Source organism: Plecotus auritus (assembly GCF_963455305.1).
Source record: "Plecotus auritus genome assembly, chromosome: 1".
NCBI lineage: Eukaryota > Metazoa > Chordata > Mammalia > Chiroptera > Vespertilionidae > Plecotus > Plecotus auritus.
Window position 1 is genome coordinate 38027497 of NC_137770.1, and position 144179 is coordinate 38171675.

The following is a 144179-nucleotide window of genomic DNA, read 5'->3' on the forward strand; positions in this document are numbered from 1 at the left end:
GCTTTTTTATCCACTCATCTACTGATGGGCACTTGGGCTGTTTCCAGATCTTAGCTGTTATAAATAATGCTCCTATGAACATAGGGGTATGTATATTCTTTCTGATTGGTGTTTCAGACTTCATAGGTTATATTCCTAGAAGTGGGATCACTGGGTCAAATGGCAGTTCTATTTTTAATTTTTTGAGGAAACTCCACACCTTTCCATAGTGGTTGTACCAGTCTGAATTCCCACCAAGATGGTGGTAGAGTGGTGGTAACTACACTCATCTCCTTCTAGGACCAAACTGGAATTACAACTAAATTATACAACAATCATCCTAAATAACCAACTGACGACTACCTGAAGAGAAGGCTTATAATCAAGGGTTTACAGAAGAAGCCACATCAAAACTGACAGGAACAGTGGAGACACAAAAAGGGCTGGCCCCACTTCCACAGGTGGCAGCTAAGATTCCAGAGGATATATAAGCTGTGGGGGTTCCCCCTGAGAAGTGAGGGGTCTCAACCACAAGCCAGGCTCCACATGCCCAGAGCACCAGGGCGAGGTAGAGGTGCCCACATAACCTCTAGCTATGAAAAGCAGCAGGGAGAGACAGGAGTCTGCTAGAGACACAGGTGTCCTCTTATAGGGCCAATGCACAAATTTTGTTCACAAGCACTCACCCTCAGCTCAAAGGGAGGGAGAGAGGATAAGACTAGAGTCATGTGAGGAGAGTCTGGGGTTTTTGGCTCTAGGGAGAGACCTGAGGGGAGAGTGCCAGGATCCCTATGCTTAGTCATTCTCCCATACTTCAAACACTATCTTTTTGGGGTGGAGCAGTCCCCTTTCTGTGGCATCAGCTTGAGGGAAAGCAATATCCCCACCCTCTGGACTCCCTCTCACCCCACCCTGTGGAGCTTAAGCCCTGCTGAGGAGTCAGCTTCCTTGGGCAGGGTGTAGAGGCCAGGGGGTGTCAGTGACTGAATGTGTGGCTGTGACTGAGTTACTGCAGGGGCCATTTCCCCCACTTTCCTGTGAACCTGACTGGTGCTTTTTCCTCATGGGAAATGTTCTAGAACCACCCTCTAGTCTTCTAGTAGACCCACCCTCTGGGCTTAGGAGGCCTCAGCTGCCTGACTCCTAGTGGCTCTGCTGTGCTGAGATTGGCACAAAATCTGGACAGACTACATTATGTGGCTCTGGGGCAAGTACCACAACTCCCACCTTCCCCAAAGCCTGACTGGCACCTCCCACTCATGGGAGATCCACTATCCCCATCCTCTGACTCCTGGCAGCCCCACACTGCTGAGATCCTTCTCCTCCTGGTAGAATCTGGGACAGAGTTGTGTGGCTCTAGGACAGGGTCATTATTTCCTCACACACCTGACTGGAGCAGAGCCTTTTCTTCACCTGGCCAAATCTTGAATTTGATAAACTCTATTGGCCTCACCCTGATGACTCCCTGTGAGCCTGCCCCAATGCAAAGATATGCAAGTACCCAATGGGTGGCAGCTAGAATTGTATACTTGGGTACATTTGCTGAATGGCCTCAGATCCAGCACTGACACCAAGTTTAACATCAATCCATCTGGTGAACACCACTTGCCCCTATCTGGTGACTCACTGAGAACCTACATCATGCAACTTGACACCACCATATGCTTTTTCAGTGACTGAGCCTAAAAGACAGTTGGCAAGTAGAGACAGGTGGAGGCAGATCTCAGGGTGCCTTGGGAATTTTGCTAACCTGCCCTTGGGCCCAGAGCTGATAAAAGCTTGCATTGGTGCACAGGTTGGTTCTTCCTACATACTAGTACATCTAGGCCAAGCAGAGGCAGACACAAACTGTGGATCACTTGTAGCTTCAAACAGGTTACCCAGGGCCAGTCATAGGCAGTGTCTGATGTTGGCCTGCACCAGAGTCCGTCCCAAGAAGCCCACAACCAACACACCCAATGGCCAACTTCAGACAATATCAGAGGAGGATCCAATAAGCTTCACAGGTGGCATAATCAAAGGGAGATCTCAGTAGGCACCAAACCCCACTGAGGTGAATTCTGTTTTGTGGGGTCAGCACCTACACATCAGTTCACACACTGTGGTTGGGGTTGAGCCTCACAGTCAGCCAGCTTGGGGGTCAATCCCACCCACGAATTGGCCAATAGCAATCAAGATTCAGTTACAACAGAAGGGTCCACATAGTTTACTCAAGAGACATTCCTGGAGCACTCAGCTCATGTGATCAAGAAGACTGCATCACTGGACTCCACAGGAGACCTACATAAGGACACCCCTGAAAGATGGGGAGTCACAGCAGATCTATCTCATACATAGAAACAAACACAAAGAAGTAGCAAAATGGGGAGACAAAGAAATAGGCCCCAAATGAAAGAACAGGATAAACCTCCAGAAAAAGAGTGAAATGAAATGGAGGCAAGCAACTTACCAGTTATAGAGTTAAAAAGTTCAACCACAAAGAAAAAGGACATCCTATATAATAAAAGGCTAATATGAAAATTGTCCCCTCGGGAGTTCGACTGCTCACTATGACGTGTGCTGACCACCCTGGGGCAGTGCAGAACGAAGGAAGGCCCCAGCTGGCAGCTGGCAGCTGGCAGCCGGGTGAAGGAAGGCCCTGGCTGGCAGCGGAAGACCCCAATCAGCCCTGATTGCTGGCCAGGCCTAGGGATCCTACCCATGCATGTATTTTGTGCACTGGGCCTCTAGTTGAAACCATAAAAAGGGATCAATCAGAGATGAAGAATAGAATTCTGAAATGAGAATATACTGCAAGGAATAAAAAGCAGAGGATTAAATCAGTGATTTGGAAGACAAGGTAGAAAAAGATACCCAATCAGAACAGCAAAAAGAAAAAAGAATTCTAAAAAATGAAGATAGCCCTGACCGGTTTGGCTCAGTGGATAGAGCGTCAGCCTGTGGACTGAAGGGTCCCAGGTACAATTCCGGTCAAGGGCATGTACCTTGGTTGCAAGCACATCCCCAGTAGGAGGTGTGCAGGAGGCAGCTGATCGATGTTTCTCATCGATGTTTCTAACTATCCCTCTCCCTTCCTCTCTGTAAAAAATCAATAAAATATATTTAAAAAAATAAAAAATGAAGATAGTTTAAGGGACCTTTGGGACAACATGAAGTGTAACAGCATCCACATCATAGAGGTACAAGAAGGAGAAGAGAGAGAGCAAGGGATCAAAACCTATTTGAAGAAATAATGATCAAAAACTTCCCTAATCTGATGAAGGAAAAAGACACACATGTCCAGGAAGTGGAGAGAGTCCCAAATAAGATGAACCCAAAGAGACCTACACCAAGACAAATCATACTTAAAATGGCAAATGTTAAAGACAAAGATAATCTTAAAAGCTGCAAGAGAAAGACAATTATCTACAAGGGAACTCCCATAAGACTGTCAGCTGATCTTTTGTCAAAAATAGCTTAGGCTAGAAGGGATTGGAATGAAATATTCAAAATGATAAAAAGCAAGGACCTAAAACCAAAATGAATTTACACAGCCAGGCTATCATTTAAAATTGAAGGAGAAATAAAGAGCTTCCCAACAAGGAAAAGCTAAAGGGTTAGTTAGTTACCACCAAAGCAGTATTACAAGAAATGTTAAAGGGCCTGCTTGGAGAAGGAGGAGGAGGAAGATGAAGAGGAGAAGGAATAGGAGGAGGAGAAAAATAGAGAAATCTAGTTAAAAGAATAAATGCGTACCTATCAATAATCACTTTAAATGTAAATGGTTTACATGCTCCAATTAAATGACATAGAGTAACTGAATGGATAAAAAAAAACAACAAGACCTGTATATATGCTGTCTACAAGAGACCCACCTCAGAACGAAAGATACACACAGACTAAAGTAAAGGGATGGAAAAGATATTTCATGCAAATGGAAAGGAAAAAAAGATGGGATAGCAATATATATATTTGACAAAATAGACTTTAAAACAAAAGCCATATAGTGAGAGACAAAGAAGGACACTACATAATGATAAAGGGAGCAATCAAACAAGAGGATATAACCCTTGTAAACATTTATGCACCCAAAGGAGCACCTGAATATGTAAAGCAAATCTTGATGGACATAAAAGGAGAGATGGACAGTAATACAGTTGTAGTGGGGGATTTTAACACCCCATTGACATCAATGGATGGATCTTCCAGGCAGAAAATCAGCAAGGAAATAGTTGCCTTAAATCTGATGGATTTAAGTGATATATTCAGAGCAGCAGAATATACATTCTTTTCAAGTGCACATGGAATATTTTCTAGAATAGACCACATGTTAGGACACAAAACGAGTCTCAAATTAAGAAGATTGAAATCATATCAAGCATCTCTCTAACCTTAATGATATGAATCTAGAAATCAACCAAAGGAAAAAAACACTGAGGAAACACACAAAGTCATGGAGACTAAATAACATGTTACTCAACAATGAATGGGTTAACAGTGAGATCAAGGAAGAAATCAGAAGATACCTTGAAACAAATGGTAATGATAATACAACAATCCTAAATCAGTGGGATACAATGAAAGCAGTCCTAAGAGGGAAATTCATAGAATTACAGATCTACCTCAGGAAACAAGAAAAGTCTCAAATAAACAATCTGACTTTACACTTAAAGGATCTAGAAAAAGAACAACAAACAAAGCCCACAGTGAGTAGCAGGAAGGAAATAATAAAAATCAGAGTAGAAATAAGTAAAATAGAGTCAAAACAAACCAATAACAAAGACCAATGAAACCAAGATCTGTTTTTTTAAAAAGATAAGCAAGATTGACAAACTTTTAATGAGACTCATCGAGAAAAAAGAGCACCCAGACAAATAAAAGCAGAATGAAAGAGGAGAAGTACCAACTGATACTAAAGAGATGCTAAGGGTCTTAAGAAAATATTATGAACAACTATATGCCAACAAATTGGACAACCTTTTTTAAAAATATATTTTATTGATTTTTTTAAAGAGAGGAAGAGAGAGGGATAGAGAGTCAGAAACATCGATGAGAGAGAAACATTGATCAGTTGCCTCCTGCACACCCCCTTTTGGGGATGTGCCTGCAAACCAAGGTACATGCCGTTGACCGGAATTGAACCTGGGACCCTTCAGTCCGCAGGCCAATGCTCTATCCACTGAGCCAAACCGGTTAGGACAAATTGGACAATCTTGACAAAATGGATAAATTCCTAGAAACATACAGTCTTCCACAGCTGAATCAGGAAGAATCAGAGAATCTGAATAGACAGATTACAACTAGTGAAATTGAATCAGTAATTTAAAAACTAAAAAAATTTTTGAACTGGACTACTTCACAGGCAAATTTTATCAAACACAGGAAAAAAGATCTAACACCTATCCTTCTCAAACTATCCCAAAAAGAGGAGGGAAGGCCCCCAAGCTGATTTTACAAGTCAACATTATCCTAATTCCAAAACCAGTAAAGATACTACAAAGAAAGAAAATTATGGGCCAATATCCCTGTTGAACAAAGATGCTAAAATCCTTAACAAAACATTAACAAACAATCCAGTAATACATTAAAAAGATCATACATTATGATTAAGTGGGATTTATTCCAGAGATGCAACATTGGTGCAATATCTGCAAATCAATAAACTTGATACACCACATAAACAGAATGAAGGTTCAAAACCTCATGATCATATCAATAGATGCAGAAAAAGCACTTGATAAAATCCAGCACTGATTTATGATAAAAATCCTCAGAAAAGTGGTAATAGAGGGAACATACCTCAACATAATAAAAGCCATATATGACAAGCTCACAGATAATATTATACTCAATGGGCAAAAACTACAAGTGTTTCCCTTAAAATCAGGAACAACACAGGGATGTTCATTTTCACCATTCTTATTCAACATAGTACTAAAAGTCCTAGCCACAGCAATCAAAGAAGAAGGAGAAATAAAAGGCATCCAAACAGGAAAGGAAGAAGTAAAACTGTCATTATTTGCAGATGACATGATACTGTATATAAAGAACCCTCAAGTTTCCACCAAAAAACTACTAGATCTGATAAATGAATTCAGTAAAGTAGCAAGATACAAAATATCCAGAAGTCAGTTGCATTTTTATACACCAATAATGTATTATCAGAAATTGAAACTTAAAAAAGAGTCCCATTCACAATTGCTTCAAAAAGAATAAAATACCTAGGAATAAATTTAACCAAGGATATAAAAGACCTGTTCTTGAAAAATTATAAGACACAGCAAAAAGAAATTGAAGAAGAGTCAAATAAGTGGAAGTATCTACTGTGTTCATGGGTAGGAAGAATTAACATCATTAAAATGTTCATAATACCCAAAGCAATCTATACATTCAATACAACACCTATCAAGATACCAATGATATATTTCACAGAACTAAAATGAATATTTCAAAAATAAGACCCCAAATAGCATCAACAATCTTAAGAAAGAAAAACAAAGTTGGATTCATCACACTACCTGGTATCAAACTGTACTATAAGGCCATAGTAATTAAAACAGCATGGTACTGGTATAAAAACAGACATATAGACCAATGGAACAGAATAGAGACCAGGAAGAAACCGCATTATATGTTCTCAATATACTGAAACCCCAATATTCTTCCCCCCAATATTCTGAAAAGACACATAAACATTATGAATAAAACTAGAGTCCCAATGCACCAAGATTCGTCCAAGAACAGGCCTTCCTTCCCCTGGCTGCTGGCACCCGGGGACCCAGGCCTTCGCTCTGGCCACAGCCTTCCTCCTTTGCTCTGGCCCGGAGCTGCCTTCCACCTTTGCACAATGCCCAGAGGCCCAGAGCGGCCCGGCCTGGCCACCACCATCTTTGTCACATCAATTTGCAAATTTCCTCCTTATTGGCTGTGGGCGCCGCCATCTTTGTTGTGAATTGATGGTCAATTTGCATATTCCATCTTTATTAGATAGGATTACTTTTATTGATATTTTTAATATAACTGAAAAAATGATCAAAATATGTGTTAAGATCAAATATTAGAAATATTCTAATTTTTAAAAGGTGTTTTTGAGTTACAAGAGAAAAATGATTCCTAATCAAAAACGGTTTTTTTTCATTTTTATTTTCTCCACCAAAATAATGCTTTTAAAAAGAGTTTTGCTTTTATTATCATTAATAGCTGTTTTTGATGATTTCTGAAATACTCATGCTGCAAGTATGTATTTCTACTCTTGTTTTCTTATAATGCATTAAAAATCTGAAAATAGCACCATATTAAAACAATTCCATGATACTAGGCAATCTTCACTGTTCCTAAAGTCTGTTGTAGGTGTTTAAATTCTTGATAATGTCAGTTAATTAGTTGTGCTAACTCTTAAAAATATTAAATAGGTATTTACGACATTTAATAACAGAATAACTAAAGGATGACAATTATGTGGCTAACATTCTTATAGTTATTCTTTTTGAGAGTTAATGGCACAGCCTGTTAACATTAACACGTTTGTGTTTTAGTTTATTTAGTTTCTATGTATAGAGGTTTTAGATATATTTCTATACATATATTTATACCTCTATTCAAAGCATAATATAACAACATAATGATGCTTGCATTCACTATACATGAAAATATTAGAAGTTTCATCTAACTTGAAAAATTATTTCAGCATCGTAGTAGTTGAAAGAAGACACACACACACAAAATAAGCCAGAAGACAAAAGCACAAATCAGGGATCTTGCCATAATCAACTTCCAACGTTATATCCTCAATTCAGGACACATTCTACACTCTTCACTTTAGCTACGTTTTTTTCTAAAATTGTAAATCATGTACAAGTATCAGCCTGAGGCACTATATAAATAATTGAAAATAAAATTTAATTTATTCTACTTCTAAAACAGGAAAGTATATCAATACGTTTAATAAAAGTTTCCCCAAAATCTAGAAAACAAGTCTTCTGATTGACTTCCAGATAATTAAAAACATTAAGCCATTCAGTCATCTCAAGGTATCCTATTCTATGAGTTATATGTGTTATCCAGGTTAATTTTCAAGTTTTTGTAATTGCACACCTGAAACTTTGCCACTAACTCTAAATTACCCTTTTTTGTTATTGGAGGACAGGAAGTTTGACATGTACAGTGCACTGACTGAGATAGACTACAATATTAAATTATCATTATATGAGACCTATATATTATATTTTTACTTGCATGTATTGTGTTTGTATATATAGTGTGTATATATGAAATTCACAATGCACAATGGTGACAATTTAAAGATGATTTTATTGTTAATAAGGGCTTAATACCTAAAACCGAATAGAGTCCTTCACAAGATAAATTAACCAGGGAAATATGCCAATTTTGACTTCATTTCCATCCTATTGAATGGCTGCATTCATTCTCTTTAAATTTAAAGCTCTTCATTCTACTGTCCCTCAACACCCTATATAGAATTACAGCTTGCTTTTCACCTATCTTTTAACAGTTTAACATAGATGGCTGGAACAAGTCCATTGTTCCAATTGTATGTAGCTTAAAAAGCTCTGCAGTATTTTACTCTTTTCATTGTATCTGGCTTCCTTGAGTGCTCTGCTCACTGCATTTTACTTGTACTCTCTCTGTTTTCTAAATCCATTTATGCCTATTCTTTCTGAGACACTTGTTTGTCTGGGAGCTCAAATTGACTTCTCCCCATTCTATTTCCTTAACTAAAAATGCACCATTAAGGTTGATTGAACTCTTTTAAAGCACTTCATAAAAAATGAAAGGCCATAAGAAAGTAGGCTACCATTGTTTGTAAATACCTGTTTTTGGCCAAATTGATAGTAATAAGAAATAATTGGAAACTTTAAAATGTTATTGATATATTTTTACAGATTAGTCTTTTTTTGTTGTTCTTGAGAAACATACTTGTAAAACATTCAGGGGAAAGGCGGGTTGAGGAGTGGCATTATGTTATAATTAAAGATGGAACAAATAGAGCCAAACTACTAAAATTACCTGAAACATTTTCTAAAAAAATATAATGTTTTACTATAAGCATGATATACAGATCTATACCTTTTAAACCACATGACCTTATTTTTTTCTATGTAAGATATAGATACTGTTATTTTAAAATAAATATAACCATAAATGGTTTATATAACCATAAACCATAATTGGTTTACAAAAATAGTTAAGGTAATCACTAACCTTTTCTGTTATTTGTAATGTTTAATAATGGAACTCTGCTGGTATAAAAGATTTTTAAACAAATTGGAAGTTAATTAGAATTATAATATTAAAAACCATATGTAAATGTAGAATATTATTTGTAAAAGTATTGCCCATTAATTTTTATTTTAATGTTTGATCAAAATGTCATTAATTTAAATAAGTTACCAAACTATATTATCCCAATGGACTTTTATTCAGAGCATATAGAAATACATTTATTTTTAATGATACAATATAAGGAAAAGTCTATTCTAATTTTTAAATTAGCATTTCAGAATCACAGGTATTTTATATGGAAAATAATGATGTTAATGAATTGGCTTTTTGTTTTACCTAAAAGAGCATATAGTTAAGGTAAGGCCTAATAAATAGAACATAAATGGTAAATAATTTTATTTCAGGTAATTAACAGTTTCAAAGCTACTTCTTTCTAAGTTCCTTTGAATGTAGCATTTTCGGGTTATAGCATTTCATGTTTTTGCCAAAAAGTCTTTCATTTTATTTTAATTAGAAGGAAAAAATAATTATCAAAACAAAATTTTAAAATAAAAATGTACAAATTAGATCTGGGAAATGTCTTTTGAGTAGTCTACAAAACAATTTTATTCACAAATGAAAAAAGGAGTAAGAATAGAATAGTATAATTCATATATTTATAAGATTTAAAAATTGTAGAAATTATATATTACTAATAAAATAACTGTGCTTCTGGCTGTCAGCAAATTAAAATTGCAATTCGGTATAGGTTTTCTTTAAAAATATTTCAATAATGGAGAAAAGTGCACCGAGGAACAGGGAAGGTAATTAAGCACTACAGCATGAGTAACAATAAGATCTAATATTTTAAAACATTAAACACTTCTCATAATGTATGATACTTATGAATAAGCAGTGAAATGCCATGTTACTTAAATATAAGGATTACTTTAAAACTAATCATGGGTGCCTGCAAGCACACACAAAAATCTGTTCACAACCATAGTTGATTTTGTATCAATAGTCAGAGAAATCCAGAACTATAAAAATAGAAGTAAATAAAGTTCTTATTGAACAATTAATTATAGTCCTTCTTCATATATTAAAATCAGAAGATTACTCTGGCATCATCTATATTCAATTTATTATAGTAAGCTCCTAATCTATAGTTAAAGTGCCCTAATTTTTTAGCTTTCCATGTTGTTTATGGAATTGTCCTTGAATTTAGAACAAGTCAAATAATCATGTATATGACTGCATGCAAAACAAATCTATCAAAATATTTACTGGGAATAAAATACTAATTTTGCTGTAGAAATTTTCCCTAAATACACCAGAAGAAAGTGAATAGTTTACAGTAGTTACATACACTAGGGCTCTACAACAGCTGCTTAATGGCACATTAGTTAAAATCAAATGTCAATTTACTTGTGGTAACTGAAATTCAGTCAATTTAGAGTTGAAAAAAATCTAGGATTTGGTGTGATATCTGCTTTTTTCCTTTTAAAGCCAATCCTATATAATAAAAGGCTAATATGCAAATTGTTCCCTCAACTGGGAGTTCAGGAGTTCAGCCAACTGCCCTCAGCCCCTCCCTCTGGCTGGCCCCACCCCCGATCTGCCTCCCCACCCCGATTAGGGGTGGAGCCGGCTGGACCCCACCTGTGCACGAATTCGTCCACCTGGCCTCTTGTTTATCTATAAATAGAGACATTTCATATCTACTTCATATGGTTGTTATTGGGATAAACCATGTTAAAACATGGGCTAGTGGTTTGTAGATTTAAAGCACTACCTGTCTGTTTTGTTGCAATGAGTTGTGAAGTGTGTTACAAATAATTTATACTATAACTTAAAATTTTAGTCTGGGACTTACTTAAACAATTTAGAGCAAATCTAAAGTCACTCCTACAAAAGCATCCCTCATATTCAAGTACATTTTCATTGGTTTTATTGAATAAGAAAGGGTGAAGTTATAGCTATTGTTTTATGAACTACACATAACCAATGGCTAAACCGATCTAGGCATTCCCAGAGGAGTATGTTGTATATTATGTCAGTATCATCTGCCATCAGAATGACTGTGCTAAATTATGTTAGTAGTCACTCCTTATAAATTATTTTATATAAATATTTATATTAGTAAATTATTCCACATAAATTATTTATGGTATATTTATATTAAAATATTTCTAAGGTTGGGTTTGTGTCTGTTTTCTGTACCTAGCAATACTTAAATACATGTTTATTATTATGCTTAGTATGACTATCAAATTATATATTTCAAATTATTTTATCTTCAAGGAGAAATTCAGATGTGTTTTAAAATTTATGAAATAAGATATCTCAAAATTTAATAATGTGTACATAAGAATGAAATTATAGATCTGAAATATATTATAAATTAATAGGAAAAGTAGTTTAAAAAATGTCAAATGTTAAGTGGATGCTGGATAATGAGTTGTTTTTTTCCTGCTTTATACTTTTCTATTCTTGTAAAATTTTCTCCAGTGAAAACCTGTTACATTTTTTTGTCTCACCCAGATTTTTATTTTAAAAAATACATCTTATTATAAAAGTAAAATATATTTGGCATTTCATTTATACATTATCATGAAAGAAAAAAAAGGCAGATGATGCCCAGTGAGTAACAAATAGTGAACAGCAGACCCTTATCACTACACAGTAATGTAGGCAGCTGAAAAAACTAAAGGGCAACAAAGACATCTTCTGGACATCTTAAGAACTGCACAGTTGTTTTTTAAACAAAGGATCTTATTTCCACCTAAGAATAATAGTTTTTTAAAAACCACACATTAAGAAGTGTAAAATCAATTTGTATTAGGTTTGAAATTTTAAATATTACATGATTTAATTACAAACATACAGCCTTTAAAGAAGAAAAGATACAAAGTTGCATACACATTGAAATTCGTTTCCAAAATATCTTTAAAACTATTTCCAGATAAATTAAAAAATACAAATATTTTAGTAAAGTTAATTTATTTTCATGTAAAGAACATAAAATAGTATGAAAACTATATGCAATGTTGAACCAATACTTGAAAAATTTAAAGAGAATAGGTCTGAATCATGGAGCTCATTTATATTAAAATCTGATTGATAATTTAGTCATTAATTAATTTGAAGAACTGTGTTTAACAAACAAGCACATTGAACATCATATTTGATTTGTGATATGTGCTAGTACTATGCAATGTGATATTTTAGAAAAATTCTTTCCAGTGAAATATAATTATTAAGGGTCCAAATTTTAAATGTCTATTCAGTTTGAACATATGTTCTTTTTAGCCTAAAACTGTTTGCAAAATTATAACACTATAGGCAATTAACAAATTTTGTATATGAAATAGCACTCAGTTATTCTTAGAGCATGAATGACTGGTTGAACTCACAATTAGCCACCTTCAGGAAGCACTAGCTATTAATGTCCAGGATTGCCTCTAAACAATTCTTAGAACAAACCCAGTTTGAGGATTTTTTTTTCCCAAGTATAGTCCTAAAAAAGCTAATCTGTGATTCAATTAGTTAAACTCAACTTGCTTTAGTAATAATTGTATCTGGTAAGAACTGTATGCTTTAGTTTAAGGTAACTCCAAATGAACAGATATTTTACAAATGAAACTATGCTTATTTCCTAAAATTACTTTTCTTAGTATCTTCATATGATAGGCCACAATGAGATTTTATAACTAAAGGTTTCCAATACCAGGACTAAATATTTGAGCCTTTGGACTTTTATGTCACTTGTATCTTTTTAAATTGTTGTATGATATAATAGTTAATAATTTTTTCTAATATAGAAATTTAAATGAATAATTAAGATAACCATAAAGAAAGTTTAAGAGAGAGCCAGTGTGGCTCGGTGGTTGAACATCGACCCATGAACCAGGAGGCGATGGTTTGATTCCCTGTCAGGGCACATGCCCAGGGTGTGGGCTGGATCCCAATAGGAGGTGTGCAGGAGGCAGCTGAGCCATGATTCTCTCTCACTGATGTTTCTATTTCTCTCTCCCTCTCCCTTCCTCTCTGAAATCAATAAAAAAATATTTTTCAAAAGTTAGTAAGTGAAATTCACTAAGGGTGACAAAGATTACCTTCATATGAAACTGAAGTGCTTTAGTAACATAAGTAACATAATTATCTTTTTTCCCCCCCACTGACATTGTCTGCTAGTTTTTGCACAACTACTAAACAGAAAGAGGTTTCTTGGTGTATGTTCATTTCTCTTTAGGTAGTGCCATTCTATTTGATCTTGGGAAGTGTCTGTCAGGAATTCTGTCAGAAATAAAATATTTGAGTCAAATAATGGTGACAATTTCTTAATGAATCAGCTAACTTAAGATAATTCTGCAGTAAATAATTTCTGTATTTTATATGTGTAAAGTTCAAAAAGATACAAAAGGGAAAATGATCCTAATTTTTGGCTATTTAAAAATTGGGTTATCCTGAGGACTCAATGGGACATAACTGATTACAGCAGGGAAGTCAGTACAGCAAGAGCTAGGCCTAAGCTAGATCTGCTGCTGAGTAGGTCCCTCTAATAGATGACCTAGAGCTTCTCTACCAAGAGGCTGGTAGACAGGCAACTATTGGAAATCAAGGCGAACAGGTTTTGAGAAGCAGAGTGAGTTCTTAATGAGACGTAGCAGGCTCTTAAGCATTGAGCTGGCCTCTAGGGCTAGAGTCCAGAAGGGAGGAAGGGCAAATAGGAACTATAAGGAGAGATTTGAAGAATTTACAAAATTCTCAGTCTTTGTGATTTCAGAGAATTGAAATTATTGTTTAAAACATAAGTCAACTGCTTTGCATATTCAGTGAGTAGAAGTGACTTGGGAGAGAATACAATTAAAAGTAATTCCCATGTAATTATTTCAATTTTCCCTCACATAAGTACTAGGTGAGCACTCTTCTACCTTGATAGCCATTCTAACTAAGCCTTTTTGAATTATGATGCAAATATACTGGACTTCAGCAAAGATTTGGTGAATGTGGAAGAAGTCTATGCTATGTGATAATTTTTCTCAGTTCTCAGAATGAATATGCAATAATATATAACAATATTTCCTATTTTTATACACGACTTGCAGATTTAAGGAAGTTTTTTTTAATGATGAGAAATTATATTAAAGCACAGAATAGCTTTACCTTCCCTCATCTTGGTTGCTTTGGTACATTTGTGCAGTTGGAGATGCCATATTCTGATGTGATAAAAGAGACGGAGAGAGATTTATTCCTCTGAGTTGCCGAAAAGCTATTTCTGCATGGATGCTCCGAGGATTATTTGTCAGAATTCCTGCATTCTTGTTTTTTTTGTCTGAAATTAGGAGTTATGAAACAATAGATACATTAAGTAATAAAATAAATGATAAAAATTTGTCCTTCAGCTGAATGTATGTGACACATATTTCATAAAATGAATTAAGATTTTTAATAAATATAGAATTGGAATATATTTTTAGCACTTAATACTGCTAATTCTCGGAGCTAGTGAATCGATTTGATCCTTTCTAGCTTTTTTTAAGTTGAATTTATTGGGGTTACACTGGTCAATAAAATATATAGGTTACAAGTGTACAGTTCTACAGTACATCATCTTCACATTGCATTATGTGATCACCATCCCAAGTCTAGTCTCCTTCCATCACCATTCATCCCATTTATCCTCTTCAATCTGCCCTCTCTAGGTAATTTTTAAGAATATAAATATCCAGAGTTGTGTACTATAATAGGTGCATAGATAAAGTGACCATAATTCTCAAAATAAAAACTGACAAAGCATCCTATATAATAAAAGGCTAATATGCAAATAGACCAAATGGTGGAACAACTGGACAACCGAACAACCAAACAACTGGTCACTATGACGTGCACTGACCACCAGGGGGGCGTACGTGGAACATGGCGGGTGTTGGCCATGGTGGGATGGTGGAGCAGGTGAGCGGGGACACCTTACCAAGGCGGGGCACCAGTTGCTGTCATCGGGGCGAGCCTCTGGTGGTTACTGAAAATTCTTTGCTTGCACCTGCTGCCAGCACTGGCCCTGTTGGCACCCACAGCTGGTGCTGGAGCTGCCACTTGTACCCACTGCCAGCACCTGGCACTGATCCCAATCGCTCGGTGCCATCAGTGGGTTTGAGCAGCGGCTGCCAGCCCTGATTGCCCCTGAGGGCTTCTCCATCTCCCCCTGCTCCTGAGGGGCTTCAGGGCAGCAGCCACCGCTCACACCCACTGATGGCGCTGGCCCCAATTGCTCCGCGCCGTCAGCAGGTATGAGTGGGGCTGGTGCTGTCAGTGTGTGGGAGTGGCGGCAGTGGGAGTGGGGCTGTCAGCAGAGAGGGCACTGGGGGCCATGGCAGGAGGGGCCAGGCAGGGGCGTGGAGGATGGGCTGTGCCAACCGCAGCCTCGCAGCCCACAGTTCCTTTCAAAGTGCCCAAATTCATGCACTGGGATCCTAGTAGAATATAAGAAAGAAATCACAGGATCTTTCCAGAAAATCCTAAAAAATAGTTTCACAACAAATTTTGAAGAAAGATATCTGAGAAGGAAGTTATGGAGATGAATCCAGGGTTGAACTAATGCCATATATATTGACTAGAGGCCCAGTGCATGAAATCCATGCACTCAAGGGGGTTGAGGGGGGGGAGTCCTCCAGCCCAGCCTGTGCTCTCTCGCAGTCAGACATCCCTAGCACTGCCGCGGAGGCGGGAGAGACTCCTGCCACTGCCACTGTGCTTGCCAGCCATGAGCCTGGCACTCCCCCTGTGGGAGCACACTGACCACCAGGGGGCAGCTCCTGTGTTGAGCGTCTTCCCTCTGGTGGTCAGTGCACATCATAGGGACGGGTCATTCCGCCATTCGGTCGATTTGCATATTAGCCTTTTATTATATAGGATAACTTTCCTGAAGATGGTATTATCTTGTTAAGGAGCCTAGTAATTTGGTACATCCAGTTTTACAGATAGCTCTATTTACTGGATAAAAGCACAAACATTCTGATTATGATTAAAACCTTGAAACCATAAGTATGTAGAAGTATGAAAAATAAATTAAAAATAATATCTTAACAGAGTAAATTATGTTGGGTTTCTTTTAACTGAGTTTTCTTTAAAAATAATCACATAGAACAATCTTATTCTTACCAGGTTCTTAGATCTTTTTATAGTTATAGTGATGTTCAGTTTTATTGTCCAACAGTGGCCTGAGCAATGTGGGATATTAAAAGCAATGGAAGAGATGAGCCCCTCAGAGAAGGAGCAGCTAATCCCACTTTCACCAAATGGTTGCCAGTGAAGATCTGGAATTAGGGGAAAGGTCTGACCTAAGCCTGAATTTAAATGTACATAATAGAATGAACCATTTCCTTGCCCTGTCCTTGTAGCATACTTTCTTCTTTAGAGCTCTACCTCTTAAAATTCTACACTAGTATTGTCTCCATGAATATTTGGTTTATGGTTTCAAGGATAAAGTCTGATCTTTTCTTTCTAAGATATCTTTCAAACCACACGAGTCCTATTCTCAATATTTTTAAACCTCTATTTTCAACTTTTAGCAGGATGACTAATGAACTGGTTTTAGTTGTCATTTGCTATAAAATATATGAAATGAAATAAAAACTTTGAAAAGAAATGTCAGGAAATAATTGAGCAAGTATCACAATGTTCGAATTGCAAGCAAATGTTTAGTTACAGCATATTAATAGTTGAGCAGAACCAAAAAATACTACAGACTTCTTTGAAATCAGAATGGCCAGATGAAACATGCAATTTTAAAATGTAAATTTAAAACATGCAATTTTAAGTAGTAATTGAAATTAGACAGAGTTTTGTTTCAAATGAAGTGGGTTTTGTTATTTGTTTGTTTGTTGAATATTCACTTTGAAACTCTGTCAAAATACCTTCAACTTCAGGAGTTAAAGTGAAGTCAGATCCCAAGTAATGGCTAAATCCACCAGGCAGAATTATATTTGTTATCTTTATGGGAGAAGCTTTCACTTGGCCAAATGGTCCACCATCCATAGGAGCGTTGGCAACAGGAATAAACTATGTAATAAAATAAAAACAATTAAGAACCCTCACCTCCAAAACTCAAGTCAATAGGTTTAGTTCTACCACAAGCCCCACTTGATAATAAACATTTTTTAGGTTATGACTTATATACTTTTCTGAACTCAGAGTTAGTAAGAGGAAAAATCTGTTAAGCAGTCTTTGGGTCTTTAACTTCCCACAGAACACTATGTTCTGTCTTTTCAGATGCATTGTCTTCATCACTAGAATCCAATGTGATGGCACCGACCCCTTTCCAAAAGATCTTCATAAGGAAAATGTAGAATTAAGAAAATAAAAATTAAGCCTTTCCCCTTTGTAATGTTTGTTCTTTTTATCTGAACAGAAACTTCTGGACAGTAGAAGTTAAATCTTCTGCATCTTCATATCCTCACAATATCTCATCAGAAGCCTTGCAGTGAATTAGTTTTTCAAAAACAAACAAATAAAATGAGGACTAAGAAAAGCATCTTATAACAACCACTTGTAATGATCGTGCTCACTCTCTAAATAGTGTTTACCTTTTAAGTTAGTTGAGGATTAAGAGGCTTTTGAAAGAATTTTGGAATCCTATATAATAAAGAGGTAATATGCAAATTGACCCTCACACCCTCACAAAGATGGCTGCCTACAAGCAGCCCTGCAGTGGGGTTAGTGAGGGATGACCAAACGACTGAACAAGCAGGATGTGTGGGGTGACCAGGCCTGTAAGGGGGTTAGTGAGGGATGACCAAACGACTGAACAGCAGGCTGCATGGGGCAACCAGGCCAGTGGGGAGGGGGTGCAGTTGGGGGCAACCAGGCTGGCGGGGGGGCATTTGGGGGCGATTAGGCTGGCAGGAGGGGCAGTGAGGGGTGACCAGGCCAGCAGAAGGGGGAAGATGGGGTGACCAGGCTGGGGGGGGGCAGTTAGGAGTGACTAGGCCAGCAGGGAGGGGGCAGTTGGAGGTAATCTGGCCAGCAGCAGGGGGCAGTTAGGGGTGACCAGACCAGCAGGGAGGTGGCAGTTAGGGGTGATCAGGCTGACACACAGAGGCAGTGAGGGGCGATCAGGCCATTGGCGGGGGGTAGTTAGGGGCAATCAGGCAGGCAGGCAGGCAGGTGAGCAATTAGGAGCCAGCAGTCCAGGATTGTGAGAGGGATGTCCGACTGCTGGTTTAGGCTTGAACCAGCAATCGGACATCCCCCAAGGGGTCCCAGATTGGAGAGGGTGCAGGCTGGGCTGAGGGGACCCCACCCCCCATGCACGAATTTCATGCACCGGGCCTCTAGTCAGTAAATAGAAGAGGGAGACTCTTGGTTTCCCTAGAAATTTGTGCTTGCTGTGTCTTCATTAAGACTGATCCTGTTTATACTTTTTAAAATGTGAATTCTGAATATATAACAATTTATTTAGAGACATAGGCTTTTGCATTTGTATAAAATAACCGATTTCCTTCATATTTCAGTGAGTGTTGTTAAGAATGCAGCTTTGTAATGAACACTAAGACATCAGGGCTTTTACTAAAGCTGGCAAGTCCCAAATTCCCTAAACTAATTCTTTTTTGGGGCTCTCTCCCATTACTCATCTAGAATGTTGTCAAATTTTCTTCTGAAACCAAAGCACCAAAAATGTGTTGGTTTAAAGGACAATTTTAGATTTCATTTATTTCTTCTTTATTTGCTGTTAAAAAAGAAAGAACAGCAGCAACTTCAACAAAGAAAAAATATAAAGATAACTGATAAACTTCAAAAGTATTCTTTCTCCTAAACAGCTAAAAGAAATAATGGCTTAATTTTGTTCTAGCCATGAAAATAAAAAAAAATTATTGAATCTTAAAATAGGTTTCCCTAGAATAAAGACATCAAATATCCCATTTATATTACTGACCATGTGTTGATAAATTTTAAAAAAATAAATGTTTACTTATAGAATAAGTTGACATATATAAGAACTTAATTTTTATATATGGCTCTGATTCAAATGACAAGAATAGGTATCTAGAATCACTCAAGACAACATCATAGCATAGTAATGGGAAAATGAGTTCACTATTTGAGAAACAGAAAAGAATAGGCAACAAGCAAACCCTCTAGTGAAATAATCATCATTGACTAAAATTTGAGTTTATGTAATTTTTCTGCTATATTAAGTCAATTAATATATATGGAAATTAATGATCTTTAAAGTTACACCAAGTGATATTATTATACGTAATTTAGTGAATTTATATGTAATTATATGTAATTTTTCAAATTCAGTCAATATTACCTTGAAATAGAGTTTATAAATTTTAATGTGACGATTTTTATAGGTCTCTCACTGGAGCCCTCCACATACATGGTGTGGTAGGCAGAAAATCCATTCCCCCCAAAAATGTCCACACCCTAATCTCCGAAACCTGTGACTACATTACCTTACAGGGTAAAAGGGACTTTTCAGGCATAATTAAATTAAGGATTTTGAAATGGGTAGATTATCTTGGTTTATCTAGGTAGGCCCAATCCTATCTAATAAAGAGGGAATATGCTAATTGACCCTCACTCTGGCACAAAGATGGTTGCACCCACAGCTGAGGCCAAGTTCCCATAAGGAGCTTTAATGAGCAATCAGCAGGGACCTCAGGCCACGCCCCCCCCCACCCAGTGGGGCTTGACAGGTGATCTCAGGCCGCATCCCCCACCTGGCGGGGCTTGACAGGGGACCTCAAGGCACGCCCCCCGCCTGGGTCTGGGCTGGGGGACCTCAGGCCACGCCCCCATCCTGGTGCTGGGCCAGGGGACCTGAGCCTACGTCCCCTGCCACCGGGGCTTGACAAGGGTGGAACTGGCCAGGTCTGGATCTAGCCCAATGGGGGCCAGGCCAGCTGGGTCTGGGTCTCACGCGATTTTAAGGCGCATGTGGGTGGGTGGGGACTTGACTCTGGGTCCCATTGTGCGCCCCAGACTCTGACAGGAGGAAGGTTTTCATATACATTTTACTAATTTTCTTTCATCTCTGACACTTCTATTATAGAGAAAGGGCAAATAGCAATATTAAATTATTTCCTCTAATTAATCCCCTTTTAATGTGCTCGAATTTCATGCACCGGGCCACTAGTACAATTATAAGATTGTATTTGGTCCTTATAAGAGGGAGGCAGGAGGGTCAGAGTGAAAGAAGATGTAATTTAATGATGGAATCAGAGGTCAAAGTGATGCCATTGTTGGAAGTGGGCCATGAGACTCTAGAACAGGGGTGGGCAAACTTTTTGACTCGAGGGCCACAATGGGTTCTTAAACTGGACCGGAGGGCCGGAACAAAAGCATGGATGGAGTGTTTGTGTGAACTAATATAAATTCAAAGTAAAGGAGCGGAGGGGAGAGCAAGAGAACTGGATAGAACAGCCGGATCCGGCCCGCGGGCCGTAGTTTGCCCAAGGCTGCTCTAGAAGTTTGAAAAGACAAAGAACAAATTCTCTCCTAGAGCTTCTAGAAAAAATGCAGCCCTGCCAATACTTTTGATTTTAGCTCAGTAAGACTGAATTTTTGGACTTTTGACCTTCAGAACTGTAAGATAAAAAGATTGAGTTGTTTCAAGTCACTAAATCTAAGGTAATTTGTTATAGCAAGAATAGGAAACCAAAGTTTTACACTCCTGCAAGCAAATAGTGACTTGCTCCAAAAATATGAAATAGAGAAAGGGAAAGGATGCTTAAATCACTGAACTAAATTTTATTTGATTATTTGTTGTCCTTTGAAAGACTGGAACTTGTGACAGTAATTTCAGTAGATAACATTAGATCGTTCTCTTTCTTAGATATATCATACAGATTAGTAATTAAGATTTTTTTTTCACAAAACATAGTTTTTAGAAAAAATTTTGGAGGTATAACCCACAAAGGAACCAGTTTCCTTGGCCTAATCTAGGTAATCTTTATTAACATTGTACACCTTAAGTCTCACAGGCCTCCATAGCTACTTTGACCTATAATAGAATCTTCTTGGTTAATTAAAAAAAGTCAGGGTTAATAAAAATATCAGGGAATAATTAAGAATTATACATATAATTCATATTTCTCTTTAAAAATTTTAAAGCATAAAATACATGCACTCAACAATGTTTTGATGAAGGTCCAAGGTCTTCTCTATAAGGTAGAGTCCCTTGATTGGTATTTTATCTGATTGCTCTTGGATAAATCACATGTAAGGTTTTGCCTACAATGTCTAATTTTGGTTTCTTAAAGTAGCAAGAATTTAAAGACATCTGGAGAAAATTTGAAAACAAGAATCTGTCTAGATTTAAAAAAGAGTTTTCCCACATATTTTGTCCGAATCTATCATTTTCTCTCATTTTTTGCATTTTCTCCTCCCAACCTAATTTGACATTGTGTGTGTGTGTGTGTGTGTGTGTGTGTGTGTGAGTTTTATTGACCTTCCAAAGTATCCTGTTTGGTTTTCATAGAAACAGAGAAATAATAATTTAAAATTTGCATTTATAGTGTATCTGCTTATTTAAAATAAGAGAACATTAAATTTTGAAAACACACATAGCCAACTCTTGAAAAATCTGTGAATCTATTACTGAAAGCTGAAATGGACTAGAGAGGAGTATAGCACATTCAGTGTGCTCTGAGATTTAGTTTGTTTTACAGAGGGAATGGAGAGAGTCAGGTATTCTAAGTAAAAGCATCTATAGTAAGTCATATCTCTTTCCTCAACATAACTTTTAGAAGTAATCTTCGTTTGCTAAGGTCTATGCTCTCTGGCTTTCACTTACATTAAAGGTTCACTTACCTTCTCACTACCCCTCTCCCACCAACAATACTAACCAGTTCAGGTCTTCATAATCTCCTTCTTGGATTATTTTAAAAGCCTTTAAACTGGTTTCCCTGTCTCTAGCCTGTTCTTCCTAAATCCTTGCAAAGGCATTGCTTTAATCATGCTGAGATATATATATATATATCTCATAGCTTTTCTGTGTTAAATTTAGTCTTTGGAGGGTGGTCAATGATAGAATTTCCTTATGATATGCTTTAGTGGCTTCTCTAATTTCTTTCCTACCATTTTTAGAAAGAATACCTTTTTAGGGTTCATGGGTAAAGGCCCAATTATTTTGCCAATATACAGAAAAAGAGATACACATCTCTCTTGTTAGATGAACTACAGTCCAGAGAGTTGTGGTTAGAATTCCTTCCTGCCCTTCCTACCTGCTAAGTGGAAGGAGTTTTGCTAGTTCTGTTTATAAAAGTGACTAGAGGCCTGGTGCATGAAATTTGTGCACTGTGTGTGTGTGTGGGGGGGGGGGGGGGTCCCTCAGCCAAGCCTGTGCCCTCTCGCAGTCTGGGACCCCTTGCTCCTTACCGCCCACCTGAAGTGGAGGCAGGAGAAGCTCCCACCACCACCGCTGCACTCGCCAGCCGTAAGCCCAGCTTCTGGCTGAGTGGCGCTTCCCTTGTGGGAGTGCACTGACCACTAGGGGGAAGCTCCTGCATTGAGTGTCTGCCCCCTGGTGGTCAGTGCGTGTCGCAGCACCTGGTCATTCCACCAGTCGTTCTGACATTCGGTCTATTTGCATATTAGGGTTTTATTATATAGGATATGTTGTAGTTTCTTACCTTAGAGCATTATCAGACATATTGAGAAAGAGGCACACATTTTAAATAATTAGCTTTATGTCAAAGTATGTTATTAGAAAAAGGAGCTCCCCTGGCTTGTGAGTGTGTGTTGTGTGTGTGTGTGTTTAGTGCTCTATTCACCAGATCAAGCCTTTGATAGTAATCACTAAAAAGATACTAAATAATCTACAAAAACATCATGGCCTAGGTTTAAATATTTAAGTAAAAATGCACAAGATAGAATGTTCATTTACTAATAATATATGTATTTTAAAAGAAAAATTATAAATAATATAATTATTACCGAATTTTTCTTTGCTTGTAGTTCAGAGAAGTGAAATTCAGCTTTTGCCCTATCATCTGAATTCACAGGAATTCCATCTAACATCTGTAAGTTAGGTAGTCGAAATATGAGCACATGGCGATGTACCATTTTTCTAGAAATCTGATTAAAGATAAAAATAATTTATTTCTTAAGAAAACCTTTTATTTCAAATGTTAACTTTTATAGAGAAGGAAGTTTAGCATTGACAACAAAGAGGTAGATGATACAAATATGAGCTCCCTTTTTGAAAGATTTCTCAATTCCCTGTTATGCTAAATGAAAGTAAGAACTTTTCTTTATTCTAACCAAGGCTACTATTTGGAGGTTTAGTCTCTTTTTTAGAGTACATCTATAATAATAAAAGTGTAATATGCTAATTGGACTAGACAGCTGAACAACCTTCCAGACGTCCTTCCAAATGAAGCCGGGGCTGTGAGAGCTGAGCCCCTTGCACGAATTTTGTGCATCGCGCCTCTAGTATATAATATTGTTCATTAATTCCAGGCAATCCCACCTCAGGAATAGGATCCTATATAATAAAAAGGTAATATGCAAATTGACCCTCACACCATCACAAGATGGCTGCCTATGACCAGGCCGGCAGGGAGGGTTAGTGAGGGAACGACCAAACGATTGAACAAGCAGACTGCATGGGGCGACCAGGCCAGCAGGGGGGTTAGTGAGGGACTACCAAATGACTGAACAAGCAGGCTGCATGGGGCAACCAGGCCGGCAGGGGGGTTAGTGAGGGACGACCAAATGACTGAACAAGCAGGATGAGTGGGGCGACTAGGCCAGCAGGGGGGTTAGTGAGGAACAACCAAATGACTGAGCAGAAGGCTGCATGGGGCAACCAGGCTGGCGAGGGGGCCATGAGGGGCAACCAGGCCAGTGGGGGGGTTAGTGAGGGACAACCAAATGGCTGAACAGCAGGCTGTGTGGGGCGACTTGGCCAGCGAGGGGGCCGTGAGGGGCGACCAGGCTGGCAAGGGGGGGCAGTAAGAGGCGACCAGGCCGGCAGGAGGGGAAGTTAGGGACGACCAGGCCAGCGGGGGGAGTGCAGCTGGGAGTGACCAGGCTGGCAGGGGGGAAGTTGGGGGTGATTAGGCTGGCAGTGGGGCAGTGAGGGGTGACTAGGCCAGCAGGGGGGCAGTTGGGGGTGACCAGGCTGGCAGGGGGGGGCAGTAAGGGGTGACCAGGCTGGCGGGGGCGGGGGGGAAGGAGGAAAGGCAGTTAGGAGCAACCAGGCTGGCAGGGAGGGGGAAATTGGGGGCGACCTGGCCGGCAGTTGGGGGCAGTTAGGGTCAACCAGGCAGGCAGGTAGGTGAGCTATTAGGAACCAGCGGTCCAGGATTGTGAGAGGAATATCTGACTGCCAGCAGTCGGACATCCCCCAAGGGGTCCCTGATTGGAGAGGGTGCAGGCTGGGCTGATGGGACCCACCCCTCTCCCTGTGCATGAATATCATGCACCGGGCCTCTCGTTATATTATAAAAGTTCACTTGTAAGTAATTATTTTTTTTTAAATATATTTTATTGATTTTTTACAGAGAGGAAAGGGAGAGGATAGATAGCTAGAAACATCGATGAGAGAGATACATCGATCAGCTGCCTCCTGCACACCCCCCACTGGGGATGTGCCCGCAACCAAGGTACATGCCCTTGACCGGAATCGAACCCGGGACCCTTCAGTCCGCAGGCCAACGCTCTATCCACTGAGCCAAACCGGTTCCGGCTGTAAGTAATTATTTTGAAGCATATTTCCCAATAGGCACTATCCAGTTTAATTCAATACACATCTATTGAACTGTATAATCTATCACTTCATAGTACCAAACTACTCTTAAAAATATTTGCATATGTGCATAAGAAGGTGTGTAGAAAGAGTTAACATAGTAGGCCTGAGGCTGTTATTTTTAGAAGAGTCTGCTTATAAGGATAGCTCTTGACTAATGTTTGGTACTTAGATTTTAGAAGTGTTCCCACCATTCCTTAACTGAAAAGGATAGTTCACTGTACCTGGACTACTTATACAATAATATGATTTATGCTCAACCTGCTTTCCTTCTGAGATCCTGGAATTTTGGTATATGATAGGCATAGGGTACCTATGTGACTAGCCCCCAACAAAATTCTTGAGCGCTAAGTCTATAGGGATTCCCTGGGTAGAAACATAATACACATGTTGCAGCATTTTTGTTGCTGAGTGAAGAGTATGTATTGTGTGACTCCTCATGGGAGAGAAATAGCATAAGGAAGGCTGCATATGGATTTCTCCAGACTCCGCCTGTGTCTTTTTCACTCATCACCTGGCTGTGTATCCTCATTATACCACTGTAATAAATCTTAGCCATAAGTACAACTATACGCTAAATCCCACAAGCCAGCCCTTCTAGCAAATCCTTGAACATGGGGGTGAACTTGGGGACTGACAACACAATCATGTGTTGTGCTATTTGTGATAACAAAACAGTCATCAAAAAGGATGAATAAACAATTTATTTCTATGTAGCAGATACATATACATTAATGGAGAGAGATCTCTAAGACACAATTAAGTAAAAAGAAAAATTTGACCACATTTTTGGCCATGAAGCAAGTTTAATAAATAACAAAGATTATAATAAATAGACTGGTTCCTCTGACTAAAATGTAATAATGTGTCAGAATAATAAGAAGCTAGGAAAATTCCTGGGGAAGAGGAATGGGGAAACTGAAATAAGAAAATTAAGCATGGACAAACAGTTTGGGCAGCTTGCAGCTAGCTTGTGAATCGCAAGACCTTATCTTCCCCAAGCAAGACACTTGAGAGCAAGTGGTTTATACCTCTCCTTCTAACCAGAGAATACATAGCCTAAATCATGCTGGCCTGGGAAAATAGAGAGCCAAGACCAAATTAATGTCATTTTTCCAGCTAAACCCAAGGACAGATAGATAAAGTCTGGGGGACAAATAACAAAAACCCTAAAAGCACTGGGTTTGTATCACTTAAGGGGGGAATGTTAGGTAGGACAGATTAACTGCTGGGGCAGGAGGTGGGGAAGAGGGAAGAAAGGGGAGTTTATATCACCCACTGAACAAAGAAGTCAACAGTCTTGGGACTTGCCAAGATAAAATCTCCAGGTGGTTTCATAATTTCTTGGAAAAGCCACAACAATGTAAAAGAGGGACCTTGAAATCTATCTGGCAAGGGAACCTTGAAATCTATAGAGGGTAAAGGTATAAAACCCTTGATCCCTCACCAGGCGGGGCACTCAGACGAGCTGAGTTGCTCACTTGTGCTTTATGGCAAGTGTATTCTTAAAAATTCACTTGCTTTGCTTAATAAATCTGCTTGCTTGCCTAGACAGCATGACTCAGCGGTTGAGTGTTGACCTATGAACCAGGAGGTCACAGTTTGATTCCTGGTCAGGGCACATGCCAGGTTGTGGGCTCAATCCCCAGTGTGGTGTGTAAGGGAGGCAGCTGATCAATGGTTCTCTCTCATCATTGATGTTTCTATCTCTCCCTCTCCTTTCCACTCTGAAATCAATAAAAATATATTAAAAAAAAAAGAACAGGAAAAACACTACATAGCAAAACTTTTAGGATGCTGCTAATGCAATATTTTGTAATCTAAAATTTATTCAGTTACAAGAAACATAAAAAATTAATGAGCTAGGCATCTACTTAAGCATTTTTTAAAAATCAAATTCTAAGAAACTAAAAGAAAGAAATAATAAAGGGTGGAAATGAATGAAATAAAAAAACAGAGAAATAATACATTTGATAAAACCAAATTATGGTTCTTTGAAAAGGGAAATACAATAGACAAACTTTTAGTAAGCCTTGTCAATAATAAAAGAAGAAAAAAACAAAAATCAAGAAACTTAGGTATAAAAAGATAAACAGATATAGTGGAGATTTTTTAAATTCATGAGAGTACAATGATAACAATACATTTAAAATTCAGATGAAAAGGATAATTTTATAGAAAAATAAGACTGCTTAACACTGACTTTTGAAGAAATAGAAAACATGACTAGATTTATAGTCATTGAAGAATTTGAATAAGTAGGTTAAATCTACTTATTAAGGCCAGATGGTTTTAGAGATAAGATTTAATTATCCTTCAAGGATCACCTGTCTTCTCCTAGACAAGCTAACTCACAGACTAGAAAAAGAGGGAGAATTCCACAATTAATTTCATGAAGCAAAAAAAAACCCCACAAAACAGTTTTGATGAACTTGAAATGAATAGTATAAGAAGATAGAATTATAGGATACATTTACTTATTTCTATAGATAAAGATATGTATGCTACATTAAATATTAGCAAATTAAATCCAGCAAAGTATAAACATAACAAAATAGTATTCATTCCAAGAATTTTAGGGTGGTTAAGCACTAGAATCTATTTTTTTAAATTTAATATGTTTTTATTGATTTCAGAGAGGGAGAGAGAGAGAAACATTAATGATGAGAGAGAATCATTGATTGGCTGCCTCCTGCAAGCTCCCCACTGGGAATCAAGCCTATAACCCAGGCAAGTGCCCCTGATTAGAATCGAACCTCGGTCTCTTCAGTCCGCAAGCTGACCCTTATCCACTGAGCCAAACTGGCTCGGGCAGAGCTGGAGTCTATTCATGTACTTTGCATATTGACAAATTAAAGAGAAAACTGTGTTACCAACTAGTCAAAATCCAATATCCATTCATAATAAACTGGAAAGGAATTTCCTTAAAATGTTGAAGGTTATCTACCAATAACCTACAGCAAACATCATATTTAACAGTGATAACTTAGACGCATTCTTTAGAAGTTAGTAACCTACTATAATTGCTTCTATTCAACACTGTACCAGAGGTCCTAGTCAGCACATCAAGAGATGTAAAGGAAGTAAAAAATGTAAGGATTGGAAAGAAATTGAGTCATTTATAGATAATATGATATTCTACAGAGAAAATGCAACAAAGTTTACAATCCATTAGAACTAAGAATAGAGAGTTCAGCAAGGTTCCCGGATAAAGAATAATATGCAAAAACCAGAATTTCTATACTCCAGCAACAAACAATTAGAAAAATGTAAAAAGACATTGTTTAAAACAGCCATTAAAACAACAATAAATCTAATCAAAGATGATTAAAACCTTTAGGAGAAAATGAAAGGACATAAAAAATGTAGGGATATTTGTGTTTATGAATGGGAAGGATTAATGCTATAAATATTAGGGGAGAGTACTTATTGTTTTTCTTTTTTAGTGGAAATAGCTCTCTGATGTATCACTACTGGGCTCTCTCAATCATTTCACTTTTCCACTGGGGAAGTAGAGTGATTTAATAAATCTGGAAATAATAAATTGGGCTTGTTTAGTTCCCATCTTTCCTTTTGGAAAGAGCTCACTGTTGGGAGAATGCTTTCCGTTCCTTCAGAAAGTCCTCAGTCAAGTATTTTCTGCTAATGGGTGATCATGATTGCCTATTTCTGGAATCTGTTAGCAGGCCCACTTGGCTTTCTCACTAAGCTAAGCAAAATATTTTCACCTCTCATCTGCCACTATCATATTTCTCAGTTTGTTATTAGGTGAATAATGATGCTACTTATTAGATGCCTTCAATGACTCCAACAGGAAAGGTGGCAAATTTCTTCCAAAATTAATTTAAATTCAATGCAATTCTAATTAAAATATCAAGATTCTCATATAACTTGAGAAGCTGTTTGCTAAAACTCATAGAAAGAGTAAAGGGCCAAGAATAGCCAAGACAGTGAAGAAAGAAAAACGGAAGGTGGAATAGAAGGAGAGGTGCTTACTCTATCAGACATCAAGACTTAAAAAAACTTTAGTAATTAACACAGGGTAATATTGGTATACAGGAATTGGCAAATAGGCCAATGAATATAATGTAGAACCCTAAAACTGACCCTCATATATATGACAATGGAAGTTTATATTGGATCCAGATGAAAGAAGATACTAGTCAATAAATTGTGCTTGGAAAACTGTGAATACATAAAACAAATAAAATTAATCCTTTCTCACTTTATCTAAAAATCAATTATATATAACTATAAGTAAATTAACTAGTAAGATAGAAAAGTAACATACTCACTGGATTGCCATAAATTGTAAGCTCTCTGAGAGAAGAGATACCATCAAGTTTTTCCAGTTCTGCTATATCCTATTCAAAAGTCAATAAGTTATTATTTGGTTAGATCCAACATCTTCAAATATACACTGATTTGAAGCTAATTATATATAAGTGTTGGATTGCAGCTAGCTCATGATTGAATCCTGTGAAGTGAGCTTGAATGACAATATTCTGTATTATTGATTCCAAATACATGATTGGCAAAGATGACATTCTAACATGGGAAAGAGGCCATATAGAAGCAGTTACAAGAAAAGAGTTTTTTTCTCAGAAAAGTTATGTTCTATTCCAGGATTCAAATTATAATTGATTAGTTTCCTAAAGAATTGACTCAGAAGTGTGGAAAAGAAGGTGAATCAGTCTAAACAATTTCAAATGTGTATATGCAATACAACCTTAACCATAAAGGAGCATGTGATATTGAGTGGACTGCATCCTGATATATTTGCTGGGAATATGTAGTTGAAAAACTATTTCTCTAGTTGAATTACTTGCCTTCCCTAGGATTGGGTTATTTCTTATTTATTTAACATTGGTGAAAGTTTGTAAATACTGTACATTTTAGTTTTTTGCACAGAAAGTTCCAAACAAGATAAATCCAAAGAGACCCCCACCAAGACATATTGTAGTTAAATGACAAAAGTTAAAAATAAAGAGACAATCTGAAGAAAGCAAGAGAAAAATGAGTCACATAAAAGGAAACCCTATATAGCTATCAGCTGATTTCTCATTAGCAACTTTATAGGCCAGAAAGGAGTGGCAGGACATCTTTAAAGTGGTGAAAGAAAGGAACCTACAACCTAGAAGAATTTACTCAGTAAGGTTATCATTCAGAATTGAATGAGAGATAAAGAGTTTTCTTGACAAGCAAAAAAAAAAAAAAAAAAAGGACCTTATCACCATTAAACCAGCTTTATAAGAAATGTTAAAGGGTCTTCTCTAAGTAGAAAAGGAAAAGCCATAACCAGAAATAAGAAAATTTGAGAAAGGGAGAACCTCACAAAGCCAAATATTCAATAAATACAGCAAATCAGACATTTAAAAAGCTACTACACATGTTAAATGAGATGCTTAAAAGTAGATGCAATTGTTGGATGCCAGATAGGGGGATCACTTAGACACAAGGACCAAGCAGGACTATAAAGATGAATTAAACAACATCTTTCAACTGTGATCCTGTGATTCTTCTTGCAGAAGCAAGACTATTAGCAACAATTTCCAAAACATGATAGCTAAGTCAGAAGCACCACACTGGAATATGTTATCAAGAATATGCAGTGTATGAAATACTTTAAAGTAGATTAATGAAGGACTGCATATACCTTTTTTGGAAGTATTATTTTGCTAATTTTTCTGTGCTTTTTCCCTTCTAGGATATAAATCCTTGTTAATTCAAGGATTATAATCTGATTGGCCAGTTGTGGAAATTAATGCTGGTGTTAGCCTATCTATGTTGATATGAATCTAGAGAGAAGATTACTCCCAAAAAGAAAAGTTGAACCGAGAGTTAAGAATTTTGAAGAATATAGTATTTTCAGTAGAATTAAACAGAATCTCCAACTTAACCTTCTTATTTTCTCAGTCCATTTCCCCCAGCTAAATGTATGGTCATATTAAGGTATTAAAATTTGAATGGTTAGAAGAAGTTTAATGGTAAAATGATCAATTTAAATTCAATGAAAAATACCATTTCAAAGACACAGTAAACAAATAAGGGCTGATAATTAAATGATAATCAATACCCCTTCATTCAATGTATAATCTCCCATGATTTATCCTAGCAGTTGTCCTTTAACTATCTTAAATTTTGATAATAAATAAGCTTGACTAAGCATTATCCTGTTTAAGTTACTGGGGAGGAAGTTGCTATATCAGTTGATCTTCCATTCATTCACTTTCTTTAGTGGGTTAGTGGGGTGGGGATGTGGGTTAGAGACACTTCTAGGGAAAAGCAGGTTACCTGGTCTAAACTCCTTGTAAGTACACTGATAACTAGATGTTCTGTCAAATAGACCAATGCTATTTACTAGAAAGTCCTTGTTTATTAGATGCTTTTAGCGGATCTCTCTGGTTAAGGACTGTTCATAATAAATAAACCTAGGATGTATAGAATTATCAGGCATGGCTCCCTATAAAATGTCATATAAACTATAAATAAAACACTCCCTTGTTGTATGGGATCATATTGTTCAGAGAGCTCATATTTTATTCTAAGCTGGATAGTGTGCATGTGTGATGTGGAAAGAAAGGCCCCAAGAAGCCATGGGAATGTCCCAGGTCCTGTATATTCTTGAAATTATTTGTAAAGTGTGATACTGGGTAAGATCTTTGATTCATGCAAGTCTAACTTGACAACCTTTGTGTTAACTCAGTTGCTATCATTGGAAAGATTGTTCATTAGCAATTTTCCTAATTTAGATTTTTTGTGTGAATAAAGCTTTGTAAGAATTATTGGGTTTTTCAGTCTTATCTCAGATGAATTTTGTTGAACCTTGATAAATTAATTGCATGATGTTTTTTTCTCTGAATGTATATTTTCTAGTTGCTATGTAGAAAAGGGCACTGCTCATGATTTCCTTCTAGCATCAGACACCTAGCCTTAGATCACCCCAGGAAAGGCTTTCTGAACTGGAGTAAGTAGAGCCACAGACAAATATTGATTGTGTACCTATTATGTACCAGGCACTATGTATACTGACACAAATGTAGGCAGGACAGACTCAGTCCCTGCCCTTTGAGGCAGCCCACAGTTCATTTTGTCTTGGAGTTTGTTTTAGAGATATGGGCAGAGTAGTAAAATTGATAAAAGGAGGACTAACAGATCATTACCAAAACACTGAGAGAAATGTTAGGGCTGTATAAAGTTATGTGTACTAGTACTTTTAACCCTCTCATCTGCATACTATCTCAGGAAAAAGTCTGGGCAGGTTCAGTTGGGGCAATGGCCTAGGTTGAATTTTGAGCAGCTAAAACTAAGGCAGGATCCGAAGAAAGCCTTGAGAAAGCCATAATTAGGAATGATTGAAATGTCAGGTAGAACAAGTCCATATGCAAAGTTTAAAGGACCAGAGGAAGTCTGGAATTGAGATGCAGAAATAGCATGGACCAAGAGTAAGTAGTCAAGAACAAAGGCAATCTCTTAGAGAGGACTGCTGAGAAGAGCCTTAGGACATTTAAAAATATATATATATTATTTCATAGAGGAAGGGAGAGGGATATAGAGATAGAAACATCAATATGAGAGAGAATTGTTGATTGGCTGCCTCCTGCACGGCTCCACACTGGGGATCGAGCCCACAATTTGGGCATGTGCCCTGACCAGGAATCAAACAGTGACCTCCTGGCTCATACTTCGAAACTCAACCATTGAGCCATGCCAGCTGGGCGAGCCTTAGAACATTTAGAGCTAACCTTTTTTTTTCCTTTTTCAGGTGGATGCATGTGGGTTGGTTGGATTTATAAGTCTAGAAGCAGAGTGGACATCTTTGCATCACAGGCTATTTATATGCCTCTGTATCACATTTATCTGGCATATAAATGATAAGTAACACACTAGCAAAGTTTTTATTGGTGTATTTGGAAGCTTTATGTTCAAAGGAGTTAAGTAAGTCTTGTAAGTCTCCTAACAAAAACAAAATAATGTTACCTGGATTTTATTATATCCTAGGAAAAGTTTTTCTAGTTTTACCAAAGGTTGTAAGTTGTTCAGCTCTCGTAGTCTGTTTTCTTCCAGGTGAAGTGCCAACAGGGAACTTGGTTTGGCGAAGGCACTGTCATTAAATGCTCTGATGCGGTTATGGTCCACTACCAATTCCTGAAGTACTAGTAAGTTGTCAAGCCCTTCAACTTGACTGATTTCATTCCCTGAAAAAAATTAAGTCATATATCAAGTGAGTCCAGACTTCCTGAATAAAGGGTTATCTATCTTCATTTAAATATTTTTCATACATTTGTTTTTGAAAAAGTATTTAAAAGAATATATTTCCAAGGAGAAATGTAAATGTGATTTTTAAGAAGGTAAACTTATCATCAAACAATATTTTGTGAAATTTCCTCTTTATGTTTGAAAGATTAAGATGTGACATACACAATATCTGTTCAGTAATTATGTACTAAAATAGTCTTAATTACTGGTTTTGACAAAAGAAGATATATAAAAGTGCCACAAAAGATATGCTCCTGAGTATATCTGATGATTCTAATAGGCATTCAAATAGGTACATCTAATTATTTATTAAAATAAATGAATTTGTTGTGTTAAGTTGAAAAAATACACTTTAATACACTTTTTCATAAAAAAATATTTTATACTATAACCACATTAAAATTAAGAATTCATTACATAATTTTAAAACCTCAGTCTTTTCTTTTTAAAAAAATATATTTTTATTGACTTCAGAGAGGAAGGGAGAGGGAGAGAGAGAGATAGATACATCAATGATGAGATAGAATCATTATCGGCTGCCTCCTGCACATCCCTTACTCGGGATCGAGCCCACAACCTGGGCATGTGCTCGTGATCAGAATCGAACCCAGGACCCTTCAGTCTGCAGGCCAACACTCTATTCACTGAGCCAAACCAGCTAGGGTTCAGTCCTTTCTTTATAACCTATGAGTTCTCTCTACTGTAGCAATCAATAGCTTTATAAATATTAGTGATCATTTATATGAGAAGATGACTCTTGAGTTGACAAAATACTTTTATATGTGTTTCCTATTAGAGTCCCAAAATAGCACAGGGTAAATATTGCTTTTTAATGATCATAATACTAAGGGTCAGAGAAGTTAAGTGACTTCCTCAAAGACATAAAAATGGCAATACCAGGCCTAGAACTGATCTTTCCATACTGCAAATGAGCAACCATTCCCAATGACTTTATTCTGCTTTAATACCCCCTTTTGCCCAGTTTCCTAATGAAATCATGAAAAACATATGGGACTATTTTTTCTTCCCTAATATATCTAGTTAGTCATTAAATCCTAGTATTTCCTTCTTTTAAACTGTAGTTTGGACTCACGTCTTACTCATTGTTCTGTCTGACACTACTGTAGCCGGTGCCCTTATTGTCATTCATGTCCTTTGGAGCCAGAAAGAGCATATGCTTTGGAGCCAGACCTGTGTTTTATCCTGTACCATACTATTTACTAGCACAAATTTAGATACATTATTTAACCCCACTGAGATTCAATTTCTTTTCTTATAAAATGCATATAAAATTACTATGCTGTGAAGGTTGAATTAGATAATCTATGTAGACAAATACCTTGACCAATGAATGACTCAATAAGTGGCAGCTATTACTGTCAAAGTAAACTGCTTCACTTCCTGCATAAGGCTGTCTCGGTGTGATTTGCCATGATAGACACAGCAACTCAACACACTGGTCCTATACATTGCTAGATTAAATAGACCTTCCATGGGTAGGTTGTCTGTTTTTGTTTCGTTTTGTTTTATTTTGTATGTCAATGTTTCTTTTAAAAGATCTGACATTGTTATGTTCAGTTTCTTGTTCTTTTAAGGCTAATTCTCCATGTTCTTGACCCAACTGGCAAGGACCTTTGATAGGCAAAAATATGCATTAAAAATTTAAAAATGGTCTAGAAAAGTCGGTCTTTCAGAGAAAAATTACTATACTCAGATAAACTATGCAGTTATCTCCCCATATATCTCACTGATGTATCTCCCAACCTTTCTTCTATGTCATTTAATAATTTTTTTAAATATATTTTATTGATTTTTTACAGAGAGGAAGGGAGAGGGATAGAGAGCTAGAAACATCGATGAGAGAGAAACATCGATCAGCTGCCTCCTGCACACCTCCCACTGGGGATGTGCCCGCAACCAAGGTACATGCCCTTGACCGGAATCGAACCCGGGACCTTTCAGTCCGCAGGCCGACGCTCTATCCACTGAGCCAAACCGGTTTCGGCTATTTTTTGTTTTTAAATTAAATTCATTAGGGTGACATTGGTTAATAAAATTATATAGATTTCAAGTGTACAATTCTATGCTGTATATTGCATTGTGTGTTTACCACCCAAAGTTGAATCTCCTTTCATCCCCAAATATTTGACCCCCTTTATTGTTAGACGAATGTTCCAAACCTTTTTTTATGCCACTTTTCTAAAAATTTACAATTTCTACCTATTTTCAACTGCAAAATGAGAATTATCCATGAAATTGATAATATTTAGAAACTTTATAACTCACCCAAAGAACTATATGTTCTGTTTTAATCAAGTTAGTGCCTTTCCAAGTGTTGGCCCATAGACACCACAATCTTGCCCTTATGACTCTCTCCTTCCCCCACACCCTCACTTGCAAAACTCTTGATCATGCTCACTTTCAATCTTAATTCTATCACTTTTTCAGACTCCTAGATATATAGAGGGGTCAGTGTTTCAATTTCTCTAAACTTCTGTTGCACTTAGGTTAATAACACATATTCAGAACTTAATTTATTTTTGTTTCAGTATATTTCTTTTTTTAAATATATTTTATTGATTTTTTTACAGAGAGTAAGGGAGAAGGATAGAGAGTTAGAAACATCGATGAGAGAGAAACATCGATCAGCTGCCTCTTGCACACCCCCCACTGGGGATGCACCTGCAACCAAGGTACATGCCCTTGGCTGGAACTGAACCTGGGACCCTTCAGTCTTCAGGCTGATGCTCCATCCACTGAACCAAACTGGTTAGGGCTCAGTATATTTCTATAGGTAGGTCTTAAACTACTTTAGAGCAAAGATCTAAATTATATATAATAGCAATAATTTAGTATTTCTGTATCCTTTCCAGTACTTAGCACAATTCTGGGTTTAGTAAGTTCTTGTGAATTACTCATTGGTTACTTTTTATTGTTTTTAAAATAGACTATATATATATATATATATATATATATATATATATATATATAAAAGCCTAAGCAACCATTCAACCGGTAGCTATGATGCGCACTGACCACCGGGGGGCAGACACTCCAACCAGTAGGATAGCTTGCTGCTGGGGTCTGGCCGATTGGGACTGGGCGAGACGGGCCAGACACCCCCTGGAGCCCTCCTGCAGTCCCTTCCCACCCCAATTGTGCACTGGTGGGGTCCCAGATTGCAAGAGGGTGCAGGCCAGGCTGAGGGACCCCACTGGTGTATGAATCCGTGCACTGGTCCTCTAGTATGATATCAAAGTAAATTATGTTGTAATACTATACTATACATACTCCTAGCATATTGCATTTTCTGGGGCTATGAAATATTGCATTTTCTAGGGCAATAGTCAATAATCCTAGAATATTACATTGACATTATTTATGTAAATAATCCAAGAGAAACCCATTTGTGATTACTAAAATATTTTCGTCAGTGAATCTCTTTTAAGTAAATGTTGAGCTTGTATTTGCTTATCAAAAAGGATGATAAGTCAGTTTTTTAAAAATATATTTTTATTAATTTCAGAGAGGAAGGGAGAGGGAGAGATAGAAACATTAATGATGAGAGAGAATATTGACTGGCTGCCTTCCACATGCCATGTGCCCTGACTGGGAATTGAACCCAGGACCCTTCAGTCCACAGGCCAACATTCTATCCACTGAGCCAAACCAGCTAGGGCTATCAAATCAGTTTTTAATAACAAAGACTTACGTATTAACAGTGTTGCTACTCACCCTGTAGAAAGAGGAATTTTAAATTTCTTAGTCTGTTTAGTTGCAGCTGATTTAAATTACAAATTCCATTGTAGCCCAAATGAAGAACTTCTAAATTGTGCATTATTGGAGGCAAATTTTCATTGCTCATTATATCTCTGAAACACACATGTAAGTTTGATTCCATAAGCTTAATTTCAAACAGTTATATCATAAAAAGACAGCCTGTATGTACTTATCATAAATTGAAGGTTTTTTAAAAGGATGAATTTCTTAATGTACCTGAATTAAACTGTAATAAGTTGTCTCTATATTTTATATAATAATTTTGTAATCTTTAAAATATTTTCATATGGTAAAGTACAGTTACTTAAAATAAAATGCAAGAATAAGTGCAATTAACCAAGAAAGAGAAAAAAATGAATCCAGATTAGAAAGGAACAAATAAAATTGTTTTTATCCTAAGGTGACATGATCTTGTATTTACAAAATCCTAAGGAATTCACCAAAAAGAAAAAAAAAAATCCCCTAACCTCCCCCCCCGCCCCGCCATATTACTGCACTAATAAATGAGTTCAGCAAAATCACAGGTTAAAAACTTAATATACAAAAATCATTTGAATTTCTATATATCAGCAAAAAACTGAGAATGAAATTAAGGATTCTATCTACAATTGCATAAAAATAATACAATACTTCAGAAAACTTTAACAAAATAAAAGCAAAATGTATACACAGAAAACTATAAAACATTGCTGTGATAAATTAAAGAAGCTCTAAGTGGAGAAATATTTCATGTTCATGGATTAGAAGTTCAGTATTACTAAAATGGCAGTTCTCTGCAGATTGACCAATAGATTCAATGCAATCTCTATCAAAAGCCCAGCAGTGCCCCCTCCCTCTGAAAATAACCATCGTAGGAGAAACCAAGATGGCGGCATAGGTAATCACCTATATTTGCTGCCTCTCACAACCACATCAAAACCACAACTAAACAGCAGAACAACTACCACCCAGAACCGTGGGAAAGCTGGCTGAGTGGAAATTCCACAACTAGAGAGTTGAAGAAAGTACACTGAGACCGGTAAGAGGTACAGAGGCGCGGAAAGTGCTGGCACCTGGATGTGCTGCTCTTTAAACCGGGAAATACAAGCTCCCACTTGCTCTGAACTCCAGTTCCGGGCAAGACTCTGGGGGACCCAGGCACATAGCGGGTGAAACTGGACTGTCTGGCATTGGGACAAGAACGCGAGGGCGGCTTACTCATAGAGGTACTTGCAGTGATCATTGTTCCCAAGTGGTGGCCCAGGATGCAGAGAACCTGGGACTTCTCTGGTTGAGGGCAGCCATTGCTGTTTGCTTTACCCTGGTGATTCCCAGATACCCTGCCCCTCCCAATTTACAATCCCACCCAAGCTGTGGGCATTGGTTTTTGCATATGAATGGCCTGTCCTTTCGCCTAAAAAAAACTGCAGCTGGGTCAAAGAGCCCCAGAGCTTCCAAAAGAAGGCCCAAGGCCTGGCAGCAGCAGTGGCCTTTCTTCACAGCTGGGCCTCGTCTGGGCACTTCCAAACCCCATACAAAGAGGAGGAATCTGCAGATGTCTCTGTAGCTCCTGCTGGGCAGCCCCAGACAGTGGTTGACCTTGCACCTCCTTGGAGATCCAAGAGCCAGTGTACCCAGTGGTCAGAGTGAGACCATACCAGATTACAACTCTTCACATCCATAAGAGACACACTCAAGGGACAGACTCAGCACCAAAGCCCTACTGAAGCAAGTCCTGCCCCATAAGGGTGTCTCCTACGCAAAAGATCTTCCAGTATAGACACAGCTGGTCATCACATCCAAATGGCCTGGAGGTCAACTCCTCCCAGTGATACCAACAGCAATCAAGGGTTAACTACAACAAAACTGTGCAAACAGCCCACAAAGGGGTGCACCAAGAGCGTCTACCTCAGGTGACTGGGGAGGCTGAGCCACTGGGCCCTATAGGACACCAACCACACAAGGCCACTCTATCAACTCAAGGAGACTTAGCAGCTACCCAGTACATAGAAACAAACACAGGGAAGCAGCCAAAATACAAAGACAAAGAAACAAGTTACAAATGAAAGAAATAGATGAAAGCAAAATACTGGATATAGAGTTTAAAACCATGGTTATAAGGTAATTCAAGAATCTTCTAGAAACCTCCAAGAAATTTAGTGAGACCCTCAAGGATATGAAAAAGGACCAGTCAGAAATCAAGCATACACTGACCGAAATAAAGAATAATATACAGAGATCCAACAGCAGACTAGAGGATCCCAAGAATCAAGTCAAAGATTTGAAATACGTAAAAGCAAAATCACGCAACCAGAAAAGCAAAAAGAAAAAAGAATCCAAAAATATGAAGATAGTGTAAGGAGCCTCTGGGACAACTTCAAGCGTACCAACATCCAAATTATGGGGGTGCCAGAAGAAGAGAAAGAGCAAGATATTGAAAACCTATTTGAAGAAATAATGACAGAAAACTTCTCCTGCCTGGTGAAAGAAATAGACTTACAAGTCCAGGAAGCGCAGAGAACCCCAAACAAGAGGAATCTAAAGAGGACCACACCAAGACACATCATAATTAAAATGCCAAGGGCAAAAGACAAAGATAGAATCTTAAAAGCAGCAAGAGAAAAACAGTTAGTTACCTACAAGGGAGTACCCATATGACTATCAGCTGATTTCTCAACAGAAATTATGCAGGCCATAAGGGAATGGCAAGAAATGCACAAAGTGATGAATAGCAAGAACCTACAACCAAGATTACTCTACCTGGCAAAGCTATCATTCAGAATTGAAGGTCAGATAAAGAGCTTCACAGACAAGAAAAAACTAAAGGAGTTCATCACCACCAAACCAGTATTATATGAAATGCTGAAGGGTATTCTCTAAAAGAGGAAGAAAAAGGTAAAGGTAAACATTATGAACAACAAAGTGACAACAAATACATATCTATCAACAAGTGAATCTAAAAATCAAGTGAATAAAAAATCTGAAGAACAGAATAAATTGGTGAATATAATAGAATCAGGGGTATAGAAAGGGAGTATACTGACAATTCTCGGGGGGAAAGGGGTGTGGGAAGAGATTGGACAAAAATCTTATACCTATGGACAAGGACAATGTGGGGGAGGTAAGGGCATGTGGGAACTGGGTGGAGGAGAGCTATGGGGGGAAAAAAGAGGAACAACTGTAATCTGAACAATAAGGATTTATTTAAAAAAAAAAAAAAAAAGAAGAAAGAAAATAACCATCTTAGCCTAACAATTGTAAGGAAATTCAATGAGCCTAGAATATCCAAAACAATCTTTAAAAAGAGCAAAGTTGAAGGGTTTATAATTCCTGATCTCAAAATCTATATATAAAAGCCTAAGCAACCATTACGACTGAACGACCGACCGGAATGACTGGAATGACTGGAGTTGCCCCCTGGTGGTCAGTGTGCTCCCACAAGTGGGAGCGCTGCTTAGCTGACTGACCCATCCCTGTGGCCCACCAGCCCAGTGGCAGCCACTCACTCCCTCAGTAGTTCTGCAGGTCCAATCTCTAGAGAATGGGCCAAGCACCAATGAACCAGCGCTGCCAGCTAGATTCCAACAGTGCCACCAGCCTCCTGGAAGTCGGCCTCAGGCAATGCAGCTGCTTCCCCTCCCTTGATGCTCTGCAAGGAAGAAATAATATAAAAGCATCTGCCAGGTGGCTCCCAACAACCTGCACGAATGTCAATGGGACAGATCCGGATCCCAACCAGCAAGGACGTTCCACTACCAACCCAGAGGGCCGATCACGTTTTGGCCCGCCCTCCACCTCCCTTAGGACCCCTCCCATACACGAATTCATGCACTAGGCCTCTAGGTTATTAAAAGCTGCAGTAACCAAACCAGCCTGGTGTTGGTAAAAAGACAGATACATAGATCAATGAAGTAGAACTAAGAGTCCAGACATAAACTTCTACATTTATCCATCAATTGCTTTTCAAGAAAGGTACCAAGGCGAGTCAATGGGGGAAAGGATCGTATTTTAAATAGTGCTGGAACAAATAGATAACTACATGCAAAAAGATAAATTTAGACCACATATTTTACCTCACAATATGCATAAAAATTAAATAGTTCTTAGTCCTAAATGTAAGAGATCAAGCATAAGACTTTGGCCCAGTGATTGTCAACCTATGCACCAGGAGGTCACCAGTTTGATTCCTGGTCATGTGCAGGAGGCAGCCGATCAGTGTTGATGTTTCTCTCTCATCGATGTTTCTCTCTCTCTCTCCCTTTCCCCTCCTCTCTCTCTAACATCAATAATTACTTAAAAAAAAAAAAAAGAAACATAAAACTTTGAAGAAAACGAGAAAAATCTTTGTGAACTTAGGTTAGGGAAAGAGTCTCTAGGAACCATTCACAAATCCTTATGTGTTAGAGAAAAAGTTGATAAATTGAACTTCATAAAAAATTTTTTTAAAGACACCATTTAAGAAGATAAAAAGTCACACATTGAGAGAAAATACTTGTAAATCATTTATTTAATTATGGGCTTATATCCAGAATATTTAAAGAATTCGATAATAGAAAGTCAAACAAACTAAAATATAAGCAAAAGTTTTAAACAGTTCACCAAAGAAGATATAATAATGGCTAATAAGCATATGAAAGCTGCTCAATAGCATTAGTCATGAGGGAAATGCAAATTAAAACTATAATGAAATTGCACTTCAAAACCACTAGGGTGGCTGTAATAAAAAATACAGACAATAGCAAGTATTGGTGAGGATATGGAGAAATTAGAATCTGTATAAGGTATTGTTGGTAATGCAAAATGGTACAATCAATTTTGAAAATAGTTCGGCAGTTTCTTAAAAAGTTAAACATTAAATTACTATACAATGCATCAATTTCACTCCTAGGTGTCTACCGAAGAGAAATGAAAATATAAGTGCACACAAATATTTCTACACAAATGTTTATATCAGCATTATTCATACTACCCCCAAAGTGGGGACAACCCAAATGTCCATCAACTTGTGAATGGATAAACATAGTGTGGCATATCTATATAATGGAATAACCCAACATATTCAGCAATGGAAAGTTCACTTACTAATACACACTATAACATGGATTAATCTCAAAAACATTACGCTAAATGTAAGACATCAGATGTAAAAGTCCATATAGTATGTGATTCCATTTATATGAAATGTCTAGAAAACAGACCTCTATAGAAAATAAATTAGTGGTTTCCTGGAGCTAGAGTTGAACAAGTAATTAATTGCAAGTGGACCTGGAGGATCCTTTTGAAATGTGATGGAAATGTTCGGAAACTGTATTGTCGTAATAGTTGCACAACTCTATAAATTTAGTAAAACTTATACACTTAATGAGTGAATATAGTATGTAAACTGTACTTTAATAAAGTCGTTAAAAACTATAAATAGTTCCAAATATACATGAAATGTTTATAGAAGTTTTAATCAAAATAGCTTCAAACTGGATACAACCCAAATGTTCGCCAATGATAAATGAAGAAACAACTTGTCATATAATCTGTATAATGGAATACTGCGCAGCAATAAAAATGAATTACTGGCACTTGCAACAAAAGATAAATCTCAAAAGAATTATGCTAAGCAAAATAAGTCAGACACAAAGGACTACTTACTATATGAAGTTCTAGAAAAAAGGTAAAATTTATATAATATATATTTATATTTATGTTCTACCAAAAATGTGTAGTGAATCTGGGAGGTATGTTCGCATCTTCTTCATAATGTATCGTTTCCGTTGATGCTGGGGCATTAAGTAACCAGATAAATAATTTAGAAACAAAAACAAAACAAAAGAAACCTAAGCCTATGCTTTTAGGTTAGGGGTTCTTTTATGGGGAAATGAAAATGTTCTGGAATTAGATGGTTGTAACTTTGTGAATCTACTAAAATAATCACTGAATTATACATAGAGGGTGAATGTTATATGTGAATTATATCTAAATTAAAACACACACACACAAGGCCATTAAACATACAAGGTTTTTTCATTCTCTTTTTTTACAATATGAGTGTGAAATGGAGGAAGCAAAGAAAAATTAATGACAAAGGAGTATTTTGAGTATCTATTTATGAAGTTCATCTTTGGCATGTAGCTATTAAATAAGTATTAAAATAAACTAAATGTATGTTACTGCTATCATTAATGTGACTTAATTGCTTTTTAAATTCCCAATGAAATTTATTTATAATTGTAAAAATAAAGGGAAAGTACCTGTTTATTTTTGAGTTTCCTTGCTGTCCATACCCACTTGAAGACACTTTCTGGTAGAGTACTTGTCTGTTGGTCAAGTGACTCTGAGGCTTTAGTCTGGGCATGATTGATTCAATATGATTATAGTTGAGGCATAACACCTACCAAAAGAATACCTTATTAATCAGGTTTTAAAAAATAAATGCTAATATATATATATTTGGTTTGAATTAACATCTCAAAAGCTATTAAAATGGTTGGACTGTACAACATAATTTAATGATATCAGTGTTAAAATTACAAATTTTTATATTGCAAATTGTCTGTATTTGGCTTTGAATTTTTAAAAAAATTATTTGACATTCTGGGAAATGACAACATTTTAAACAAAATGATGGAGACAAAAGAGAGCTGTTTAACTTTCTCAATCTGCACTGATTTCTCCAAGCCTGATTTAGATGAATAACTCTTTAGTTGGAGAGATTGCTATTTCCCTATGTTTAAAAGACCATAAAATAGCTCAGTCAAGCTATAGAACTGGAGGCCATGAGGCTGCTTTGAGAACTGCAGTGTCCTCTAACTTCATAGCATACCCACTCGCTATAGAGGCAGCATTCCATCCCCATTTCCTACACTGAGTAAGATCTACTGCTTATAAGACAGTCACGTAAAACTGAGGTCAACCAAAATAACTTTGGAAGGTAATACTTTTTCTTGTTTGGAGAAAAAAAACACTTCAGGAATTGTTTTTCTTCAATAACAGGAAAATACCTTTTAATCCAAAGTAAAGAAGATTACAGCTTTCACTGAAAACTTTGAAAGAAAATTTGTGATTTACCTTCACATTAGGCAGATAGATTAATCCACTGAATGAGGTAAGATTATTGTTCTGTAGGTTCACATTACACACATTTCTAAATTGGTCAATTGGAATCAAATCCACAGTTCTGAATTTAGACAAAGTAAATACAGTTACAATTTTAGTAGGAAAATTATTTAGGTGAATCCCTCATGTACAACACCAAAAGCATTTTCAAAAATCTCATCTGACAAATGCTATAAGAAGAATTGCCTTCATGTAAAATGTATGGGTCAAGTGATGAGATAAATACATTTTTGGAGGAGCACATATATAAAAAAGTGACAGAATTTCATTGCTTTAAAAAATGTCTATTATAACATAACACTATCATAAAAGAAACTTTAAACAATTAACATCTTCAGTTTCTTTATAAATTCACATGTTCATGAAATCATAGTGAAGTTGATATGGTAAATCATAAGATTTTCAGATTGTAAACTGCAGAGGATATGAGTGAAATAGGTGATTTCTGAAATGCCAGGAAGGGGTTAGGAATGGAAAAGATAAGGTGAAAGCAAGTGAAAACTTTGACAGCAGGGTTTTTGTGAGATCTGAAAACTTGTATTGCATTCCACTTTGTAAGAATGTTTCTGTAATTAAACAGAATGCTTTACAACTCTTCCACCTTCCTTTGAGTTGTGAGAAAGAGCATAAAGCTAAATAACGTTGCTGCCCATTTCTTTAAACAAACTCTAAACCCTGAAATTATAATTATGACATACTTTCATTCATTCAACATATTTTCATTACTATTTCCTAAGTGCAGACAACATGTTAGAAAGGGTTACAGCAAATATGAAAAGACATTATCTCTGCCCTGAAGGAGTGGGATCCAGAAAACTGAAATGAAGAAGAAAAATTGCTATAATAGAGTTAGGTGTAATGGCATTTTAGGAAAAGAAAAACGTATTTGGGGAAGTCAGGAATTTCTTTGCAGGGGAGAACAATCTTAAAATGAGACTTGGAGAATTTATAGGCATTTGTTAGGCAAATTAGAAAAGAAAGAGTTCTAGGCAGTGGAACAGGCATAAGCAAAGGCAGAAACATGACATATCATCTTATGATTGAGATTGAAGAATTATAATATTTTAGAATTTCTGGAGCATAAAGAGTTATAGGGCAATAGAGGTAAGGATTACAAGAGATAAAAATAAACAGGTAATTAAAGGGTTTTTTATGTTGTACAATGGGACTTTAAATTTTATTATGTAGACAATGGAAAGCCACTGAACAATGTTAACAAAGGAAGTGTTCTGATAAACCTTGCATCTTAAAAGACGGTATGGATTGTAGATGGACTTTCAGGGAAGGATATATATGACAATAAAAAAGGTCAAGGAAGTTTCTAAAATTGTTTCTTTCCCAACCTAGGCTAATGGCAGTGACTTTGGAAAGAAGAGGGTAATTATGAGACATACTTAAGACATAGACTCTATAGAACATCGTGATTAATTAAAAATGAAGGACAAAGGAGAGAGAGAAGTAACTCTTAGATTTTTAGCATGGGCAACAATACGTGGATATTATTTTCTAGATGCTATCTAGAAAGCAATTGAATATTCAAGTGCGGAGCCTAGGTTTGGGCAAAAGTTGGGGGTCATTATCATAAACGAAATCCTTTTATTGCCTTTCTTTTTTCCTTATTCTGTGTGTGGTTAGTGCAGAATAAGGAAAAAAGAGAGGCAATAAAAGGATTTATTAACCATGAGGACAGTGATGTCATTCACTAGAATAGTGTCAGAGGAATGAAGCTGGATTGCGTTAATTAGGGTGATATGATGTGAGGACTAAACCTAGTATATTCTAACTTTTAAAAGCTTGGTTGTAAAAGAAAAGAGAAATATAAGGTCTTAGAAAGAGATTAACGACATTTTTAACCATGGTGTGTGATGATAAAAATTATAAGAATATTTCAAAGGGTGTCAAAGTTAGCATGAGATTTTGAAGTAAGGTAGATAATTTTCTGAATTATAAGTTATATTTGGGTAGATGTATAAATTATAAACCTTAGAAACTGGTATTAATTACATGTTTAATTATAATATCAAAAAACATATAATAAAATGTTTTTACCTGATGGATGATGAAGTCCAATTTAATTCTTGCATTTGGGTGAAGTTTGAATGTCCTTGTCGTTCTGCGATCATGTCAGAAGTTAGTCTGCCACCAAACAAATCTTTTGCACACTCAGTCTCTGGTGGGTCCTATATGTGAGAACATTTAGAAAGGGATGTCTTCCCTTACAGATGACTAAATGACATTCATTCTTTGGTTCCAGGTGAAAATAAAGTGGACTCATTTCTCTCTATTCCTCATATTAAGTACAACTAAAACCCCTGCACATGGTATCCTCTTATATAATAAAAGGCTAATATGCAAATTGTCCCCTTGGGAGTTCAACTGGGAGAACGGGAGTTTGATTGCTTGCTATGATGTGTGCTGACCACTAGGGGGTGGTGCAGACTATGGTGGGGGACCAGGGGCGCTGAGGGAGCGAAGGAAGGAGGCAGTGGCGGTGAGGCCGAGAGGAACCAGATTGGCCCTGATCTCCAGCAATGCCTAGGGACCCTACCTGTGCACGAATTTCGTGCACCAGGCCTCTAGTATAAAATAAAGAAGGAGACTGAAAGGTACAGGGAAGAAAACAGACCAGCTAGGGACCTTGGGACTTGAGGAATGACATTGTGGTGAGTTCCCTGGTGCGTTTTGCTATTTATAATAAAAAAATATATATATGAGGTCTTCGTCCAATGTTCCTAGCCAAGCCATATGATCAGGCAGGAGGGCAATGGAAGCCTGGCCTATTAAAGGGATGCCCATATGGGGCATGGCCCTATGGAAATTTGAAAGGTACATTAAAGTAGGTCATGTTAATACCCATTAGAACTTCCTTCTAAGTTTGGAAAATAATTGGAATTGACAAGCAGATATCACCCTATGCTTAGTGAAGGTGGCCATATGGGCCTATGAAATAGGTGAAAATTGGGGGGTCTATAGTAATGCAGAGATGGACCTAATCTGAGACACAGAATGCCAATGATACTGTTCTGTCTGCCAGCAAAAGAGAGACTACAGATGGACAAGTTGTAGATTCCCCTGGGGGAAGGCCCTGAACATAGCTGGTAAGTGTTGTGAGTGTAAAAGTAAAGGAAATACACAGAAGTGAATTTTTCCTGTAGACCTGGGTTTTCTTTTTCCTCATGTATGCTGAACTAGGTGTTGGAGAAGCCAGAAATCCAAAAATGCCAGTAAGAGAAAACAAAAAGTCCACAAAAAGCCTGCTCTCTGTGGTCACAAGACTAAGAAAGGGGAAGTCAATTAATCAGAAAACTTTTAGACAAGAATGGGTTTACTCCCTCCAAACACTACAAAATAAACTATGGCCCCAAACAGAATGGGAGCAAGGAAAAAGACCTTGAAGCCCTACCTGGTTTGGCTCAGTGGACAGAAGGGTTAGGGTTCAATTCTGGTCAAGGGCATATACCTCCGTTGCAGACTCAATCCTGCCACATATATAGGAAGCAACCAATTAATGTGTTTCTCTCTCTCTGTCTCTCCCTCTCCCTTCCACTCTCTCTAAAAAGGAGAGTCAATGGAAAAATATCCTTGGGTGAGGATTAACAAAAACAACTCTAGAATTATATTGTTCTTCTATCTCCCTGGGCACATGCTTTTTATGGCTTCTTTTCCTCTGTAAATTTCCTCAATGGAAGTTTTAAAGCCGCACTTGGATTTATTTACTTTCTCTACTCTCTTAATTTAGACAATCTTACATATGCTTTTGGTTTAACTATCAACTTTCTTCAAATTACTTCCAAATCTAAACAAATGTAAATCAAATAATAATTAAAATTAGTCCTGTGTTTTCAACTGCTTGCCTAGCCTCTCCAGTCAGATGATCCACTATCATATAAAACTTAGTGTGTTCAACATTAATAATCTTATTTCTGAAAAGTGCTTTTCTTCTTATATTCATATTCCTGTTATAATATCTCTTACTGGTATAGACTCAAATCTTATAGACATCTTTTACTCTTCCCTTTCATTGCCCTTCAATCCAATTGATTGCTAAATTCTGTCAATTCTCCCCAGTATTTCTTATACCTTTCAGCTCTCCATTTTAAAGTCAACTTTCCTTGATTCAGGTTCTCCATACCTCACATGTAGACTATTCTAATAGCCTCGTATTGGTCTTTCATCTATTACTGTAAACACTTCTGTTAGATTAAAGTTCCTAATATATAGTTTTGAATATGTTACTCCCCTATTCAATCTTTAATGCCCTCCCATTATGCCTCAATTAAAGTCTAAATTATTCAGTCTGGTCTTCATGTTCCATTATTAATTCATATATTTATACTCTACCTCGTCCCACAAAGAATTTGTGGAAGCTTACAGGAAGCACATATAATTCAACAGTAAAATGAAAATAATAAATAGTGGAGATGGGGACCAAGAATGATCTAAGTCAAAATAGATAAAAACTGGGGGTAGGAACAGATAGACCATAAATCCTACAGGGTTTTCTGTTATTGAACCATAATTTGGCCCTGAACTTTTAGGTAGTCAAAGTGAAAGGAAAAATAACAAAGTTAAACAACACTCATTGTCAGTGAGCGGAGCATACTTACTTCTAAAAGCACTTTCTCATGTGATCCTTCTATAAGGGCACAGAGAGATAGGAAGGATAAGATCTTCGCCACCATCATTAGAGCACATACGTTTCCTAAGTCTACTTTTAAAACATCCCCCAATGAAAGCCAATACCTAAATAAAACCCAGTACAAGATTTTATAGAATTTGTTTGTGTTGGGGGAGAATGTTTTTGATTTTCTATTTTGAGGAATAGATGATCTGTCCACTGAGCCAAACCGGGTAGGGCTTCAAGTCCTTTCTCCTTGCTCCCATTCTGTTTGGGGCCATGGTTTATTTTGTGGTGTTTGGAGGGAGAAAACCTATTCTTGTCTAAAAGTTTTCAGATTAATTGGCTTCCCCTTTCCTAGTCTTGTGACCACAGAGAGCAGCAGACTAGAATTAGCAATCTTCTCAGAGCACCTCAGAGTCCCAAACAGTCATGAACTATCTCTCAATTTTCTAGATTTGATGAATTTTATTGTTTGGCAGGAGTTAGGCAGTGTTACACAGGAGCCCTGTAGTTGTTACAGAATTCAAGTTTCTAAATATTGCTTTCATATTTAGACCTGTCTTATTTTTCTTTACAGTTTACTGGTAATGTTGACATATCATTTGTTGGTTTTAATATATTTTTCTTAAATATAATAACTCTATTTTCCAGGAATTAGGGAGCTATTTTGGAGCCCAAGGGGATGGTAGGACTCCAGAGCAGTTTTTTGGTAGGACTCCAGAGCAGTTTTTTGGTAGGGTTCCAGAGCAGTTTTTTTCTCTCCTATTCCATAAAATTGTGCAGTTTATTTTTTAGGCATTGAATTAGTGGGTGCAAATGTAGGCAGCATCTTTGCTTCCCTGCCACCTCAATTCAGATGATTAGAATTGGCCAGAGGAGGAGGATGAACACACAATACAGTGTACAGATGATGCACTGTACAATTGTGCTCCTGAAACCTGTATAATTTTGTTAACCAGTGTCACCCCAATCCTATATAATAAAGAGGGAATATGCAAAGTGACCATCACTCCAACACACAAGATGGCTGCCCCCATGTGGACACAAGATGGCTGCCACAGATGGCCAGCAGGGGAGGGCAGTTGGGAGGGACCAGGCCTGCAGGGGAGTGCAGTTAGGGGTGACCAGGCCTGCAGGGTAGGGCAGTTGGGGTGACCAGGCCGGCAGGGGAGGGCAGTTAGGGGCAAACAGGCTGGCAGAGGAGCAGTTAGGCATCAATCAGGCTGGCAGGGGAGTGGTTAGGGGGTGATCAGGCTGGCAGGCAGAAGCAGTTAGGGGCAATCAGGAAGGCAGGCAGGCGAGCAGTTGAGAGCCAGCAGTCCTGGATTGTGAGAGGGATATCCGACTGCCCGTTTAGGCCCGATCCCAGTAGGATCGGGCCTAAACAGGCAGTGGGACATCCCTCGAGGGGTCCCAGATTGGAGAGGGTGCAGGCTGGGCTGAGGGACACCAACCCCCTCCCCGCCGTGCACAGCTCTAGTCCTATATAATAAAGAGGGAATATGCAAATTGAACATCACTCCATCACAAAGATGGCTGCACCCACAGCTGAGGCCAAGTTCCCATAAGGAGACTTAAAAGCAATCAGCAGGGACCTGAGGCTACACCAGGGGTGGGCAAACTTTTTGACTCGAGGGCCACAATGGGTTCTTAAACTGGACCGGAGGGCCGGAACAAAAGCATGGATGGAGTGTTTGTGTGAACTAATATAAATTCAAAGTAAAGGAGCGGAGGGGAGAGCAAGAGAACCCTCCACTCTTTCAGCTCCGCGGGCCGGATAGAACAGGCGAACGGGCCGGATCCGGCCCCGGACCGTAGTTTGCCCACAGCTGGGCTACACCCTCCCCTGCCCCCGTGGGGCTTGACAGGGGATCTCAGGCCATGCACCCCACCAGGTGGGGCTTGACAGAGGACCTCAAGGTGCACTTCCCATCCTGGTGCTGGGCTAGGGGACCTCAGGCTGCTCCCCCTGCTCCAGCGCCAGGCCAGGAGACTTCAGGCTGCACCCCCCACCAGGTGGGGCTTGACAGGGGACTTCAGGCCACACTCCCCACCCCAGCACTAGGCAGGGGGACCTCAGACCGCACCCCCCACCCAAGCACCAGGCCAGAGGACCTGAGGCTGCGCCCCCCTGCCTGGCTGGGCTTGACAGAGGACCTCAGGCCGTGCCCCCCACCCAGCAGGGCTTGACGGGGGACCTCAAGGTGCACCCCCAGTGCTGGGTTGGGGGAACTCAGGCCACGCCCCCACCCAGCGGGGCTTGATGGGTCCTGAGGCTGTGTCCCCTGGCCTGGCTTGACAAGGGTGGGACTGGCCGGGTCTGGATCTAGCCCAATGTGGGGGGGTTAGCCGGGTCTGGGTCTCACACGATTTTGAGGTGCATATGGGTGGGCTGGGACTTGACTCTGGGTCCTGGGGTGTGCCCTAGACTCTGACAGTAGGAAGGTTTTCATATGCATTTTACTAATTTTCTTTCATCTCTGACACTTCTATTATAGAGAAAGGGCAAATAGCAATATTAAATTATTTCCTCTAATTAATCCCCTTTTAATGTGAACAAATTTTGTGCACCAGGCCACTAGTACGTTTAATAAAAGGGGAAAAAAGAATTGGCCAGAGGAAAAAATTTGGAAACCCAGGTCCATAATGTGTTTTGGAAACCTAGATGTTAATAAGCATAGTAAGTTAGAGATAAAGAATGTTAAATATGATTATGGCCTATGGATATGTGAATATTCATATATTCCATATGGACCAAAAGCTGAGTCATAAAACAACTTACAATTGAGATTCCATCCAAAGCTTTCAGTTCTGGAAGATGAAATATTACAAACAACCGGTAATTTTCTTGATTCCATACAATAATGTTTCCATACACATTTAGAATGACCAAGTTGCATAAATTCTGGGTAATAAAAATACATACATTTAAAGTGATATGTATCTCAAATTTTCCCCTTAAGAGTTTATCCTTGAATTTTAATATTTGAATTACCCTATCATTTTATAGTGATTTGAGTGATTTTAAGTATACTTTTTAGTGCAAGTGTTACCCATTCAGACCATTAGAGTCCAATTTTGTACAATATGATCAGAATCCATTTTTGGATGCTGGTGCTAAATGAATCATCTATCAGTAATAATAATTTGGAGGGAAGTTTAAAAGAGTACACTTTGTTTATGGAATAATGGCTTATTAAATAGTATGTATATGTGCATAGAGATATAACTGGGATGGAGAACACTGCCTTCTGATGAGGGATAAAACTAAAGTGCTCTTACCTTCTGAGAGTGTGGCAGAATTCATTTTAAGGAAAATGTGCTTTCTTATCAGACAAGGCATTTTAATGTGCCCTTGTGAAGAAAGGGTCCTGAGCGGATATGGCTGGGGGAGGTTAAGGTTAGAGGGAGTGAAACTATTTTGTATCATAATGTAAAATGGTTTAATTTGTTGCTGCTATTGTTGATTAGGTTGCCTCTGCAAGCTTTAGAAGAACTATTTATATTGGGGAATAAGATGGGGAGAAATCTGAATTTGAGGGAAGATGGGAAGTGGACCTACATTTTTGTTAGAATATAAAGTCCTAGGAATATGGTATAAGCAAAAGAAAAGGGGCCAAGGTGAGAGTTCCAGTGGTAGGAAACGGCCATTGAACTTTATAAACAATTAAATCACACATTACATGTGAAATGAATTCCTATTCTGTGCTGTGGTAAACTCCCATTTTATTCAAACTTCCAGTAAACTCTATTATACAGTAGCTTGGGAGGACTAAAGAGAACAAAGCTAAGGCAAGGTTGACCAGAAAGATAGAGCCACCAGTAGGAACCAGTAAGTAAGTGAGAGATAATTAAGAATTGCTTGCCGAAACCGGTTTGGCTCAGTGGATAGAGCGTCGGCCTGAGGACTGAAGGGTCCCGGGTTCGATTCCGGTCAAGGGCATGTACCTTGGTTGCGGGCACATCCCCAGTGGGAGGTGTGCAGGAGGCAGCTGATCGATGTTTCTCTCTCATTGATGTTTCTAGCTCTCTATCCCGCTCCCTTCCTCTCTGTAAAATATCAATAAAATATATTAAAAAAAAAAAAAAAAGAATTGCTCTGAGAACAGGAAATGTTAAAGAATCTTACTCTCTATCCAGGTTGGGAAATCCTTAGAAATACTGAGTTAGGAGGAATGGGTTATTTTATTTGAGTACTAAAAAAAAATTTACCCATGGAGGTTATCAACTAACCGAAATCTACAGAGAGACCTGTGAATCTGTATATTCAATAAGTAGCTCAAGTGATTCTTATGCTCAAGCAAGGCTTTCCACGTTATGGTTACACATACATTTGTTTGTATGTATATACATAAATGGAATAGACCGTGTTATTCTTGATTATTATTTTCTTCTTACGTTTTTCTATATTTCCAAAACCCTGTACAGGGAACATGCATTATTTCATAGTACAAAGAAACAATATTTGTAAAGACAAAAACATTACCCCGGATAGTCACCTTTAAGTTGTAGATCTCCTGATTGAGAGCAACATAGTTATTGCTTATGTATAGTTCAATTAGAGTAAAAGCTTTTTGTAAACCACTCAATGAAGTGATTCTGTTATTCTCAAGAGAAAGGGAGTGAAGATGAAGCATGTTATCAAAAGTATGCTTTTCCAAACCAGTGAGAAGATTATTGTTTATGCTGAGGCGGGTTAATTTAGTCAGCTTGGAAATGCCTAGAAAAATAAGCAAATTCAAGAAAAGATTCAGACATCACTGAAAGGTTAATTTTAAAAAAATAAATGTCTGGTCATTTTCCTATTTCTCTTTTTCTAAATTCAAATGGCTTTGCAAATTCTGTAATATTAACCATCATCATTTTTCCTTTTATTTAAGGATATAGTGCATATGAAGTCCTAGCTAATGTATTAAATTCCAGTTTTGGAATTCTAAGTAGACTCATCCTTCTTAGCTGTTAAGGGAAGGTATTACATAGTAGGAAATACTAAATTTTGCTTTCAAATAAACTTCAAGTGATATAATTAAGATTTTTCACCATCACAGTAACACAAAGCTCTACTACACAAAGGTAAAAATAATTACCCCATTTAAAAAGAGGGTAAGGAACTGGAGTACAATACTCTGGAGCATATTCCTCATTGTGATATTATTTGCATTAAAAATAATCAATTAGGCTAATTCTACCTTTGTATGATTAAAAGCACTCTAAGACAGAACTTTAAAAAAATGCCACCTCTCACCACAATCTAACTCCTGTGTATGTTACACAGTGTAGGCACTTTATAACTGTAGGTAGGAAGGAGGTGCAGTTGAAAGATAAGAGCTTTGGAGTCAGAGTTGGTTTCAAATGTATCACTACCAGATTTGTAAAATGATGTGATCTCTGAGCCTCATTTTCCTCATCCATAAAATGGACATACTAAAATCTACTTCTAAAGGGCTATGGGATTAAATGGAATTGCATTTGAAGTGCATCAGTTATAACTTTTGGCAAATAATTGGTCCTCAGTAAATTTTACCCACTCCCCTTTCCCAACTTCTATCATAGGACTATGCAATGCTAAAAGTAAATCGATCTAGGGTATGTTAAGATAAAACCATCCACGCAGAAATTCTTAAATGGATATTAAACCTACCTATGTCTGGAAAAATGAAGAGAAATATGTGTTAAAGTTTAGTGGGGTAGCTATCTTCTCTGAGAAGTAGGTATAGGGAAAGGGAGTATAGGTTTGAGGATTCTTCCCTTTAGTGGACTGTAGGTATTTCTCTCTTTCCACGTCCAGTGCAGCTAGAGAGCAGGTCCAGTTCCTGAGTAGGGGCGGTTGGGGATTGAGAAATAAAAGAAAGAGACAAGACACAGAGATAGAAGGAAAAAGCTGGGACCAGGTGGGACCACTGTCCTCTTCTGATAGAGAGACAGGGACAGGGACCCAGAGCCAATCCAGCGAGTTTATTTTATATCCCAAATATCAGGAAGTTTCACCAAAAGGTCAAGACAAAACGAGATTATTTGCATTCTTGAGTAGGCCCTGAGCATTCCTGGTGCTAGGCTGGATTTAGATATCAAAACCACTTCCCCACACCACAGGCTGAAATGAAGGTCAAGCTGACAACACCCTTGCCCTTTTGGCAAGGTGTGTTCCCAGGACGTGGCTTTGCCGACACCACTGGGTTCAGCTGACAATAAGGAATGCCCATGTGCCTTCCCAGGCGCTGTCTACAGTGGGCTTATGGAAGGGAATAAAAAGGAAATAGGGTTCTCAATTATATGTACAAAGCTAAACTAACACCCTATTGTATGGGAATGGAAGACTAGTGATAGTTTTCAACACAAATTCCTGAGCTACCTTCAGGCTTACTAACCGAAATCTACGGAGAGACCTGTGCATCTGTATATTCAATAAGTAGCTCAAGTGATTCTTATGCTCAAGCAAGGCTTAGAAATATATTGTTAAGAGCCATTAACATAAGTATAAGAAATGTTATTCATGCTATTTTAAAAGATATTTAATATTTCCTTTTGCATATAGAATTTTTGATATAAAATTTTCTATTTTATGAAAAAGGTAGTACACACACATGTGCTAAAAATAATACAAGAATTCAAAGGTGAATTAAGTATAAATTAAGTCTTTTTTCCAGCCATGATTTCCAATTTTTATCTTCAGTCCTTGCCAAGGGCCTCCCTGTTACTAAAATGCACATCCAGGAATATTTGATGCCCAGATAAGTATGTATGTGCATGTATGTGTGTGTGTGCATACCCAGATATTAGTGAAGCTGCTTAATTGTACTTGCATGTGGATCCATATAAAAGGTTGCATAGTACATTTGATTTTTAATCTCTTGTGAATAAATTTTCATTTTTGTTGAAGTCTTCAAATTTCCAAATGTAACCTTAATTCCATATTTTGAAAAACAAAGTGGGCTGTTTTAACTATTTAAAAAGCACCTCATTCATTCACTTTTTTCAACTCTATAAGTATTAATTACTGCCTATTTGTAATGTGTTAGGTTTGGTAAGAGTTGGTAAACACTGGCATGAGGAGAGGAGAGGGAAGGCAGAGGAGGTGAAAGTCAGCTACCTAGGCTCATGATATTCAGCAGGTGGTCACTGATCCCACTAATAGGTGTTTAGAATACTCTGCTCCTAACCTTCTTGGCACTTCTCTAGAGCTTTTACTCTTCGGAAATTGTATCCCCAGTGTCATTCATTTTTTGCTCTTGTCAATTAGATATTCATATTCTGACTTTCAATTTCTCAAATACTTTACCTTCTATCTTTGAGATGCAGTTCCCATCTAATGTGAGCTCTTCTAAGTTAACACAGGATTCCAAGCCTTCCATTTTAGTGAGATTGTTGTTGTTGAATGATGCCCATTTCAAATTTTCCAATTTTTCTAAATTTGTGATTTCAAAGAGATGTTGCCCATCTAAATTTAAGGCAGTTATCTGTAGAATAATTAACAGTATGTATTACTTCTGAATCTCATCAACAAATTCAGTGTTATAAAAAATGATTAGTGAAATGATTCAAAAGTGGTAACATCAAAGGAATTCCTTCACAATATTATGAAGCCCTTAGGTTACAAAAAAGTAGAATTTGACAACATTTTAACTCCAAGAGGGACTTAAATGGAATATGGTCTTTGTGCTGTGCCAGTCAGATTCACACTGCAATGAAAGACTTGTCCCAGCTGCTGGGAATGCTGTTGGCAGAAAGCTTTCAGCTTTCAGCCCCTTCAGGAACAGCCTCAGCTGCAGAGAGCTGCCTTGCCCAAGGTCACGCTCCAGCCCAGGTTGGCCCACATCCAATGACAAAGGGATATAAAGGCCTGGCCAACTCAGCCCAACTTGGAACAATTTAAAGGGCCATTCTAATTCCAGAACTCCCTGTGTCCCAAGGCTGTCACTGGACCTGCATAACAGCTAAATTATCTGTATATATCCCATCATAAAAATCATGCCACTAATATCTTCCATTTTCAAGGTTCAGCTTTTCTTAACCCAGTTTCTATCTTTGGTAAGATATATAAGGGTGCTTTATGCAGCAAGAAGTTGCTGGGGCTCCAGAACCTTTTCCTTTAACCGCGGCTGAATTCTAATGAGGTTCCCCTATGCCCATGCCAGGATTTTCCATCCCTTTCACCTTGCCACCCAAACTTTTGGTTTGATCTCTGGCTCTGACCTTTAAAGTTTGCTTGATTATTTTGACATATTATCAGAATCTACTCTTTGATTTTGTAGTCTACCTTTATGCAAAAATCTCCAATTCTATGGTGTCTACTGTCAAGGCCTAGCCCCCATAACGTAACTATATACAACTTGATCTCCCTATTTAATTTTAATTCAGCTCTTCCACTTTTCTGACACCTATCTGTGTCCTCTTTATGATATATAGACCAAAGCTAACTAAAATCTATTGAATTTAAGCTTTTTTAAAAAATTGGGTTTAATAATAGAATTAGCCTTTACCTTCAAGTACCAGTTTGCATTCAGATGTGCATGCGGTCCTAACTTCGAAATCTGTGTCAGAATTTTGGCAGAAGGCCATATACTAAGTATCCGTGGTCTTTCCTCTTTACTGCTAGAATGCCGTAAGAGAGATAACTAATACAATAAAAAACACATGATGAGTAAAGGAAATGACATATAGAAGTTTATTTATATTTAGTTAAAAGTACTGTTTCCTACATGAGTGGCCCAATGAATAATTTTAAAATATGACATCTCCTTTGCCTTAAAATGTTTTCAATGTATAGATAAACCTTAAATTATGTACTTTATTTTTGTTTTAGCAGATATTTAACCATACAAAAAATACTTATAAAATTGTGAAAGGAATACTGTAATACAAACACTATATAATCCATCCATGAAACCAGCTTAAGAGCTAGAATATTCCTATTTCCCTTCCTAATCTTTTCCTCTTTCTCCTCACAGGCCATCACTCAAGTGAATCAGTTGATCCCCTAAGTCTTAGGGCCTAAGAAGTGATCAAATGATCTCAAATTTTGTATCTACCATTTACTTACTTTATTGACCTGTTTGTGTTCATAAACAATATATCATTTAGTCTGCACATATTTGAACTTTATGTAAATTTAATAATATATATGAAGTTTTCTATGACTTGCTTTTTTGCTCAACATTATATTCAAGAGACTCAGCTATGCTGTTGCATGTAGCTGTAGATTATTCAGATGTCATTGCTATATAGCATTTCCTATCAACTCTTCTATTAGTGAACATTGGAGCTGATTTCAGTTTTTTGCTCTTATAGACATTCCTGTCATGAGTATTATTGTGCATAATTTCTGGTGTATACAGTAAGAGTTTCTTTAGAGTATATACAAATATGTACCCAGTATATATGCTGGGTTGTAAGGTATATTTATATTCAGCTTTACTAGATAATGCCAAATTGTTTTTCCAAAGTTATTGTACCAATTGTAACGTTAATTAAGATCTTTGCTAAAACTTGATATTGTCAGGCTTTAAAATTGTTGCCAAGTGGTGGCTATAAATTGGTAAATCACTGCAGGTTTGTTTTTTTTAATCCTCACCCGAGGATATTTTTCCATTGATTTTTAGTGAGAGTGGAAGAGAGAGGGAAAGACAGAGAGAAATATCTATGTGAGAGAAACACATCGATTGGTTGCAGCCTGCACACGCCCCAATCAGGACCCTGGCCGGGGAGAAGCCTGCAACCGAGATACGTACCCTTGACCAGAATCTAACCCAGGACCTCTCGGTCCACAGGCCGACGCTCTATCCACTAGGGCAGTCACTACAGTTTTAATGTTCATTTTTCTTGAATACTAGTACAAATGTGGTGGAGCATCTTTTCCTAAGTTATTTGGCTGTTCTGATTTCCTCTCCAGTGAAGTGTGTTTAAATCTTTGGACCATTTATTTCTATGTGATGGGTGGTTATTTTCATGATATATTCTAGTTATATAAGAAATATCTGTTGTTAGTTATGTGTTGCAAATTTCTTTTCCTAGTATGTCTTTTCATAGTATTCCCTTTTTTTTCTAAAACATATTGGTTTTTCTTTTTACAGTGAAGTTCTTAATGCATTTGTCTCTGTGCCTTTTATTGACTAGCCTCCCTGATCTATAAAGGCAGCTCTGTTATTTACCAAGTTTCCATGCATGTGTGGGTCAATATTGAGTCTTTAAAGTCTACTAGTGGCCCGGTGCACGATATTTGTGCATGGGGGGGGGGTGTCCCTCAGCCCAGCCTGCACCCACTCCAATGTGGGACCCCTCGGGGGATGTCCAACTGCTGGTTTAGGCCCGATCCCAGCAGTCGGACATTCCTCTCGCAATCCAGGACCGCTGGCTCCTAACCTCTCACCTGCCTGCCTGCCTGATTGCCCCTAACCACTCTGCCTGCCGGCCTGATCAACCCCAACTGCCCCCCCACTGCTGGCCTGATCACCCCCAACTGCCCCCCTATGCCGGCCTGCTCCTCCCCAACTGCCCCCCTGCTGGCCTGCTCACCCCCAACTGCCCCCCCCCCCACTGGCCTGCTTGCCCCCAACTGCCCCCACCACCAGCCTGATCGCCCCTAACCGCCTCTGCCTCGGGCCCACCACCATGGCTTTGTCCGGAAGGACATCCGGAAGGTCTCCTGGAAGGTTTCCCAGTCTAATTAGCATATTACCCTTTTATTAGTATAGATTCTTTTGGTCTATTTGTCTAACTCTGCACCAAGTCCACATTGTCTTAAAGCAGGGATGGGAACCTTTTTTCTGCTAAGGGCCATTTGGATATTTATAACATCATTTGTGGGCCATACAAAAATTAGTCTGCTATATTTGGTCAAACATTTAATTAACTCACCCCTAATGTGTTGGCAGGGCCAGACCAAATGATTTCACTGGACTTATACTAGTACAACCCGCAGGCCGGATATTCCCCACCCCTGTCTTAAAGGATTTTAATAAATTTTGATTTCTGGTAGAGTAAATCTCCAACTCTTCTTCAGGAGTTAATTGTATTTTTAATCAACAAAAAAGTTTCTTTCCTTCATTTTGATAGATCCAAAATTAACTAATATTTAAATGCCTTACAAAAAGTAAATAGAAAACTAGACTGTAGATATTTAGAATGTTGAAGCGACTTTGTCCAAAACATTAGCACTATTAATCTGCGTAACATAGACCTCTCCCCTCCTCCAAGTTAATAGATTTTGTTTTTTTCAAACAAACATAATATCAATACTATGTAGATAATTCACTAAATGATTTCTCATGGCCTCTAAGCTTATCTTACTTTATAGAAAGTAAATGGGAATCATTTAAACAGAAAAAAATTCAAGGGATATGATTGTTATATATTAATTGCTTTTTTATTAACATGCTAAGAGGATATAAAATCTTAATAACAAAACAAGAATATAGGAAATATTATTAAATATCACAATTAGTATGAAAGAATAAAATCTAACCTGAGTAATCTTTGTGCCACTAATGAATTTCATAGCTGCTGTAGCTTCTTCCTCCGAAACTACAACCCCATCTAAGTGAGTTAGGGTCTTCAGTCTGCCAACAACACTCAGCCTTAGTGTGGCTGGCTGGGGAAAAATAACAGAAAGTTAATTTTTACAAAATATTACATCTGTTATGGCATGGAAGGAAGTGCTTCTTCATTCCTTCCCATACAACTCAAAATTATGTATCTTTTATTTTATTATATATCTAAAAATAAAGGCTTAACTTATCCTATATAATAAAAGCGTGATATACAAATTGACCAAATGGTGAAACGACTGGTTGCTATGATGCGCACTGACCACCAGGGGGCAGACGCTCAATGCAGGAGCTGCCCCCTGGTGGTCAGTGCGCTCGCACAGGGGGAGTGCCACTCAGCCAGAAGCCGGGCTTATGGCTGACAAGCGCAGTGGCGGTGGCAGGAGCCTCACCCACCTCCACTGCAGGTGAGTGGTAAGGAGTGAGAGGTCCTGGACTGTGAGAGCCCTGGACTGCAAGATGGCACAGGCTGGGCTGAGGGACCCCCCCCCCCCCCCCAGTGCATGAATCTTGTGCACTGGGCCTCTAGTCTATAATAATAAAAGTGTAATATGCTAATTAGACCCGACAGACGTCATTCTGGACATCCTTCTGGACGAAGCTGTGGCAGCAGGGGCCGAGGCAGAGGTGGTTAGGGGCAATGAGGCAGGGAGGCAGAGTGGTTAGGGGCATCAGGCAGGCAGGCGAGCAGTTAGGGGCATCAGGCAGACAGGCAGAGTGGTTTGGGGCGGTCAGGCAGGCAGGCAGAGTGGTTAGGGGCATCAGGCAGGCAGGCAGAGTGGTTAGGGGCATCAGGCAGGCAGGCAGAGTGGTTAGGGGCAATCAGACAAGCAGGCGAGCAGTTAGGGGCATCAGGCAGACAGGCAGAGTGGTTAGGGGCATCAGGCAGGCAGGCGAGCAGTTAGGGGCATCAGGCAGACAGGCAGAGTGGTTAGGGGCATCAGGCAGGCAGGCAGAGTGGTTAGGGGCGATAAGGCAGGCAGGCAGAGTGGTTAGGGGCATCAGGCAGGCAGGCAGAGTGGTTAGGGGCATCAGGCAGGCAGGCAGAGTGGTTAGGGGCATCAGGCAGACAGGCAGAGTGGTTAGGGGCATCAGGCAGGCAGGCGAGCAGTTAGGGGCATCAGGCAGACAGGCAGAGTGGTTAGGGGCATCAGGCAGGCAGGCAGAGTGGTTAGGAGTGATGAGGCAGGCAGGCAGAGTGGTTAGGGGCATCAGGCAGGCAGGCAGAGTGGTTAGGGGCAATCAGACAGGCAGGCAAGCAGTTAGGGGCATCAGACAGGCAGGCAGAGTGGTTAGGGGCGATGAGGCAGGCAGGCAGAGTGGTTAGGGGCATCAGGCAGGCAGGCAGAGTGGTTAGGGGCATCAGGCAGGCAGGCAGAGTGGTTAGGGGCATCAGGCAGGCAGGCAGAGTGGTTAGGGGCATCAGGCAGGCAGGCAGAGTGGTTAGGGGCGATGAGGCAGGCAGGCAGAGTGGTTAGGGGCATCAGGCAGGCAGGCAGAGTGGTTAGGGGCATCAGGCAGGCAGGCAGAGTGGTTAGGAGTGATGAGGCAGGCAGGCAGAGTGGTTAGGAGTGATGAGGCAGGCAGGCAGAGTGGTTAGGGGCGATGAGGCAGGCAGGCAGAGTGGTTAGGAGTGATGAGGCAGGCAGGCAGAGTGGTTAGGAGTGATGAGGCAGGCAGGCAGAGTGGTTAGGAGTGATGAGGCAGGCAGGCAGAGTGGTTAGGGGCATCAGGCAGGCAGGCAGAGTGGTTAGGGGCGATGAGGCAGGCAGGCAGAGTGGTTAGGGGCATCAGGCAGGCAGGCAGAGTGGTTAGGGGCGATGAGGCAGGCAGGCGAGTGGTTAGGGGCGATGAGGCAGGCAGGCGAGCGGTTAGGGGTGATGAGGCAGGCAGGCAGAGTGGTTAGGAGTGATGAGGCAGGCAGGCAGAGTGGTTAGGGGCGATGAGGCAGGCAGGCAGAGTGGTTAGGAGTGATGAGGCAGGCAGGCAGAGTGGTTAGGAGTGATGAGGCAGGCAGGCAGAGTGGTTAGGAGTGATGAGGCAGGCAGGCAGAGTGGTTAGGGGCGATCAGGCAGCCAGGCAGGCGAGCAGTTAGGAGCCTGTGGTCCCGGTTTGCGAGAGGGTACAGGCCAGACTGAGGAACCCCTCCTATGCAGAATTTCGTGCACCGGGCCACTAGTTCTTTACATAATAGTTGAAATTAAATTATACTTATGAATTAATCTGTCCTGTTTGGAGGTGGATGGTTCTATTCTTACGAAGGGGGAAATCCTATAAGCTGTTGAAAAGCGACTGTGGTGAAAGTGTTCAAAGAACAATGGCCATGCCTCCTTTTAATCTAGATCAGCAGTCAGCTAGCCAGCTACAGGTGAGATTCAACATGGATCTTCAGTCCTGGACATTTAATTTGGCAACAGGGAGATAGGTGTACTGTGATGATTCAAGAAGTCTGCTTTGGTAAACGAAAAATGTCTTTTAATTTTATGGAGCAAGATGGAAGAAATATAAATAGTAATAGGGCCAAATGAATAGAACCAATCTTTGAAAAGCAAGAAAGGAGGATTCTTGAAATTATAAACTTGGGGATTGCTTTAAATACTTGGAGATACACTTAAATATAACCATTGGATACTGAAATTTCTTAGCATGAACCTACATATTTTTTTATGAGAAAAAGGTGTTCAAATTTCTTTTTATAGTAGAACATAGTAGTGGAGACGACAAATTTGTTCCCCCCTTTGTAGTATATTTCTTTTACTGTACTCTATTATTCTTGGTTCCTTTGCTTCATTACAATAAAGTTCTAGCACACTGAGCTACATAAACTCTCTGAAGTTTTATAAATGGCAATGACATCTAACATTCTTAAAGCCATAATACTATCAAACTATTAGATTACAAAAATGTCTGGCATGAAATGATAGCCTTTTTATAGGTTATAATGTTACTTTTTATAGTAACATTTGATTCATTTGATCACTATACTAAATTCAACTTATGAAATACTTCAAGAAATTCTAGCCCAACTGGTATGGTTCAATGGTTGAGCATCAACCTAACAGGGGTCCTCAAACTACGGCCCGCGGGCCACATGCGGCCCACCGAGGACATTTATCCGGCCCGCCGGGTGCCGCTGCCTGCCCTGCTTAGCAGCCAACTCGTCCCAGGCCCGCAGTGCGCATAGGAATTTGTTCATAGGTGTTTTTTTTTTAAAACTATAGTCCGGCCCTCCAACGGTCTGAGGGACAGTGAACTGGCCCCCTGTTTAAAAAGTTTGAGGACCCCTGATTAAGTTACTAGGAGGTCACAATTCAATTCCTGGTCAGGGCATATTCCTGGGTTGCAGGCTCAATCCCCAGTGGGGAGCGTGCAGGAGGCAGCCAATCAATGATTCTTTCTCATTATTTATGTTTCTCTCTCTCTCTCTCTCTCTCTCTCTCTCTCTCTCTCTCTCTCTCTCTCTCTCTCTCTCTCTCCCTTCCTCTCTGAAATCAATAAAAAATATTTTTTAAAGAAGAAATTCTAATACAATGAAGATAGTTTGCCTATTTCTGGCCATCATCGAATAGTAGTGAGAAAATGGCTTTGAAATAAAAATAATTGTTTGCTTTTTTATCACATCTGTTGCATACCTTTTGCCATGGATTATGTCGAATATCAAGAGTAAGAAGGCTTGTGGTGTGTTTGCATAATATATTTATTTCATCACCAGATTTTTTCAGTTGATTCCAGCTCAAGTCTAACTGCTTCAGTTTCATCAGACCTCTAAATCCCTCAAGGGTTATCACATGGTTATGGCTTGCATCCAAATATTCAAGGTTGTACTGCAATATACACAAATAGAAGCGATGCTGAAAGGATTGTGGTTTGTATTTACATAGTTCCTTTCTCTATGATCCTCTAAGTATTCTACATGCTTTTTGGTAATCCTCACAGAAACCTAAACAGTAGTTATACTGCAATCATGGTATCAATGTATACATTCCCTATAGAGCTACAGGTATTTTATTTTAGTCATTCTCTCTTAATTCACACTTCAGCCTCATTAACATGGAGTGGCACTGTTTGCTTTCAGAGAAGAGAAGGCAAAGAGGAACTGGGAAGATAATTTATCCCCCCAAAACAAGGAATTACATTTCTTAATACTTAGGCTTTTGCTTTAAACTATTGAACATGGTTAAAAGGTTGATCTTCAGAGGTACAAATCAAACCTATTTTATGATTTTCTTATTCAAAAGTGCATGAATTTTAATAATAATTTTGAAAAATCATTAAACTAACATATTCTCTGTTGGAAATTTGGGAACTACAATAAACAGATACAAAGAAAATATAGAAGAAACTATAGAAAACATAATTCTATTGCTCAGAAAAAATAATTGGAATATGTTTACTATAGGGACATATATTTTTGTATAAAACAGATTATATTGCATAGAATTTTGTATCCTTTAACATACTCACATATCATTACATCATCTTCAAAATTATTTTTAATGATAGCATAATATCTAATATGTGTATTATTAGGATAGTTTTCTTTTTCTTTTTTTCTTTTTTTCAATTAATCTTTATTGTTGAGATTATTACAGAGGTCTCTCTGTTTCCCCCCCATAGCTCCCCTCCACCCGGTTCCCACTGCACCCCAGGCCCTCGCCACCCTATTGTCTGTGTCCATAGGTGATGCATATATGCATATAAGATCTTTGTCTAATTTCCCACACACACCCCAACTCCCTTTCCTCCGAGAATCGTTAGTCTGTTCCATTTCCATGCCTCTCATTCTATACCATTCACCAATTTATTCTGTTCATCAGAATTTTTTATTCGTTCGATTTTTAGAATCAATTGTTGGTAGATATGTTGCCACTTTGTTGTTTATATTTTTTATCGTTACCTTTTTCTTCTTCCTCTTCTTAAAGAATACCCTTCAGCATTTCATATAATACTGATTTGGTGGTGATGAACTCCTTTAGCTTTTTCTTATCTGTGAAGCTCTTTATCTGACCTTCAATTCTAAATGATAGCTTTGCTGGCTAGAGTAATCTTGGTGGTAGGTTCTTGCTATTCATCACTTTGAATATTTCTTGCCACTTCCTTCTGGCCTGCATAGTTTCTGTTGAGAAATCAGCTGACAGTCATAGTTTCTGTTGAGAAATCAGCTGACAGTCATACCTTGTAGGTAACTAACTGCTTTTCTCTTGCTGTTTTCAAGTTTCTCTCTTTGTCTTTTGCCCTTGGCATTTTAATTATGATGTGTCTTGGTGTGGTCCTCTTTGGGTTCCTCTTGTTTGGGGTTCTCTGTACTTCCTGGAGTTGTAAGTCTATTTCTTTTACCAGATGGGGGAAGTTTTCTGTCATTATTTCTTCAAATAGGTTTTCAATATCTTGCTCTCTCTCTTCTTCTGGCACCCCCATAATTTAGATGTTCGTACGCTTGAAGTTGTCCCAGAAGCTCCTTACACTATCTTCATATTTTTGGATTCTTTTTTCTTTTTGCTTTTTCGGTTGGGTGTTTTTTGCTTCCTCATATTTCAAATCATTGATTTGATTCTCTGGATCCTCTAGTCTACTGTTGAATCCCTGTATATTATTCTTTATTTCAGTCAGTGTATGCTTAATTTCTGACTGGTCCTTTTCCATTTTTTTGGCATTCTCACTAAGATCCTTGAAAGTCTCACTAAGTCCCTTAAAGGTTTCTAGAAGATTCTTGAATAATCTTATAACTGTGGTTTTGAACTCTTTGCTTTCTTCCATTACTTTAATTTGTGACATTTTTCTTTGTCTCTGCTTTTTGGCTGCTTCCCTGTGTTTGTTTCTATATAATAGGTAGAGCTGCTAAGTCTCCTTGAGTTGATAGAGTGGCTTCGTGTAGTAGTTGTCCTATAGGGCCAAGTGGCTCAGCCTTCCCAGTCACCTAAGCTGGGAGTTCTAGGTGCACCCCTTTGTGGGCTGTGAGCACAGTCTTGTTGTAGTTGAGACTTGATTGCTGTTAGTGTCACTGGGAGGAATGGACCTCCAGGCCAATTGGCTGTGAGGACCAGCTGCAACTACCGTGGGAGAGCTGCTGTGCAGGAGACACCCTTATAGAGCAGGACTAGCTTCAGTGGGGGCTTTGGTGCTCACTGGATCTGCCCCTTGAGTGTGTCACTTACAGATGTGTAGAGTTGTAATCTGGTATGGTCTGACACTGACCACTGGGTACACTGGCTCTTGGGTCTCCAGGGAGGTGCAAAGTCAGCAACTGCCTAGGGCCACCCAGCAGGAGCTACAGAGAGATCTGCAGATTCCCCCTCTTTGTATCAGGTTTGGAAGTGCCCAGATGAGGCCCAGCTGTGAAGCAAGGCAGGATAGTGCTGATGCTGGGTCTTGGGCCTTTTATTGATAGGTTTGGGGCTCCCTGACTGAGCTGCAGCTTGTTTGACAGGTTTTTAGCCTGAGAAAGGACAGGCCATTCATATGCAAAAGCTGCTGCCCAGCTTGGGTGGGGTTGTAAATTGGGTGGGGCAGTGTCTCAGGGAATCACCAGGGCAGAGCAAACAGAAATGGGCAAAAGGGGGAAAATGGTGACTGAAAGAGACTTTGCTTTGGGTGATGGGTGCAAGATGCAGTATGCAGATGATGTTTTGTTGAGTTGTACACTTGAGAACTATATGGCTTTGTGATCCAATGTCACCCCAATAAATTCAATTTATAAATAAATGATTAAATAAATAAATGGGGCTTTGATTTACCATAAGAAACAAGAAAGGGAGCTTAATTAACACTGAAACCTAAGGCCAATAAACAAACTAACTGCTCCCACAACAGTGGTGGAAGCAGCAGTGCAAGGGTTTTGATAGGGTTGCTAGGAGGTAGAGAATGAATAAGAGCTTAGAATGATATTCTAAAAAGATATGTCAATGAGCTGGGACCCAGGGAAACTTAGAATGCTGGATTGGAGTTATGAAATCACATATGTAATTAGTTTTGCTATATAATATATGACAAGGAAAGCAAAAGCCAGACAAGATCCAAACTAATGTGTATATGAGCATTCCTATATTTGTCCTATGAACTATGAGATGACAAACATGAGTCAAACAAGAGCCATACATGTGACATTCAGGTAGAAAGGACAAGGCAGAGAGAAAAGGAAATAACATGGATAATGAACAGATGGGAGGAACTGACACTATTAAATGTGTAGTAAGAACAGAATAAAATGAAAACGACACTTTCCAAAGGATATTTTAAAAACAATCTGGAATGGTTTTAATAAAATTTTTTAAAAGTAGCTAGAAATCAGATATAACCATAGATGTATATTTGGTTTTTAAATGGAATCTCTATTTTAGAGAAAGTAACATAGTATAGTGTATGTAGGTTTTGTTGCTGATCTGGGCTATATAATCTTGAATATGGTATATATGAGGTCATAATTACAAGCACAGTTTATCCATTAAATTAATAATTCTGTTTTACTTAAATAATTTCAAAAGAACAGTTCTTACCAAGTGGTGTACATCATCTAAACAAGTAAATTCATTAAAGCTGATATTAAGTTTTCGAAGTCCTGTTAACTTGGAAAGATCTCTCAGTCTACTCAAGCTGTTTCCATGTAGATTCAGATTCTGCAGTAAAATAAAACATAAATTAAAAATAAGACAGATTATACTCTCTACCATAGTTACTTAAATGACATTAAGATTGAGCCAATACGAAAAAAAATCTGCCCAGCCGGTGGCTCAGTGGTTGAGTGACGACCTATGAATATGAATCAGGAGGTCATGATTCAATTCCTGGTCAGGGCACATGCCTGGGTTGCAGGCTCAATCCCCAATGTGGGGTATGCATCAGGCAACCGATCAATGATTCTCTCTCATCATTGATGTTTCTATCTCTCTCTCCCTCTCCCTTCCTTTCTGAAATCAATAAAATATATTTTAAAAATCTAATGTAGGATTTTTAGAAGGTATATTTTATTATAGCATCATTAGATCTGGTTCTTGATTAATTTGATTTTCCACTTGGTCCAAGTTTATCTGTAATTGGCATGAAATTATTTTAAGAAAATAGTTAAATACTAGAGGCCCAGTGCATGGACTTGTGCACCGGTAGGGTCCCTCAGCCTGGCCTGCGGAGATCGGGCTGAAACTGGCTCTCCAACATCCCCGAGGGGTCCCAGATTGCGGGAGGGCAGTTCTTGGGTGATGCACCCCGGAATCAAGCTCCCTCCTCTCTGGTTCTGGGTGTGTAACCTGAGAACCCCAGCTGCCAAGTCACTGCAGCTCGGCAGCTCCTGCATTGAACATCTTCCCCCTGGTGGTCAGTGTGCATCATAGCTAGCATACGGTTGGCCAGTCGGCTGGTTGACCAGTCACTTAGGCTTTTATATATATAGATATTGTTGAGATATTTATAAGGAGCAATATATTGCTTAGGCTAGCTAGTGAACAATGTAGGCCCTAAAGATTTTGGATATTAGCTGGATAACTCACAAGAGAGAGAGGATGGCAAGGATATACCTTGACTGCAGGAAACCCTGTGAGAGCACTGGACTGAGGAAGAAAGGCTGAGTGAGGTGCTAAAGTAGAAGGACAGAACATCAAAGAAGGAGGTGGAAGAGTGGCTAAGACAACTTCTATGTCAGAATTTGGCCCAGACTTCCCCTGTTCATTTCTCCTGGGCTATATAAAAATGAATGTTATTATATATTTTTATATTTGGGGGAGACCCTGATATCTAAATATCTTTTTAAGTTACAGCATTGTGAATGACATCAAGTAAAGATTATGTTTATGTATAGTCTACAAAATAAACAGTGGCATTAGAAAATGTATTAATACAATTAACTGCAGTATTCACAATAAGTTGGTATTATGATAAAATCAGGTGTCTACCTCCCAATCTTCTTCACTTACCTCTACCAATACCTTATTATATATACTATGGACACAACTAAATTCCAGGTAGGGAGAAACAAGTAAATGTCAAATAGTTGTCAAAACTTAGCTAAAATTAAGAAGGGCCAATTTATGCATACCAGCTTATTCTACAAGTCATATGTAGGTATCATCCATCATAAATTCTACAGATGCCTTATACCTAACATGTCCACAACTGAATTCATCAACTTCCCTATATATATATTTGATAGTCTATGTTGTCAATCCTGATTAAGAGTTTCACTATCTGTCTAACAGATTTGTTGATCACCCCCTTTCCCTCTTTTCCACATTCATTTGATTCTAGAAATGTTTCTCAAACCAATCACTCCATACTATCACCACTATCAGTGCCTTAGTTCAGACTATTATTTGTCATTTGGACTACTACAATAGTTTTTACTGGATTTCCATACCACCAGTCTGACTTTAGTGAAATCTAATCACAAGCTGCCAAAATTAGAGTCTTTACAGAGAACCGGTTTCTTAAAGAATCTAAAATTTTAAATTTGCCTTTAAAAATCCAATCTAATATGGCTATAATCTCCTACTCTTCCACCTGTTGCTTCATGTTGCTTCTTGTATTCCAACCGACACCTCTACCTTCTACCATCACACATCCTATGTTCTAGTCACACTGAGTTTCTCTGGGTTCCCTGAAGACACCATGCTCTTTCAAAACCAATGTGCCTATGGGTGGAGTATTTCCTCTGCCTGGAATATGTAAACAACTAAATTTCGCTTATCCTTCAAAAATCTGCACAAAACTCACCTCTTTCTGTGGAACTCTCCCAGCAACTCCAAGCTTCCTATGTTTTTTTACATATCTGTCTCCTACACTAAAATGATGTCCTTGATGCAGGAAAAATAATTTCTTCATTCTGAACCCCCAATACTTACTTCATTGCCTAAAACAGCCCAGTCTCAGTAAATGCTAGATGAATGAATCAGTGCAAAAAACAGACTAACACTGACAACCCTAATTTCTTGGTATGTAATTGTGCTATAAGAGAATATAAAATCATATGTTACAAATCTGGGGTTTTTATGTCTATATAATTTATTTATTTTTATGTATGTTTTCATAAAACTCAATCCAGTGGGGAAGACCAAAAAGAGAATGAGAGGTATGTACCTGAACTTACAGTAATGGCACAAACAAGGAAAATAAAGGATGTGCTCTCTAAACATTCTTGTGACATCTAATATTCTTACTGGAAGCTCTAGAAAGTTTGCTGGCTTTTAAGCAGTATAAACAAATTTAAGATGAAAAAGCCTCTCCATTCTTATGGGTGTTGACCAAATTAATGCATCCACGTTGAGGTCATAGCAAGCTAAGGCATTCTGAAATCGTATTCTCCTCCTCTCTGTTTTGTTTGTTTTTTTCCTCCTCTCTCTTTTTTTATCTTACAAACCACAGATAACAAAAGACCTATCTTCTGTTGTATTTTTAACTTTTATTCAATCCCTTTAAGTCTACAGAAATACATGTTATGGAATTTCAATCCAGTTAAAACACACTCATATGTATTATACCTTGCATTACTAAGGCTTTATTATAAAATTTTTATTACTCAGATATGACATCTTGATATTATAGTGTGGAAACAATGAATTGCAGACACTAAGGGGGTGAGGGCATGAGTGGGAGGGTTGGGGGGAGCAATAGGGGCATAAGGACATATAAGTAATACCTTAATCAATAAAGAAAAAAATAAAAAGAAACAATTGGAATGTGCTGTAAAACATATTCCAGAATTCAAATAGTTATTATGAAACAATTTGATTAATGAATTTTAATATCAATTGTATTTCAAAATGATAATATTTGGGGTATGTTAGATTAACTAAAATATATTACTAAAATTAATCCTGCCAGTTAAATTTTATTATCTATTTATTTATTGATAGAGGAAGAGAGAGAGAGAGAGAGAGAGAGAGAGAGAGAGAGAGAGAGAGAGAGAGAAACATCAATTTATTCCACTTATTTATGCATTCATTGGTTGATTCTTGTATGTAACCTGACTAGGGATTGAACCCACAACTTTGGTGTATCGGGGCAACACTCCAACCAAGTAACCTACCTGACCAGGGCCAATTTTTAAAATACACTGTAAATGTGAATAATAGGAAAATTAAAATTACATGTATAGTTAATACAACATTACTACCAGACAGCACAAATGTAGCCCACATAGAAGAAAAGAGTTGGGTACTTTGGAATTTGACCACATGATGCCTAGCATGATCAGATAGGTGGTTTAATATCTTTAGATTTCATATGATAGGTTCTGACTCCAAATTTAAGGTTCTTGTCCAAAAATGTCATTCATCATAATACTTACCACAATATGACTGTATACGTTAGTCTTGGCAAGGGAAAGTATTGTTTTATCATCCAAACTAATAAGTTTTGGTCTTGGCTTGATCCTGGGGTCCATTTTTATAACTTCATCATCAAATTTCAATTCCTGGGACAGTACTGATCCTTCTGAACTTTTTTTGCTTTCTTCTAGAATAGCATTGTTGACTGAAGAAAATAAAGAATAAGTCTTGACCTAAAAATTTATTTAAAATATTGAAAATTTGGTTGCTGAGTTTATCATTTTGAAAAAGAAATAGGCTATTTAGAAAAGATAAGTTTATTTAGTTATAGAGTAACTAGAGGCCCAATGCACGAAATTCGTGCAAGGGGCTCGGCCCCCGCCTGCCGCAGCGGCCACCTTTGCCTCAGCCCTCTCAGCCCCGGCTTCATCTGGAAGGTTGTCAGAAGGATGTCTGGTCTAATTAGCATATTATGCTTTTATTATTATAGACTAGATGCCCAGTGCATGAAATTCGTGCATGGGGCGGGGGTCCCTCAGCCCAGCCTGCACCCTCTCCAATCTGGGACCCCTCAGGATATGTCTGACTGCCGGCAGTCAGATATCCCTCTCGCAATCTGGGACCACTGGCTCATAACTGCTCACCTGCCTACCTGCCTGATCGTCCCTAACTGCCTCTGCCTGCCAGCCTGATATCCCTAACTGTTGTCCCCTGCCGGCCTGATCACCCCTAACCGCCTCTGCCTCAGCCCCGCCACCATGGCTTTGTCCGGAAGGATGTCTGGAAGGTCATCCGGAAGATGTCCAGTCTAATTAACATATTACCCTTTTATTAGTATAGATACCTATGATGTTAAGAATAACATTAGGCAATGTATGCAAGTAGATTAAATTTGTGGGCTAAGAATAGGTGTGACGTATTCATCCCCTCCCACTAAATATTCCTTAAAATTAGCAAAAAGTTATATTACAATGGATAGGGCACAACAAAAAACTAGAAATTGTGAGACATAAATCAGAGGGGGCTGAATTGACAGAGAAATAGAAGCAGAAAGGTAACCTCTAGCCAAAACACATTCAGGAGATAACCACTGCAGAGCAGGTCCAGAGAAACTTGGTGTTCTGAGTGGACAAGTTAAGCAGCAGGAGAATGCTCCAGGTAATTAGTAATCAGATAATTATGTAATTGTGGTAAGAATTACGTATCAATAAGCAAGAAAAATATGAACAGACAGAAATGACTCTAGAAAAAAACAAAACAATCTATAAGAGAATTTTCAAAAACCTAGGAGAATAAAGCATCTATAATAGCAGAAAGCATCTACTATAGGAAAAATAAGATAAAAACTTTGAAATAAAAACAATAAGTGGAATTAATAAATGCTTTGACAAACCAATTGGATATGGTAGCAGATCAAATTAGCAATGTGGAAGCTGATATTGTGGAACTCATCCAGAACACAAAATTTTAAAATTGAAGATATAAAATACGAAAGAAAAAAATTTACAAGATGTGGAGGATAATTTAGAATGTCCAACGTTTAGTTCCAGGGAGCTTGACAGAAAATAGAAGAGAGGAAATAATCAAGGAATTACAAGAAGAAACCTTCCCTAAACTGAAGAAAGAACTGAATCTTCAGGTCAAAAGAGCTCATGAAGTGGCAAGCAGAAGAATGATGGAGTTACTGTCTTTGCTGACATCACTGAATGATCAGGAACTGCCCACCTCTCAACTACTTAGAATTTGAGGTTTTTTCTATTTACTATTTGTCTGCATTTCTGTGTCTTTTGCTGAAAGCATACTTGACTAATACAATGCCATTATAATAACAATATAAAATATACATGCCCAGAACTATACTTAACAAGAATTAAGGCCTATATAAAGAAAACTGTCAGAGAGGACTTGAGTAAATGAAATAACTTATCATATTCCTGGATGAGAGGCCCAATACTGCAAAGTATTCATTTTACCCTAAATGAAGTTTTAAATTCAATATAATCAATCTAATCCTAATAGAATTTTAAAATAGAACTTAACAAGCTGATTCTAAATTTTATTTGGAAAAGAAAATGCTCAAGAGTAGCTGAGAATTTATTTTCTTGATGAGTTGGGGGCAGGGGAAGGGAATTTGCCCTATCATTTATCGAAACATATCAAGGTTGTAATAACCAAAACAATGTGATAGGGGTCTAAGATTAGACAAAGAGATGAATGGAACAGAATAGAAAGATCTATAAATCGACCCCTTGTATATGAAAATAATTTTAAAAACAATGATGGTATCTTAAAGTGGAGAAAAAAATATGATGTTTGTCAAGTAGCTATTCATTTTTAAGAGAAAATTTATTTGATTACCACACCTACCTCACACAATATAGAAAAATACCTAGATGGAACTAAATATCTAAAAGTTTTAGAATAATCTATATAAGATTTGGAAGAAAATAAAGAATATTTATATAAGCCTTCTGAAATAAGATATAAAATTTAGAGTCCATACTGGAAAAGAAAAAAATATCTGACTTCTTAAAAATTAATGTGTAAATTACAAATTAAAATGAAAGGTAAGTTGTTTGTTACAAATAAAAATATAAGTGACAGAAAATATTTGCAACATATAGACATGATAAAGGATTAATATCCAGAATGCATATAAAATTTTTTACAATCAGTATGAAAACAATAGAGCCCGATAGAAAATGGTTAAAGGATATTACAGGTCATTCAAAAAATTATAAATAACCCATAACATATGAAATAATAAAATATCCTTTTTATTTTTTGCCCATCAGAGTGAGGAAAAAAAGATTGGCAATATCCTGTGTCAGTAAAGATGCAAAAAAACAAACACTATAATACTGCTGGAAATTTATAAAATGGTAAAATCTTTGCAGAGAATGCTCAAATTATCAAAATTTAAAATGCATATGCCCTTTTACTATCCAAATTCTTCTTTAAATCTACGATGCAGAGAAATGTCTACAATGATGTTCACTGAAATATTGTTTTAAATAGTAATAATACTGAAAGAAACCTGTTTCATCAATAGGGAAGTCAAATAAGATTATTACTGAATAGTATGCACCCACTAAAAGACTGATGTATAGACCTATATATACTGATGTGAAAATATGTCCAAAACATATTGTTAAAGGCAAAAGTCATCACAGAATACTCAGAATTTGATTTTACAATGTAAAATGGCATGTGTTGTTATATTTGTAAATGCATAGAGTAAGTCTGAAAACAAACCCACAAAGCTGTTAATAATGGATGCCTCCTGAAAGGGAGTGGGGTTGAAGTGAACGCAGATTTTCATGTTTATTCCATACTAGAGGCCCAGTGCATGAATTCATGCACAGGTGGGATTCCTCGGCCTGGCTGGCAATTGGGGCCAATCAGGGCCAGCCGGCTGGGGGAGGGCAGGGGGGGGGGGGGCGCGGACCGTGGGAGGTTGGCTGTGGGAGTGCACTTACCACCCGGCCAGCTGGGGTGAGGGAACATGGGAGGTTGGCCAGCCGCGGGAGGTTGGCTGTGGTAGTGCACTGACCACCAGGAGGCAGCTCCTGCATTGAGCATCTGCCCCCTGGTGGTCAGTTCACATCATAGTGACTGGTTGTAATGGTCGCTTAGGCTTTTATATACTATATAGATTCTTCAATATAGTTTGAATCTTTTCCAGTGGGACTCCAGCCATATGGTACTCATGTAATATATTTGCATAATTAAAATATTTAGGTGTCATAATGATTTGTTTTTAAAATTTGAGTATATATTCATACACATATGTATATATATATAATGTATTTGACATAACATTATTAGACTTCAAATTAATGTTATGTTCTCAGTTAAGAAACTCTAGTATTAAAAATACATCCATACCACTGTAACAAACTCAAATTCAACGATGTATTCTGGCAAAACAAGGTCATGATCAAAGACAAACCACTTGCACTGCCGAAAGCTGCAATCACAGTTTCTTTGTCCCACTATAGAATCTAGAGTAAAATCAGAAACAAAAAAAGGCAGAACAAACACTCTTCAACATGACACATAATATATTTTTTTCATTCTTACATAGATTCATAAACAACAAATTCAGTAAGTTCCAACTATTATGTTAGTGTGTGGAGGGTTTTTTCCTAATATTTTCCCACACTACCTAGATCGTTTGTTAATTCTATAAGTACTTACTAGTCACTCTGTCACAACATAGACTAGTAGGATTTACTTTTTTTCATATTATTTCCCTTTTCATACTTTTTCACTTTTCTATTCAATATGTGATCATATAGTTTTGACAAATGTATTTCTTTAGCCCTAACTGGTTTGGCTCAGTGGATAGAGCGTTGGTCTGCAGACTCAAGGGTCTCAGGTCCAATTCCAGTCAAGGGCATGTACCTTGGTTGCGGGCACATACCCAGTAGGGAGTGTGCAAGAGGCAGCTGATCGATGTTTCTCTCTCATCGATGTTTCTAACTCTCTATCCCTCTCCCTTCCTCTCTGCAAAGAATCAATAAAATATATTTTTTAAAATATGTATTTCTCTAAAACCTTTGTTGTTAAAAGGGTTTTATCTTTTATCATATGTAATATATATATATGATTATATGTGTGTAAAATATAAAATTTTACAAATAAAATATTTGCACACATAAATGACATTGAAGTAAGGGTTAGAAAAATGGAAGTTCATTAGTAGCTAGGAACATTTTTTGTAGAAAAGTTTACAAACTACTTTAAGTAGAGGTTAAATTGTAAGCATCTGTATTAAATACAAACATTTTGTATTCAGAAAGATGAAAGCACATTTCTCTTTATGGCAGACATACTTAGTGCACATTTTCGAGGGACGAACACTGAATTAACCATTGGATAGTTGGCTTGATTGATGGCGTCCTGTTCACGAGCCTGAACACTCTGGCCAAGGAAAACCTTTGTAATGAGGAGGATGCCTAAGTTGAAAAAACAAATCATTTTTAACAATTCATTTTGTAATTTTCCAATATAACATTCCTTATTGGCCCCAGACCTGACTGTATGTTCTGTAAAGGCAGAGAAGGAAAGGACAGAAAAGGAAGGGAAGGACCCCCTTAGGCTCTACAGCAGCGGTTCTAATGCCACAGGTTGAGAACCACTAGCAGGGTCGCCTAAGACCATCGGAAAACACAGATATTTACATTACGATTCATAACAGTAGCAAAATCACAGTTATGAAGTAGCAACGAAAATAATTTTATGGTCGGGGGTCAACACAACATGAGGAACTGTATTAAAGGGTCACGGCATTAGAAAGGTTGAGAACCACTGATATAGAGTAACTTCCTATCTAATAAAAGATTAATATGCAAATTAACAATCACTCTGCTACACCCACAAGCCATGCCCACCAGCCAATCAGGAGTGAGTATGCAAATTAACCCAACCACGATGGCTGCGGCCACGGAGCGAGCAGGAGGCTTGGGTTTCCCCGGTAATGGAGGAAGCCAAGCTTTCCCCACACCCTGGCTGGCCAAGGCCTCCACTCAAGGCTACAAAGTTTCAATTATAGAAGATAAATAAATCCCAGATACCAGGGCTTCCACTTGGGTTGCCAGGGGACGTGGCTGGCCTGAAAACCACCACAGGCCCCTCACCCAGGCCACCCCATGCCCCAAGGGAACACCCACCCTGATCTGGGACACCCTTCAGGGCAAACCAGCCAGCCCCCACCCGTGCACCAGATCTCTATCCTATCTAATAAAAGAGTAATATGCAAATTGACCATCATGCCAACACACAAGATGGCTGCCCCCATGTGGACACAAGATGGCCACCACAAGATCCAGCAGGGGAGGGCAGTTGGGAGGGACCAGGCCTGCAAGGGAGGGCAGTTGGGGGCAATCAAGCCTGCTGGGGAGGGCACTTAGGGGTGACCAGGCTAGCAGAGGACGGAAGTTGGGGGCAACTGGGCCTGCAGGGAAGAGCAGTTGGGGAGACCCAGGCCTGCAGGGGAGAGCAGTTGGAGGGGACCAGGCCTGCAGGGGAGGGCAGTTAGGGGTGACCAGGCCTGCAGGAGAGGGCAGTTAGGAGTGACCAGGCCTGCAGGGAGGGCAGTTAGACATCAATCAGGATGGCAGAGGAGTGGTTAGGGGGTGATCAGACTGGCAGGCAGAAGCAGGTAGGGGCAATCAGGAAGGCAGGCAGGTGAGCAGTTGGGAGCCAGCAGTCCTGGATTGTGAGAGGGATGTCTGACTGCCCGTTTAGGCCCGATTCTGCCAGGATTGGGCCTAAACAGGCAGTCGGACATTCCTCGAGGGTTCCCAGATTGGAGAGGGTGCAGGCTGGGCTGAGAGGCACACACCCCCATGCACAAATTTCGTGCACCGGGTCTCTAGTCCAGTGGTTGGCAAACTCATTAGTCAACAGAGCCAAATATCAACAGTACAACGATTGAAATTTCCTTTGAGAGCCAGATTTTTTAAACTTAAACTTCTTCTAACGCCACTCTTCAAAACAGACTCGTCCAGGCCGTTGTATTTTGTGGAAGAGCCACACTCAAGGGGCCAAAGAGCCGCATGTGGCTCATGAGCTGCGGTTTGCCGACCACTGCTCTAGTCTAATTATAATGCATAAAACATTCAGATGACTTTTTAAAGAACTATATATCCTATATAATAAAAGGGTAATATGAAAATTGTTCCTAACAGCGGAACGACCAGGAATGACTGGTCGCTATGATGCACACTGACCACCAGGGGGCAGACGCTCAATGCAGGAGCTGCCCCTTGGTGGTCAGTGCACTTCCACAGGGAGCTCCGCTCAGCCACAAGCCTGACAGCTGCGAGCATAGTGGTGGTGGTGGGAGCCTCTCAGTGCTAAGGATGTCTGACTGACGGCTTAGGCCTGCTCCCACTGGCTCCTGGGCTGCCAGAGGGATGTCCACCTGCCAGCTTAGGCCCAATCCCCTGAGGAGCGGGCCTAAGCTGGCAGTTGGACATCCCCTGAGGGGTCCTGGACTGCGAGAAGGCTCAGGCAGGGCTGAAGAACCCCCTGCCCCCCCGGCAAGTGCACAAATTTTCATGCACCAGGCCTCTAGTAAGCTATAAAATGTTAATTGGTAGACACTAATTGCTTTAGAAAGCATATGCTAGAAAGATAGAAAACACCATCCTTAGGATGGGAATGGAGAAGGGTGAGAAAAAAGATTTAAATGTTGTTGTTTTTTCAAATAAATAGTTCTTTCTAGATTCAATAATCTGCTTAATTTTCTGGAACCTAGAATATCACTCATATAAATGAGTTAACCAAATTTCTGACTACTCAATCTTCAGTAGGTTGGATAGTTGAGACCAAAGAATAGGTGTCCCTTACTCCCTCATTATGATGAGAATTGATACTATGCATTAATACTTCATCTTTGTAACTCTTATGATAATTGTAATTCTACATTAATTTGCATAATAATTAATGCTTGTGAGCACCATAAAAGACAAGACTGTCTAGTTTGCATTGACTATCCCTATCACATACCAAGTGCCTCACTGTGTGTAAGTATTCAGTAAATACTGGTGGGGTGAAAAATGAACTGTGGAAGAGGGAGAGGCAAGAGAGGACATGATGAGCTGGTCTTTCCCCCTAATCTGTAGGTACCAGGGAACCTCTTCTAGAAGCATCATGTACTTTTATTTATATCTACTCAAGATGCAACTAAAGTTCTGATGACTGAATCAATGAAATAACAAAAGTTTATCTTTAAAAAGGCAACTTATAAAGCAATCCATATACTTCACAATGGGTCTTTAGGCAATTTTGGATTTATAACCAGGTTTTCTTATCATCTTACATTTTGATAATTAAGGACAAATAAGGCCTGCCTTCCTGAGTGATCTATATGATGATTATTGCAGAAATGGGCCAAGTTCTCTTTCCCACAAATTTGGGGTATGTGTAAGTGTAAATAATATATATATACATTTATATGTATGTATATTTAAAGTTTATTTTAGGACACAATGAACAAAAGCAGACTTTATATTAGATAACGTGGATTAAATATGAGTAACAAATGAGTCTCATCCTATTAATGTTGACACATAATAATCACTCAGTAATATTTGTTGACAACCTGACTAAAGTAATAGATCAGAAAGTCATGTATCACTACAATGGTAAATACTAAATAAAATGGTTTCAGAAAATCTCCCTGAGTTGATAAACCAAGTATCAAAAATGTTATGAAACTAATGAATTTGAAGACTTAGAACTTAAAAGTTCAGAAATAGAGTATATTTGTATTACCATGTCTAAAGATCTCATGGTCCAAAGAGTTTTTCTTCTCATCCTTGTGCTTTTGCTGTAGAAATTCAATTCTGGGACACTCACACATACTTAGGCTGTTAGCAAGAGGGACAGCTTCCTTTCTGAGAGGCAGCTGTAATGAAAAACAAAGCCAGTATTTTTATAAAATTGGTAATACTTCAACATAGTGGGTTTATTATTTTATGTTTATGTGGTGCAGGAGCTACAGTTTTACACATATTCACTGATACCCCGCTAGTAATCGTGCATATTCCAAAAAGAAAATCCTACGGGAATGAGATATTACATTAATGAAGGTTCTAACATATGTATATTTTTTCTAATAATATATCTGGTCTAATAATCTACCTTGTTTTTCAGATACATCTCACTGTGCTAATGCATGGAAATTTTAGTTTGCACTGTGACTTGATTTCTTTCTTCAAAGTGTTTTATCAGAAATATCTACGTTACTTGTTGTGAAAGCAACTCTAAAGAGCAATCAATCTCTAGTTTTAGCAGTCAAAAAAAAAAAATAGAGCTAATAGAATTGTATGATCTATTCAAAGACAGAAGTAGAATTTGGCAAAGCCGTGATCTAAACTCAGTTCTATTTCTCCATGTCACTATCTCAGTTTTGAAATTATTATTAGTTTAATGTTAGTAGCCAAATTACCTAGAATATAACTTTTCTATAAATGCTGAATTGCCTATATCTTTTTTTTCTTTGCATTGAAATCTGTTGTCCAGGGGTTTTATAAAATAAATGCTGAAATGTGGCTCATATGACCACAATTTCCACATCCCAGTAAGTACAACCTTCTTAGATTTCTAGGAAACATCACTTAATATTTATTAGATGCAAGCTATTTGTATGGCATTGTGAGGCTGTAGCATGGTCTTGGCTGTCAAATAAGAGAGGGGATGGAAATTATACCCAATAATAAAAAATACAAGGCATCAATAGATGCATCAAATAAGATACCTTTATTTTTTTAACAGAAGTGGTTAAAATTAGACATAATTCCAATAATCAGAAACTTTACAGAGGAAAGTATTTTTAAGAGGAAGAAAACATATGAAGGCACAGAAACAGGTGTGATTGCCATTCATCCATCTGCCCAACTCTCCATCTTTTATTCCTCAGACTTCAACTAAGAATCTATAAACAAAGACCCTATCCTCAAGGACTTTTGGAGAAATGCATATAAATGATTACATTTCAATATAACAAACGTGCTCCAACTGCTTGCCACTTAATCAGTTTCCACTTAACCAATTCACAGCATTAACCAATATTTTCCATTCTCTCTATAACCCACAGTATAGTAACAGTCAGCAGTATAAGAGGGTACTTTTGAAATTACTGATGTACTTCTAATTCCATCCAATCGTGTTGTATGCTTTTCAAAAGTCAGTTAATTTTGTTCCTAAACTTGTTTATACTGGTTTTATTTATTATTGAAATTATGTACATTACATAAAGCAATGAAATATGAGATTTTTCCAGCCAATATGTCCCCCCATTTCTAAGATCTTAACAATGAGAGTAATTGATGATGGGTGTAGAAAGAAGGGCATGTTAGTAAAATTTAATCTTTGGACATTCTGATGTTTTGAAGCAAGACAAGGAACAAAAAGGAAACAAAGATAGGGCAATCAGAAAAATAAGAGGATAAAAATAGTGCAATATCATGGATGCCAAAGGAGAGTTTTAGAAAGGAAAGATCAGTCAATAGTATCAAATGTTTCAGACAATAGTAGTAAATATTATAAAAAAAATTTATGTTCCAGGAACTGGTCCAAGAACCCTTTTGATAAATTTTAATAATACATTTTACTTAACCAAATATTTCCAAAATATTATCATTTCAGTAAGTAATCAATATAAGAAATTACAGTCCCGTTTTCTGTACTATGTCTTCAAAAACTGGTATATATTTTAAACTTAGAGTCCATCTCTGTTCTGGCTGGTAGCCCTTCAAATGCTCAGCAGTCACATGTGGGTAGTGGCTACTGTACTGGATAGAGCATTGTAGAGAGCCATTGGGAGGATTAGAGATATTGCATCTCCTTTAGGAGATGCAGGAGTTGAAGCACTAGCACAGTGTCTGGCAGGCAGAAAACAGACAGAAATGTTAGTTAGCCCCATCCTTCCCCTACCCTCTGCGCCCATGATGGTTCATAGTTCTCTGAAATAACCCTGAGCACTGTACCTTCTAAAACTCTCAATTCCCTACCTCCTTCATACTTCTCTTCCAGAAAGTACAGAGAGGGCACTCTCACCATACCACCTGCTGAAGCCACCCTCACCTCTGACCTAAGCTGCGTAGCACCTCCTGCATATAGTGCCCTTGTTATTTGCTCCTACTCCCTTCAATCCATTCTCCACAGAGCAGCTGGGAGGTTGTTGTTTTGTTTTAAAATGTTGGTAAAAATATGGTAAAAGATACCATTTTGAATATTTTAAGCATACAATTCATTGACATTAAGTATAGTCACAATATTGTGCAACCAAGACCACTATCCATTTCCAGAACTTTTCAACATTCCAAATAGAAGCTCTGTACTCATTAAGCAATAACTCCTTATTCCTCTATCCTCCCCACCCCGCTTGTTCACCCCTATTCTACTTTCTATCTCTAACAATTTGCCTATTCTAGTACCTTATATAAGTGGAATCATATAGTATTTAACCATTTGTGTCTGGCTTATTTCACTTAATATATATTTTCAAGGTTCATCCATGTCGTAGCATGTATCAGAATTTCATTACTTTCTATGACTGAATAATACTGTGTATATCCTATCTAATAAAAGAGTAATATGCAAATTGACTGTACCTATGCTACACCACCAGTCACGCCCACCAGCCAATCAGGAGTGAGTATGCAAATTAACCCCAACCAAGATGGCTGCGACCACGGAGAGAGCAGGAGGGAGGCTTGGGTTTCCCCATCAATCGAGGAAGCCAAGCTTTCCACACACCCTGGTCAGCCCAGGCCTCCACTCAATGCTACAAAGTTTCAATTATAGAAGATAAATAAATTGCAACAAAAATGGCGGCAGCCATGGAGCTGGAGAGAGCAGGAGGCTAGGGTTGCCTGTGGCGATAAAGGAAGCCAAGATTCTGCAGCCCTGGCCTGCCTTAGCCTCCACTCCAGGCTACAAAGTTTCAATTATAGAAGATAAATAAATCCCAGATACCAGGGCCTCCGCTTGGGTCACCGGGGGGCATGGCCGGCCTGCAAACCACCACAGGCCCCTCGTCCAGGCTGCCCCACGCCCCAAGGGAACACCCACCCTGATCCGGGACACCCTTCAGGGCAAACCAGCTGGCCCCCACCCATGCACCAGGCCTCTATCCTATATAATAAAAAAGTAATATGCAGATTGACCATCACTCCAAAACACAAGATGGCTGCCCCCATGTGGTCAAAGATGGCTGCCCCCATGTGGACACAAGATGGCCGTCACAAGATGGCCAGCAGGGGAGGGCAGTTGGGAGGGACCAGGCCTGCAAGGGAGGGAAGTTGGGGGCGATCAAGCCTGCTGGGGAGGGCAGTTAGGGGTGACCAGGCCAGCAGAGGAGGGAAGTTGGGGGTGACTGGGTCTGCAGGGAAGGGCAGTTGTGGGGGGACCCAGGCCTGCAGAGGAGAGCAGTTGGGGGGACCAGGCCTGCAGGGGAGGGCAGTTAGGGGTGACCAGGCCTGCAGGGGAGGGCAGTTAGGGGTGACCAGGCCTGCAGGGGAAGGCAGTTAGGGGCAAACAGGCTGGCAGGGAAGCAGGCATCAATCAGGATGGCAGGGGAGTGGTTAGGGGGTTATCAGGCTGGCAGGCAGAAGTGGTTAGGGGCAATCAGGAAAGCAAGCAGGCGGGCAGTTGGGAGCCAGCAGTCCTGGATTGTGAGAGGGATGTCTGACTGCCCATTTAGGCCCGATTTCACCGGGATCAGGCCTAAAAGGGCAGTCGGACATACCTCGAGGGTCCCAGATTGGAGAGGGTGCAGGCTGGGCTGAGGGACACCCCCCCCCCCCCGTGCACGAATTTCGTGCACAGGCCTCTAGTATATATATAATTTGTTTTTTTACCCATTCATTGTGTTGTTTCTAGTTTTGGGCTCTTGTCAAAAATGATGTTGTGGACATTGATATGCAAGAACTTTTTTAATGCATATGTCACTAAATCCTGACCACAACTCTGTGAAGTAGATACCATTATCATCTTCATTTTACAGATAGGAAGAAACAGGCACAGAGAGAGGAAGTCCCATAACTGGTGAGTAGGGTAGTGGATTCAAATACAGCAATGTTTTTGTTTTATGTGTGCTATGATGTGAAAAGGGTTAGGAAATACTGCTCTGTACCAGTGTGCTACAGCTGTCTTAACAAGAAGGTAGAGGGTTGAGAAGGGTTGATGATATTTTGGACTCAGGAGTGACCAGGAATAGAGCAATGTCAGCATCAAGGTGCGGACAGTGAAGTAGAGAATAAATGATGGCAGTAAAAAGAAAGAGAAAAATAGGATGACAGAAAGCACAGCAGTGTTAGTGAATGTATTTTTTTTTCCAAGATGGGATGGACCTTGGAAAGTTGAAAACAGACGAAAATAGACTTCAAGATCATCAATAAAAGGATCACAATATAAAAAGTAAGATACCTAGAAAGATTAAATAGTCATGCAGATAAATTAATGGACTTATTCTTGTACAATCCAAAGAATGAGGATGCTGTACTTTCTATGATAGCACTAAGCCTTTTGTGAAACAGAAGTTTGCTATCCTATATAATAAAAGGCTAATATGCAAATCGACCAAACGGCAGAATGACCGGTCACTATGACACACACTGACAACCAGGGGGCAGACGCTCAATGCAGGAGCTAACCCCTGGTGGTCAGTGTGCTCCCACAGGGGGAGCACCACTCAGCCAGAAGCCAGGATCACAGCTGGCAAGCACAATGGCAGTGGCGGGAGCCTCTCCTGCCTCTGTGGCAGTGCTAAGGATGTCTGACTGATGGCTTAGGCCAGCTTCCCCCCCCCCCCCCGCCGAGTGCATGAATTTCGTGCACCGGGCCTCTAGTATATACATATGGATAAAAAGTAAAAAGGATTACCTGGCTGGTGTGGCTCAGTAATTGAGCATCAACCTATGAACCAGGAGGCCATGGTTCAATTCCTGGTCAGGGTACATGCCTGGATTGCAGGCTTGATCCCCAGTGTAAGGTGTGCAGGAGGCAGCTGATCAATGATTCTCTCTCATTATTGATGTTTCTATATATATATCTCTCTCTCCCTTCCTCTCTGAAATCAATAAAAACATTAAAAATAAAGGATTTAGGAAAAAGTTCATGCTTAACCAAAACTTTGTTCATGAGGAAGAGAGCATTGTTCTGAATGACATTTTTTCCTTACTTTGCTTGTTTCATTGTCTTTGAATCCTTTTTCAAGTATTTGTAGCAGATGTTTTTTCTTTACTGCAACTTCAGGATCAAAAATATAAAAAAGGCATTCCAGCATCTTTCGATAGGTCCTTAAGAATAGAGAGAAAAAAAATTGAAATCTGATATTAAAAAAGCTTAGCTATAGATAAGAACATTGTATGTCCTGCCCAGGATTATCCTAATTATATTGGATGTTCCAGTGTCATTATTAAACTTCCACTTGCCCTCAGTCTCAAAAAGAGCCCAAATGTGGCTAAACTAGGAGGTCATCTTGGTCAAGGGAGATGCAAGGAAAGGAAATATTTACTAAGAAGTTATATTTTCAATATTGTAAACTTTTAAAACAGAAAGACATTTTTACAAAATAAAATCAGACTTTAAAAAAAAATGTTCCTTATGGAATTTAACTTCTTACTCTGAATCATGCATATCTTCATTGTCCAAAAATGTTTGGAATTTATCTTCAAATTTTAGTCTCAGAATACGGTTGTTAACTTTGATGACACGTTTTACTTTCACTCCTGTAATACCATATGATCTGAAGTCCCATGAACAAAAACGTGCTAGAATTAATTCATAGCAGGAATTGAACCTAGGTAGGGATACAGAATATATACAAAGAAAGTAATAGATTTTCCTCAAAATGTTGAAGAACACAAAGTTGCATATGATAATAGTTATAGCCCATATTTTATGTACCCTTCCCCCACAAAGATACATCATCATATAGTGGCTCTATGTTGGTTCAAACTGGGCACACTTATTCAATTGATAAAAGAGATGCTAAACTTTGAAACATTCTATCTAATAAAAGAGTAATATGCAAATTAACCATCACTCCAACACACAAGATGGCTGACCCCATGTGGCCAAAGATGGCTGCCCCCATGTGGACACAAGATGGCCACCACAAGATGGCCAGCAGGAGAGGGGATTGGGAGGGACCAGGCCTTGCAAGGGAGGGCAGTTGGGGGCGATCAGGCCAGCAAGGGAGGACAGTTAGGGGGGACCAGGCCTGCAGAGGAGGGCAGTTGGGGGGGGACCCAAGTCTGCAGGGAGGACAGTTGGAGGGGACCCAGGCCTGCAGGGGAGGGCAGTTGGGGGCAACCAGGACTGTAGGGAAGGGTAGTTGGGGGGACCAGGCCTTCAAGGGAGGGCCATTGCGGGGGGAACCAGACCTGCAGGGGAGTGCAGTTGGGGGGAACCAGACCTGCAGGGAAGGACAATTAGGGGTGACCAGGCTGGCAGGGGAGGGCAGTTAGGGGCAACCAGGCTGGCAAGGGAGGGCAGTTAGGGGTGATCGGGCCATCAGGGGAGGGCAGTTGGGGGTGACCAGGTTGGCAAGGGAGGGCAGTTAGGGGCAACCGGGCCAGCAGGGGAGGGCAGTTGGGGCAACCAGGCCTGCAGGGGAGTACAGTTAGGGGCAACCAGGCCTGCAGGGGAGGGCAGTTAGGGGCAACCAGGCCTGCAGGGGAGGGCAGTTAGGGGCAACCAGGCCTGCAGGGGAGGGCGGTTAGGGGTAACCAAGCCGGCAGGGGAGGGCAGTTAGGGGCAATCGGGCTGGCAGGGGAGCAGTTAGGTGTCAATCAGGCTGGCAGGGGAGTGGTTAGGACAGCCTTGGGCAAACTATGGCCCGTGGGCCGGATCTGGCTGTTCTATCCGGTTCTCTTGCTCTCCCTTCCGCTCCTTTACTTTGAATTTATATTAGTTCACACAAACACTCCATCCATGCTTTTGTTCCGGCTCTCTGGTCCAGTTTAAGAACCCATTGTGGCCCTTGAGTCAAAAAGTTTGCCCATCCCTGGGTTAGGGTGTGATCAGGCTGACAGGCAGAAGTGGTTAGGGGCAATCAGGTAGGCAGGCAGGCAAGCAGTTGGGAGCCAGCAGTCCTGGATTGTGAAAGGGATGTTCCAGATTGGAGAGGGTGCAGGCTGGGCTGAGGGACACACCCCTCCCCCGTGCATGAATTTCATGCACCGGGCCTCTAGTAAAAATAATAGTTCTCTTATTAATCATTATGTATTTATTCTGACTAAAAGATATATTAGTAGAGCAATCCTGCATTTCTGAAACACTTTTTCTTTTGGCTTCAGTGAAACTACATGTTTCTTGTTTTCTTCTTCTTGGCTGCTCCTTCATGGTTTTCTTTGCTCCTTCTTTTTCCTCTGACAGACTCTTGAATGTTGGATTGACCTAGGACTAAGTCTTTGGCTCTCCTCTTATTTCCATGAACACTATGCCTAGATAATTTCATCTGGTCCTTTGGCAATATATAATACAAAATATTATACATATATATGTGTGTGTGTGTATGTCCCAAAATTTATATGCATACTTTGAATAATTATAAAAATGGTGTTTATGAAAATACATTTCATTTTCAAAATTGAGCTATCAGCTGTTAAAGTGTGCATACATTTGGGGGGAATATATATATATATATATATTTGAGCTATTATTATATATATATAATTGAGCTATCAGCTGTTAAAGTGTGCATACATTTGGGGGGAATATATATATATATTCCAACGTTTTATTTCTAGACTTTATCTCTACTCAACTTATCTGGATATACCCAGACCAAATATATCCAACTACCCACTTGATATGTTCACTTGCATATGTAATAAGCCTCTCAAACTTAACTTGACCAATGTCTGCCCCTAAACCTGTTCCTCCTGAGTGTTTTCTATCTCAGTATATGGTACCACTATTAACTTAGGTTGAAAAACCAGGAATAAACCTTGCCTCCTCTCTTTCTCATCAGTACCCAAGTCCTCTGCAAGTCTGTTTGGCCCTACATCTAAAATACATCCTTAATATGACCCTATTTTATCATTGCCACTGTAATTAGACTACTCTACATTACCACCATCTCTTGGTGGGACTTTTCCAGTAATTTCATAACTAGGGATGTAGAGGTGAAAGAGGCGGGATCCCTGCTCTCATGGAGCCTATACTACAAGGGGGGTGGACAAAGAAATAAATAAGACATAAATAAAATCACTTCTAAACGGGTAAGTGCTTTGAAGAAACAGAGGCTTGGAGTAAGGAATGGAGTGGGGGCTACTTAAGAAGGGCTTTGAGCTAAGAATTGAGAGGAGGAGGAGGGGCGGGCCATGTAAAGAGCTCAAGAAAATGTACTGAAGCTGCTCTCTGCTGCCCTCATCTGGCCATACTCACAATAATTCTGGTTCTGTCTTAAAGTGTCACAGAATTTAGATTAAGAGGAGATTTTAAAATGGATCAATTTGAAAGGAAATTAAGTGACCCTATATAGTATATATTTGCCTTTGATGATATGTCTGTTCTCACTGGCACAGGACCTGAGCATGGGTGTGGACTAAGATCACAGAGGTTCCTGATGGGTGGTCTCTCCCTAAGAGTAACATCTGAAGGGTAAAAACCTCATGATCATATCAATAAATGCAGAGAAAGCATTTGATAAAATCCAGCAACCATTTGAGATAAAATCTCTCAGGAAAGTGGGAATAAAAACCATATATGACCAACCCACAGCCAACATCATACTCAATGGGCAACAACTAAAACCTTTCCCCTTAAGATCAGGAATAGGATAGGGATGTCTGCTTTCACCACTCTTATTCAACATAGTACTGGAAGTCCTAGCCACAGCAATCAGACAAGAAGAAGAAATAAAGGGCATCTAAATTGGAAAGGAGGAAGTAAAACTGTCATTATTCACAGATGACATGATATTGTACATAAAAAACTCTAAAGATGCCACCAAATCTACTAGATAAAATAAATGCATTTGAAAAAGTAGCAGGGTACAAAATTAATATTTAGAATGATACATCTAATAAGTGGTTAATTTCTAAAATTATATAAAGGACTTATACAACTCAGCACCAAAAAGACAAACAATCCAATTAAAAAATGGGCAAAGGACCTGAATAGACACTTCTCCAAAGAGGACATAAAGATGGCCAACAGGCATATGAAAAAATGCTCAACATCATCACAGAGATGCAAATTAAAACCCAATGAGATATCACCTTACACCTGCCAGAATGGCTACCATCAATAAATAACAAATGCTGATGAGGATGTAGAGAAAAGGGAACCCTTATGCACTGTTGGTAGGAATGCAGGCTGGTGTAGCCACTGAGGAAAACAGTATGGAGTTTCCATAAAAATTTAAAAATTGAACTGCCTTTTGAGCCAGCAATCCCACTTCTGTGAATATATTGTAAGAATTCCAAAATTCCTATTTGAAAGAATATGTGCAACCCTATGTCCATAGCAGTGTTATTTACAATAGTCGAGATCTAGAAATAGCCCAAATGCCCATCAGTAGATGAGTGGATAAAACAGTTGTGCTACATTTACACAATGGAATACTACATGGCCATAAAAAAGAAGGAAATCTTATATTTTGCTAAGTGAAATAAACCAGTCAGAAAAAGACAAATACCATATGATCGCACTGATATGTGGAATCTAACGAACAAAATAAGCTAAAGAACAAAATAGAAACGGAGGCATGGATACATGGAACAGGCTGACAGCTGTCAGAGAGGAGGGGGTTGCGGGGGACTGAATGAAAGAAGGTGAAGAGATTAGCTAAAGAACATATCTGCACAGCCCATGGACAGGGGTAACAGTGCAGTGATGGGCAGTGGGAAGTGGGGGAAAGGGCTGAGTGGAGGTAGACAAAGGTGGTGAGGGTGGCGGAGAAATGGGGTCATCTGTAATAGTGTCAAGAATTGAAAAAAAAAAGCAACTACCCTGTACATACATTATTTCTATTTTATATAGGCTGTGTATCATATCATTCCTGCTTTTACTATGTTAGTGTTATTTTAGGTTTTATGTATTAAATGATATGATTTGGTGGATTATTTTGGGGGTTTGGGAATGCACAAAAATTTTCCCAAATAAGGTAATGATAATTGCTTCTTCACTTTACACCATTTTGGTTTATGAAAGGTTTCATAGAAATGCTCTTCTTTGAAATAGTGAGGAAATCTATATGTGAGCTCTAGCTCTATTCCAGTTCATGGGCTTAATCACTGCCTTTTAAAAATATTAATAAAAGAGAAGTCAGTGCAATTTAAAGCACTTTAGTCAATATTTCTTAACATACATAAAAGATCAGAACTAAGGTGGCCAAGTTTGTAGTATGCTAGAAGTGAAAAACAGTCCTTGGAATTCTGCCAACATATATTTGATTTTCTCCTTAAAATGAATCAAGGTTATTTTTATTAAAAACAAGTAAACAATTGTTAACACTTATCACAATCCATCAAGGTATCTAATTTACTATCAGGCTGACATAGTAACCTAAATGGCTTTATACACAGCCCATGGAATAGCCCATAGACACAGACAGTGTGTATGGGCCACTTCTTTTACGTATTTTCCCACTAATCTACCTGTTTTATAAAGACCTTACTTTATAACAAGTTAAAAATAAACAGATACAAAAATTATGTTTAGATTGAGTGCGTGTAAGTGACAGGCTGAAGAATTATTCATGCATCTAGCAAAGACACACCGTTCAGGTTTTGCACTTGAAAAATTAAGGCCTCTACTTGTTTGCATGGGAACTGGGATGAACACCTTTTATATTCTGCACATAAAAATAAAGTATGGTGGTTAAGCAACCATTGGTAACTGCTGGGCAAATGGATGTATGTATACAAAAGAAAGATTTCAAAAGGTCTCTTTCTTCCTGGGGCAGAGCTTCTCACACTTTTCCACCAAGGTACCCACAAGGTTCTTGAGAACCACATCTACTAGAAATCAGGGGGCTTGGTTGAAAGTACCCCATAACAATCCCACTTTTTTTTTTCTAAAAAGTTAATGCAAATTTTGCATTTGATTCCACAAAGAATCACAGTTTATTTCAACACTGACTGCGAGTAAAAGCATCCCGGGGGGTGAAGTACCAAGTCCATTCTATAGCTCTATGTGTTTCTTGGTTTCTGTCCACACACCCAAGTTTGCAGTAGGCTCCTAGAGTTCCAGGGCAATCTTTGGCTATTTCATGGGCTTCCCAATTTTGAGAAGTTGATTACAGAAATGTGAAAGTAATAATTAGTGATACTTTTCTGTAAAGGCTTTTTTTTTTTTTTTTTTTTTTAAGATCATTATTTTTTTGGTTGTACCCCCTGGTTGAGGAAACACAACCTCCTCCTTGTGTCTACCAGGAGGCTTTGTTTCTGAAGTGTGGATGCTGGCTTTCTGCTTCTGTTTCTGGCAGCTCTATTTTTGTCTAAATACACTGGCCATCTGGATTCCTGGTTTTCAAGTGTATGCCTTACTTTAACTTGTATAGTCTATGTGCACCCGGACTCTAGCTAGCCCTAGACAGCTTGGTTTGACTTTGACCCCGGAGCCCCCAGGAAATTTCTTGGGCAGCCTTCTCTGGTGTTTGTAATCTGCGGTTGCCAATCCTGCCTTGCCATTCCTTCTCTGTTATAACTTCTCACCCAATATTCAGAATCCAGCACTACAATCTGTCCAGAAATAATCAGTATAAACATACATAAAATTAATACTTGACCGTGAACTTTTAAATTATATTCTTCTTTTGGGCTAAGGGAAATTGGGTAAAGAGCAATGAAATACCATTAGGATGTTTTCAAGGTTAGTTTATGGCAATGATATAAACAGAAAGACGTACAGATGGTAAAATAGGTAACTGTCAATTCTCAATGAATGAATATTCTGTATAAGAACAGTTTTGAAAATGGGTATTGTAACATTTTTATAAGATGATATTTTGGTTGATGATCCAAAGCACTTAGAATTATTTTTAAAGCTATAACTAAATTTCAGAGTTACCATTCATCAGATCGAGTGCCTTCTTCAAAGTGGATATTTCCTACAGTCTCCAACTCAATTGACAAAAATGGGATCAATAACCCACTGCTTTTCTTCTTTCTCTTTGTTTCAGTACGATAAATGGTTTCGATTCTATTTAAGAAAAAAATGTATCAAACTATTAAAATGATCTACACGTCACAACACTGAAATTCATGATTGATTTTTTAAGAAGCTGATGTTAAAACACAAGGCTTTTTGTCAATGGATAAAGACAGTGTGGTGTTAATAGTTAAACCATGTAAACACATTATATTTTTGGCAACTAAAATCACCTTAATATTTTTTACTCTCAGAACAAGTGAAGGTTCAAAGACTCTCCTGGCTCTACCACTTGTTCTCAGATCTTAGACAAGTCACTGCAGTTTCCCAGTAAAATGGCAATATTAATGGTATCAATACCTGAATAGGCTTTTTTGAGGATTATATGCAAAATGCATGTGAAGCTCTTGGCAAAGAGTTTGGCACTGAGTAACAATAAGAATTCAATAAATGTTATTTATTATTTTGTTAGCATTATTGCAGGGCATACTAACTTAGCCACTTGGTGCCCTAGTAAATAAAATAAAAAAAATCACAATACTTACTAAGTCTTCTTGCTTTATATTTCTACTTAACATGCAACCTGAATTCATTTCTGCATTTTTCCACACAACTGTGTATGTGCTTTGCTCAGTCTCCTCCATGGCATGAGCTTTTGCACTGGTAGCAGTTAGTTTGAAAAAAACACATAAATGTTTTTAGTTTGCAAACACTAGAGTAGAGATGTGACAGAACGCCACTCAGTGGATGTTCACTGTTCCTAATTAAGTATTGCCTCTGTAAAAACCTATATGCCAGCTTGCCCTGGCTGGTGTGGCTGAGTTGGTTGAGCATCATCCCATGTACCGAAAGGTTGCTGGTTCGATTCCTGGTCAGGGCACAAATCCAGGTTGTGGGTTCAATCCCCAGTTGGAGCATGAATGGGAGGCAACTGATCGATAATTTCTCTCTCACATTGCTCTTTCTCTCCCACTCCCTCCCTTCCTCTCTCTCTAAAATCAATAAAAATATATTTTAAAAAAACACTATATGTCAGCTTTGAACCAAAGATGCCTATCTCTACTAGGAAACACATTCCATTAAGTTTTACTTAATACTACAATTCTTCCCACTCCTGAAGGGGATACTGAGCTCAACTGATGGCCCAGAACATTATATTCTCTCATGTTTTAAACTTGAACAACTAGATAATTTATTAAACATACTCATCTAGTTTTTTGTTCCAGAATGTTATTCTTTCATTCAAGGCATTTAGTTTGGTCATTATCTTCTGCTGAAGGCTTGGCTCTTCTGAGACAGTTTCAGAGTTCTTTAATATTTCAAGCTCGGTTACTTTATTGTTATTGGGTCTGTCAATTTGCCCTTTGCCAGATCCCTTGAGTTCAGCCAGTTCCCGTTCCAACTGTTGAAATCAATGTACCAGATAGCAAATTTTTTTAGTGGACTCTATTAAATATGTAGTTAATTTAAATGAACAAAGTAGAAATCTAGATAATAAATAGACCAAACTTCATAAAACATTGCCAGCATGTGATTATAATGGTATAAATTTAGTCAGCCAATTTCTTTCGGCTAAGTGAAAGACAACCTTAAATATTAGGATTAAGGTTAGGGTTAGAAAAGCAAAGAAATTGGTTTGAAAATATTGTCCATTTTCAACACTTCCTCTCTTGTTAAACATTTAGGTAGTTTCCAGGGGTTTTTTTTTGTTGTTGTTGTTGTTGTTGTTGTTAATAGTGTAGTAATGAATAGCTTTATATAAAGAAATATATCCAAATCTTCAGAATAGAGTGTTAGAAGTAGATTTACTGGGTCAAAGGCTCTGAGCATTTTTAGGCTGTTAATATATCTGACCCAATTATACTCCCATCAGTGGTGTAATAGTGTCACACCCATCTTCACCAGGCTGAGTACTATCATGTGTTAGGCGCTGACTATTTTACAGGTGAAAATGGTTGCTCATTATCTTAATTCACATTCAGAGATTAATAATTGGCTGAGGTTCCTTCAAATGTTTATTAGTCATTTTTAATTTCTTCTTTTATAAAATGTCTAGTGGCCCGGTGCATAAAATCATGCACATTAAAAGGGAATTAGAGGAAATATTTTAATATTGCTATTTGCCCTTTCTCTATAATAAAAGTGTCAGAGATGAAAGAAAATTAGTAAAATGTATATGAAAATCTCCCTCCTGTCAGAGTCTTGGGCATGCCGCAAGACCCAGAGTCAAGTCCCTGCCCACCCGCACATGCTTCGAAATTGCAGGAGACCCAGACCTGGCCAGCCCCACCTCTATTGGGCAAGACCCAGACCTGGCGGGCCCCACCCCTGTCAAGCCCCTCTGGGCGGGGGGGGGGGGGGGCACAGCCTCAGGTCCCCCGTCAAGCCCCACCAGGTGGGGAATGCAGCCTCAGGTCCCCCGGCTCAGCACCAGGGTGGAGGGCACAGCCTTAGGTCCCCAGTCAAGCCCCGCTGGGCAGGGGGCGTGGCCTGAGGTTCCCCCATCAAACCCTGCTGGGCGGGATGTGTAGCCTGAGGTCCTCCAGCCTGGTACTGGGGCAGGGGGTGCAGCCTGAGGTCTCCTGGCCTGGCACCAGGGCAGAAGGGTGCAGCCTGGGGTCCCCTGTCAAGCCCTTCCGGGTGGGGGGGGGGGCGCAGCCTGAGGTCCCCCACCCTGGCCAGGCACCAAGCAGCCTCAGGTCCCTGCTGATCGGTCATTACATGATGGCATCCTGACCAATTTGCATATTATCCTATTATTAGATAGATAATTGATGTACTTTGATCAATTTTTCTATTTACTTTTTCTTGTTTTATTTATGGGTACATTTATACTAAGGATATCATGTTGTCTAACATGTTTATTGAAAACAAATTTTTCAGATTGTCATTTGTTGTTTATTTTCATTAATTATGCTTTTTAGTACAAAGGCATTTTACCTTCTTTTTTCAAACAAATCTACATTCTGTTCCTTTGCGATTTCTAGTGTTTCTTTTATTTGGTAGGCTGAGATCAGTTACATCTATATATTCTTAATTTTTCTCATAGTAACATTTAAATCTTTTTTCCATTGTTATTTACTTTGGTAAAATGTGAATTAAGGGTCCAACTTCCCCACCCCCAAGTAGTTCAACTAGTTTTGTAACACCATTTGTTGAATAACTCATTATTTTCTCATACTTAAAAAATATATAGTTCTTTTATATGCAAAGTTCGTTTTGAGGTAAATAATCCTTAATTTTTTAGGATCTAATTTTTTAGTAAAGGAAACCTAATTTATTCTAAATAAAAAAGATACATACAATATAACTACTAAAGTATAGCTTGATATAAAGTTCTGACCTTATTGTATACCTTAATAATATTAGTAAAGGAATATTTCATCCTTTTAGACAAGAAAATGAATTTTGAGTGTAACTTATTGGTATCTAATAAAAATGAGGCTAAAATAAGTCTAACAAATCTCTATAACTCTGAATCATATTGAATTACTTTTAATTACTTTGAAATTCTTACATATTAAAATTTTTTAATTTTTATGTATTAAGCCCATACCTTTTTTGAACTATATATTTATAAGCACAGAATGAGGCTTAGTAAAATACCTGGAACCAATAACATTTTTGGGAAGAAGCTTGACTTGAAATTCAATATTAATTAAAATAACATATGTGTATATGTGTATATATACATAAAATGAAAATATAATGCTATCTTATCCACCAGTTTCCTTAAGATGTGGCCACTGAAATTTTACAGCAGTATGTCTTACATTTTTTTTCACAAAGTTGAATAGTTTTATTCGTTCTTCTGGCAACTTCTGTAATTTACATTTTCTATCAGTCAGTTTTTCAAGATCTTCGTTAAGATGCCTCTGAACAGTTTTTATACGCATATTGTAATACATTATCTTTTTCATTGCTGTAGTCTAAAAGTGAGAAAAAAGAAAAGATTAACTGAAATAAAAAACGTTATAGGTAACTACTAGCAGTATATTATGAGTGCAATATGTTCTAACTAACAATTTGAAAGATCTGCGTGTTAAGTTACTAATGACGATGTTCTATTTTTAAACTTGATATGCGAAATATAAAATTCCAAAGATTTTCCTTGTGGATAAAATTTTAAATGTGAGGCATATTCACATTTACTTCCAAGATGACAACAGAAAGAGATAGAATTTAATTTATAAAATAGTATCATTTATCTAAAGTAGCAGTACTACTAAAGCAAATATATAACTACATTTTTCTATCTGATTAACTTATGGAGAAAGTAAAGAAATTAAAAAGAATTAAAAGTGAATGTAATATTAATTCATTTTTTAAAAGCATGGCTAAGAATAGGATTTCATGTAGGGTGTTGTTTTTTTTCAAATCTATAAAAGGATGCTCCAAGTGAACTCATTTTATTTAGAGTGAGCAAATTACTAAATTATCAATCTAATCCAATGCAGGCAATTCTATAAAAAGGCAGACTCGTATATCCAGCTATTTATTGGATATACACCTTGAATGTTCAAAAGGTTATTCAAAATTTATAAGATTATAATTAAACCATAATTCTTCCTTCTAAACCCACTCCCCCCATACTCTTCCTCATTTCATGAAATAGCCATTTCCTCCCCTCTTTCAGTTGTTTGGGCCAATAACTTGGACTTATTCTGTACTACTTTCCTCTGTACTTCACATCCAATCTACCAGCAAATCCAGATGAGTTCTACCTTCTAACTACTACCAAAATCTGACTACTTTCCACCACCACCTCTACTAAAACCCTGTAACAAACCATCAACATCTCTCATCCAAGTTGCTGAAATTTAACTGGTCTCTCTGCTTTCATGTTTTCCTCCTCTAATTCTCTATTGTTAATCCATTATCCAAAAGGATCCCTTCAAAACATGTCATCTCGTCATCCATCTGCTTAAAATTTTCTAGTGGCCTCCATCTCACTCACTGTAAAAGCCAAAGTCCTTACAACATTCTAGTCTCCCATGATCTGCTCCCCACCACTCCTGTCTATCTCTTACTTCTCTCACCCTCACTTTCTCCAGCCACACTAGCCTCTGTTGTTCTTTAAATATGAGGCATGCTTCTGCATCAAGGTCTTTCCATTTGCTGATCCCTGAACAGCTTGCTTTCTTACTTCCTTCCAATCTCTGCTCAAATGTCCCTTTAGCATGTCCTTCCCCAACAATTCTATATAAAATAGTCAACACGGTGTCCTCTGCCCCTACCAACAATCCTGGTTTCTTCACCCTTGTTTATTTTCTCCATAGTATTGATCACCATCTGATATACTGCTTGTTTCCTTATTTAGTTGCTTATTATCTGTTTGCTCTTAGTAGAGCTCCAAGAAAGCAGGGATTTTGCCTGCTTAGGTCACTCTATGTCTCTAGTGCCTTGAACTGTGCCTGGGATGTCATTTGTTAGATGAATGAACCAGCCAAGTAATATCATGAAATATTTGTTAGATAAATGAATCAGCCAAGTAATATCATGAATAATATTCACCCTGCTCACCTTTGCAGTAATAGCCTGATGTCAAACTATAGCCTGTTGTAAAAATATGGTTTTCACTGCAAAGCTTTGCTCTTATTTTAGACTTAACATTGTTAGAGAAGGCATTCCTCCTTGGCCCTTCAATGATTCCAAACATCTGCTAGTAGACAAGAACTCTAGCCCTTTGCTTAATATTGTAAGACAATTTATTTCTCAGATGGGGATGGGAGGGATGATAATCCCAGTTTTGGGGGGAAAAAGGAGAGAATGAAATTTTAGAATAAATTTGCAGACTAGCAAGAGAAGAGAAAAACGATAAAAGAATAAAAACATTATCTATTTGAGATGATGGATGAGCCACAGGAAAGAATGGGAGGGTCATATGTGAGGGCATCCACATGGTTGGTACATTCTACCTACTCAAAAACTACATACTGGATGGTTGATTGAATGAACAAATGTGGCAGGGAGAGGTAGAAATATAATGTGGAAAGACTATTAATAAACATGGTGACTCCCTATGCACTTCATTCTGAAATTACAGACCCTTTAGTAGCACATCAAAATAGACCCTCTACTGGGAGGGTCACCATCAGCAGCAGCTCCAGAATAGTTCTCTTCAGGATTTCCAAGATCTTCAAGATTTTGGCAGTGTGGGTGGTTCCCCAAATCATCTTTCATTAGATTAAAATTGACCTAATCCTAGCATACTACCATCCACCATGGATACTTTCTCATTTTTATACATAAAATTTCAAATGAGAGGAAGTTACTGGATTCATTTCTACTTTATTAATGTTTGTGTATATATAGCACCAGTGCAAATATTCTTAACAGTGATGATAATTTTTCAGATTACCTTTTAGTTTTGTATAAATTAAAATGTTTTTTATTATTATTTCACCTTTCAGTACTGTCATCAAAATTGAGAGATTAGTACTAATTTTATTAATGGTATATATTTGTGTGAAATAGCCAGCTCACTGGGTGACAAAAACTGATAAGATAATACTACCTGCCATATGTGGACACAGCCAGAAAGAAGCAGTCAATTAAACTTAAGTCACAGATATCCGATTAGGGATGCACTTACATCTGCCAGTTCCTTGATTGGCTTTGCTGACACATCATATGTGTCAAGTCTTTGAAGGCAAGGCAAGTGGTACAGTACATGTGTGGAATAATTACACAGCAGACAAACTGGATTGGTTTTATATTGAGGATCATTCAGACATAAATCCTTTAAGCGACGAAGCCTGGTTAAGTTGGTAAGGTCCTAAAACAGCAGCAGTAATAATGTTTAATTAATGGCAACTGTCCATTTCTAAAGGGGGCTTCTGAACACTCAAGATCACTATAATGTAATGCAATGCATTCTAATTATCTGCTTAAATATGCTAAAGTGATTTAGATGGATAAATTCTTGTCTAATGAAAAACACGCTAAATATATGTAGATCATCGATAATTAAATAGCAGACTCTATATAACTATGTGTGTAAATTGTACTTTTTAAAAAAGGCCAAAGAATATTTACTAAATCATGTATTTCACTTGGAACCTTGGAGCCAGTCACTTGAGCACATTTATTCAGTAAGACGGTTCCTCTGTGCGCAGCTCCTTTGTAACACCGCCCTCTTGTGCCTGTAGGTCTCCTACTCCCTTCACCAGCCTTCCCCACACTTCCACCCAGGCACACAGCTCGCCATTTTCCTGCACATCTGCTCTTCTCATCAAAGGCCATGGGGCCCTGGCTCTATTACAGTCACCATCAAATTCCTGATTTTCAGTTGTTAATTTTTTTTTCTATAAATGCCTTTTCTACCTATTAAGGACTTCTGAAACCTAGCTTTCTCCTGAGGCCTCATTTTTCTCACAATCTATGAAGGCAGAGGGGTTGATAATGCACTTCCAGACTGTTTCTCCTTAACATCTTTTATCCTGAAGTTTCAGCCATCTTTCCACCTGCCTTTATTTGGCATCTGGCCCTTGCTTCACCCTTCAGTCTTTTTTCTTCCAATTTAAACCCTGGCATTTTATGCTTTAGCCACGTACTGAACAACTAGAAATTTCAGAATGTACCAGACCCTATCTTATCTTTAGACCCTCACTCAAACTGTTGCCTTTGAGTGGATTGGCCTTCACCCCGATTTAACCTCTTAATCTATCAAGACTCAACCTAAAATTCCTCTTCTCAAAGAGCCCTGTTTCATCACCCCAAGCTTGGGGTAGGGGCTCCTCCTATGAACGCTTAGCCACTAGCTTACCTTTGTGATAGAACTTACCATGCTGTACTGCCAATTGCTTGCTCATCCATAACTCTATAAGCCAAGGGTCTATCTATATGGACTTTGGCCCTAAGAATGGTGATTACATTTTTAAAGTGTTGTGGGGAAAAAATTAAAAAGAACCCGTGACAGAGGCCATATGACCCACAAAGCCTAAAATATTTCTGCCTGGCCTTTTATAGAAAAAGTCTGGCAATTCCTGAGATAAACTGTTTGAGAGCTGGGTTTGTGAACTGTTTAACTTTACATCCCCAGCACTCAGCATTTCGAACACAGTAGGCAGTAAATAAATATGTGAATTGAATTGAATGATTATTACTTTCTTCCAACCTCCAAGATATCCTCATATTTTCCTCAACAATAGCATTACTAGGGTGGTTCCTGGGGTAGGAGGGTGCTATGGTGGGACTGGACTTAAGGGATGCAATGCTACATAGGAGAGTCAGAATCAGAGTTAAGGGAAATCTAAAGCAAGAACCAGGAAATGGTAATTCTGAAAATAAAGCACAAATGGAACGGGGAAGCAAGTAGTGAAGTCAGGCTGTTAGAAGAGAAAGTAACAGGGTTAGGTAGCCAATGTGTCTCCAAACTCTCTCTGGACAAGTGAGAATCTGACTCACAGGCAGGAGCTGCAGCTGTGGGCTGGGCCCACGAGAGGAGTGGCGCTAAGCAGAACTGCTCTGAAAGGGCAATTTCTGGTCAGAGCTGTGCAAATAGTTATTTGGTGTAATTCTGCAGGAACAAGGGAGGCAAATCTCAGAGCGTTCTTGTAAGTAAAGACCCCCTTTAATTTATGGGTGGCTCTGTTGCATTTGACCATCAGTCTGGACTAGGAGACTGTGAACTCTGAAGTCTTACACAGAAACCCCCCCAACCCACACTCAAAAGTCAGATGACACTGAAGTCCTTTTCATCACTGAAAATTAGTGTTGCACTACCTGGTGTGGATGGAAAGTGTCACAGAAGTTATTCCATCATTACCAGGATAGTATCTTTTTAGGGTGGATGGAAAGGTTAGAGATAAAAATTCAAGATAACAGTGTTTCAGGAATATTCTTAAGATGAGAATAGTAAAAGTTGCTGTGAATCGTGTTCAATGCTTTTATAATAAACTAGAGGCCTGGTGCACAAATTCATGCACCAGTGGGGTCCCTCGGCCTGGCTTGTGGGATCGGGCCGAAACCGGCTCTCCAACATCCCCTGAGGGGTCCCGGATGGCAAGAGGGCACAGGCCAAGTTGTGGGACCCCACCCCACTGGTGCATGATTGGGGCTGGGGAGAGACACGGAAGGTTGGCCAGCTGGGGAGGGACCGCAGGAGGGCTCCAGGGCATGTCTGGCCCATCTAGCTCAGTCCTGATTGGCCGGACCCCAGCAGCAAGCTAACCTACCAGTCGGAGCGTCTGACCCCTGGTGGTCAGTGCATGTCATAGCAAGCGGTTGAGCGGCCTTAGCATATCATTAGCATATTACGCTTTGATTGGTTGAAGCCGACCGGTCAACCGGACACTTAGCATATTAGGCTTTTATTATATAGGATAGCTATCATTATTATAGGGAGCCCCTTTAATATTATGCCATACAACCAATGTTCACAATAACCCTATTTTCTCCCCAGATTGAAAGAGAATAGGTTAACATAATTAATGTGATAGTAATAATAATAAAATTGCATATCTATTGAGTGTTTACTATTGAGATCTTTACATTATCATTTCACTTAAACTTCACGTTACCACTACATCTGGTTTGTGGCAGGGCCAGAATTGACAGATCTTTCCACTGTGAAGCCCATGCTCTTGGCCACATGAGGCCGCCATGGCTAGCCAGCATAAGGTAACCCTCCATCTGGCTTCTTGGCAAGGCAATCCCTTATCCTCCCAGCATTCTGCCTCATCTTCTTCAGCCTCAACTCATGATTCTCTCCCGCACTCTGTTCCAGCCACACAGGATTTTTAGTTTCTTGAATTTGCTATATTCCTTTCCACCACTTAGGCCATTTCAAAAATTTGTACAGAATGCGCATCCCTTAGGTAACTCCTAGTTTTGGTAGCTTAAACATTACCTCCCACAGCATTCTGGATTTCTCTTTCATAGCTTCCTCTGATCAAATATACCCTTTGATTTCTGACCTCCATGCCTTTGTGCATATTGTTCTCCCCATCTTAGAATGCCTACCTGCCACTGCCTGGAAGATCTGCCCACAATGCCTGTCAAAATTCTGTCAACCCCTCAAGGTATGACTACATCAAATATTCCCTTTTGATTTTGATCTAGAAAATAAAATTGTGCTTAAATTTCTTTTAAGGTGCTTATAACATTCTGCCTCAGTCCATAGCTTTTTGGTGTCTTATATTCTTCTCTGAGTAAAAGAATATCTATTTCAATACTGATCAATTCAAAATTATTTCTATTGTAAATTTGCTCATCTTTCTTCAGTATTGTGTAGGGGAAGTATTGGAATATGCACCTTCAATCTGACACTGTCAAAATTATAAATGCCATGTTTCCACCCACATTATGTGCCATAAGCATGAAGTCTTTTAATGTTTTTTCTCTTTCATTCAAGTGCTTGACAAATGTTTGTTAAGATTTATTACATGTCAAGTACTGATTTAAGCCTTGTGAACATAGCAGTGAACAAAACAGGTGAAGTCCCTGTATTCACGAAACTTGTATTCTAGTAAGGGATGTGGATCAGTGCCAAGACAAAAAATAAAACAGGGAAAGAGATATGGGAGTGCTTCAGGATGGGGAGGGAAGTAGGGGCTGTTGCTCTTTTACCTAAATTATGCGGGAAAGACATCATGAAGAATATAATGTTTGACCAAAGTCCTGGAAGAAATGAGGAAATGAGCAATGAAAATGTATGGGAAGACTATCCCAGCGAGTGCTAAGGCCCTAAGGTGAGTGAGTATGTGCAAGGAACAGTGAGGAGATCAGAATGGCTGGAGAGGAGTAAGCAAAGGGGAGAGTGGTCAGAGAGACAGTTGGGGAACTAGATAATTTAGTGTCTTGTGGGCCATTGTAACCACTGATTAATGGCTTTTACTCTGAAAGAGATGAGAGAAGTCAGGGGAGGGTTTTGAAGAGTCATTTGATCTGACATATTTTTAAAGGAATGGACTGCTGTGTGGAGAATAGACATCATAGCAAAAGGGTTAACACAGGGAGACCTGTTAGGAGGCTTCTCCCCCCCACCCCCAAATAATGAATGTTAGAGATGATGGTATCTTAAACCAGGTCAGTAGTGATACAGGTGGTAAAAAAAAAAAAAATAAAGGTCAGACTCTGGACATATTCTGAAGGTGAAACCAACAGAATTTGCTGATGAATTGAATGGATTGAAGGAATGGGGGAGTCAAAAGAATGGTAAGTATTTGGCTTATGTTACTAGAAGAATGAAGATCTCTTTAGAGAGGCAGAGAAGGCTTTAGGAGAAGAAGGTTCGGAGGAGGGGAAATCAGTTTGAGTCGGCACAGGAGATACATATAGTTTAGGGAGTTGTTAGAGAAAGTAGAGATACCAATCTAGGAGGCATAAGTGGATAAAAGGTATTTAAAGTCTTAGACATGATGAGATTATTTACAGAGTGAATGCAGATAGAAATAATAAAAGACCCTGGGACTTAGCCGGGGCAGTCCATTTTTTAGATGTTATGAAAGGATGAATAATCAGAAGAGGTATAAGTAGAAAGACCAGGGGAAACTAAGAGAAATTAGTACCTTAAAAGCCAAGTAGTTATTTGGTTTGAATAGTGTCAGATCATTAGGTTCAGTTTAGTCAGCTAACTCTAAAATTCCCAGGAGTATTGGTTAGTCCAACATGATCAAGTTATTTCTTTAAAGGGGGCTGGCTATTTAGTCCATTTTCTGCAATAAGATGGTTCATGGTCCAGGGTGGTAAATAAAAATTCATTCCACTTAAACATACCTTGAAAGAACATATTTGATTACCAGAAAGATTTAATTTTTCCAGTTGTTCATTGGGATCAAGACATCGACCTTTAATTAAAAAAAAAAAAAAAGATGAAAGAAAATTTAAATTTCTTGTTTTACCTCCTGTTCATATCCTGTCATATTTCTGAATTGTATATGGGCATCATTTCTTGCAGGTAAATAAGACAAACAATAACACTGTATAATTAGTAACCTCTGATTTAGAATCATAGATTCAGAAATGCTTTGCAAAGATATCATACAAAAAGGTCTAAAAGAAAGAAATGTACTTTTTATACTGATAACATATTATTGTAGCACTAGAGGCCCAGTGCACAGATTCATGCACCAGCAGGGTTCCTCAGCCTGGCCTGTGGGGATTGGGCCAAAACCAGCTGACATCCCTCAAGGGGTCCTGGATTGTGAGAGGGTGGTTCTCGGGTGATGTACCCTGGAATTGGGCTCCCTCCTCTCTGGTTCCAGGGGCGTTACCCAAGAACCACAGCTGCCAAGTCACTGCAGTTCGGCAGCTCCTGCGTTGTCTGCCCCCTGGTGGTCAGTGCACATCATAGCTACCGGTTGGATGGCTGGACTGTCGCTTAGGCTTTTATCTCTATATATAAAAGCCTAAGTGACTGGTTGACCGGTCGCTATGACGACACACTGACCACCAGGGTGCAGACGCTCAATGCTGGAGCTGCCCCCTGGTGGTCAGTGCACTCCCACAGCCAACCTCCCATGGCCGGCCAACCTCCTGTGGTCCCGATCGCCCCAATCACCAATGGGCCGAGGGACCCCAACCATGCACGAATTCGTGCACCAGGCCTCTAGTATATATAGATTACCTTGCATTCCAAATGAAACAGTACATACCAATGCTGCTTATTAGATTTCCAGCAAGGTTGAGATCATTTAAGTTCTTCAAAGTTTGCAAGCCCTAAAAATTTAGACAGTATATAATTTAGGAGAAATCATTAAAATCTATACTTATAAAGCATCTGATCAATCTGGTTAGTTCTCCGGGTGTTCTGAGCATTGAGCACAGAAGTAAGTGGGAGCCTCAATGAAGCCATCTTTGTTTCTCTGGCACCTGGAGAGAGTTATTGGAGGAGAAGGGAACAAGAAAATGGAGAGGAAATGAGGAAGAGGAAGGGGAATAGGGAAAAGTGTGCTTATAATTTTAGGCAAGTAATATATAAACTTCTTTAAATCTCTTTTTTTAAAAAACCTCCAAAGAAGAAATAACACTTTACCTCTCAGGCTTTGTGGGAGGAGTAAAGAAAATAATGTAGATGAAGTTCTCTTTGTTAGTTTTTCTTAACAACAATAATTAAACTAATCATGAGTATTTTGGCTCTTAAGCATAATAAGATCTTGGACATTCTGGTTTAAACTCCATAGTAGTAATTAACTTTACATATAGTGAAATTATCTTACCTCAATATTTTTAATTGTATTGTGGTTCAGCCAAAGAACCTCCAGTTTCAATAATTTCTCTAAACCTTCTATTTTAGAAATTTTATTATAATATAAATACAGTTTTTCTAAATTTTTACATTCTCGAAGACCTCCAATTTTCTGTTTAAAAAAAAAAAAGAGCAGACTGAGTAGTGTTAGCTTATATTTTACCATAATCCTTATAATAAAGTAGATATTAAGTACATTTTCTTTTAAAAGTCAAATTTTATTGCAAAATAAATACCCAGCAAAATTAACTGAATTTTTAAAATCCTCACCCAAGAACTTGTTCATTGATTTTTTTAAAGGGAGGGAGAGAGAGAAAAACATAAATTGGTTGCCTCCCCAACACACCCCGATTGAACCCACAACCTAGGTATGTGCCCTGTCTGGGAATTGAACCCATGACATTTTGGTGTACGAGACAATGCTCCAACCAAATGAGCCACACGGGCCAGGGCTAAGTTTTTTAAAGGAAAAATATAGAACCTCTGCTCCTATATACAACTATTTTCAATTTTATATACTCTTTTTATTTAAATCAACTCTGCACCTAATTTTATATGGTTATAATCATAATACCTCCACAGATTAGTGTTTTTTTTAACTTAAGACTGTCTAAAATGTTTCCATAATTGTCAAATATTTCATAATTTTCAAATATGAAAATATTTAATAATTACAAAATATTCCAGGAAGTTTATAATCATTTTCTTTAAAGTAACCCTATATGTGGCATACTTATATTTCAAAATTTTATCTATTATAAATAATACTGCAATAAATAACTTCATGAATACAGTTGTTTTCTGCTGCTGAATTACTTCTCCAGGACAAAAATCTAGAATAGGCATTTCTGAGTCAAATAGTATGTACCTTTCTTTGGCTCTTCACACATTTTGCAATATTGCTTTTCAATATAAATGTTATAATTTTCCCATTACCAATAGTATCTAAGTGAACTGATTTAATTCCTAAGCAATACTGGGTATTATTTGGTCTGATTTGATTACTAAAAAGTAGATGTGTCTATGTTCTAATTCTTTATTTCTAGTTTTTCTATGTGTAAATCTATTTCCATCTTTTGCCCATTTATCTGTTTTGTTTTCTTTTACTAGAAAAGGGTATTATTGCAATTCAACATGTATGATCTCTTTTCCCCTCACTTACCTGTTTTGATCCATGTCTCAAGCATATATTTCAATGAATTATTTTCCAAAGCCATAGAATTCAGTATAAAACATTTCATGTAAAGTTATATGTTTAGACTTACCTCTAGGTAGCATTCAGCAATCCAAAGTTCTTTGAGATGTAAACAAGTCTCTAATCCTGAAATTTCTTTTATATCTTGAGCAATGATTGTGAGGCTTGTTAAATTAGGAAATAATGATAATCCAACTATACAGGGATACCCTGAGAAAAACATCTCCAGTTTTGAAGTATCTGATCCTTCTTGTACAACCATCTCATAAGATAAACCATTGCATAAACACTGTTTTCAAAAAAGAAACTGGGTTATAACCTATTTAAAATAATAAAAAAATGTGTTTTTGCCATTAAAAATTATAAACTGTCAATTGCACTGGTGCCATGTTTTACTCTCACAAAGAGGAATGTTGTACCATATGTATAATTTTTCTCTGATTCCAACGGTCACGCTGTAGAAGAAATCTCTAGGTAAACTCCAAAAAGTAGTGTAAAATATTCTATTTAATATTCTTGCAGATGTGGTTGGAAATAAATTTGGCCCTAAACTCACCAGTTCTTTAATTATTTCTTCTTGGTTTAGATTTTCACATTCAATCATCTTCCATTAAAAATAATGGTGATAATATATTATCTGTTAGGGAAAATAAAATATTAAAATAAACACTAGAGTGATGTCATTCCACATTGAAGGGGCTCTTAAACCTACTTAGGTGCAACTGCCCACCTGTGGCTTGAAATCTTCTCACAGTATGTTACCAAGTATCTGCCTGGGCCCCAAGACAGTCCATTGCATCTATAAAGTTTTCTGTTAGAAAGTTATTTTTTATTCTGAATTTAACTGTCTCTTCATAACTTCTTGCTATTTGTTGCCATTTTACCTTCTGGGTTCATATAAAACAAGTATAGTTTTCTTCCACAGTATAAGCCTAATTTACCACCTGAAGACAATAGTCATCTCTCATCTACACCCTTACCCTGCCTCCAGTTCATGTCTTTTAGTTTCCTAAGTGTACTTACAGAGCAAAGAAAAGAATCCACGGGCTTAGTGACATATCTGGCATGATAATAAATGTTGATTGAAATGAATTAGCCAACTTCTTCATTTTAGATGATATGAATTAATTAATAACTAAATAGATTTAATACAATTTACCCCCACAGTCACCAAATGGTGATCCAAGTTACCTAGTCTATGTCCAAGATAGCTTTTTCAGAAGACATTAACTGTTCCCTTTGTTATTCCCTAAATTATCACATGTACTTGAGTCTAATGTTGGACTTTCCAATCTGTGCTCTCTTTCAGCTCTATTTCTATCGTATTATCCTGTTTTAAGCACTATGATTTATATTGCGAATTCCCATATCATATTCTGTTTTGGAAAAATCCTGGCTATTCTTTAATATTTATTTTTCCAAATAAAATTTATGGTTATTTTGTATTTGGTTTTTAAAATTTCGCATGGGGTTTTGAGACTCCATTGTAAAAATTAATTTAGGAAGAATTTCCATCTTTATAGTATTGAGTCTTTCTTGAGAACAAGGTATAGCTCTCCATTTAAGAAGACTTGTTCTTGATAGAGAAAAATATACATATTTGGGATACTAACTCAACCTGGCATTCACCTTGTTTTCCCTTCATCAACGCCCTCATTTAGGAAAAAATACTGTAATTCATAGTTAATTAGCAAAAAATAATTTTAAAATGCCAAATTCTATAATTTTCATAAGTATGAATTATGAGAACCCTGGACCTTTCTGGTACTTATAAGCTTTGTATACTTTTTCTAGTCACAAGGAGGCTCAAGGCTTCCAGCTAAAGCTTCTGATTCCATCAAGACCTGTGTTCCATTGGCCAGCTTGTACTCACTCTCCTGCACTGTGGGAAAGCTCTTTTCAGGACCTGCTCACCTAAAGGCCCGCAGGTCTTCTCTAGTCCCTCCAGGGAATCTGGAACCACTAGGAGCTTCTACAGCTTTCACCCTTCAAATCTCAAATCTCTGACTTATTCCATCACCTCTCTCTTCTGCTCTGGAATGCTGCCGGAAGATTTCACATAACCAGCACAGAGTTTAAGTTACTACAAATGCATGCCTCTAACTTCAGCTGGATCTTCAACAACAGTTATTTTATATTTTCCTCTTCAGCTTCCTTTCCTAAGGAGAGTAGGACTAGAGCTACAGATCTGGGACTCATGACTTAGAGACTATTCTAAACTTCCACCACTCTTCTCAAATTCTCTTTTCCAGGAGATAATCTTGTCCCAGAGAATAGTGATGCCATCATAACACGCATTCTAAATTCCATCTCCTCCTAAACATGTATTTCTTTCTCTTCCTGACTCCTGTCTTAGTAAAAGTATTCTCTTTTTTTTGTCCAAAATTAATCTCTCTTCCTGTGTACTGATCTCATCCTCTTAAGTCTCTTTCAGGCTATTGCTCTGTCAGCATTTCCTTTTTCTCATGTGTTCTCATCTTTTCTTTTCTAGCATCTCTTTTCTCTTCAGTATATGAATGTTAGGTGGTCCCTAACTTTTAAAAAATCCTCCTGCCTGTATTCTAAGAATAGCTGGTTTTAGATACCTTCACAGGAAAAACTTCTAGTCATTAGCAATACTCCATTATCTCTATTCAGTTCTTAGCTCAATGCAATCTGATTGGGGACAGCTTAGGCCTTATAGTTTCTTTGATCAAGAACAACAATAATTGACAAAGACACTGGGCATGTTTCAGCTTTCAACTTGACTTTGACATGGCATTTGACAATTCTGATGACTCTCTTCTTTAAGTTGTCCTCTTTGGTGTGACTTTTTCTCCTCAGCTTCTCTCTACCTGTTATTTCAAACCTACTTTTCTGAGCAATTGTTTCCTTCTTGGTGAAAAATTACTAATCTGTATCTCCCTCTTCCCTGTGCAACAAATCCAACCACCCACGTGGAAAAGGCCAACTGAATGTGTCACACACATCTCGAATTCAGTATGCTGAAAACTGAGCTCGTTATATTTTCCAGCCAGCCTGCTTCTCCTAATGTGTGCCTTTTCTTAGTAAATAACACCATCCTTCTCCTCATCCAAGTCCGAAACCTGGGACTTACCCTCAACCCCTCTTTTCCTTTTCCCCCCACATTCACTCACACATGAAAATCTTTCTGCATATACCTTTTAAATAGTCTATCAATTTTTTTCCTCCTCTCCATTCCAATTGCCTCTTCCTTGGTTCAGGCCCTCATCATTTCACCTTAACTGGATGCCCTCCCTATAGTCCCACTTCCCTCCAATCTATCATCTAGTGTGAACGCCAGCTTCCTGAAAGGTAAATTTGTTCACACTAGTGCCCTTTGGAAGGTATTCATGGTCTCTGTGCTCTGACTCCTGCCTACCTCTCAAGCTCATCAGTCACAAACTCCCTAGACCACCCCGGGCTTGGGCCATTATTATATTTCTCTGAACAGGCTGGGATAGTTTTATACTTTGGCATATGCTGTTTTTCCTAACCTAAAATGCCTTTTCCCTTGACTTAATAGCATACATACTCCATACATCCTTAAAGATTTAAACTGAGAATTTTCTATGTGAAGACTTTGGGTCTGGTAGTATTATAATCATTCTCTTCCTTGTGACTCCATTTAAGGCCTGCATGCATATATGCCCTATATATGGAACCTGCCTCACTGTATTGTGATGCTTGCAGGTCTTTCCTCCCTACAAGGTTATGTGTTTATTGAAGGCAGAGACCATGAACTTATCACAGTGCCTGGCACACACATGGTGTTTGATAAAAGTTTGTTGAATGGTTTGAATTAATTGTCATACCACAGGGTCTTTTATGGTATAAATTAAATACGTGCTGTACATGACCAATCAGAGTATAATAACAGAGTGTAAAGGACCATGTTTCTGTCTGCCATGAGCGCTGGGTAGAGTGTCATTCTGAGAGAATCAAATTTCTACAAACTAGAGGCCCTGCATGATCAAATTGTTTTCTCCCTTGGGTATAAAGTGGTCAGAATCCATCCATGATCACTGATGGGCCAAATGCCCTTGTGGCTGGACAGGAGCAGTGTCCAGATGGTTTCTCCCTGCCCAGCACCTCAGGAGCAGTAAGGGCTGTACAAGTGGCTCTGGGCCACCCTCCCTTTCCTTCTCATCTTACCAGTAAACTTTGCTCTGGTCACTGATGGCCTCAGATAAAGCCATGTCACTGTCTCATTATTATCCATGTTGCACCATTCCCAGATCCTTTGACTTCAATGTTGCTTCTCTCCTGTCTTACTCCTAATGTGGCTGGAGACAGGCAAGAGGGGAGCCTAAACTCCAAGGGTCAGACTACGTGTGACAGACACTCACCAAATCCCAGAGAGAAGATGGATTCTGAGGCAAGTGAGACTGAGGAGTCCACTCCAACCTCTCAATCCTTGTCTTGCAGCAGCAGGCACCACACCCTCTCTAGCCCCTGGCCTGATGTGTACACTCAACCTAGCGGTTGCCCAGGAAACGCGCTCCGCCTCGGGCGACTTCTGGGTGGGGAGGGGAGGGAAGGGTAGGGGAAGCAGTGGCGGACCGTTTCTGGATCACGTGGCCGCACCCTCCAACCAATCAGCAGAAGTCGGGGTCCACCCGGAAGACCGAGCTAGTGCCACTTGGAAATTGGTGGGGTGCCTGCAGCCCGCGGGTCTATTCACTTGCTTTGGCTGGGTCAGAGGACGGGACTGGAAGCAGTGGGTTGTGAGCATCGTAGCGAAGACCTAGTTGCCTCCTCGAACCCCTGCTCGCTCTCATTGAAAATCTTTGAACCTCAGGGCCTGGAAACCCGCAGTCTCGGTGTGTTGGAATCCCTAAAGCATGGCGCTGTGATGTCACAAGGATGCCCGACGTGACAGTCCCTGATCCCCACTGGCGTGGCCTCCCTTGTGCAACCCACGACCGCTGCCTTCCATGAAGATGGCTGAGCGCCGATGCTGCCTAATGGAAGGGCAGCGCAGGCAGACACCTCCCAACCCCGCTTCCACCCCGAAGAAATGGGCCCTCCAAGTGTCTTCTTCTATTCTTGTTTTCGGACAAGCTTTTGAGGGTCGTTTAAGTATTCTAAAATGTTCAGGAGGCAAAAAATATTCACAAAATAAAGTAAAATTTAAAGAGAGAAAAGGAGGAACTTTTAAAAGAGTGGGCAGAGGAGAGGGGCTGAGAAATGAATAAACTTCGTTAAAAGCAAATGGCAGCTCTCATTTCCTTCTCTAGATCTGCTCTGTCCAGCATGGTAGCCACTAGCCATAGCCACGTGTGACTTTTGAATACTTGAAATGTGGCTGGTCCGAATGGAGATATGCTGTCAAATGCACATCCTATTCTGGAGACTTAATATGAAAAAATAAACTATTTTTCTTGTATTGTTTACATGCAGAAATAATATTTTTATATATTGGGTTAAATAAAAACGTATTATGAAAATTCCTGTTTCTCTTTACTTTTTAAAAGCGGTGATTAGAAAATTTTAAATTACATGTATGACTTACGTTATGTTTCTGTTGGACAGCGCTACTATATTTTTTGTGGTTCAGTTGGTTTGTGTACAATATGACATTAAGTGCCTGTAGTGCTCGTTTCCATCACCAGGTGGCCACCTCATTCAATAGACTATAGTATTCTCAAGAAAAATATTTAAAAAATATTTCCATCAATCTAACAACTACCAATGATTCAATATATTTGTCATGGTTCAATTAATAATTACTGTTGTAAACATACATAAACATATAGAAAAAGGTACGTTTTTCCTCTACTTTTTTTTTTTTTTTTTTTTTTTTTGCTTATTAATCCTCACCAAAGATATTGTTTACATTGATTTTTAGAGTGGAAGGGAGAGAGTGAGGAGAGAGAGAGAGCAATGTCGATGTGAGAGAGACACATCAGTTGGTTGCCTCCCACATATGCTCTGAGGTAGGGGTTGAACCTGCAATTCAAGGTACATGCCCCTGACAGGGAATTGAACCCTTCACCCTTGGTGCACAGGTCGACACTCTAACCACTGGAACAACACTGGCCAGTGCTCCTCTATATTTTTTATTTCACAGAACTTTTAGTTTTCATATCTTATTGATTAATTAAAAATAAATTAATTAAAATACTTGTGCTTTGTTTATGGACTTAAAAAAACACCAAAGAAATCTGATACATAACTGCACTTTTAATATTATCTTCTCTGAAAATCTAGTTGAACAAGATGACCTGTCTGGACAAGTTTTTATCTTAGCATATAAAGACTAGATAATGACAGTTTAGAAAGCTAACCTTTTAGATTAAAAAGTTGGCTCAGAAATCAAGTTGACTTATGTACATTAAGCTTTTCTTTTGGGAGGGGATGCAGGTCTTTTGGATAAAAGTATAGTAATTGTCATAGTATAGTATTAGAAATCTGTTGTGACTTTCCTACCCAGTACAAGACTGGGAGAGAGCTAACACACAGCTTTCTTCATCTATATATATAAAAGTCTAATATGCTAATTGCCCCTCTGATCATTTGACCAGTCGCTATGACACACACTGACCACCAGGGGGTAGATGCTCCAACCCGTAAGTTAGCTTGCTGCTGGGCCGGGATTGGTTGAGACTGGCTGGACACACCCTGGAGCCTTCCTGTGGTCTCTCCCCACCCCAATCATGCACCAATGGGGTCCCTCAGCCTGTCCTGCGCCCTCTCACAATCTGGGACCTCTAGGGGGATGTCAGAGAGCCAGTTTTGGCTGGATCCCTGCAGGCCAGGCCGAGGGACTGCACTGCACTGGGCCTCTAGTCTACACTAATAAAAGAGAAACATACAAATTGACCGTACCTCAGCTACACCCACAAGCCACGCCCACCAGCCAATCAGAAGCAAGTATGCAAATTAACCCAACCAAGATGGCGGCAGCTACAGAGCTGGAGTGAGCAGGAGGCTTGGGTTGCCCCAGCGATGGAAGAAGCCAAGCTTCCCGCCCGCCCTGGCTGGCCCTGGCCTCCACTCAAGGCTACAAAGTTTCAATTATAGAAGATAAATAAATCCCAGATACCTGCTTCCAGCTGGCCCTGGCCTCCTCTCAAGGAGGCGCTAAAAAAAAAAAAAAAAAGAAAAAAAGGAGGGGCTGGGAGCTTGTGTTGCCGGGGAGTGATCAGGCCAGGATGGGACAGCAGTTGTGGGTGATCAGGCTGGTGGGGGGCAGAGCTATTGTGGGTAAGCAGACCAGCAGGGGGGCCAGTTGGGGGTGAGCAGGCCATCAGTGGGGGTCAGTTGGAGGTGATCAGGACAGCAGGGGGGGGCAGTTTGGAGTGAGCAGGCTGGCGGGGGGGGGGGGGGCGGGCAATTGGGGCGAGCAGGCCGGCAGGCAGAGTGGTTAGGGGCAATCAGGCAGGCAGGCGAGTGGTTGGGAGCCAGCAGTCCCAGATTGTGAGAGGGATGGCCGACTGCCGGTTTAGGCCCGATCCCTGTAAATCGGCAGTAGGACATCCTTTGAGGGGTCCCAGATTGGAGAGGGTCAAGCCGGGCTGAGGAACACACCCCCGCCCCCCGTGCATGAATTTTGTGCACCGGGCCACTAGTATTATATAAACAAGTAACTTTAAGAATATTATTTCTAGGTTAAGCTCAAGGATTTGACCAGCCAACAATTAAGTTAGAGTTCCTGTATAGCTGTAGACTAATAACCACCAGTGATTTGCCAAACTAAAGCCTTTGTCCTGAGTAATTCTTAAAGGAAGAATGTCATTAACATATTCCAGATAGTATTTGGAACAAAAGTCGATTACAGTTAAAAGCCATAGGAGGAATACAAAAAGAGTGATCAGTCTCGTTAATCTCCTTTTCTCACTTGTTTATGATATAGTTTTATGTGTCTATTCAAAAAACAATGGAAATTGAAACCATTGAAAATCAAGCAAACTAAATAAACATTGTAAGTGAAATAAGACTTCATTTCATTCATCTCTTTCTTTATACTCCTAGACAAAGGACAAACATATAAATGTAATCTCTTTATTTATGGGTAAAGGTAGCTCAAATCTGAAAACAATTGGGAAGGTTTATTTCCACTGAATTTAACAAACTTATTGGTCACTGACTGATTTAAAGAGGATTTTTAAAACAAAATAGAGGTGACTTTACAAACCTAAATAAGAAAATCTTGAGTTGCATAATAATTTAATTAAAACCTTTTAAATTGATAGTTAAATTTATTTCCCCCAAAGCCCTATGCTTATTGCTAGAGAACTCTGGAGACTTTCAGATTACAATTTGGCTTTGTAATGCCTTTAAATTTAATTCCAGAGAACCAAAAGTCTGGAGACTTCAAATGCTAATTTAATTTTTATATTACTGTTAACATTAGATCCTTATGCAAATGTATACTTTCCAGTTAATGATTTTATTAGATTATCTGTGAAAATTCTATGTCACACATTTGAATTTGATATATCACACAAAAAATGAATGCAGCACAGCTTAGGGTTTACTTTGATGGTGGAAGAGATAATTATGTGGCACTTCTAAGGTCATCAGCAGAGGGCCTCTTATTATTGTCTGGCAGTGAATATATATCATTCAATTAAAATTAGGAATTGTTCTGAAGTAAAGTTTTTTTTTAATGTTTTTATTGATTTCAGAGAGAGGAAGGGAGAGGAAGGGATAGAAACATTAATGGTGATAGAGAATCATTGATTAGCTCCCTCCTGTGCGCCCCCTGCTGGGGATAGAGCCTGAAACCCGGGCATCAAACTGTGTCCTCCTGGTTCATGGGTGGACACCCAACCTCTGAGACACATTGGCCTGGCTAAAGTAAAGTTTTAATTAGACCAAAAGAATGCTGTTTCTGATGGGTCTATCTAAGAAAGTTAAATAATCTTTGTCCCTGATTTGTTGACATGTAATTAGTAGGTTTTTTTAAAAGGCACCCAGAATGGAATTGTAAGGAGGCACTAACTCTCAGACAATAAAATCTCCTCATTTTACCATCCCATTTATATTTGCATTTACTTCTAAGGAGAAAATTGAGGGACAGTGAATTTATTTATTTTCTTTTGAGAGAGAGAACATCGTTTTGTGTGTTCCACTTATTATGCATTCATTGGTTTGTGCTTGTATGTGCCCTGACCAGAAGATGGAACCCAAAACCTTGGCATGTCAGGATGACGCTCTAACCAACTGAGCTACCTGGCCATGGCCTAAATTTAAGCAGACGTGATAGTCTTAATTTGCTAAAGAGCTGACCAGTTCTTTGTGTGGAGAATTCTTTCCTCTTTCTCTCCTTTTCTTGTGTCTTTTATTTATACTGCAGGCTCAGAAAGTTGATTGCATTCCTCAATCACAGCACATTATCATCATCTGTCCATTTATGGTCCTTGTTTTATTTTTATCTCCAATTTTTTTCTCCAGTCCTACCCCCACTCCAACCACAACCTAATGTAGCTTCTAAATCTTGAGTTATGCGTTTATCTTTGTACCTGTCTTTGTACATTGTCTTGATGTGTCTGTTAATATGGCCTTTACTAGATTAGCCTGTTCCTTGAATTCTTCTGCTGGGTGCTGTCAATGCTCTCTTCCTGCCCTGTCTTCTGTATTTCCTAACCCTGTCTGTTTTAGCTCTTCTAGCACTACATCTTGCTGCAAATACCCAACCAGCTACCTTCTAGTATTAAATGCTCCCAGCTCCATCAGTCTTTCTGGGTTCTTAGTTATAAACACTTCTCCCTAACCTACCTGACTACCTTGTCTATGGCTAGCTGCTCATTGCTGTCTCTACTTGGCCTACCCTACTCTGACCTTGGCACCAGGAGGGACTTAGAACCAAAGAATTGGCCTTTGGCTTAATCTTTGAACAATTTGGTGGTATTCTTCATTGCAGTAGCCTGTTTTTGTTATTATTGAAAACATGGCCCTCTTCCAAATAATGCTCTCAAGCTTTATGTTGCTTTACTGGTGATCAAGAACTTCCTCTTCTATATCATATAACTGGCTGGGTGGTTGGAAGGGGTAAGGGATGGAGAATGGTAAACTTATGGAATAGGTTTGTAAAAATGCCAAGTCAGGGCTGAGTTAGGAATGATGCTGCTACTGTTATAATTTTCAAAATTTAGCAGATGTAAGAATAACTTAAGGTGCTTATATAAATTACATATTACTGAGCATATTCCAGTGGATCTGACTCATTAGAACTGGGTTGGGGCCCAGGAACAAGCATGTTAAGGTATAATCAAGTGATTCTGATGTAGCTTGTCTCTGGCCCATACTTTGAGAAAATATTCCACTATGGTATGTTCAGAACATATGATTGGGGAGGAAAGACCCTAATAGTCTGGGGTGTACTAGAATAGATGCAGGATGGATCATCTTTGTGATTTTAAATGCCTTTTACGTCTTTTATGGCACTTGGCTTATTTTCCTTAAGCATTTTGGTAAGTTTGGCAGTCAGGATGGAGAAATATGGAATGAATAATATGTAGATATTATCAATCTATCTCACAATATTCCACAAAATTGAAAGGTGCAAAATACTAGAGACTGTTGGAGCTTGGTGGCCTGCCCCAATCATGCACATCATTGGATGTAATGAGGGGAGATAATGCCGGAGAACTGACCTTTACAGTCTCATATTTGGATTGATTCAGCTCAGCTGAGAGCCCGTATTGCTAGCAACAATCCAGGATTTTATGAGCGAATATACCTGGAGTTGTGTGACAGACAACCAGAATACGACTGTACCCCAATTCGACACGTACCAAAAGATAGGGTACCTCAGTTGGGGCACTGTAACAGACTGGTTGGAAGAAAGTCTCAGAGGACTTGCATCGTTGTATTCTGGGCGGGGTGAGTGTACCCCATCAGAACTGGGGCTCCTAGAGCCAGGATGGTAGCTTCAGTGGTTCTACAAGTGTACTGGAGATTCTGATCCCCCTAGCTTATCTCAGGGATGCTTTTCTTAGCTGTTGGTTTCTGGACAGAATCCAGGAAAATAACAGGCCTTGCTAGGAGAGCAAAATGTCAGCTCTGAGGCAGACCACAAATTCTGAAACCTGTAGTAAAAAGTGGCTTTTATAACACACTCCGGGTTACAGTCTTTTAGTGATACTGAATAGTTCTCATGAGTAGCTAATCCTCAAGGTTGACCACCAGTGGGTTTCATTCCAGTGGGGCAATGAGGGCTGCTGCAGTGTTCGGCTCCTAGGAATGCCACATAGAATGCAATGAGCATGGAGCTTTATGGAATATTTTCAATATGGTAACATGGGGGGTGATATTAGGCAGAAATAGATGTGGTCCCTAGTTATCAGCCCAAGTGTATAGTTCCTCTTAAGGTCGGTCGAACTTGTTGGGAAACTGTAGGGGGATAGATGCAGGTGCTGGGGTTGCTCCGTGATGCAATTAATCCTTTGGGAGGGGCCTCATTACACAAGACCTAATTTTTCTCCCACTTCCTCTCTCAACTTGGGGCTTAAAAATGGCATAGTGGCCTCCCTGCCCAAATGCAAAGAGCAAGAGAAAGCTGGAGTCAGGTTAGCCTAAGCATATCAGTTTAAGATGGCTCCCAAGGAAGCCACCAAGTTTGAGAATAATTATGCAAATACCTGAGCTAGTATTTAATGGGCATTGAATCAGCTCTAATCTTTAGGCATATAATCTGGAGGGAACCACATTTCCACTTAGATGGCCCAAGTAGACTGACTATTCAGAACTTCCTTAAACTCATTATCTAGAGTGGCTTCATTCCATTCCAAACTGAGTTAGCTAAATTAAATGAGCAATCCGGGCCAAGACTAAGTTATAGCTCTGTCATTGACACTGACACTTCCACTCCCAACCACTACCTCTAAGCATCCCTCAAAATTCACCCCAGTTAAGTTGTGGATTCCCCATAGCAGCTGAGCAGGAGACGGTGTTTATTATCACTAAAGATTTTAATCTCTAACCCTCTCAAGAGGTGGTTTATGAGGTGTCCAAACTTCAAGGCCTCTGTGCTGAACTATTTCAGACTTCAAGGCATCTGTGCTTTACAATATTTAGGAATGTTATGACCTTCCACATAGCCTTGGTATCCCCAAGTGGTACCCCTCTATGCATATTGGGGGTTAAATGGGCATAATAGGCAGGGATTGACAAGAGCAAGAGGTTAACTTCAGAGCCTGCAGGTGCCACAGCTGCACAAAAGCCTCTATCCCATGGGTGACAGTTGTAGAGAGCAGGAAGCCAAGGGGAGGAGAGCTAGTGGCTAGGGTTTATTTGGGAAGTGGGTGAAGAGTTGCAAGGTGAAAAGTGGCTGAAGTGACACTACAGGAGGCCAAGTCACCAGAGGTGAAGCCACATCTGAGGGAGAAACCAGGACAAGAAGGGGTTGAAAGCTGAAGTCTAAACCACTCTATCTCCAGAAAGAAAATATGGGTCAAAGCCAGGACCCAGGATATTATAGGATCTGGAGGAGCCTGGTGGAGACCCTGGGTTGATATCTCAGGGCTGGTATAGAAGAGATGACTTTGCTTAAAGGATCCTCAATGTGTCTTCTTCTAGTGAAAATCCTCACCCTTCATTCATTTATTTAGCGGTTATATATTAAGTATCTACTATATGCTATATAAAACGTGTATATAAATCAGTGAGAAGGAAGAAGTTTATTTTCACAGGATCAAAATAACTCCTAGTCAACCCGTATTAGTCCTCACAATGCTCTCTCACAGCAGCGCTCCTGGCAGCGGGCCCAGCTGGTCGGCCCCACTGCTGTTTGTTTTTTTGTTTTGTTTTTCAGGTAGCAGAATTTGAAGTTAGGCATTAGAGCATCATTGCTCATTAAAAGGTATACATGAGCTTTTCTTGATGCAGTCAAATGCATAATCCGTGTCTTCCTCCAGTTTACTGGCAGCCTGTAGTGCTCTTTTTATGAATTGATCCTTGATGCTTAAGATAAGTTTTACAAGCAAAACTTACTAGTATCTAAAAGGTGCAAAAACTAACTAAATATAAGATGCTGATTACCTTAGAGACTTTTTATTTAACTTTTTTCCTAGAGAATTCCGAAAAGATGAAAAAGTTCAAAGAATATAAATATTTTCACAATCTTAGGGATAACTTCTGTTATATTACAATCTGCAAGATTCTTGAGCTTGTTCATGGTTTGCTGAAATGTGTTCAGCCTTGGGGAAGTTAAGCATCTCCCTCTGAGGTCAAGGGCCTATGATTGCATTCCAGTGGCTGTCCTTCCAGGCAGTGTGGAGTGCTGGCCCTAGTCTTCTCCCCTTATCAGAATGTAAGTTCAGTTTAGTAAAGTTGTCTGATAATTCACTGTGAGGTATGATACTTCTATGAATGCCAAGTTATTTATTTGGAGATGCTGTAATTTACAAAAGTACTGACCTGCCAAATTTATAAAGTCAAAATGTTGAACTTCCAATACTAGTGACAGGCTAGAGTAGAAACAATATTTGACAGGATCTTCCTAACAACTTCACAATTAAGCTGCACAGGAAGCCATGATTCTGTTGAAGAGTAGCATTATTCCAGAGGATCATCTAGATGTTCTGTGGAGCAATTGTTTCTATACATAAGATAGTTGCCCTCTTGCCATTAAAACAGAAAGCATCCTTTGACTGATATTCTAGTGTGTTATGCCCATTTCAAAGAGACAAAGTTCGATTTTTTTTAATTGATTATTTTTCAAGGGAAACAAAATGGACTCAAAGTGTTTCTTTCTCTTTATTGACTTTTTTCAGGTATCCTGGATTATCTTCATGCTAAGGACTTTTGTTTGCAACTTTATCTTAGGTTGTTTCCCAGTCATGATAGTCTTATCCTTATTGATCATGGCCTTACATCAAATAGGGCTGCAGTGGAATAGATGATCAGTGACTCAGGACAGTTCATAAGTGCATGCAAGACACAGAATTTGTGTGGTTCTATCTGCCCTGTGACACCAATGGCCAAACTCATATTATGGTGTACATAGAATTATAAAAATGGCCTGGCTCTCAGTCCTTTCATGTAAGTATTCCCCTCAACTCTTCTTGGCACTCTCAGGTAGACTTAAGCTTCTACCAAGTACTGTTTCAGATCCCCACTTACAGTGGACTTCCTGCCTAGTCCCCAAATTTGATGGGAAGGCAGATTTATAGATAAAGAGATCCAAGAAAGGAAAGAAAACAATTTCTTTTTAGACCAGCTTAACACCCCCCACTCCCCCTGCACTCCCATGCCCCCCGACACACATACATACACACATCACCCCCAAAAGACTCAGGAACCTGGAATTTTCCTCACATATTTCTCAGACCTGAAGATTAGGCCTTGCCACTTCATAAAGATGACAGATTCTTGGAAGATGATATAACACTTTTCTCCAGGAGACGTTGGGGTCATATGAATAAGGCCAGAGCCCTTTAAATTGCAACTAATCCCCAGAAGCATGAGTCAGCCACTAATAATAGTTGTTTCAGTCCTGTTAGTAGAAAACACTATTTTCTGCTAATGCTCCTACTGAGCTGTCCAGGGTTCTGACTTCCTCACAGGGTATCAGTACCTTTCCTGTCCTTGGTCTTGAAGCTGGTGGTTTTGCTTTAAATTTTGGGTGTAGTCTATGAGCACTAAACTTGACTACCTTTGTAGTTTACCTTGAGCTCTGCTAAGCCGGGCTCTTGTTAATGACATACTGCATACAAACTGAAAATGTGATTGCACTGTGTCAGGACTTTTAAGTTGGAGAGTATGAGGTTGAAAGTCAGAAGACTTAGGCTTCAGTAACAGCTGCATTAGCCATATGATTTTAAAGAATTCTTTGAAGATTTTTTAGAGCCTTAGTTACTCATCATCTCTGAAAAATAAAATGTGAAACATAAATAACAAAAATACAATACAAAGAGCAATTAAAAATGCTTGAGAAAAAAAATATTTGACTCAAAAAGTATAGAATTGGACACAAAAGCAACTCACAAAATAATAAAGACAAATTACCTACAGAATATATACAAATTAACTCAAAATTGACCAAAGACCTAAAACTATAAAACTCTTAAGAGAAAGCACAGCTGTAAATCTTTTGATCTTGGACTAAGCAATAATTTTTTAGATATGACACCAACACCACAAGTACCAAAAGATAAAATAGATGAATTGGACCTTTTTGTGCTAGCAAAGGACACCATCAAGTAAGTGAAAAGACAATCTGCAGAATGGGGGAAATTTTGCAAATCACGTATCTGATAAAGACCTTGTATCCAGAATATATAAAGAACTTTTACAACTAAATAAAAAAAGACAATAGCCCAAATTTTAAAATGGGCATAGGATCTCAACAGACTTTTCTCCAAAGATACACACACACACACACACACACACACACACACACACACACAGCCAATAAGCACATGAAAAGATGCCAAACATCATTAGCTACTAGTATCAGGGAAACACAAATCAAAACCACAATGTGATACTACTTCACACCCACTAAGATGGCTGTAATAAAAAACAACACACATAATAACAAGTGTTGGCAAGGATGTGGAGAAATTGAAACCATTATACACTACTCGTGGGCTTTTTAAATGAGGCAGTTAATTTGGAAAACAGTCTGACAATTCCTCAAACAATTAAACACAGAGTCTCCATATGAACCAGCAATTCTAATCCTAGGTATAAACCCAAGATGAAAGAAAAAATGTACACAAACTTGCATACAAACACCTGTACCAGCATCTATATATATAAAACCCTAAGCAACCGGAATGACCAGAACAACTGGTTGCTATGACATGCACTGCAGGGGTGGGGCCGGGTGGCCAACCTCCTGTGGCCCCTCCCCCCGGCTGGCCCCAACCCCAATTGGCACCCCCCTCCTGATTGGGGCTGGGGCTGGCTAGCCAACTTTCTACCGTCCCCTCCCCCCAGCCAGCCTGGCCCTGATCAGCCCTAATTAGGGTGGGGACAGCCGTACCCCACCCATGCACAAATTCATGCACCAGACCTCCAGTTATTTATAATAGCCAAAAAGTGGAAACAACCCAAATGTCTATAAACTGATAAATGGATAAACAAATTGTGATATCCAAACAACGGAGTATAAAAAAGCGTAGAGTGCTAATAAATTCTATGACATGGATGAACCTTGAACACATTATGCTAAGGGAAAGAAGCCAGACACAAAAGGACACATAATGTATGACTCCATACATATGAAGTGTCCCAAATAGGCAAATTTCTTTTGTAGATTAGTGATTGCCTAGGACTGGATTTGGGGTTGTGAGGGTGGAGAGTGACTGACAAGGTGTATGAGGCTTCCATTTGGAATGATGAAAATTGTAGGGAGCGGCTATAGGGTTAAGCCTCGGACTGACCTGCTGGCAAAGTCACAAACAAGTCCCAGCTTAGAGGGCACAGCCCTCTTAGCATAATTAAGCTTGATCTTGTGACTGCTCCCTAGATCTTTCCTGGGTAGCTAATGGGCTGTGGGAGGTGCAGCAAGTGCTGCCAAAACAAGTGAAACTTACAAGAACATTGTAAATTACCTTGTTTACCTCTGAAAATAAAATAAAGCATCAGCTTGCAGTCTGGATCTGTTCTGTGGTCTCAGTCACACACAGAAGATCCACGACCCAGCTTATTTTCTTTGTCTTTTCTTCATCCTTCAACGGCCCTCCCTCAGGCTCGCTGAACCCTTGGCTGTGCTGGCGCAGCACAGAAAATGTTTTAAAATTGTGATGATGGTTACACACCCATGTACTTAAAACCATTGAATTATATACTTTAAATTGTATTGTATGAAAATTATGTCTCAGTTACAGCTGGTATTTAAAAAAATACAAATTACCAAGAAGCACATGAAAAAATTCCTAATTCATTGATCTTCTACTAAATAAAAAATTAGAATTACTGCGAGGTACCGTATCTCACCAAAATTTGGAAAAAGTGTGTGTGTATTACATGAAATCTGTTTGTAAACTTGCAAAGCACTATTAAAAGGCAATCAATGTCTATCATGTATATTTTGGTTTGCTTCTCAAGCTCAGAATATCTTTTTGAATTCAAAGCACAGAGAATTTAAGTTACAGATCTCCTAATTCATATACGTGCCTGAAGAAATAAAAAATCTTTGCAGTTTTACTCAAATGTACAAATTAAGAAAACAAATCTGGATTTAATGAAAAGCGATCAATTCTCTTCTTCCAACTGGAGGGCATTAGAAGCTTTATCTCCTTGGGTGGCGGATGAAGTAACAGCAGCCACTCCCCAGGGACAGGAGGAGTCCGGTGTGTTCCAAATGTGTTGTGACATCTGTGAGTGCTGTAGTGGCCCCCTGGAGAAAACACAGCTGTCTTGTGCACTGGCCTATAGCTTGTATAAATTAGTTTCAATTTAAACATTCTTTCACTGCAGTAGGAAATGGAGAACTTTTCCATATCAAATTCAAGAGCATCTACACTCTATAGAAGAGTGAACAACATGTTGTAAAATGAGCTGCATGCCATATAGACAAATTAAGCCCTGACCCAACCCCAATCACAACAACCAGAGAAATCTGAGGCTTCAGAGGGCCGCATGCCTCATTTATTGCTTGCTTCAGAGTGAGTTTCACCTTGAGTCAAACAACTATTTTACTTAGAAGAACCTTTCAAGTATGTTTATCTATGTATAAGGTTTGTCTTTCAGAATACAGGAACTACTACTAGGAACAGATCAATGGTAACTGAATAAAGGGGGATCCTTTCTCATCTAATTTGCTTTAAATGCCTCAAGTGTTTACTCTTGACTCTTTGCTCTTCACAAATATAAATACCCAGACAGAGTTTTTACTATTATAAACCATTTTCTGGAAATAATTTGGCATGTGCTATTATCCTATCTAATAAAGAGGGGATATGCAAATTGACCTTCACACAGTCACAAAGATGGCAGCGCCCATAGCCACAAGATGGTGGCGCCCAGTCCCCTCAGTCCTGCCGGTGTCCCCGTCCTTTCAGCCCTGCTGGGGGTGGGGGGTGGCAGGTGTGCGGTGTGGCCGGATCCGCCCTCAGCCCCCCCAGCCGCCCAGGGCCGGCCCAAGGTGTAGGCAAGCCTCAGATGGTGGCTGCCCAGCCGACGCCCAAGGTGCAGGCAAGCCTTGGATGGCAGCTGCCCAGCCGCCCAGGGCCAGCCCAAGGAGCAGGCAAGCTTTGTGTTTTTTTTAAAATATATTTTATTGATTTTTTACAGAGAGGAAGGGAGAGGGACAGAGTCAGAAACATCGATGAGAGAGAAACATCGATTCAGCTGCCTCCTGCACATCTCCCACTGGGGATGTGCCCGCAACCAAGGTACATGCCCTTGACCGGAATTGAACCCGGGACCCCTCAGTCTGCAGCCCAACGCTCTATCCACTGAGCCAAACTGGTCAGGGCAGCAGGCAAGCTTTGGATGGAGGCTGCCCAGCCGCCCAAGGCTCAGGTAACCAGGGCTGGCCAAGGCTTGCTCTGCTGGCAGTGGCAGCAGCAGAGGTGTGATGGGTTCTCCCCTTCCCCTGATCGCTGGGTCACCCCCTGAACTGTGAGAGGGGACAGGCCGGGCTGAGGGACCTCCTCTCCAGTGCATGAATTTTCATGTACCGGGCCTCTAGTCTATAATAATAAAAGTGTAATATGCTAATTAGACCGGATGTCCTTCCAGACGTCCTTCTGAACAACATTCTGGATGAAGCCGGGGCTGCGAGGGAAGCCCTGATCCTGGGTGCCTGCCAGTGGCTGGAGGGAAGCCCAGGTCCCAGGTGCCAGAGGGAAGCCAGTGCCAGCAGCCGGGGGGAAGGAAGGCCTATTCTTTTTTTTTTTTTTTTTAAATATATATATTTTTTATTGATTTTTTACAGAGAGGAAGGAAGAGGGATAGAGAGTTAGAAACATCGATGAGAGAGAAACATCGATCAGCTGCCTCTTGCACACCCCCTACTGGGGATGTGCCCGCAACCAAGTTACATGCCCTTGACCGGAATCGAACCCGGGACCTTTCAGTCCGCAGGCCGACGCTCTATCCACTGAGCCAAACTGGTTTTGGCGGAAGGCCTATTCTTGCAAGAATTTTGTGCATTGGGACTCTAGTATCTTAATAATATTCTTTACATTTGTCAATGCACTTAGAACGCTCCCAAATCCAATGCCAAAGGGACTATTAAAATATCCAGGTTACAGTTGAGGAAACCGAGGCACAGAGCTATTAGGTAGCTTTAATATTGAGGCCAGGAAGGATTTCATCTTGGTTCAAGTTTGTTGCTTGTGGTGCTCTTCCTGCATGTCCCCACATCCGTGGCCCCGTGATATAAGGTTTGGTCTAAGTTAAGATGCTAATGCTAAATAAATATACCATGCCGATTCCTTCTTTTGAAACAACGAACATAACTTCTTTTCAAAAAAGCAATAGACAAGAGAAAACCTGACAGTTCTTTCATCTCAACTCTTCTTGCTATCCTTCCCAGGTGCCAGCCCTATTTGTTTAAAAACATTTTAAAGCAATTCATTACTTAGAGCAGCAATTCTTAAGCACTGCTGTGGCATACTGGTGTGCCATAAGAATTTTTAAAACATGCAATACTTGACTATTTAGTCAGGGGTACTGAACTCTTGGATTGTCTATAAAAAAAAAAAAAAAAAAAAAAAAAGTAACAACTGCCCTGTGTGAATGAATCAAAATTATACCTATTGGCAAAAAATGTATTTTTTGGTGTGCCACATAATTTTAGTAATTAGTTTTATGTGTGCCATGAGATGAAAAAGGTTGACAGTCGCTGACTTAGAGTAACTATGCAAGCCCTGGAATTCCATCGTTGACTGTGTCTTATGCCCAGTCATTTTCAAATTAGTCAAGCTTTGTCAGCTCACAGGAGTGCAAATGTAAAATAAATAACACTTATAAATAAACATTGGTAATTTCAAACCATAGCATAAACCTGAAAATTTCTTCTTCCAGATGGATAATTATTTGTATACATCCGGAAGTGGAATCCCGCTAAGTAAAAGATAGCTGTGAAAATTGCTAAAACTGAGACTGTGCACACCTTTTCCAGCAGAGCAAAATGGAGTCATTATCAAAATGGAATTTTAATTAAATTGGAAATGGAAACGGAAATTTTCTTTTAAAATGGAAAATGTTAGTTTCCTTTAAAAAAGTAAAATGTAAACTTATTTAACTGGTTATTTCTTCCACACATTCTCAATTAGAATATTAATTATTATCTGATGAAATATGGAAAATACATATCATATCCCAACACTCCTTATCAACTTAGGCATATCCCAAAACTCTTTATCAACTAAGAGGCTTGCATAGTTATTCCAGTTCTTAAATGATGACTTCCATTAATGTTTCTCAGAGAAAAGAAATAGCATTCTCCATATTATTTTGTATGTAACTGCCCTATCATACCAATTTTCCAAGTTTCAGAACCTATCAATAACCACTTAAATGTTACATCATTAGAGTTTTCTGGGTTCTTGGCATGTTATTAATAATGAAACTATGAGAAATTTCCATGTGGTATTTCTAACACTTTACGGCATTCTAAAAATAGATCTGAGCAGTCTCACAAGTGCCCCCTGATCACATGACAGGACTAAGCTCCATGGAAAGATGTCAGTGGAATAGTTTTTCATCTTAAAGGTTTCTTGAACAGGCTCATTTTCCTATAGGAAGATTTAAAAAATCATGATGATTCATGATAACCAAGAATTTTTTGATGATTTTTGTTGGAGGGAATACTTTTTTTTATAGCTTTATTGAGGTAATATATATACATATATACACACACATATATATATGTATATATATATTACCTCAACAAAGCTATAAGAAAAGTATATATGTGTGTGTGTGTATATATATATGTATAGGCACATACTTATAGTGAACTTGATACATTTTGACATATGTATATACCTGTGAGGCTACCACCACAATCAAGATAATAAACATGTGCATCATAATTTTGAAGATATCAATAATGTGAAATTTGGTGATCATTAGATTCTCAGGGACATCTGGCACTAGTAGGCCATATTTATTGTCTGTTGAGTGAATACATGTTCTCTAATTTATTGACACAATGTTTTTTGAACATTAATGTACTAGCAAACAAAGACTGGGCAAAATTTAGGCTTTTAAGTTTCAGCTTTTTTTGAGGAATATCTGAATGGTGCTGAACTTGAATATAAGAATCGACAGGTATGAGTCCTCAATATGCCTAGGGTGGCTTAGCAGTCCCTCCAGCCTCTCAGAACGTCAGCTCACGCCCCACCATTTCTAAGAAGGAGCAGAGCCTAGTCACCCACCCTCTGCGTGGGGTTGAACCTTATTTTTTTCCAATCACATTATTTTATAGACAACTTAGGAAGGAGAAAAAAGCACGTCGTGTTTGAAAAGATGGGTCTACATATGGGAATAATACATGATAAGGCAAGTCGCTTCCGAGTTTCCGTTTTTCTGTCAAATATGTTCCATCTTAGCAGAGAGAGGCTGTAAAGGGAAAAAAAGAAGCAGAAGCCGCAAGCCTCCTGAAATGCCCAACTTCACAAATAAAACAGCAAAATAAATATACGCACAGGCAGCTTCTAATTGGTGTGGCTTTCGCTGTGTTTCTGAAAGGAACCATAGCTGCTTTTTGTCCTACTTGCCCTCAGTGCTGGTAGGAATGAGGTCCGGTAAGCTTCCCCCCGCCCCCAGGAGGCTTTCCTGTACTCCACTACTTTCAGCGCTGTTCTGGAGACAACCATTTAAGGACACAGCATTTGCTAGTAACCTCCATCTACCACCAACACCTGCACCCCTCCCCGCGCAGACCTACGTCTCCTCCACAGCCGACAGTGGTCACCCTCAGAACTGTGGCCCGGAGGGTTCCAGCTTCCTTTCTTTGCCTCGATTCCCAGGACACCGATCCGAGCTTAACTTTGTGACTTGGGAGGGTGGCTTGCCTAATCAGTCACGCTCCAGCCAGGGGGTTGTTTCCACCTGCGCGTCCTCGCCTTTGATTCCTCCCCAAATGACATTAAGATTCAAGTAGATTTGGCACGTCCATAAGCAGGGCCTGCACTTAGCAGGCCCGGGGCTGACGTGTGCCAAGGAAGACTCGGCCAAAGCAAGCCATTTTCACCTGCGTAATAACAGGCTTGGGAATAGCAAGGCGGCAGCGCGCCGGAGCTGGAGTAGGAGGAGGAGCGCAGGCGGCGGCGGCGGCGGGCCGGGAGGAGGGGGCGGGGGAGGAGGAGGAGCTGAAGCGGGGAGCGCGGCGGGCAGCAGCTCGGCCGGAGTGGCGGCGGCGCGGACACCGCAGCCTCCCAAGCCCCGAGTCCCGGCGTGGGCAGCAGCAGGGAGCGTCTGCGGGTCCAGCCACCGCACTTCCATCTCCCCAGCCGCCGTCGCTGCGCTCGGGATCGCCAGCCATGGCCGCGCCGCCGGATCCCCAAGAAGAGCTGCTGCCGCTGGCCGGCCCCAGGTCCCAGTGGTTTGGGGACCGGGAGGAAGGGGAGGACGAAGCGGTGACGCCGAAAGGGGCGAGGCCGGCGCCGCAGGCGGGGGAGTCCGGCCGGGAGCTGGGCGCGGGGGCCGGGGAAGCGGCGCCCCGGGAACTGGGCTCGAACCCCGCCCGGCCGCTGCCCGTTGCCATGGAAACTGCATCCACAGGTAAGGTGGGCGGGCGCCGCAGCCCCGCAAATGGCGATGGGGACCGGGTCCCCAGCCTGCCCCATCCCCGCAGCGCGCCTCTGCACCTTTCTTCCGCTCCCCACCTTGAGCACCAACCACCCCCTCCACCCCCTCCACCCCCGCCCCCACACACACACCCCGCTTGGTCTCAGATGGCTATAAATGTTAGCGGATTGGTCGAAAACCTGAATTTCATTTTTCCAAAGACTTGGAAGAAAACAAAATACTATTGATTCTTTTATTTAATGATCATCATTATTCTGACTTTTAAAATGGTCCTCAGAGGCAAACCGCAGCACCTGGTGCTGGAGTGTACAAGTTTTCTTCCTTCTGCCAAGGGGGCTGTTAGGGGCCTCTTGGCCGGTTGCTACGATTTTTGGGGGTGTGTTTGCAGCGTGCGCCCAGCGACTGGGACGCTGACAACAAAGCGACAGGCAGGCCCGCTACCCCTAACCCGGCTCTGTCCCGGGCAGAGAGGTGACTTTAACCGGCCCTTACCCGTTCCCTCCACCAATCGCCACACCCTACTCCCTCACGCGACCCCCCCCCCCCCATCCTTCATTTCTCCCTCTCTCCGGGCCGGAAACAGAAATCCCTGGGTGTGTATATCTAATTCAGGAGGGACGGCGTTGCCACAGGGCTGGGGTTGCCTTTCCTTCCCAGCTGCCCGGATGCATGGAACCCTGGCTCTTGCAGGGAGCACTGAAACTTGCAACCCTTCAAGTGGCCGGCCTGGCTGTGGTGGTACCAGACCCGGGTGGTGAGTGGGCGAGGTTCAGCTTTCCAGCAGTCTGGACTCTCCCCGGCTTTTGAAAATTGCCCTGGGTTCAGCCTCCGGTGGCGTGACTCCCCAGCTTCCGAACCAGAGCGCGCGTGCCCACAGGGGACCAGGGGGTCTGAGACATCCTGCCAAGGGCTGCGGGAGGCATGGTCCGGGAGGAGCCGCCGGCCTGGTAGTGCTGTTTTTCTAGGGACTGGGGTAGAGGGTGCTGTGTGTGTGCCCTGAAGAAGCTTTGTTGTGGTGGAATGGGAGTGCATAGTTTTGGAAATGTCGCTTTCCCAGGCTTGGGGTGGTGGGCGCTCCCAGCGGAGGGGAAAGGCAGCGGGACTGGCCTTCACACTCTGGGCAGCTGATTTAGGGGAACCCCTTTCTTAAGCCACCACCTCTTACGGGCCGCCTGGCGTGGCCTTAGGCAGCTTTAACTCTGCTCCAGCACAAGATTTGAGCTGAGAGAAGGAGGCTTGGGGAATGCGTTGAATAAAATGGCAACATGCTGAAGGGAAGAGGAAAAGCGACCATCTTACAAGCAAAAAAAAAAGAAAGACTTAAATCTGAAAAACCCACTTGTCCTATGTTAATTATTCTATGAGAAGTTGGGGGTGCGATGGGGCGGGGGGGGGGGGAGGTCAGGGGAGAGGATAAGACTAAGATGGCTGCCTAGCCTGTCTTTCAACTTGTTCGTGTAAGTAAAGTGAAAACAAAACTCTTTATAATTGCAAAATAAGATGGCAAACGATAGTAGGTAAATAAAGGTACCTTTTTTGTTGGATTACCACTACCATTCTTTGATGAGGGTAGCTCATGGTTCAGAACCTTTATCCACCATCATCAAAGTAAATTCTTCCTTTATAGCCATGGCCTACCTCCCATTAGTGTCACCAGGTCGGGTGAATTAGGGAAAGGAAGCCAAGTGCCCAGAGTTCAGTATCATACTGTTCACTAAAATGAGTTGCTGTGTATACAATGTTTAGAACATCTGCTGTCACAAAGCAGGCATTTGCAATTTTCAACACCATCATCATCATTATTATTGTAGAAATACTGTACTTAGTTAGCTGTCATAGGGGTTTCCTATCCTAGGCAACAAATACACTAATAAAATCAAACATGATGTGAAGTCTGGATGGGAGGAAAATGATGGGAGGGAACAGGGGCACTTATTTTATAGAAATAAAATTTTATAGCACATATTTATATAGAATTTTTTAGTTTGTTATTTCTGAAGGAATTTCTCATATAACTGTCTATTGTTTAATGTATGTTTCTTATTTGGTAGACTGCATGGACTGTTGTAAGAGACTCAGATGCCAAACATGATACCTAAGTAAATAACTAGATCTTGAAAAATGCAAATAGAATCTGGGCCAGCTTTCTTGTCTGTTATTTTGGCAGTTCTATTGCTCTAAGCAAAGTCAGCAGGTGTATCTTTAACGTTATCAGACATAAAATCCAGAGGATTTACCTTTTTAAGAGAATGGTGCTCTTTGGGACTCAGATCAAACTAAGAAGTAAGTTAGATTTTGTCCTGATGCACTGTAAATAGATTTTGTTTCTTTTTCAGATGGAATTATACAATGTAAGACAGGTATTGATGTTTTAAAAACTTTTTTTTCTTCTTCTGAAAAACACTACCAATCATGCCATCTGGACAGAGATTCTATCATTTATTTTTACACATTAATGGTAATTAAAGTTCTTAAAGAAACATTTCCAAAAATACTTTTCAGTAGTGTCCTAAAATGAATACGTGTTTAAACATCATTAAAGCCACACTGTGACACTCCCATCAGTTTTCCTATTTTTAGGTAGTCTTATTGCTTCTGTCCCTTTTGTGGTTCAACATTCTTAATGAAAAGTAACACTTGCTTTAATTTTTCATGTTTAAAATTTATAATGGGCATGCAAAATGATGTCTGTTGCCAAGGCAAGTTTTAATATACCACGTGTAGGCTACAGCATGTTGGAGTTGTTAATCAGGAATCAGTGCCATCATCTAATAACTTTATACAAAGGATGTTAAGAGCAACTGGTGTTTTTTTTGTTTCTTTTTTCATGATCTGTTATTCCTGGAAACTATTCAAGAGGAGCATACAATAACACAAGGATAGAAGAATGGCTCTTTGTTTAAAGGGAGAATTTAAAATAGACCATTTGATCAAAATGCAGTGGTAAGAAGTTAACTCCTTGGCTGATTTGGAAATTAACTCATTGACTGCTTCATGCTTGGAGGGCAAAATAAAGAACAAAGTGGTGAATGGTGTAGAGAAATCAGTCCAGTAAGATTTGTTTCAGTAATATTGAATTATAGATAATGTGACTGATAAATTTCTAGATGATTGGTAAAAAATAGGTTTTCCCAATTTACCTTCTACTTGGACCACAGTGCTCATAAATTTATATTTTTCAAATGCTGACTGTGATAATCTATTAGAAAAACTATTCTTAGTCTATAATCATTTGAATAGCTTTCAGAATGATTATATATCTGTGTTTATATCATTTAATATAATACACTGTACAATACACATTAACAATAATCTAAAATTCGTGTGGAGGTTGGATTAACTGTCTTCATTTGTGGGTGTATTTGATAGACATGTGTACAGTTTTATTTGGAGTCATTCCCAGTAATCATTTTCAGAAGGTATAATCTCAGTCTTCTGTCTTCTTTCATCTTTTGAGAAAACACCAGTTCTATTGAAATGGGAAGGAACACTTCATTTGCTTTTAGAACATATTACAGACCATATAAGAAGAATAAAAGAGTTTCTAATGCACTTTATTTCTCTGGATATACCCTCTGGATATAATAAATAACATTTCTAGCAGTAAGTACACTATATATCCTTTCACATAGGGAATTGAAATTAGGTTATATTAAATTGTAGAAACAGTCACATACCCTAAAATACATAGATAACATTTTGTCAAGGCTTTCAGCATCATTTTCTCTTCATGAATTTACTGTTCCAGGAAACTCATCCTGCTTATTGCTCCTCAAATATACTCTAGGCCTTCCTGCCCCTTTCTTTTTTCTAGGCTGTCCATGTACTTCTTATTCTGAGGGCTTAGAGAAGAGTTGTAGATTATCTTGCTCAATATATGGTCCATCCTGGATAGCACAGATTATGGAAAGTTTTTATTATCAATTCAATTTAGTCAACATTTATTGAATGCCTCCTTTGGGTAAGAATCTGCTAAACACAGGTTGTGGTTTCCTAGAACATGTGCATCTTTCTGTTTCATATTAGTATTTAGTTTAGTTAAACAGTTGCTTTTGTGTCACTTTTTATTGTCCTCATTCTCAAGTAATTGCTGGAAGCTAGACTAGAAGGGCATTGAAATAATCTAATGAGCACAGATTGCTCAGATAATATAGCTGGGGGGCGAGGGGGGAATAAAATCTATCTATCTATATCTATCTACTAGTATCTATCTAATTATTTTCATAAAAATAGCTGTGGCTGAATATTACTCAGCGATCTCTGGATTAGTTAGCTGTGCTTTTCTTTTAAAGTTAAAATAAATTATTGACTAAGGGAGCTTTGGAAAAGGCACTGTAAAGTATAGAGGGCAGTGAAAGAATGGGTGTTTGAGACAGGATAAGAAGGGGATACAGTTATTGAGGGGAGTGGGAGACTGAGATGGAGTGGAGGACAAGGTCATTGGAGGAGTCGAGTCCGAAAAATGGCAAGGCCAGGAGTGAAATAATCGCTTCTATGATTACTGATATGACACAGAACCATAGAAGAGATTGGAGAGTGACAGTGAACCAGGGCCTGATATCTTCAGGAAAGGACAGGGCTGCCTGGGCTTAAAAGCTAGGGATTTTTAGAGGGGAGGGACAAATAGTTGCCTGTAAAATTATAAATGTAAAGTCCCAACTATAGGTCCTACAGTCTCTATTTCATATGTACAGAACATAGGAGACACTACTTAAAATAGTTTATTGTGGGGGATGGGAACTTTGAGGGTTGTAATTAACTAAATATGAGCTAGTGCTATGGTGCAATTACTAAAATAGCTTATGCAATTTTAGGTAGTATTAATAGAAAGTCTTGGGTGCACATTAGATGAGGCAGTTTCCCTAGATTCTGTTCTAGGCAGGTCAACATCAAAGTCTTGTACTAAATGATGTGAGCCATACTTCGTGAGATGTTAGTGAGCTATAAAATGGTGAGGGCAGAGTGACTAGATTGGTGAGGCTTCTAGAGAAAATGCCACTTGAGAAATGGCTGAAGAAATTAAGAATTTTTAGCCAGAAGAAAAGAAGAATTAAAGGAGATCTGAAAGTTAAGTTCAAATACTAGAAAAACTCGAATGAAGCAAAGAAAGACTTGCTTTGGATGATTCTGCAGGGCAGAGTTGGGACTGGAGGGTAAGTCAGAGGAGCAGATTTCTGTGTAATGAAGGAGGAAGTTGTAATAATTAGGACCTCCCAGAAAAGTGATAGGTTGTCTCCCAGTTACTGGTACTCAAGTAAAAGCGAAGTTGCAGTTTATTAGGGGAAATTTAGAAAGAAAGATGTTAGTTACACCAAGATCTTTATATCTTCCTAAAATATAACAATACCCTAACTTTACATTGTGGTTGTTAACATGGGCATATTTCTCAAAAGTGGTCAGCACACTAATGAAATCAGAAATAGCTGTACATTGTAAAAACCATAGTTAATTTCAAACTGACTACCTAAAATGCACTCTACAAAATCATGGCCTTCTTTAAATTCTTTCTAGTTCTCCACTGTTGAAAAAACTCCATAATGTAACATATTTGTTTCTTAAGAACTGCACAATTTTATCCATTGTGGGTTATTAACCTAAATGTGAAACATATCTGCAAGCATCTCTTTTATTCTTTTTCCTGAACTATCGTTTTCATTTTTTTCTACTGTATTTAATTCCATAAATATTCAACGTATTCTAAAATGTTTTGGAAATTCATTAAACAATTCTGTAAAGCTAAAAGCATCATGTGAATCTCTCTTTACTTCTCTGCCTCACTATCTGTATATTTATGTCAGATTATTCATTGTAAAATCATATTTGCTGGGTTGCCTAATGAATTACATTTTAACTGGAACAATTCTGCATTCTAACTTTAGTATCCAATCTACAAATGGATTTTCAAATTCATCTACTGCATGAGATTATTATAAAACCAGTTATAGACCAACTTTTTGCTTCTGGAGTGTGAGGAATCATTATCTCATGTCCTTCAAAATACCTGGAATTTTGTTTTATGCATAACAAATCTTTTTTTAAAAAACAACAAATCTTAGACAACAGAAAATTGTGTGTATTCAAGTTATTGCTGATCTATTGACGAGCATAAGAATAAACACCAATGTCTTGTCTACCTTTGGCATGACTTTTTCAACTGATCATGGAAAATCAAGGCTTCTCCAAATATGGTCTATAGCCTGCCTGCTTCAAGATCCCATGAGGTGACCCCAGACCTCAACCAGGGGAAACAAGCCTGACAAATGCATGCTAAAACTTTAAGATGCAGCGACTTATTGAACCTCCTCCGTATGCTCGGCAGTTTTGCTAGTAGTTGTGGGAACAGAGGAGCGTGAGCTATACCCCCTTTCCTCCATTTCTCTCAAGCTCACTGTCATATAAAGCAAAAATAAACTACTGGAGTCAGAGAACAGCCCGGTGCTTGGATAGATGGTGCAAGCTGTAAGTGCTGCAGGGATTTTATGATCTTATGGGTTCCAGAATACCTGGTCTCTGGAAAGAGGTGAAGTTTGACTTACACCTAAAGGGTGAATAAACTAGGGATAAGCAAAAGTGAGCAGAAAGGCAGTTTAGCAATAATGATAGGCAGTAAGGTTTAACCTGCCCAGACGGATAAGGGGAGGCAGGTTGCGGGGGGCGGGGGGAGGGCTTGAAAGCTACATATGAGACTCTAGACTCCTTGTTTATGGATTATGGGCACTCTGAAGTTGTATATGTGGAGGAAGTAATAATATAAGCTGTGTTAAGGAAGATTGGTGAAACAGTGAATAGAAGATGACCTCAATGGGTGGGGGGATATCTTGAAACCTGCACATTTTGCTGAAAGACAGCTGACCCAGTAGTATCACTTTCAGGGCTTTGGATAAGTAACTGTGGGAAGGAGTAGAACTTGGTGACTGACAGTATATGGGGGATGCGGAGAGGAATGAATCAGCTCTAAAGTTCTGTGCGCTATGTCTGGGCAAATGCTGGTACTACAGGGATGGGAGGGGGACCTGGTTAGAGAGGTGAGAATAACGAATTCATTTTTAGTCATGAGGCTTGAAATGGTGGAAAGCCATGTGAGTGGAAATCTCCACTTGGCATTGTAGATAAAGGAATAGATTTTGGAAATGAAAACATAATTATGAAGGTATAGATTTAGAAAGTTAGAAGAGCAGCCATGGAATAAATTAGGTTTTTGAACGATTGTATAGTATGGGAAGAACAGAGGGCCAACAACAGAGCAAGATCTCCCAGGTTCTTACTAACTGAGGGGCATTCGGCGAGTTATTTCAGCTCTCTGAGCGTCATGTTCTGTAGTAAGTATACGTCTGCAAGACTAGATCAGGTAGAGTAACTGGCAATCAAATAGTAACTATTCACTATGGTATCATGGAAGCCAAGATGGCCTGGCATGGAATGAACCCTGACTGAGAAGGCAGATTTTTCTAGTATTTGCTTTGGCACCTAGCATCATGTCAATGTGGGCACGTCTGCTTTATGTCTCAGTTTCTTCGTATGTAAATCAGGGATGGTACTGTTGTCCTGGCTGTCTTACAGAGCTGTTGTGAAGGTGAAATGAAGTAACACGAGGAGGTACATGCAAATTGCAAATCCTATATAATAAAAGGCTAGTATGCAAATAGACAACAACTGGAACAACTGAACAACCGGTTGCTATGATGAGTGCTGACAACCAGGGGGCATGTGTGGAACGTGGCAGGCATTGGCAGCCGCGGGATGGTGGAGCAGGTGAGCAGATGTGCCAGACCAAGACAGGGTGCCGGTTGCTGTCATCGGGGTGAGCCTCTGGTGGTTACTGAAAATTCTTTGCTCCCGTGTGCCACAGTCCCGCCTGGCGCTTGCACCTGCTGCTGGTGCCCAAGCTGCAGCTCACACCCACTGCCAGCGCTGGTCCCGATAACTCGGCGCCATCAGCAGGTATGAGTGGCAGCTGCAGGCCCTGATCTCCCCTGAGGGCTTCTCCACCTCCCCATGCTCCTGAGGGCTGATTGGGACAACAGCCGCCACTCACACTTGCTGCTGGCGCCTGCCCCAGTCACTCTGCATCATCAGTGGGTGTGAGCAGGGCCGGCGCCGTCAGCACATGGGAGCAGTGGCGGTGGGAGTGGGGCTGCCAGCAGACAGGGAACCTGGGGCCACAGAGGGAGGGGCTGGGCAGGGGCACAGAGGATGAGCCGAGACCCGCCCCTGTGCCTACCGCAGCCTCGTGGCCCACAGTTCCTTTCAAGGTGCATGAATTCGTGTACTGGGCCCCTAGTAACTATATATTTGCAATATATTGATACTTGGAAGACCGGTGAGCACTGTCAGATGCAAAAGAGGCCTACGAGAACAAAGATGAAGAAAAAAGCATGCTACGTCAGTGGTTTAATAGAAAATGCTTGCTTGATCATCGGGGCCTCAGCAAATATCAGTGGGAAATGGCAGCAGAGCGAGGAGCAATGGGAGTGGGGAGAATTCAGTTCTGGCAATCCACATTGGAAGATATTTTTGGCTCTGAGGAGTACAGTTGGAGTGATGTCCTGCTCCATTCCTCATGTTTTCAAGAGTGATCTGTGACTGGAACAGGGCTGAGGTGTGCCTGTGTGGCCAGCTGGAGGGAGGGGGCAGCAGATGGGGTCTATTCTGATTCTCCTGCTTAGTGGAAGCAATGGCCACCGGAAGCTGTCCCAGGTATGCATGGAAGTCAGTCGGGAGGAGGCTGCCTCTCTCACAGAGAGGGCCTGGCAGTGAAAGCCAGCTCTTGCATCCCACCTCCCACTGTGTGGGCTCGTAGGTATCTGCAGGCTAGTATATAGCTATGTAGGTAAGTCTTTCATAAGTAGACTAACACTTCTGCTTCCTTATCCCTCCCTCTAGCAGCTAAAAACTCTGGACATTATAACATAGGATAAACATACAAAAACCGTGTAGCCAAAGTTGCATATTTATAAGACAGTAACCTATATGAAACCTGTCTGAACTAAAGTGAGAGAGAGAAGCTGTGTGAAGGATGGCAGCTAAAAGTTGGAATGGTAGAACTTAAGAATCCATTGGAACCTCAACCGAAAGAAACAGTTACATTTACAAGGTGGACATTTGACAGGGATAATTGCAATAGGATCCTCAAACAAACTGCATGAACAGAATTGGAGGGTCATGGTGAAACTGTAAAACAAAACACAAAAAAATTATAGGAGTTTTTGGGAGAACCAACTGCCCTCAGGTGATGAGCTGTTAGTCTGTTTCACAGAATGAGGATGTTAGAGTTGCACTTGGCTCTGGGAGGGTCCGCCACGTTGGGTTGGGCAGAGTCCTGAATGCACGGAGAGCTCCAGGGTGCAGATGGTTGAAAGCACTGAGGATTTACAGCCTGTGTAAGAGAAGATAGGAAGGGTCATGACAGCTGTCTAAATAAAAATAAATGAAGGGCTGTCAAGTGGCATAGGGGCTGGATATGTTCTGTGTGACTCTGGAGGGTGGAGCTGTGGTCAATCAGAAGCTAAGCTGCAAAATATGAAAGTAGTCTGGACTGCCTCATGGTGGTGAGTTTCTTGTCACTGGAGGTATGTTACATATCTGCAGACTAGTATATAGCTCTGTAGGTTAAGTCTTTCATAAGTAGACCAGCATAGTTTGGCTGGTCATTTATATGACATAAGGGATATAATAGAATTTATTAGACTAGTAATTTTTTATCTTTTCAGGATCACAGACCCCCATTAGAGAAATGGATGAAAGCTTTGGAATCTCTGCCTAGGAAAATGCACTTACAAACACCATTTTTTTACACAAATTCTGGGATTTTTCAGAGGCTTTTCATGGATGGAAGAATTAAATAATTTTCTATTTCTTAGAAATCAATAATTCCAGCTACTCTCTGCTGTTTACACAGGGATGATAGTTTTATGGTTCAATAAAATCTCACTGAGTCATTCATTTGTTTATTTAACAATATTAAGTATTTATTCTATGTGTGTGTTTGCATACACACAGTAGGTGACGCTTAAATACATAACCAGGATATAAAAATAAATGCAGCAAAATAACAATATAGTCCTACTATGAGGAAGAAAAGTCTAAATTGAGGAAAGAGTCTACATTCTATAAATGCTATTTTGTTAGTTTCAAGAATATACTGTAATGGAATTTTTGGTCCTCAAAGTGTTTCGGAGCCAAGCTTCTTCCAAACTGGCTATCGTGAAGTGGGAGAATGTGTATGGACTTGGAGACATATATCGGATCCCAGTCTTAGCTTTTCCAATGGCCAGTAGCTAGCCTCAACTCTGTGGGAAGAGTTAAATGGTGGGTTTTTGAGAACTTTTAGTGTCCAGAGAAGTGATGTGTCTATTCACTCTACATTTCTGTGTACACTTTAGTCATTGCTAAAATTTTTGGAACCAGTTGTTACTTTAGGCAACATCTGTTATTATCCAGAGATGCTTGGGGTGGGGAAGATGTGAATTCTCCCTGTAATCCCTATCAGCCATCTAGAGCCACAGTAAATAAATAAATAAATAAATAAATAAATAAATAACACCTGATGTGGACAATTAATTTTTTTTCAATTTTATGTGAAAGTGTGCATACTATAATTTTTAAAAATCTATACTACTTTGATTTATGTATAAACACATCATCAAAGTAAAGAGAGGGCTTCCTATGCAAAGGCAGTTTCAAAGTAAGTCCACTGGCTTCTATTCCAACCAGACTGGCTTCTAAGCCCATCTAATAATCTCATAAAGAGGGAATATGCTAATTGACCATCACTTCATCACAAAGATGGCTGCACCCACAGCTGAGGCCAAATTCCCATAAGGAGCCTTAACGAGCAATCAGCAGGGACCTCAGGCTATGCCTCCCACCTGGCAGGGCTTGACAGGGGACCTCAAGGTGCACCCCCAGTGCTGGGTCGGGGGAACTCAGGCCCTACCCCTGAGGCTGCACCCCCCTGCCAGTGGGGCTTGATGGGGGACCTCAGGCCATGCCCCCCACCCAGAGGGGCTTGAAGGGGTATCTCAAGGCACCCCTCCCGCCCTGGTCTGGGCTGGGGGACCTCAGGCCACATCCCCCGTCCTGGCGCTGGGCCAGGGGACCTGAGGCTACCCCCCCTGCCTGGCAGGTCTTGACAAGGGTGGGACTGACCAGGTCTGGATCTAGCCCAATGTGGGGGGGCCGGCTGGGTCTGGGTCTCATGTGATTTTGAGGTGCATGTGGATGGGTGGGGACTTGACTCTGGGTCCCGTGCTGCACCCCAGACTCTGACAGGAGGAAGGTTTTCATATACATTTTACTAATTTTCTTTCATCTCTGACACTTCTATTATAGAGAAAGGGCAAATAGCAACATTAAATTATGTCCTCTAATTAATCCCCTTTTAATGTGCATGAATTTCGTGCACTGGGCCACTAGTTTATATATAGAAACGTTGGAGTTGCCGCTACTTAGCATAGTATTAATCTGTTTAGCAACCTTTTGTTATTAATAATACAAGAGTAAATTGCAACCCAGTATGTTTACATTATCAGAACTGAATTTGTGTGAGTTATTTTTTAAATTGGATCCATGGCATTAGAGAAGTGCTTCTATTTTATTTTACCAGAAGTGTGGGAAAGAACAAACACCTAGTAGTATTTCCCAGAACTTGTATAATCTTTTAAAGGACCAGCAGTTCCTGTTTATAATTTGGATGTTTACATACCAGAAGTCTAAGAAGTAAGAATTGGTTCCGTTTGTATGAATAATGTTGAGGAATTAAAAAATACTTTTAAAGAGAGGAAATGTATTTTCTAGAGAATTAAGGCCCAGAAGTATCCTGTCTTGAAGGTAAACATGTGTCAGGAGTAGGGAACTATTGGTGGTTGTCCCTCAAGGCTATTGGTATTTCCTTTTTTTTCTTTTTTCTTTTTTCTTTTTAGTGTAGTAATCTGCTCTGTGCTTGGTACTTATTTAGCCATTATAATAACTCCCAAGAACATTAGTTCTTAAAAGGAACCTTTATCAGTTGGTCAGTAACATAAAAGCTCTTTCATTCTGCAGGTAGGGGACATCAAGGTCAACTGTTACCTGTACTACTTAACATTTAATGATTGTATTTCCACTGTGATCATTCATGTGAAAATGTCTTTTGAATATTGAATTGGATTGATATGCTCTATTGTATAATATCTTGTGAAACATAACTTTCCGTTCATAAAAGGGGAAGTTGGTACATAGGTGGATCACAAGAACCTAGACCAGGTGTGGGCAAACTTTTTGACTCGAGGGCCACAATGGGTTCTTAAACTGGACTGGAGGGCCGGAACAAAAGCATGGATGGAGTGTTTGTGTGAACTAGTATAAATTCAAAGTAAAGGAGCGGAGGGGAGAGCAAGAGAACCGGATAGAACAGCCGGATCCGGCCCGTGGGCCGTAGTTTGCCCAAGGCTGACCTAGACTCTCAAGTCTCATGTTTTCTCTATTGCACTACACTGCCTGTTTGCCATGGAACTACACCATAAGGAAAAATAAAACTGTTTTACAAGGTAACTATCAGGTTATGGAATGCAGCTTTGTCTTCCAGAGAGAGAAGGGAGTTTTAGGAGGATACTTAGCTGGAGAGACAGGAGAAGAGACACAAAGGAGCGAGGTGAAGATGGACAGGAGAGGGGGCACTGGGGAGGAATGGTGAGGGAGGGAGAACACCCCAGGAATGGACACAAATAGAAAAAAAGGGGAATGAAAAGAAGACATGAAAAAGGAGGAAAGAGGGTTAAGGGAAAGTACCCAGAGGGAGGGAGGCCTTTTGAGGAAGCAAAATTAATAATCTATATACACTGAGTGGCCAGATTATTATGATCTCTGAACACGTAATAATTTGGCCACTCAGTGTATAATAAAAGGCTAATATGCAAATTGTCTCCTCCACCAGGAGTTCGACCAGCAGGCAGGCCGGCCAACCGCTCATGTCCCCTCCCCCTGGCTAGGCTGGCCAGACCCCATCCATGCACGAATTCATGCACCAGGCCTCAAATACACACACACACACACACACACTGAGTGGCAAGATTATTATGCATTCAGAGATCATAATAATCTGGCCACTCAGTGTATATAAAAGCCTAAGAGACCAGTCAACCGGCTGGCCGTCCAACCATCCTACTGGTAGCCATGATGCACAGTGACCACCAGGGGGCAGACACTCAATGCAGGAGCTGCTGAGCTGCGGTGACTTGGCAGCTGTGGTTCTCGGGTGACGCACCTGGAACCAGAGAGGAGGGAGCTCAATTCCGGGGAGCATCACCCAAGAACCACCCTCTCACAATCCGGGACCCCTCTAGCCCATTGGTTCCCCACTTCAAATCTGGCTCCCCACTGGGTCTCTAGCCCATTGCAGAGGTCGTGGGTCTGGCCCTTAGAGAAACTTTTCGACTAGATTAGCTAAATGATGAGACATGCAGGACCTACTGGCTCCATCCCTGACGTCTGGCGCCCACGCCCACCCACCACTTAATATCGATTTCCAGTGATGGCAGTGAATTTTTTCACTACCACTCTCAGCTGGGAAACCAGCCGCAGCTTCCCTCCTTCCAGGTGGACAGTAGCACCAGCGGGCAATCTCCAGGGAGGGAAGGAGGTGGTTCCTGCCGCCACAGGATTCTGCCTGGGCGGAAGGGCCTGGGCGGGAGCCTGACATTGAGCAGGGTCCTGCCCTAGGCTGACTAGATTCCAGGCTAAGTAAATCCTGTTTGCTAAATAATTGCATTTTGCAGCTAAATGCCCACAAGTCATCAGTTACTGCCAAACTTAGGGTAAAGTGAGATGAAAGAAGCGAGACAGATACAGAGAGAAAGTGATACAATATTGGGGGAAGACAGGAGGAAGCCCGATTACAGGGTGGGTCACCCAAGAAGCACCCTCTCGCAATCTCCAACCCCTTGGGGGATGTTGGAGAGCCGGTTTTGGCCAGATCTCTGCAGGCCAGGCCGAGAGACCCCACCAGTGCATGAATCCGTGCACCGGGCATCTAGTATAAGTATAAATGGATTTGTAAAAAAAAAAAAAGAAGAAGAAGAAGACAAAAAGAGAAGTAGATAACAAAGTTTTCCTGAATTCTAGAATCTACAGTGAGTGAGATCAGGATTCTTGGCTTTACTTCCCTGTGAAATTGTAATTCACATCTTTACAATTGTTTTAATCGCCTGGGGGTCAGGGGTCGGAGCTGTTCTCTGGGTGTTCTGTGAGGGCTTCCCAGAGCTTTCTCACCCTCAGGCTGAATAAAATTAAGCAATGTGCTGAGTCAGGCCTGTGGGCCGAAATGTTTCTTCCTCTCTCAGGAGATTCTCCAAAGGACTCACATTAACTTTATCTAAGTGGAGAATAATTTAGCTCGTGTTTCCCCTCATATATAAGGGATTATTTGTAAAGTCTTCTCCTCTGCACAACTAGCATTGAGATTCACAAATACAGTGGTTTGGAGAGCAACATCAGGGAATTAACTTTTTTCTTTTACCATATTCTAGTATAAAAATGTACTCTACGTTTTGATTGGGGAATGGAGATAGTTAAGACAAAGAGAGGAAGTAGATAAAAGTGAAAGAAGTTAACATTTATTCAGCCCCTAGTGACAGGCAGCCAGGCACTGTGTTAAACATTTTATATACCTTTTAAAATTATCTTTAGGATCCTGTGGTCTATTGAATATGTGGCAGAGACTGCACTATCATTTGGTTAATCGGAGTAGTTGTGACAGCTCATTTTCATGATCCTGTTTATTTGTTTCCAGCCACAACATAAACTAGACATGGAAAGGAGTCTTCCATTGAGTTCCCACTAGGTTGATCAAGACGAGGGACCAGATGTTGGAGGTCAAGGCCTAGCTTGTAACACAGGTGCATTTTTAAGAATGTTTATTAAAACCACAGTCTTCTTAGGGTCCTATTAAAATAGTCAGCTAAGTCCTAGCCAGTTTGGCTCAGTGGATAATGTTGGCCCTCAGACTGAAGGGTCTTGGGTTCAATTCCAGTCAAGGGC

At 39.5% G+C, this 144179-nt stretch overlaps 2 protein-coding genes across 3 annotated transcripts in view; one reads left to right on the top strand and one right to left on the bottom strand.

Moving 5' to 3' along the window:
• Window positions 1–14345: 14345 nt before the first annotated feature.
• Window positions 14346–107100, bottom strand: LRRC9 (leucine rich repeat containing 9; the record flags this gene model as incomplete). Its single annotated transcript, XM_080677506.1, has 31 exons — window positions 14346–14518; window positions 17100–17244; window positions 23128–23268; window positions 29239–29307; window positions 32924–33141; window positions 36938–37074; window positions 43204–43343; window positions 44021–44129; window positions 46118–46248; window positions 51472–51594; window positions 53189–53409; window positions 55969–56146; window positions 57170–57304; window positions 60151–60276; window positions 63865–64056; window positions 67726–67845; window positions 71505–71717; window positions 75373–75488; window positions 76323–76445; window positions 79771–79903; window positions 85184–85301; window positions 85628–85804; window positions 92029–92160; window positions 93315–93511; window positions 95883–96038; window positions 98705–98887; window positions 103831–103901; window positions 104709–104772; window positions 105273–105413; window positions 106567–106785; window positions 107053–107100. The coding sequence occupies 31 exons, from the start codon at window positions 107098–107100 to the stop codon at window positions 14346–14348; spliced, it is 4449 nt and encodes a 1482-aa protein (XP_080533632.1).
• A 21625-nt stretch (window positions 107101–128725) lies between these two features.
• The window catches only part of RTN1 (reticulon 1), a 193477-nt gene continuing 178023 nt past the window's right edge, over window positions 128726–144179 (top strand). Inside the window, exon 1 of one of the 2 annotated variants that reach the window (XM_080671506.1) lies at window positions 128726–129137. In XM_080671506.1, the coding sequence (XP_080527632.1) occupies window positions 128897–129137 (241 nt within the window). In that variant the 5' untranslated portion in view covers window positions 128726–128896. Of the gene's footprint in view, window positions 129138–129773; window positions 129919–144179 lie in introns of those variants that run through there. The other variant, XM_080671505.1, reaches the window with a different exon arrangement.